Here is a 121896-nt window from a genome sequence, read left to right on the forward strand (position 1 = left end):
AACAATACCCAAATATGTAAGGCTGAGACTATTCTAGTACAGTTAGAAAACATGAATCTTCAATTGGAAAGTACACAAGGAACGACAAGCAGGATAAACAAGAATTAATCACCATACCAATGCACTGTAGTGACATAACAGTTGTAGTGCAGTAATAAGCAATAGTAACAATAAAAAAATTAGTGAAACAATAAGTAATGAAAAAAGAACTTCACATTTAGAAATGTATCAGGGCAGACTCTCTTCTACCAGGCCCAATAAATTAAAATGTTCAATGTGTTCCTTTTTGAAATGTTTTATTAAATAAAACAGTCAGAGCTCCAAGTAGCAAACACCAAATATTAGGGGCTTTTTTCCTTCCTTTCTCCCCCCCACTCCTTTTTTGCCTTTCTAATGGAGCTCAGTTTGAAAGAATTGATACTTTTAAATTAAAAAGTACATTACCACCATCCATCCTGCCAGTAATCTTTCTTTTATTTTTTCCATTCTTTCAAGATCACGATTCTTATTCCCCTCATCCCATAACTAATGTGATTGATCTATGCCCTTAAATATAACTTTATAAAATATGTAGTATGCTTTGTGGATATTTCCAGTTTACTTATATGGTATAAATCTCTATTTTCTACTTCTCTTATCCAAATCTCTGATTAGAGGTCTTTTTGTGTTGCTGGAACATGCTCATTTATTCTTAATATTTCATAGTGAATTTTAGTAGACATCCACTGCATTTAAACATCCATCATATCTCTTACTGATGGACACTGAGGTTGCCACCAATTCTATCACCACAAACAATACCACGATCAATATCCTTGTCTTTATGTATGGATGCTTCTGAGAATTTCTGTATGATATATATCATATAGATCATGTGATCATTAAATATTATTAATATTTAATTTAGAAAAAATTACTTTCCAGATTACTTTCCACTGTGAGTGAAAGTTAGCACTCAATACACATTCACCAACACTTTATATTTCTATCCTTTTGAAATATAATCTTTCTGACATGAGCAAAGTGATCTGTCACTGCTTTAATTTGTATTTATATGATTATAAGTATGAGAGTTTCCTTGTGTACTGTTTAGTTGTGCAGAAGTCTGATCTATGGTAGTCTGTCTCTTTCATTAGTCCAGTTTTTTCCAATGGATTTTTAGCCTTTTCCTTGATTAACAGAAGTTATTTCTATATAACAGATAACAATCCCTTGTTAGTTTTATTTTTGTTGTTGTTGTTTTCTTTTTGTTTGTTTTTCATTTTTTTTGGTTTTTGGCCACTCCATGTGGCACACGGGATCTTAGTTCCCCGATCAGGGATCAAACCCACATCCCCTGCATTGGAAGCGTGGAGCCTTAACCACTGGACCACCAGGGAAGTCCCCTTTCTTTTTAAATTTAGCCAATAGCTTACCCATTTATCAATGGTATCTTTCATTGACAGAAAATCTTACTGTTGATAACATCATAACAACTGGCTTTTTCATCTCATAGTTTGTGCTTTGAAAGTCTTGAAAAAATCTTTTCCTACCTATGGTCCACAAATTATTCTACTAATTTTCTTCTAAATATAAGAAATAATTTTCTTCTACATAGAAGAACGGTAGAAGAATAACCTTGTGGTCTATGATGCTTATGGTGCAAATTCCACATCATTTATCTATAACATATTTGAAATCTGCCTTTGTATCAGAGATAAGGAGCACCCATGATTTATTTTTCTCCAATTAGAGAAGCTGTTTTCCCTCATATCTTTTAACCATTGATTTTAGTGCCATTTCATAATATATCATGTTTCCATAAATGCATGTATCTATTTCTAAAGTTTCTATTCTGTTTGACTTATCTATTTGTCTCTTCTGGCATAAAGATAATATTGGTTTTATAACTATAGCTTTGCAGAATGTCTTAAATGTGGTCAGTATTCTCATTTACCTTCTTAAAGTGAACCTAGCAATCTCTAGGTGTTTATTTAGTCTCCAACATAAATTTTTGAATGAATCTGTTCAGTTATACCACAGATCCAGCATAATGATTTTTGAGATTACATTGGATTTGTAAAGTAATTTGGAGAAAATTGGTAATATTTGACACATTTAGTATGTTATGTCATTCCATGAATATGATATACCTTTTTATTTATTCAAAGTTGTTTAATAAACTTAATACAACTACCTTTTACTTTTTCTTTTATTTTTTTTCTGTGGGTGGCAGCAGTTTTAATAAGCAAGGGAGCTTACACATGAGGCTTGTCTTGGGCAACCACAAGGCACGTAGATTTCTGCCCCCACCTGCCAGAATCTTAAGAATTTAAATAGAGGTCTTAACAAGCCTCAGTCACATATACAGCCCAGATGGCCTCAATAACACATTACTCTGTCAAAGCTGCATCCTTCAACTGGCTTCTAGTATGAGAACAGAAGATGGAACATTTATTCCAAGGCAGGGGGTGGGGGGAGGTGGTAAGGAGCTTGTGGGTCAAGAGGCATTCATGCCCTCTCAGTAACTTCCTCCAACAATTACTGAGAGAAGAATAGAGTATAAAATATCCTATGACATATGGTCTTTTTTAAAGATGTATATTTCATTAGAAAAAGCCTAAGTGTAAGCTCATCTTGCTGATTATCTCTGCATAGCATAGTAATATCTGTTGTTATTTTTTGTGTGTGATTTACTAAATTTAAAAATTTTCTACAGTAAACATGCATTATTTCTGTAAGTAGACCAGACATACACACACACACACATTTATTTATTTGTTTGTTTGTTTATAACCAAGTCATAATCGAACTAAGATTTTTAACATGGCTAAACTGTAAAATGCTTATCCCCTGCATTCTTTGGGTTGATCCTCACAGGACTCTTATCTGGTACATAAGGCAAAAATTATTATCACACCACTTAATAAATGGGTGTTTATTAAGCACTTATTATGTTTTACACTCTGGGCTGAAACATAATAATGGACAAGATAGACATGGTCCAGGCCCTCATGGAACTTACAGGTAAGGAAAAAAGTCCCACTGAGGGATTAAAATACTTATCTGAGGTCACACAAGCAGAGTGACAGGAGCCATGCTAGATTTCATGTCTTCTTTAAATCACTTTACTACAAGTTTTAGGAGCACTTTTATACAAAAAATTAGTTTAGGAAATGATTATATTCGAAGAGTGAGGTTAAAATGTGGGTGTCATTAATGCCAGGTAGATTTGAGGCTTTCAGCAGTGGAAAATGAGCCATGATAGATTCCTGAACATGGGAGTAACTTTAACTGACTGAAAGGAAATTAGTTTACCATTGGTATAGGACCTTCTTTTCTTTAGCTGAGGAAACCTCCTGGCTGATTACATTTTCTCTAGTGTCCTCTTGCTCTCTGTTTCAATTCAGCTTTGATTCCATTGCCATAATTATATTTTTAAAATATAATTCTGGTCATGCCATTTAACTTTTGTGAAAGCCTTCCATACGCCCCAACAATAGCAGGCTAAAATTTAAAGTAATAATATTTACAGTTTGGCTCCAGTATATCTTTATAGTTTTGCATCCATTTGTCTACACAGCCATGTGCTCTAAACTCTGTTCACTCCAATCTGCTTATCTTGTCCCAACAAGTCCTGAGTTTTATTTATGCAAATTTGTTTAATAAATTTAATACAACTGTTTTCTTAATAAAATGATATATTCTTGCCAAGTTAGCTCCTGTTTTATAGCTTTTTTTGACTTTTAGTTGATTTAGTATTGCTGGATTTAAACATATATTAAATATAACACATATTTATACACTATATAAATATGTCATACATTTATATACATATAGTATATGTATCATATATACCATATATGAGGTGGAAGGCTTCACGATGGAATTAATGTTCTTCTAGGAAGAGACACCAGGGAGCTTGTTTGCTCTCACTCTGCCATACGAGGCCCCAGCAAGAAGGCAGTTATCTGCAAGCCAGAAGAGAACCCTCAATGGAGAACCGAATGGGCTGGCACCTTGATCTTGGACTTCCCAGTGTCCAGAACTGTGAGAAATAAATTCCTGCTGTTTAAGTCTATGGTTACAGTAGTCTGAGCTTACTAATATAAATTTGATACCAAGAAGTAAGGTGCTGCTACAACAAACATCTATAAATGTGGAAGCAGCTTTGGAACTGGGTAATGGGTAAAGACCTGCCTGATGAGTTCTGAGCTATATGCTAGAAATATGGACATTAAGAGTGATTCTGAGGAACTCAGGAAAAAAAAAAGAAGAGAGCTGGAGAGAAAACTTCCATCTTGTTAGAAAATACATAGATAATCATAAGCAGAATACTGGCAAAAATATGGATGTTAAAGGCCATTTTGAGGTCTCAGATGGAAATGAGGAACATGTTATTAGAAACCAGAGGAAAGGAAATCCTTGTTATAAAGCAGCAAAGAACTTCGCTGAATGTGTTTGCGTGCTAGTGTTTTGTAGAAGGTATAACTTTCAAGTGATGAAACTGGATATTTAGCTGAGGACATTGCTAAGCAAAACATTGAAGGAGTAGCTTGTTTCCTCTTGCCTCCTTATAGTAAAATTCAAGAAGAGATGAATTGAAGAAGGAATTGTTAATCAAAAAGGAAACAAACTTTAAAGATTTGGAAAATTCTCAGCCTGTCCATATTTCAAAAAATGTGGAAGTGTATTCAGAAGATAACACCAAGGATATGGCTGGACCATCACTTGATAAAGAGATTATGAGATTATATAAGCAGAAACACTGCCAGTCTGAATTGAAGGGGATCAAGACAGGATGAAATAAAGAAAGGTTACTGGACTTAGATTCTACAGGACAGGACAATAAAGACTTTTGGCTGCAAACATGGACTATTCTTCAAGAAAAGAGAAGAATGACAGTGAAAGAAAACAAGCTTATAGATACAGAGAAGAACAGATTGGTGGTTGCCAGAGGCTGGGGGTAGGAGTGGGTGACGGTGGACAGAATGGGTGAATGGGGTAAAAATGTACAAACTTCCAGTATGGCCTTCCCTGGTGGCGCAGTGGTGGAGAGTCCGCCTGCCAATGCTGGCGGTGCAGGTTCAGGCCCTGATTCAGGAGGATCCCGTGTGCCGCAGAGCGGCTAGGCCCATGCGCCATGGCTGCTGAGCCTGTGCTCTGGAGCCCCTGAGCCACAGCTACTGGGCCCATGGGCCACAGCTACTGAGGCCCGCGTGCTTGGAGCCCGTGCTCCACAGTGGGAGGGGCCACCACGGTGAGGGGCCAGCGCACCGCAACAAACAGTAGCCCCCGCTCGCCACAACTAGAGAAAGCCCGCACGCAGCAACAAAGACCCAATGCAGCCAAAAATAAATAAACAAATAAATTTTAAAAATAAAATAAATAAGTCATGATGGTGTAATGTACAGCATGGTAACTATAGTTAACAACACTGTATTGCATACTTGAAAGTGGCTAAGAGAGTAGATCTTAAAATTTTTCATCACAATAAAAACATTTTGTAATTGCAGATGCTGAAGGATCTTAACTAGACTTATTGTGGTGATCATTTCACTATATATACAAATATCAAATCATGTTGTACACCTGAAACTAATATTATCTTGTATATCAGCTATACCTCAATTTAAAAAAAAGGAAAGCATGGCCCTGCATACAATTCAGAGATCATTAAGGCCACCACTTCAGTTTCAACAGGCCATATGGCTCCCGACTGAAGCTGTGGGGCTTGGGTCACCCAGAACCTTCAAGGCTAGATTCTCACCTGGAAGAGCCTTGGGGAAATGACCTCCACCTGACAGAGTTTTGGGGGCATGACCCCTGCCCTGCACAGCTGCAGGAGCAGAACTGTTGCCTCAATGGTTCCAGAAGGCAAAGCATCAAACAAAACAGGATTATTCTGAGACTTACAATCTGATGGAATTCACCATGCTAGTTTTTGACCTGCTTGTGACTCATCACCGCTTCCTTCTTTCCTACTTCTCCCTTTTGGAATGGGGGTGTCTATACTATGCTCTTCCCACAATTGTATTTTGGAAGCACTGAGCTTGTCTGGTTTCACAACTTTACAGCTGGAGAGGAATTTTTGCCTCAGATAAATCATACCTCGATTAACACTCATATCTGATTTTCTATTTAGATGAGACTTTGGACTTTGAATTTAGAATTAATTCTCAAAAGATTTAAGGCCTGGGGCTACTGGAATGGCATGAATATATTTTGCATGTGAGAATGGCATGAATTTTGTGGAGCCAGGAGTGGAACAGTATGGACTGGATCGTGTCTTTCCAAAATTCACATGTTGAAGCCCTAACCACAGATGTGATGGCAGCTGGAGGTGGAGAGAGTTAGATTTCAATGAGGTCATGAAGGTGTGACCCTTATGATTAGGGCCCTTATAAGAAGAGACATCAGAGAGCTTGCTTCCTTTCTCTCCACCATGTGAGAACAGTGAGAAGGTAGCCTTCTGCAACCCAGGAAGAGAGCCCTTACCAGGGAACTGAATCTTCAGAATGGACTTCCCAACCTCCAGAAATGTGAGAAATAAAAGCCTGTTGTTTAAGCCATTCTGTCTATGGTATTTTGTTATGACAGCCAGTGCTCATTAATACAAGTTTTGTCCAAGTTTCTTTGTATTTCCTTCTTTATTTGTTTGTATTTCTTTGTTTATTTTGTCCAAGTTTCTTTGTATTTCTTTTATTTATATTTTTTCCATTTTTCCTTTCCTGCCCTGCACTTGACAGATCAGATTTCCTTTGATGGGTTTAAATTCATACAGCCTTCAATTTTTTTCTGGTTGCTGCCTCTCCTTTCATTTTTTAAAAATTTAACAATATCTCTATCTTCCTGAAATACAGAATAGATACTTAAATATATTCTATCTTCCATGGTACCCAAGCCCTTCCATGGCCTTCTCCCCCAGCAAGTTCTTTTTTTTCATTAGACTTAAAAAAAAAGATGCATAACAGACTAATAAAGAACTATTCTTAAAGAAAATATAGGAGCATATATTTATGGTCTTAGGATAGGGAAAAATACTCTTAAGCCAGATCGTCTCCCCAAAATGTGAGTAATGCTAACTTTTTGCATTATTTTAGATAGGCAATGAACCAGAGTCAAGTACCAATTGAGTGGTTTCTTTTTCTCACTGTTTTGAAATGTAGATAACCAGGTCTGAAAGAATCAACTGAAGCTTTACTCAGACAGAAACCATGTCTTATTTTGGCCAGTTTCTAAACCATTTTGGCCATGAAGTTTTGGAGACTAATAAGCAAATTCTGAACTCCATCTCAAGTTAATTCATACTCCGTGGAGCTCAGACTCCTGGCAGCAGTTCCACCTGAGCAGAGAGAGCAAATAAGCTTACCCTTCCCCCGCTATTTCAACCTCCTCGTCCTCAGGCATACACGGGTTTTTGGGTTTTTGCAGCAGGCAAGTTGTCGTGTACTAAAAATCACTCTGGGAGCTTCCGGGTTGGTGAACAGAGCGGAGATTCGGGAAGAGGGGCGTGCCTGGGGAGTACCTGGGACATCCTGCCCCTTCCCACACACCTCGCCCTGCCTCACGTATCTCTTCACCGGGCTGCTGATTATCAATATGCTCAAGGGCTCACCTTCCCGCAGAAGAACTTCTTTCTGGAATAGGCATGGCCTCCTTCTCTCCATCTGAGCGTTGGACCCACTGTCAGAGCGGATGGGCAGAGATGCTGCAGAGCCTCCGGACGGAAGGCCATCTCCCAATCGGCAACTACAGCTTCCGGTGGCGGCTGCAGACGGCCTCTGAGGCCGCGACGCGCCTGCGCAGTGGCCGAGACTGCGGTTTGAGGTTCCCGCCAATTCTCTGGGCCGTCCGGCCTGGGACGAGTTCCGCGCTCTGTGGAGGCGTTGGACGCCGCCCAGCTGACCAAGCTGCTTAAGCTTTATTACCAGAGGCTCTTTCCATATGCCCAGTACTGTCGCTGGCTCAACTATGGTGGAGAGATAAAGAATTACTGAATTACTTTCGGCACCGTGAATATTCATTTACGTTGGAAGGATATTTACGTTCACGACCAGTCCTTCAACAACCAGAGTGATCTGAAAAAGAGGACGTAGACAAATGTTTAAGTGCTGGGCTCTCATGACATCGGTCATATGCACCATCGACAGAGCCCTGAAGGAGGATTTGGGATTTAAGCATCGTCTCTGGGTATATTCTGGAAGGAGAGGTGTTCATTGCTGGGTCTGGGATGAATCAGAAAATTGCCCTCTGAAGTACTTTCTGGGGTAGTTGAGTATTTGGGGCTTGTTAAGGGTGGCCAAGACGTTACAAAGAAAGTTCACCTAAGTGAAAAAATTAACCCTTTTTTCAGAAAATCTATAAACATAATAAAAAAAATACATTGACGAATATGTCTTGATCAAGATATTCTTGAAAATAAAGCTGGAATAAGATTGTAGGCCTTGTTTCTGAAACAGTTCATGATGAACATCAACAAAGCTTCCAAAATTTATTTCCAAAATTTATTTCCAAAAGTTATGGAGAAGAGTGATTTACAAAAACACTTCTGAAGATAACAACTCCCTTCAAACCAGTGTGGATATCTTCTACCTTCAACCAAGAATCAAATACTTCAAGAGCCATTTAATAAATATGGAAGAACCACATATGCATTTTATGCTCAAAGCAATCTTTTTTTCTTAAGAAATAATTATGTTGAAAAGATTCCTGAGACCACCAAAGGAGAGTGTCAAGTTTCCTGGAAGGAGCCATAATGGGAAGAATAAGTGGATTGCTGATAAATTTGTAAAATTTAATATTGTACAAAGATAATTCTAAGATTTCTGATATGAATACACAGTTTTCCTGGTTGCCATATACAGAGGTAAGTGAGCAGTAATATGTCTAACACTTTAATCTCAGTTCACTGGATATCCCCTCCATATTTCTGGAGTGGATGTTCTAGGTGAATGAGGGCTTTGTCCTTAAGTCTTAGACACTTAAGTTAATTGTATGTGGAGTGTGTCACTTCCTAATTTTGCTCACTAATATTTTTATTGGTCAAGGCTAACCATCTTTTAAAAATTATTTTGAACTAGACATCTAAAGCTACCAAAACTTCAAAAGATATGAGTTACTAGATTACAATATTAGGGTCCAGTAGAGTATTTTTCACAGCTATTGCAATTGTAACTCCTAACTTCTTCCCTCAGAGAACAATTGGATTAGTCTACCTTAAAGAAGCAGCTTAGAAAAAATAACCACCTTCGTTTCACCAACATAAAACCTGTTGTATTTGTCAAAACACCTGGACTTTCCATATATCTAGATACTTAGATTGAATTTTAAAAGTTTTGTTTCTTCCATGTTTGATTTTGTGTGATAGATTTTGAAGTGTCAGATTTATTTTGCTTGGTTTTACAACCAATCTGAACAAAGCAGTTGTTCTGGTTTACATTCTATCTTCTGAGAAACATTGAGAAACCAGCTTTTGGGCTAGTGCTTTCCGTGACAATGAAATTTTTCTTTCCTTTAACATTGTTTTCTCTATAGGCACACAGTCTTTTTTTTTTTTTTTTTAATCTTTTGGTTTATATACAACAGATGCTATAATGTAGTCAACACATTTAAATGCCTTGCATTTCTTTCTTTTCTAATTTTTTAAAGAAATATTAGACTGTGTACAAAAACCAAATACTCTAGATTGTGGTCTGTATATGAGGATCAAGAAAGTGGCTCAGTAAGAAACAATCTAAATTAGAGTTTATCTGGGAGAAAACCCAGATCAGTGTTCCTTATGAGAAGCATTGAGGTGTTAGTCCCACCTAGTGTCCTAAACATGGAATCACGTCTTGGAAATAAAATCTTATATGTCATGGGCAAGACTCAAAGACTAGGCAGCTAGCATGAGGCTGGGCACTGACTCAAAGCAGGTACAGTCAAAGGGATGTTTCTTGGTGTTTCTTCGTTACTATCCTGAAAAACAACCATGCTAAAGAAGCTATTCTTAGATCTAAGGAATTTGCCAAATATTTACAGGGCCAATCTATAGAAGTACTCACTGATATAGCACTTTAAAAAATAGGAAGGTTTGAGATGATAGAAACCCTGATTTGGTAGAAATAAGAATGGATGGTGATGGCAGTCAGGATGGCAGTAACACCTGGGAATAAGAAAGTTCACACACATCTGAGGGTAATTTTACATATGCGTGAATGAGGTCATATTGTATGGCTTTTTTTCTTTCTTTCTTTTAGTGCAAGTGGAAGATTTCAATACACCCATTTTGGAGTTGGATTGAGATAGTACACAAAAAACAGGTAAAGACATACAGGCTATAAATAGTGCAATTGGTGTATCTGATTACATAACTATGGCTATATATGTGAGGGGTCTTAAATTCACCAAATTGAGAATAATCTTTTGGAAATTAAAAAAAAAAATCGTGCACTTAGCTAAAATGAATATCTTAAATCCAAAAAGTAAAATGTTTATATATCATATTCTCATAATATAATAAAACTAGAAAGAATTTTAATATCATAGTTATTGGGGAGTTAAGCAGCACACCCATCTCTTGAATCAAAGGAAACAGAAAAATAAAATTATAAACTAAAAATCAATGAAAAGGAGAATACTTTATAACTGAGCCTAGGGGTTATAGAAGAAGCAGGATTGAGGAAAAATTGTACCCTCACAATACTTTGTTATTAATAAAAAAAGATGAAAAATAGAGGAGTTGGTATTTGCCTTAAGCTATTAGAAAAAGAATGACAATCTCAAATAAGGAAGAGAATTAGTAAAGGTGAAAAGGACTAATTTGCTTAAAAACATTTTATTAAGAAACAATAATATAAAACAAAAACATGCCTATTTGTGTCTGGTTGGAGCGGCCAAACACAGTATTATTTCAAAGTCATCACAGCAAGGCTTTCAAAGTCTGACTGCCTCATAAACCCAAATCAGAGGCATTTTCACATTTTTAACCATTACCTTTATCAAAATGTATTGATGCTCTAATTTTGAATTGCCATAAGTGTTTCTTACCACCCAAGTTGGGCCCATTTTGATGTTTCACATATTCCTGCACAGAGGTTAGGAGTGATCGCCAAACACTTTTTGTATAGGGCCCAAAAGTAAATATCTTCGGCTTTGTGAGCTGGTTGGTTTCTGGCATCTGTCTCAACCACTCAACCTGCCATTGTTGCTCAAAAGCAGCCATAATCAATATATAAATGAAAAAAATGTGGCTGTGTTCCAATACAAATGTGTTTACAAGAAAAAAAAAGAGGGATTTGGGGATGAATTTGGCCTATGGGCTGTGTTTGCTGACTCTGGGTTAGAGTTACTGATTTCAATAAGTGAACAGGAACCATTTATATGCATGTGAATATATAAGCAAGTTCAATTCACAAAGAAGAAGATATTCAGTTGAGAATAATAATAGTGATAATAATTACAATTACTGTTATAGTTATCATTCTGGTGGGGCCTTTCTATAGGTCAGGCACTTTATATAATGTTTTACATGTAATTTCTCGCTTAATATCCACATCAACCTGTGAAGTAGGTACTGATATCATTGCCCTATGGCAGATGAAGAAACAGGGGTTTAGACACTTAATATATTTATCCAATGTTCTAGTTGAAAGGTAGCAGTTTGGGATTTAAAGTCAGCTCTGCTGAGTCCAAGTTCTAAACAGCTCCACAGAAATACTTGGAAGTCAGGGTGTCATATACCTGACAAGTCAGGGTATTTTTCCTGGGTGCAGGGAGCTATTTCTCCATGTTCATTTTTCTATGAAGGAACTTTCACTCCATTTCTCAGGAAGGAACACTTCATCACATCCTCCTTTCCCACCTTATTCCAGTGTTGAGCTCTCCCCATGGTAGAAGAAGTGAGCACTCTGATTGAGTCTGCCCTTCCCTGAATCACATAATCATGAGGTTAGGACACAGGCATTATGATTTAGGCAGCATGAACCCAATTATCTCTTGTCTTTTAGGAGAGAACTGTGTCTAGGAAAAGGTAATGCTTGCTCTTGTAAATTCCATGGAATAAGCAGACGAAGCAGGGCTTCTTTTAGGCCCAGCTCATCCACCTGCAATGAGACAGACAGGTCAGAGACCTGAGGGTCTCAAGTCCTAGGATCAAAATAAAGGTAGAAAGACCCTGCTATACTCTTCACTACAGCTTTACTGGTAAAACTTCTGAGCCTATTTTAATACTTACTGGCGTTTTGTCGGACTTAAATTGGTTAAGTTCCCAAAGATGGGAAGAGTGATTAATTAGGCTCCCTCAAACCTCTTGACAATAGGAACCATAGAGATTACAATACATGTCTGAGGCTACTTAAGAACAAGTCCGGATTGTTTCTGGAATGTTGTCATCTACCTAGAGTGTACCCAAAGGCAGAGTAACTCTAAAATCTGCTGATTTTCTCTCCATTTGACAACTCTTTAAGAGAGTTTCTTAAATAATTGCCTATAATGAAGTTAATGGAAAACGAACAAATTACAGCCTGATCATGAAATGGGCTAGAACTGAACCTAATGAGACAATATGAAATTGCAAAAGACTGTGGAATGAATTACAAGGGTTAGTGGTCATCATTACTTAAATGAACTGTTTGACATGATGAAGTTCAACTGTGAAGAGATAATTGATGCAAGAACAAGTATGTAAAAGGAAGGATAGTCACCAGTCTCTGTTTTCATGGAGTTTTAATGTTCATCCTTAATGTAAGAAGAATTTAATTCAGGCCCAAAGATAAAGTCTTTAACTGAAAAAACGGTGGCAAGGCCAATAAGTTACTGAGCTGAGGAAAAAACTCATTTGTCTATGACATTTTAAATGGCTTCTGCTTTTAGATTCTAGATTCTAAAGATATTACCTAAGCCTATGACTCAGGACACTCATCAGAGCTATGCTTTCATGCAATCAAACAGAAATAACAGATTCTCTTGGCATCATTTAGTGAGATCACAGCCTGTCAGTGTGCACTCTGCAGCTACTGGGAAAGCAAAACTTTGTTTGGGTTGTGAGAATTCTCCCTGAGTAAGTGTAACTGAGGTGAGAGGAATGTCTGGCAGGTAGAAAGTATTTTCTTAAATTACTTTGAGGACTAAAACTCGTTAATCACACATCATTTAAGAAGCACAGTCAGAAGATACTTTGGAATTATTCCTGGTTTATCTACATAGCATCAGTAATAATATATAAAGAATATAGGTTTTTTTCCCCAGTCTGTTGTGTTTGAGTATAAGATTATACCAAGATATGAATTCTTTCCACTGTTATTTAAATATAAATTCAATCAGCCTCGGAAAGCTTCTGACCAGCAGAAAGATAGCATAGATGTACAACAAATGGGAAAAGATAAACATGTATTAATTGGAAACAATGAAGAAATTGAGTTTTGGATTATGGGTAAATTAATGAAAGACTGTACTATAGTGGAAAATATACTACTTGAAATGTAAATTATAGTTTAGGATATGGATGAAGGGAGTAATTAACACAGAGGAAAATGTAAACATTGCTTCTAGAAAAGTTTGTTTCGAACAATATAATTCCAGAATGCCTTTTATGTAATAAAGTTTATATATCAAAATGATATATGCTTGGATTTATATCATTAGCTCTCAGGAGCTATTGTTTTTTTTCCTCTGATAATCTTAAACAATGGAATAAAAAAATTGGTACTTTATAGATTAAGCACATATCTAAATCAATGTTTACATGTTTTTACATCTACATTGCCTCTCTCCCTTCTCTCACTATCAATCTTTTACTCCTCCAGGGGTAATCCAGTTTTGAAAAACTAAGATACTATATTGAAGCCACTTAAAGCATCTCTGAAAACAAAACAAAACTGAATGACGTTAACTTTATAATGTTCCAAGAATTACTTCAATTGTCTCTGTCCCCAGCAATAGCAAAATAATTGACTCTTTGAGGTGAATCAATACTAGTCCTTTTGCTCCTTTGCCAACCTTGAAATAAAAAAAAATAATAAGTTATGGGTATACTGTAGGGGTATTACATTCCTATTGCTGTTGTAGCAAATTATCACAAACATAGTGGCTTAAAATAACACAAATTCATTACCTTATAGTATGGAAGGTCAGAAACCTTAAAATCCAGGTGTCATAGGGGCTCCATTCTTTCTGGAGGCACTAAGAGGGAATCTGTTTCCTTGCCTTTTCCAGCTTCCAGAGCCCTCCTGCACTCTTTGGCTCATGGCCCCTCACTCCATCTTCAAAACTATCTCTGACTCTGATATCCCTGCTGCCCTCTTATAAGGACCCTTGTGATTACATTGGACCCACTCAGGTAATCCAGGATAGTCTCCCTAATCACAGGATCCTAAACTTAATCACATTTTCAAAGTCTCTTTTGCTGGGTAAGGTAACATTGATATTCTGAGGATTGGGATATGGGCATCTTTGGCAGGAGAGGAGGAAGATAGTGTTCTGTCTACTTCAGTAGCATCTACAAACCTGAGTCTAAATTTAATGTGGTCTAGGGAAGAGAAAGAAAGTAATACAGATGAAAAAAGAAAAAGACCTATTTGGAAACAGTTTAAGTTCCTTCCTTATCACTAAAACTATAATACAATGAAAGAGGTTAATATAATCCCTATGGGATATTAAGTAGGAAATAAGTTCTGTTAAGGCAGAAGCTGGTCATTTTTTGGAGAGTAATTTTTAAAATTTGGACCGTAATGTATTTAAACAATTTATAGATGTGAATTGCCTTCGCTTCCCCATTATCTGCCTTATCTGTCCTTCTGCAGATATGTAAATGGAAGTCAGAGAAAAAATAGAAAAAACTTCACATTCAAGAAATTTTATAAAAAGTATCTATCTGACCAGCTTCATGATTATATTCTAGTCCAAGTCCTACCACTTCCTATGTAAATTATTATAAGTGTCTAGTTACTGGTGTTTTTTCAAGGCTGTTTCCTACAATCCTACAGATTATTCTTCTTAACACAAGCTGCTTGTACATCATTTTGTTGCTTCAACACCTTAAGTCATACCACTTGATAGACTGATTCATTGGTTAATCATTCTTTCATTCATTAGTTCATTCTACTGATATTTTATTGGCCATTTTCTAGAGTTTATGCTAGACACTGGATGGGGGTGTGTGTGTGTGACAAGTGCAAAACAATATAAATGCGTGAGTTTTTACAGCCTTTTCCAAGCTCACCACCACTGAGAATTATTTTGTTACTTGAGGGAGACAGTAGCCTACTGCTTACTGATAGACAGTGAACTCAGATTTTCTAAGTTCAGACAGGGCTTAACCATTTATCATCCCTCTGATCTTGATAGATTACTAACTCCTTTGTGCCTCATATCTTTCCTCAATAAAATAAGAATTGTTTTAGCCTTTACATAATGGGGTTTTTGAAGTTTGAGCCAATCCATGTAAAGTACTGAAATCAGCGCCTGACACATTAAGAAGCCCTTAGTAGATGTTAACCATTAATATTTCCCAGTCCTCACTTATTTCTTTAAGGATTTCCTACTAACCAGAGATCCCCATACTTATCCTAATAGTGAGTAAAAGGGAAAGCTGGAGAAGAAGAGAGGCTAGTGGGGTTTGCTTTGGCTAAATCACAGGATTTCTCTTGGGAGAGAAAACAGGAAAAAGAAAAGAAACAGAGATGACTAGGAGGTATAAGAAATATTGAAAGTGAAAAAAAATAGGGAAATGATTTTTTTTTTTAATTTATTTATTTATTTATTTTTGGCTGTGTGGGTCTTCGTTTCTGTGCGAGGGCTTTCTCTAGTTGTGGCAAGCGGGGGCCACTCTTCATCGAGATGAGCGGGCCTCTCACTATCGTGGCCTCTGTTGTTGCAGAGCACAGGCTCTAGGCGCGCAGGCTCAGTAGTTGTGGCTCACGGGCCTAGTTGCTCCGCGGCATGTGGGATCTTCCCAGACCAGGGCTCGAACCTGTGTCCCCTGCATTGGCAGGCAGACTCTCAACCACTGCGCCACCAGGGAAGCCCGGGAAATGATTTTTAAGAACATGCCTTAGTAAGATACTGAGACTTGAGAATTTTTAAGAGAATATAGTAGAGACTAAAATTGCTTTTATTTAAGGTTGCCAGATCATTTTTTCATTCAACAAATTATTAATGAGCCAACACTATGTGTCATATCCTGTGCTAGATGATCATGATAGTCATGAAGAGAAAAAACAAACTAGGTTTCTGTCTGCATTTAGTTTTTGTAGAAGCAGGATGACAAACATTGATTGTATAATCAGACATGCAGATGTTAAATTATTAATGTTGTAATTGCTACAATTGTAAAAGTAGAGGAGTTTAATATACTCAGGATTGTCAACAAAGCTTTCCCTGGAATCTGAAGGATGAATAAGTGAAGTAGTATAGCCTTTTCTAGGAACTAAAGGAAGAAGTGTGGCTGAGGTGCATTCAGTGAGGTGGTGCTTGGAGTGAAAGGAGACTGAATGGGTCAGAAAGATGTCAGACCATGTGGGGTCCTGAGGATCTTAATAATGATTTTGATCTTGTCTTTAGGAGAAATGGGTTGATATAATCACTTTTACATTGTGAGAGGGTTTTTCTTCAGAGACTGCTTGGAATAGAAGAGGATATGTAAATGGACCAGTAGGTGGCTATTGCATTAGTACTGGTGAGAGCTGATAGTGGCTAGGAACAGCGTAGTGATGTCGTAAATGTGGAGAGTATATGGATTTAAAAGCTGTTTAAAAGTGTATCAACAGGTTTCACTAATAATGGTGGAGTGGGTGGAGGATCAATAAGAAAGTGCCACAGATGACTCCTAATTTCTGGCTTGAGTAACTAGTTGGACAGACAGCAGCTGTTTCCTGGGAAGACTGGAGGGGACTAGAAACTGTGTCAGATTTATTTTTGACTCATTGAAAACTCTCTCCTCAAAATGAAAGCAGAGTTTATCTAGAATTAAAATCATCACCCTAGAGATGAGTCAAGAGTACTGATTAACTACGAACATATGATATTGAAATTTACTGTTGAAAAGCATGCAAGTTGACCAGACTAGAGTTGTGATTTGGAGGAAAAAGTTGTTTATCCAATCAGAAGATATAAAATGTTCTTCACAATGGTTTTTTTCTTTTTTTGGTTTGTTTGTTTTCATTTCACAGAGAAATCCAGGGAAACTTCTCTGTAAGATTGCAAACTAAACAATATTTTCAACCCAACCTGCATGGAAACCCAATTTCTAAACAGTAGGACTTTTCTTGGGTGGAAGGTGAGGGTCATTATTATACATGCCTGAATGAATTTAAATCCCTTGCACTGCCTTTCTGGCTGAGGCTGAAGACTTTGGCTACTGCTATAAAATTTGAAAATAGTAAGGGTTGTTTTCTACCAGAAACTGAAGAAATTCTGTGCAAAGAAGAGGAGAATATGACCTTGTTTAAAAGAACAATAAGCTCTTGTTACAGATGAGAGATGGAAACCATTGAAGAAACACAAAAATGCTGTCAGTTGTGTGAAGGTCTGCAGGGTCAGGCACTAGTAGACAATATTTCAGCAGAGGATGACCTCATTACACTAGAGGTAGTGCAGTAACTTGGATTCATATGCAGAATTTATAACAACTCTTTTAACAAGAAGGGTAGAAATAATCTGCCTATGGGTTTAAAGAGAAGAAGTTCTACTCTGAGTGACAAGTCAAGGAGCCAGTATTTGGAAGATCGCTACAAGTTGAACAAGATATGAAGGAATCTTTCTTCAAGAAGAGGTCTGTCTTAATCACACATCTAGCACATGTCTTGATTACTTGGTAAAGTCAGTGAAGAACGAAGAAAAAAAGGAAGATAATTGTGGCAGGATTCTAGGACTTGGAAAAAAGAAGCAGGCAGATTTGAGGAACTAGATGTCATGCAGGTGAGCCTTAGCTTCTTGAAGAAAGACATCCCAAGCCCCTCATGGGCTGTTTTGCCAGTCCCCTCTGGGATCACCAGAGCAAGCCTAAGGCAGAGCTGAAGAAAACATTATTTACAATATTTGTTTCTGAAATCAAGGTTGATTACAAAATGGTTTACTATGACCACTTAAAGACCCATGCCCTTACATTTCCCAGAACCCTCCTTGAAAAATGAATGATTTTATTATTAATCTGCTGAGTACACTTGCACATTTCAATTTGGTAGCTATATGAGTGTTCAAAAACATATGAGTAATGTGTTATGAGCACAAAGGATTGATTCACCCTGTCTGGACAACTTGTACAAGATAGACCCAAGGCTAACTTTTATTAAAAATGTTTTTAATTGTGTTAAAAAAACATAAAATATTATTTTTTTTTAATTTTTAAAATTAAAAAAAAATTTTAATTGTGGTAAAAAAACATAAAATTTACTATCTTAATAATTTTTAAGTTTATAGGTCAGTAGTGTTAAGTATATTCACACTGTTGCACAGATTTTTTCATCTTGCAAAACTCAAGCTCTATAACTCATTAAACAACAACTCTCCATTTCCCCCTTCCCTCAGCCCCTGGCAACCACTATTCTACTTTCTGTTTTTATGAATTTAATTACGTTAGGTACTCATATAAGTGGAATCATACAGTATCTGTCTTTTTGTGACTGGCTTATTTCACTTAGCATAATGTCCTTAAGGTTCATCCATGTTGTAGCGTGCTTAAGGATTTTCTTCCTTTTTAAGGCTGAATAATATTCCATAGTATATATGTACAACATTTTGCTTATCCTTTTATCTGTTGATGAACATTTGGGTTGCTTCCACTTCTTGGCTATTGTGAATAGCACTGCAGTGAACACAGGAGTGCAAATATCTTTTCAAGATCCTGCTTTAGATTCTTCTGGATACATACCCAGAAATGGGATTGCTGGATCATATGGAATTTCTATTTTTAATTTTTTGAGAAACCACCATACTGTTTTCCATAGCAGTTGAACCACTTTACAATCTCACCGACAGTGCAAAAGGATTCCAATTTCTCCAAGGAGTGTTTTTAAAACTAGATTTTTATTTTACATTTATTAAAGGTTAGTATATATATTAATATTGCACATATATTAATATATCTATAGAAGAGTACATATGTAAGTGTATACCTCAGTGAATTTTCATAACATGGTTATAGTACAACCATACAATCAACACATAGATAAAAATATAGAAAATACCAGCACCCAAAAAATTCCCTCTGTGCCCCATCTCTGCCACTTTCCCCCAAAGAAACCATTATCCTGACTTTTATCACCATAAATTATTTTGGCAGATTGCAGTATTTTATAGCAATAGAATCCTAAAGCATGTACTCTTTTGTATATATCTTCTTTAGCTGAATATTATGATTTTGAGATTCATCCAAATTGCTGTATACAGCAGTGATTTGAATATACCATAATATGTATCCATTTGTACTACCTTGATAAAGTATTAATTTAAGGTAGAGACTCAATAAATCAAGGATCCACTGTGTAACCTCTAGGAAATTCATCCTTCTTCCTCCCAAAATAATAACACAATCTATAGTTAATAAAAGGGAAAATAGAAATATTAAAAATGCATTTGATTAATTCATAATAAGTCAAGAAAGAAGAAAAAGGAAATGAACAAAAGGGGAAAATGGAAAAAAGGAGTAAGCTGATAGATCTAGATCCAAATATACCAGTGATACCATTAAAAGATGAAGATGTTCAGTCTGGATGAAAATAGATCTAACTATTTTCTGATTACAGTAAACATACTTTAAATATAAGAAAGGTTGAAAGTAAAATGATATAAAAGATTATGCCATGCAATATCAACCAAAAGAAAGAATGTGTAGTTTTACTAAGGTAATACAAAAATACTTTAAAGCAAAAAGCATCACTGGAAATAAAGATGATATTTCATAATGATAAAAGGTTGAACATACTGAGGAGATATCACAATATTATATCTTTGTATACCCAAAATATAGCTTTAAAATATAGAGAGCAAATATTGACAACATTATATGAAAAATACACAAATCCACAATCATAATAGGATATTTTGCCATACCTCTTTCACTAACTCATAAAAGAAAGCCACAAAAATCAGGAAGCATATAATATATTTGAACAACACTATTAACAAAAATGACTGACATATAGAACATTCTACCTATTAACAATAGAATACACTTTTCCCCCAAGCGCACATGAAACATTTAACAAAATAGACCATGTCTTGAATCATAAAGCCCAAGGTTTAAATATCAGACAGAATATTTATCTGACCACAATGAAATTAAGCAAGTAGAAAATAATAAATAACAACAACACAACAACAACAAAAAGAGATCTCTAACTCTTTAGTGATTAAATAACACACTTCTAAATAGCCCATTGGACAAATTGTGAAGGAAATCAGGTAATATTCTGAGCTAAATGAAAATGAAAACAAACAGAAATTTATAGAATGCAGCTAAAGTGGTGCTATGTGAAATTTATAGACTTAAATGCATATTGTGGAAAGAAGAAAGCGTAAACATTAATAATTGGAGAATCCATCTAAAGAAGCTTGGAAATAACAACAAATCAAACCAAAATACAAGAGAAGAAAATAATAAAGATAAGATGCACAAACAATGAAATAGAAAACAAATTAACAATAGAGGACTCAACAGAACTAAATTTAGTTCTTTAAAAAGACTAAGAAAAAAATTTTTTTAAATAACAAAACTGATCAAGAAAAAATGAAATTACCAAATCAAGAATTTTTTAAATGGAACATCATTACATATTCTAGTATACAAAGATAAGAGAGAATATCATGGACAACTCTATTCCAGTAAGTTAAACATTTTGATGAAGTAGACAAGTTTCTTAAAAATGTAATTTTCCAAATTTGTCTTGGGAAGAAATGGAAAATGTAAATAATTCTATACTTATTTAAAAAATTGAATAAGGCTTTAAAGCCATGGTTTCACATGTGAACTTTTCTAGACGTATACATAAATTCTTTCAGAAAATAGAAAAGTGATTGCTGGTATGAGGTCAGCATAACCATGGATCCAATATCTGACAAGGATATTATAAGAAGGACAAATTGTATACTAACGTCTCTCATGATCATAGATGCAAAAACCCTAAACAAAATATTAGCGTATCAAATCCAATAATAAGTAAAAAGGATAATATACCATGATCATATTGATGTATCTTCAAGAATGGAAAGCTGGTGGGACATCAGGTAAAGCATTTTATTCTAGACTCCCTTTTCCAAGCCAGGGCTCCTTCTCAGCTGAATTCTGAATGATTTGACTCTTTTGCGTCTTGATTTTTCCAATTTCCTTTTTTTATATTATCATATTTCCTTTCCCTTGCCTTTCAGAAGTCTTCTTAATCTTAAAGTCTGTAACTGTGCCTACCAACCACAATTCCAAATCTCCTTTAACAATACTCAGGCAGCCTTGAGTAAACAGTTTCGGGCAAACAACTCTCCCTATTGGAGCAATTTCTGAGTTCCCTAACTCAGCCTGTTCTAGTGAAGTATATTTCTGTATGGCTTCCTATGTTCCCTCCAACTGGAGCTGAACAAACTCATAAACCTTTTGAAACTTGCATTAGGACTGAAATTATGTTATAAACACTGCCCAGCCAGCTACACTGTCTTCAATAGGGTTACATAGAAAACAGAATCTGAAGTAAAAGCTTATGTGCCTGCTTCTTATTGGTGATTGCAACACCACAGGAGCTGAGGTCTGAGGGACCACAGTCACCCTAAAGCAACTATACTCCGATAAAAATTTTTTTTAAAAAAAGCATAAGCAAATAGCTTTTGCTTCAGGTTCTGATTTTTTAAAGGGGGAGAACAGATATACAGGAGTGAGGCAGCCACAGCTTTGTAACAAGGATAAGTTTTTGCTTTGGCTTGCTGGATGTTTTCATAGAAGCAGTATGGAGCTGCTGCATCTCAAATAGTCCAAACCGGAGGACATTGAGAGAGAATTTATTCTGGTTCCCTCTGACCCCTTATCTCTCATTGGTCAAAGTTTTCCCCGTGGGGGATTAATTTGCCTTCACTTCTAGGTGTCCCACCTGACTGTCTCGGCTCCCATCAGGAAGCCAAATTCCTCCACCTGTTGCATGGAACTTTTTTTGAGTCAGAGGTAGTGGGATGATTAAGCATCACAAAATTTAGCATTAGATTGTTCTGCGATAGTTGGGACAAGGTCCACCTAAAGTCAGTGGATTTACAGTAGCTGGGACCAAAGAATTGGTCTAGGAACCGTAGGTGAGCTTGAGATCTGTGGTGACAGTAAGTGGTGCCCCATATATTCATATAGCCTGACTCTGCCTGTTGAACTCCAGAAGTACATTCCATGCTTACAGTGTTGCCTTTCTAATGAACAAAATTATTTGCTGGTGTATAATTTGATGCTCAAGAACACTGTTAGATAGACTCTCTGTTTTTTTGCCTATTCCATACCACTACATTTTTAAAATCTGGGACATACCTCCTAGCAGAGCACCTTCAAGTTAATATCCCCAAGTAATTTATCATTCAAAAAATAAATCACACATTGAAATTCAGAATATATTAATAAGACCAATGCTAATAGCAAGATTTATCAAAACCAGAAATTCTACCGCAACACATTTTGTTTCATATTTTATAACACTTCTTAGAGTACACTGGCTAGTTGTGTTAACCTATCTTGAGTGCCCTATGCACTTCTCAGACACTGTAAAACTTGGTGTGGTGACTAAAACTGGATAAAGTTTATATGATTATAAATAATAGTCTCTGTAAAATGAAATACCTTTAAAAAAGAGTGGAAGCAGAGAATCGGTGGTTAGAAGTAAGGAATAAAAATGACCAATATGCTAGTTGGTTTTCATGTTGTTTAACACTTCTCTTTTACAGACAAGTTACAATGGAACTGGAAATTATGTTATTACCTAAGAGGTGGCTACTTCTGTTCCTTTTAGCCTCTGCATTAACTGTGTTTAGAAAATGGATTAGAATTTAACTTGTCACTGATGGCTCTTAGTAAGGCTGGGAAAGAGTTGCTTTTTAACACTTTCCATGCAGCAGTCCCAGTGGGCCTGTGAAGAGTATTATGTTCTTCCAACTCTTGACATAATATTCTAAGAAGATGCCAATGCTTAGTCAAAACAGTTACATTAGGAAAAGTGAATGTTTGAAAGAAGCCAGTGCCACTTTTCTTGGGTAAACAGAGCATCCCTAGAAGGGAGCTTGCCTGGTGCTGGGCAGTGATGTGTGCGGGCAGCTGATGGTGAGTGAAGGGTACTGAGTAAAGAAGCTGGCTCCTCCAACTTGCACAAACCAAATACCTGTTGCTCACATGTACAAAATAACTCCATTGTTATATTCATGATCCCTGCCAAACTAGTATATCCCAGTACTTTAGTATATCTACACTTGTAATCTGGGCTGCAGTTAAAATGTTGATCCCTGAACCTCACTCCATATCTATTAAATTTGCAATAATTTCTTTAAGCTATTTTTTTTCATGTAAACCAAAGTTTGGGGACTATAAATTGGCTTAGAATATAGAGGTTAAGAGGTTATCCCCTAGGGGTTAAGAATATGGACCCTGGATTAAGTCTACCTGGACTCATTATGTATGTTAGATGATAATCTTACTTCCTTTATGAGCCTTTAGCTCAGCATATAATGTGTGCTGAATGATGCTGGCTGTAACGACAATTGTCAAAGCATAGCTCCATACTGTCAATGCCTTTGCTCCTTGTGTGCTGCCTTTTAATAAATTTGTTTCCACTTTAATAATACCCTGAATGACCATTTTAAATGAATTTCAAACCTGCAGAATTGGGAGTGTTTTTAATTGAAAAAAAATTAGTATTCTGCATTTTTCTGGAGTCAAGGGCCTATTTATGACGGTCTAGTTACATCTCTACACATGGGAAAGCATAGAATTACTTAAATAGAAACATCATTGTTCAGCTCTGTTAAATGTCAGAGGAACATAGGCTGAGTTGCCCCCAAATAACTGGGACTCAGTAAGCAATTCAGGATTCTTTGAAGTTTCAAAACAAGTGAAGAATAACTTGGGTGGAAGGAAACTGAGTGAGGAATGAGGAGCCCTACTAAAAAGAGAATCTGGGCTATTTTCAAGCAAACAAATTGTTGGAGAGTACAATATACTACATTATTCACACACTCTATTATGCCTCTGACTTCAATAAATAATTAACCCTCCGTAAAATGAATACCTACCATAAGTTTCAGTCTGAGCTGAAGAATGTATTGTATATAATGTTCTCAATAAAATTTTCAACTCTAAATGATTTTAACTGATTTAAAGTAAAATGAAACCATGATGTTTTAGATGCAATTGTGAGTTCTCAGATAATCACAATATTCTTAGTCTCAAGGTCCCCAAGACTCCAAGAATTGCCTAAGCAGTAATATATGTCTTACTTATCTTCACTCTCTAAATGCATTTTGTTTTCCTTCTCTGCTCTTGAACTATTGAAAATCATTACCATTGCAGCAAAACTAATTTTTGTGCCATTACAAATACTGACATTTATTCTTAATGACTACAAGGGTGGAAGCCAAAAAGCAATTGCAATAGATTATACACAGAAAGTTCTTTTAGTCACAATTATGGTATTTGTGTAAATTTTAAAATCCGTAATTGTGGGTGTCTCAAAAGACAAATTCTCAATTACCATTAAAATACAAATAATTTCCTAAAACAAATGTTTTTCTAAAACAAGATCTGGAACTTACAACTAATTCTGGCCCTCAAAATGTTGTTCTTTTTTCCTAGATCCCAATGTAAATGGTCACCGTTTAGCAACTACCCTCCCCCCAAATGTAGCAAAAATTTCCTTGCATTCTGAGTCCTTGAAACAAATTATCTTATTAAAATAAAGTTTGAGCACTAATTTCATATAAACTCCCTATGGTCTACCTAGAATTTCAAATGTGGTTCTCTTCTGAAGCACTTTGGTGCTATTATGTTTTACTGAATTGATTGTATAATCTTCTAATGGCCTTCCTGCCAGCTTACTTGTTTCTCTCTCTTCTTTCCTTACCTTTCCCTTCGCCTGGGTTAAGGGAGACTCAGGTATTTAATCAGGAAGAGAATGGATTCTGAGTTTGTTTTTGTTTTCTCTTTATAAATCAATCCCTATTTCTAAACAAACTTAGCCTGTAGAAAGATAAGCTCCTTGCTCTTACACCTCATCGCCAAATTTCTTATAGAAATTGACACATTGACTACTATGGGGTTATTGGAATTGCAACATTGGTCAAAGCTTAGCCACCACTTCTGATGGGAAGTGTTTTTGATCCTTGCCATCTAGATTCGGAACAATTTTTCTTGATCCTCCATAGTACCTTGTATTTGTTCTTTTAATGCAGTTGTATCACATTGTACTGTAAATCCTAACTATTTATCTGTATTCTCTATTAGGCTATAATTTTCATAAGGGAAAGAAGGGTCTGCCTTGTGCTTAGCTCAAAATCTGGCACAAAATTTACCAATATTTGTGTATAAAATTAACAATGGAAAATCCCTGTCTGCTTGACTTTAAGGCAATTGAGAAGGAAATTAAGAAGGAAACGAAGAAGGAAACAGAAGGAAAAGTCCTGAGTGGTGGGCAGGACATTTAACATCATTATTTACACTATTATCTTAAATGTCCCTTGTGAAATACATCTTAACTTCTACAATGAGAGATTTGAACTAGAGATCATTGTCAGCTCTGAATGTCTAATAATAATTTTACTGTTCCTTACAGTTAATTTGAACAGGAGGGGCAAAGGCAAGCTAAATGAGTGTGCAGCCTTGCAAATGTGCATGGATGTACTATTAATGAGAGGAAGGGAGGAGGAAAGGAGCAGGGGAAGCAAGAAGAGAGAGCAGACACAGACTCTGAAATTTAGATTTGGGGCAGGAATTATTTCATATATAGCAATTGAATCAGCTCAGACATGCCAGGTATAATTATTAATCTCACAAAAATCACAGCTGTAATGAAAATAGATCTGAACCAACACCCTACCTCTGATAAGAAAAAGCTTGAATAAAACAATGGGAAAGTTGGGTAGGAGGTAGACTGTGTAGCATATAAGGCTTAATTTGACCACCAGGGGGCAATAGGGTATTTTCTTATTTAAAATATAATGTATCTAAAGGAAAAACTTAATTTAAAATTGTTTTTCAATCAGTCACTTTTATTTAATGCCCACTGTGTGCAGACCCTTGAAAAATATGTTGAGAAAATTCCTTAAGAAATAATGTACACAGTTCATAGGCATTTAAATTGGAATAATTATTAAATCCATCATCAGTTCTGTGTTACCTCATTTAAGTCAATGACTCCTAATTCAATTTAAATCAATATGAATGGCTCTTATAACAGCAATCCATAATTTCTTTTTTTTTAAATTGAGATATCATTGACATATAACATTATGTTAGTTTCAGATGTACAACAATGATTCAATATATGTATATATTGTGAAATGTTCACCACAATAAATCTAGTTAACATCCATCACCACACACAGTTACAAATTTTTTTTCTTCATGAGAACTTTCATGATCTACTCTCTTAGCAACTAAACTATAATTCCTTAAGTGGCATTCTACTTCCTTTGTGCAAATGCTCTCTAAATAAATGCCAGTAACTAACTGAGGGCTAATTCTCTTCTCCAGTATTCAAACTGCTTCTGCTTCAAATCATAAAAAGGAAAATCTTTGGGGTTTATGTTTTCAGGAAATCATGATTTTTTTCGTGTGGAGGAGCACAATCAAAATTTAGACCGGGAAGTAGAAAGAATCATTGAAACCAGCTGTTCTGACCCCCTTTTTTCAAATGAAGCAACTGAGAAGAAAAAAGTCATCTCCAAGATCACACTATTTTCTAGCGCTGTACTGCCCGGTTTGGTAGCCACTAGCCACACATCATTTTTTGAATTTAAATCAATTTTAAGAGAATAAAAATTTGTAAAGCCATTCCTCAATTTCACTAGCCATATTTCAAATGCTCAGTAGCTCCATATAGCTGATGACTACTGTATTAGGCAGATATGGAGCATTTCTATCACTGCAGAGGATTCTTTTGGAGGGCCCTGGATTAGAGAAAGAGCTGGAATAAAACCAGTTCTCTTGAGATGATGGGCCAGAGAAATTGAATTAGAAAAGTGTGGGGTGAGCAAACACAAAGAAAACTACAGTTTCAAGAAGAAAATAGTATAACAGAGGTGTTAGGCAGATGGAAACTGAAAAGGGTCCATTAATTCTGACATTTAGCAAATCATTTTTCACAGTTTTATACAGTGCCTGCTCACTTCCCAGAATCCTAACGTAACATGATTTTCCAGAGAGGGAAGACAATTGTAACAAAATGAAATTACTGAATTATAAGACATGATAACACATAATTTCAGTTAATCAGCATTGAAAGGTACAATTTTAATTTTTGTAGTGTAAACTTTGCAAAATGCTTGTGAAAATATACAGTGAAAGAAAGGTAAACTAATAGAGCAACTCATGGAGACAGCCACTGCAGCCTGTGTGTCCTTTGCACAGTACTTTATTCATATAAGATACTCTTATAGTGACTCTGGCAAGAGTATTTCAGTGGGAAATTCCAGACTAGAATGAAAAAATGAATGGGGAGGAAGCGAGACGTCACGTATAAGCTGTACTTTTAAGGTGGTAGAGAAAAGAAAGAAAGAACGGTAGCCTACGGAAGACTAGGAGTTTGTTTCCCTGCACTGTCTACTTTAAGATTAACAAATGACCTTCAGACTGGTTCACAAATCTTATGAAACTAAGTGCAAAACTTTCTAGGTTTGTGCATATGTACTTTTTTCTGTAAATTGAGTGTGTAGCGTATCTACAGTTTAGTCTAATGAGAGAATTTGAGGATAAAGAAAAAGCAAAAAACTGAACAAAGTCCCTGAGGAAGGAGGTAACAAAAGGAATCAGGAAGAGAGGGGAAAAGTAGATCCTAAGGAAGAGTAAAAAAGCCTCAATTTGGTCATCTTAGGGAAGAAAGGCTGTATATGCAGAGACAGTCTTGAAGAATCATATGGAGAAGTCCTGCAAAACTGTTTACAGCGCTTTAAATTTCTTCTTGGTTTCACCTAGGGATTCTCCAAATATTTTTGCCTCTACATAGAGAAATGTTTCTGTTAAACAATATATTACATTTCATGGCAAATGTCTAAAAACACTAAGTGTAAACTAATTTATCAACAAATACTAATTAAGCACTTAATATAAGCTGATATATATATATGTACATATATATATATGTACATATATATATATGTATACTCAGTACTATGTTTTAATTTCTTACATATGTTTACTTGTACCAAGGCCAGAACTATGCAAAGAAAGACCACATGCAGTATGACTTTAATAATTTATACATTTAGTACACTTGGGAATCTTACCTTTCTTTCCTACTCATCTTGCATAATTTATTTTCTGCCTTTCTCTAGCGTGTCCAAAATCCTCATTACACTTTACATTAAGTAGCCACAGTTCCTAGGAAGCCTGTCTAATTACAATGTGATACTATTTCCTTTAACCTCTCTATATTTATTCTATTCTAAAGTAGGTGTCTGGAAATTACGTTCTTGTTGTTATTATTCTGATTGTTCCTTAATAATCTGTAATAAAAAATCTAATAACAATAAAACATAACATTTATTAAGTAGTAACTATAAGTCAACGAGCTTTATATACATTGTGTCATTTAATCACCCCAATGACTTTAGACGTTGGTACATTATTATTTTATTTTACAGATAACATATACAACAGTTCTTGAATCTCCAGAGCTCATACTGAGACACCGTGGTAAGAACAATACATTCTCTGACCCCTTGGGTGTTACATTCTGAGAAGAAGATGTAAATTAAACAAGTAGTGACATAATTAATAACTAAATTACAATAAGTAATATGAAACCCCATAGCTGGGGTAATTAACTTGATCTGGTAGAAGGCAGCAGAGGGTTTCCTAAGGATTTTTAAAATGAGGGTTACACCGTTGAAGGGAAAATAAAGCAAGAGGCAAAATGGCTTGACAAACATTGGAGAAGAATCTAACTCAGAAAGAAGAATGAAACAATAGTTAATTCTTTCAGTTTTCTATAACATGGTTGAAGGAAAAAAAACCTGATTTATTTGCCATTCATGAACATTTCAGAATGTTGGATTTAGATGATTAGCTATTTACCTTAGCTGATGTTTGTTATGCATTAGAAGAGATGGTGTTGGCAAGATATGAACCCTCCTGTACTATTGGTTCATTCAAGATTTGCTCCCTCCATCACCTGTAATACTGGGGGCATGGGGAGGTAGGGGTCCTGAAGGACAATTACATTCTGTTTCTGGAAGGGATGCAGTTACTTCTGGAAGAGAGTTGCTGGCAGAGGGGATGTTGACTCAAAGTAAAACACACAACTTGAGAGTTGTGAGTTTAAGTTTTATTCAGGGATCTTAAGAAGGATGATAGCCCAGGAGACAACTACTCAGTAGCTCTGAGGAAATTGCTCCCAAGAGGTAGAGGAGAAGCCAGTTTACATATGATTTTTGGCTAGGGAATACATGCAGTCAAGCACACATTTTGGTAAAAGACTACTGCTAGTCACAAAGAACAGATATCTCAAGTTAATGATTTTAGTGCTTTTCGATGTATGGGAAGATGCAAGAGTCTGGGTTCATTAAAATTCTTCCTGAGATATACATCTAACTATCTGTGGGACCTGTTTACCCAAAGCACAGGGTGCCTCGTCCTGTTTTTCACCCTGAATTCCTCTCAGGGTATGTTGTTGGTCAGAGACTGCAGTGGCTAACAACTTAATCCTTGTAGAACCTGGTGGTGAACAACACACTTTGTTTTTCTTTGTTTACAGGGGTTTACAAGATGGAGCCTGCAGGTAGACTTCCTTGAATGTGAGAATGGAGTTTGGAAGGATGTGTAGGTGAATTTCTCAGACTATGGCTATAAATGCAATATTCACTTAAGAGAAGAGCCAATTGAATATCGGGTGACTATGCGGAAATTTCTCTCATTTCAGGTGATGTGAAAAGGTAGGGGTGCCAGCCATCTCTTTGCAGAGTCATCTCTTGAATAGCTGTTTTGTGAAATCTCTCGCTCCAAGTCTGTCTTTTCTTCCGATGGGATAAAGAGATAAAGCAGCAGTCAGGGGGAGAGGTGGGACATTATTTATATCTTCATATTGGTGTGATGACTTCCTGGGAAATTATGTATTAACTTTATTTTCAATTAATTTTATGTTTTATTAAAGTAAAACATAAACATGGATTAAAAAGTTAAATATTCCTAAAAGGCATGTATCAAAACTCTCTTATTTTCTTGACTTTAGTCAGGCAACCCTTTAAATCATTTTAGCTGTTTCATCTATAATCTTCTTCCAAATTTACAAATAGTATGTGGATACTGCTTTTTTTTGATTCATCAATTTTAGATATTATGTATCACATTTCTACTATGGGAAATAAGCATTTTCCCTCTCTTTCACCCCCTGCCCATGCAAACATCCTGCCAATGTTGCTATATGACACTGATTAAACCCACATTGGTTGCTTTGATAATAAGATTCTGCTAAGTCAAGGAGAGTACCATAATCATATTTCCTTATATATATGTGATTTTGTTTTTTCTCAGGTTAATATTTAAATAACTTTTAAATTTTCTTATTTTTTTAACTGTTGACTAAATGTTCTCGTACTCTTAAAAATTTATGTAAACTACCACATGTACCTCCATCTCCAGTCTGAACTGGTTCTCTTGGGGCCTGCAGTGTATCTCTCATTCTGGCACTTTGTTCTATTTTGAAACCCTGTTTATTAGATCCCAGGGACATTTCTGAATTGTTCTCTCCTTGGAAAACTCACGTTTTTCAATAATTTCTTAAGTAAGAATACATAGATGGAAAAGTACATGGAAAATAAAGTTTTGAGAACTCCCATGTCTGAAAATTATTTATATCCTTCTCTTATATTTACTGATGGCTTAGCTGTGTCTAAAATACTAGATTGGAGTTCATTCTTCTCTAGACATTTGAAACTTACCACCCATTGCCTTCTGGATTCCAATGCAGCAACTGATAAATCCTATATAATTTATAGCCCAATTCTTTGTTGTGTTGTGGTTTTAATCTACAGATTTTATTAGAATTTCACTAGTTTTTCCACCAATGTCACATTTCTGATTCAGGATACAATCCAGAATTCCACATTATACATACTTGTCAAGCCTCCTTGGTCTCTATATTCTATGACAATCCCTTGGTCTTTCTTTGCCTTTAGTGAGTTTGACACCTTTGATGAGTATGGACCAGTTATCTTGTAGATTATCCCTCTATTTGAGTTTTGTGTGTTCTCCTGACTAAATTGAATTTATGAATTGGGGGCAAAATATTGCATGTCTTATTATTGATGATGTTAATTTTGATCATTTCATTATGTTGGCCTCTGTCAGGATACTCCACTGTAAAGTTGCTAGTTTTTCTTTTGTAATTAATGCCTATTTTGTGACTAGATTCTTTGAGAATATGGGAATATCCTATTTCTCATTATACTTTCATCCTAATAATACTTTATTTCTTATACAGCACTTTGGGATTTATGAACAGTTTTTTGAAAAGATAATACAGATAGTCCTATATACCTTCCCCCAGCCCCACAAACATACACACACACAGCTGCCCCTACTATTTACATCTTACATTAGTATGGCACATTTGTTACCATTAATGAACCAATGTTGATATAATTATTAACTAAAGTCCATAGTTAATTCAAATGTCTTTAGTTTTTAACTTAATGTCCTTTTTTTCTGTTCCAGGATCTTATCCAGCTTACCATATTTACGTTTAGTTGTCATATCCTTAGGCTTCTTTTGGATGTGACAGTTTCTTAGACTTTTCCTTGTTTTGATGTCCTAAACAGTTTTGAGGAGTACTGGTCAGGTAAATTGTAGGTTGTTCCTCTATTGGAATTTGTCTGATGTTTTTCTCTTAGTCTGCAGGTATGAGATTTGGGAGGAAGATCACAGAGATAAAGTGCTATTTCCATCAAGTCATTTCAAGAGTGCTTACTATCAGCATGATTTATGACTGTTGATGTTGACCTTGATCACCTGGCTGAGGTAGGATTGTCAGGTTTCTACACTGTAAAGTTACTCTTTCCCCTTTTCCATACTGTACGCTTTGGAAGGAAGTATCCATGTGTAACCCACACTTAAGGGGTAAGGAATTATGCTCCCTCTCCTTCAGTGTGGAGAATCTATATAAATTATTTAAAATTCTTCTGCATGGGAGATTTGTCTCTTCTCCCACATTTATTAATTTATTCAATCATTTATTTATATCAGTATGGACTCATGGATATTTTATACTTTGAGTTATAAGCCAACACTACTTTACTTATTGTGTTGCTCAAATTGTTCCAGCTTCGGTCATTAGTAGCTTTCAGTTGGCTCTCATGTCCCTTTGTTTTGACATACCCCCATTACTGTGAAGTTTTTTTGAGCTTTCTTACTTTCTGATACTGCAAGATGCTCCAGACTCATGTTATATTTTTCCTGCCCCAGACCTACAATCAACCATCTCTCAAAGGAATCCTGGTTGATTTTATTGGAGAATGATATTACACCCAAGATTTGGGCAAAAGGTATGTAACTCAATTTTTTTCTGTCTGGGAGCTTTAAAATCTTATCTTTATCTAAAAATTCTAATATTTCATGGTGATTCTCTTTGTCGAGGAACTATTTCCACTTAAACTGATTGGCCCTTTCTGGGCCCATTCACTTGGGAGACTTGGGTCCTTCAATTCTCAGAAATTTTCTTGTATTATTTATTTGATGATTTACTCTCACTTGCTCTCTATTCTCTCTTTCTGGAAACTGAAGGTTGGACCTTTGGAATTTAGTCTCTTATTTTATCTTTAATATGCTGTTGTCTCTTTCTTTGTGTATACTTGGTCATTTCCACAATTTTATTATACAGACTCTTCCATTATCATCATCATCATCTATCATAGATTAAGATTCCAAGAGCTCTTTCATATATTGTTCCTTTAAAATAGTACATCCTATCTTTGTTCCATGGATATATCACTCACTCTTATTTCCCACATTAATTATATTTTCTTTGAATTTCCTTCTGTGCCTTACTCTGTTTCTACCTTCACAAAGTTACTCTGTTCAATAGACTTGTTTCAGTTCCTCTCTGCCATGATGAAATCATTCCTCAAATGTCCAGTGATTCTTGTTTAGTGATCACTAAGTAAATAACCAGATACATTATACATTTCTACATGTGTTTGAGGGTTGGGGAAGTAAATCTTGTGGACTAGAAGACTTTATTCTAGGATGATCCAGTAATCAGTTAAGTATTTTGTTGAAGACATGAATACACCAGTATCAATGGGTCTGTCCTGGGATAGGTCAGATTTTCCAGGAGAAGATCCTAGAATCTCCCTTCTGAAATATAAAATCTGACTACCAGAATACTGGGTGTTGATTAAGGGAAATTACCAGGAGCAAAAGGGAGAGAGTCTCATCATTTAGAACACAAACTTTTTTTTTTTAATTTTATTTATTTACTTATTTATTTATTTTTGGCTGTGTTGGGTCTTCGTTTCTGTGCAAGGGCTTTCTCTAGTTGCGGCAACCGGGGGCCACTCCTAATCACAGTGCGCGGGCCTCTCACCATCGCGGCCTCTCTTGTTGCGGAGCACAGGCTCCAGACGCGCAGGCTCAGCAGCTGTGGCTCACGGGCCCAATTGCTCCGCGGCATGTGGGATCCTCCCAGACCAGGGCTCGAACCCGTGTCCCATGCATTAGCAGACAGAGTCTCAACCACTGCGCCACCAGGGAAGCCCCTAGAGCACAAACTTTTATTAAAGGTCTTCTTTTCAGTCTAGCACCTCTCTGTATTCTTCTCTGTGTTTAATATTCCAGATTTCAAGAGTTTACAATCCAAATTTTCTAGAGAATGTATTTCCTACCACGAGTTGAGGAAGGGGCAGTTAGCAGGGTGGGCTAGGGTTAGACCTCTGGTGGCCTACAGATTTTCAAACAACTTCCTGTTTTCAGCACACAACCTAGCCCAGTTGCAAGATAACCAGGTCTCCCTAATTCCTGAGATTTTCCTAGCTGTCTGCAGAGATGATTATCTCGACTTTCACCAGTATTACTCTTGATAGGCAAGAAATCTAATGCATTTGAGGAAACAAATTAGAATCTAATACTGTAACTGTTCAAATGGTTGTTCTTCAATCTGAATTTCTTGCCTGATAATTCTAATTTAGGTGGAGATAAATGTTTATTGATAAATTTAGTTTTGCTTTTGTAAGTTCTTAAATTTTTAGAAGTTACACGTTTTTCTTCTAATTTGCTGTGTGGTGAGGGCATCCAGTCTAATTAGAATGTCAATTGCAGATGCAGACATGGCATGGCAGAAGTTGCTGATCATCCCCCAATATTTATTCTTACTTTTCTACATTAGTAGAAACCTCAACTTTTGGCTCACCGAATAGACATCAGAATAAACTCGACATTCCCCAGCCTTCCTTGCAGCCAGTTGTGTCTATGGGGTTAAGTTTTGGCCAACATGATATGAACTCAAGAATGTGTAAAGTAAAACTTTTGGATTGTAACCTTTAGTGGAATGGGCATGAACTCCATTTTCTCTATTCCCTTTTCCTGCTATCTGGAATACAAATGTGTTGGTGAGCCATCTTGAATCATGCAAACAATTGTATAATACAGTAGAGATGGCAGATCAACAAAATCGAAAGAGCCTGATTTGGTGATATTTTGTAGCCCCGAACTCCTTATGCCTAGGTTATTAGGTTTGAGAGAAATAAATTTCTACCATGTTTAAGCCACAATTTTTTAGCTTTTTGTTACAGCAGTCAAATCCTACTTTTACATATGGCGTGCATATATTCAGCTGTTTCACATATGGGCACACAAATTATAATGGAACATTCAGATAAATGACAACAAATTGTGATTTTGTATTTATCTCTGTTTTGTGTTTTATTATTTCACTTGAAAATATTCTGGATTTCTGCCAAGACTGGTTAGAAATTACTTGACAGATGAATGTTGGATTCAAAATTGCAAAATGGAATGCATTGTGATCAGGAACATTTCAAACACAAACTCCAGATGTGTCTATGATTTGTCTAATCTGATTCTTGGTACCACAGAAAACTATGAAATAAATATAGGCACAAAAGTGTCCACCTTATACTATATGAATGCGTTTTCCAAATGAGAAGTTTGACATATGTTTCCTTGCTGATTTCCTATATTTAATTTGGCTTTTCACTGAGAGTCTTTGTTGACTATGCCTACCTTTGGAACATTTTGGGGAAGAGTCAAACTGGGACATTGTGTACATATGCATATATTCCAAGGAATCTGAGAAATTGGAACTGGTTTAGTAATTTATCAACTGATAATTAAAGCTCTAAAAGAATTTTTGTCCACTTTTTTATAGAGAACCCCAATTGACTCTCACCATCTATGGCCTGTTCCTTCAATTCTGGGAATCCTTAAGAATCAAGACATTTATTTGGTTCCTCTGCAACTGTTTAAACAACTTTTTACAGTTTTATTCATGTCCAGATTCTTATATTTCTGGAACTTGGGACAGAATTGAAGACTGTGGCAAGGTTTTCTTGGAACAGTTCTAAGTAATTCAAACATATAGTCAGAACCATAAGCAGAACACTATACAAATAAAAATAATGATAAGAAACTGATTTTGGCTTTGCAGCGCTGTCTATTTTTTTTTTTCTGGCTGCACTGGTCTTCGTTGCTGCTCGTGGGCTTTCTCTAGTTGCGGCGAGCAGGGGCTACTCTTCTTTGCAGCGCACGGGCTTCTCATTGCGGTGGCTTCTCTTGTTGCAGAGCATGGGCTCTAGGCTCACGGGCTTCAGTAGTTGCAGCACATGGGCTCAGTAGTTACAGCACATGGGCTCTAGGGCATGCTGGCTTCAGTAGTTGTGGCGTGCAGGCTCTGTAGTTGTGGCTCACGGGCTCTAGAGCACAGGCTCAGTAGTTGTGGCACACAGGCTTAGTTGCTCCGTGGCATGTGGGATCTTCCCGGACCAGGGATCGAACCCATGTCCCCTGCATTGGCAGGTGGGTTCTTAACCACTGCGCCACCAGGGAAGTCCCTGCAGCACTGTTTTGATGTAGGTAGGTGAGGATGATAAAAACTGAAAAGAAAGTATTATTGATGGAATGTTCGTGTCCTCCTCCAAAAAAAACCAAAATCATATGTTGAAACCCTACTCCCCAATGTGATGGCATTAGGAGACAGGGCCTTTGGGAAGTGATTAAGATTAGATGAGGTCACAAGGGTGGAGCCCTCATGAATGGGTTTAGTGCCTTTATAAGAATCATAAGAGAGCTTTCTTCTTCTCTCAGTTCTTCACCATGGGAAGATACAATGATAAACCTGCAATCTGCAATCCAGAAGAGAGCTCTCACCACAACCTGACTATGCTGTCACCTTCCAGCCGCCAAAATTGTGAGAAATAATTTTCTGTTATTTATAAGTCACCAAGTTTCTGTTATTTATAAGCCACCAGTTAGCAGCCCTAACTGACTAAGACAAAAAGGATCATAGGCATTTGCTTGTGATATTATACGTGACATGTAGAAAGTTAACTAGCATTTGCTAAAGAAAATATGGTCTTTTTCTTAAATTTTTTTTTTCCTTGTGATGAGAGCTCTTAGGATTTACTCTTTAAAATGTATTTGTTTATTTAGTTTTGGCTGTGTTGGGTCTTCGTTGCTGCGCGTGGGCTTTCTCTAGTTGCAGCGAGCAGGGGCTACTTTTCGTTGTGGTGTACAGGCTTTTCACTGCAGTGGCTTCTCTTGTTGCAGAGCATGGGCTCTAGGTGCACGGACTTCAGTAGTTGTGGCATGCAGGCTCAGTAGTGTGGCTCGCAGGCTCCAGAGTGCAGGCTCAGTAGTTGCGGCGCACGGGCTTAGTTTCTCCACAGCATGTGAGATCTTCCCGGACCAGGGCTCGAACCTGTGTCCCCTGCATTAGCAGGCGGATTCTCAACCACTGCACCACCAGGTCCCAATATGAAGTCTTAAAAATCATAAAATTCAAGTGATTCAGAAACATGTTTCTACAATACATTTTATTTTATACTCATCCTTAAAAATATCTAGGCCTGGATTTTGACAACAATCCCACACCAATGTCTATTCCTTAGTATGTTAGAATAAGGGTATAGTTTTTTGGTTGTTTTTGTTTTGTTTTTTTAATGCTGAGTGTTTTATTTCTCTGAGTGCCTTGGCATTCCCCATAGACAAAATTGGACTTTCTTATTTGTACCACTTCTTTTCAGACAGACCTGTGCTTTGTATCAAGATTCTGCAGCCAGGGGAAATTTTCACATCTGTGTATACAGAAGCATTAAAGTATATAAGTATCATAGATGAAGCAGAATAAAAGCAGATAAAGAAACAATTTTCACGTTCTTCATATTACATGTGCCCTATGATCTGTTTCTACGGTGAATCACCGCATTCTTCCAAGAAGCACACAGTGGACTGGGGGCATGCTTGGTGTTCATTCCTTTAACAAATTTACTGGGTACCTACTATATTACAACCTCCGTTCTAAGCACCTTATAACAGGGGATAAACAAGTCTCCCTTGTCATGTAGCATGCATTCTGGTGGTACAAGACAGAAAAAAAAAAAAAAGCAACTGACATTTAGCAAGTCAGATAAACGTTACAGAGAAAAACAAGCAGTTGCTAGCTATGACAAGATTCAAAATGTGAGTGTGGGAATTAGTAGCTGAGGTAGAGTGGAAAAAAATCATCTATTAGGGAGGAAAGTAGAAACAAGGCTACTGAAATGGCTATCGGCATCCAAATGGATGAGAAAGTTGTTAAGAGTAGAAAGTAGAAAGTTGTAAGAGTCCAGATGGAAGGGAAGACTGTCAACCAGAAAATAAATCCTTAATAAATAAGAATATTTATAAAGTCAGAAGATGAATGCTAGACCAGTAGAAGAAAAGGATGATACAGCTAGTGGACATACGTTCAAAAGAAGGTATGTTTTGATTTGTTTGTGTTTTGGGAGAATTGTTTTAAGGTTTTACCGACCTCGGATGTGGTGATATGGAGTCAGAATCAAAACACCAGACCCGTCCACACGCCTGACACTGATATATTTGAGGTTAGAAATGAACAGCCTCCACTTAAGCAGGCTTCAAGGGAAATAATTCTTCCAGGGGCTTATCTGGTTCAAGTGTAGTGTGATAGAAAAGGTTTCTCTTGACGAGGTAGGGCAAGCAGGTCTAGAGCTTCTGCCTGCTGGGTACATACTTAGGAAACACAGCTTAAAATATATGATTATAAGGTTCTTCAGGCAGAAGCGTGGAAAACAAACAGCAAGTGACCCCTCCTACCCACACACTTCCCCAGCCGGGCAACCCAAAGGGGTCTCATAAGCTCTTTATTTTTTTTTTAATAAATTTATTTATTTTATTTATTTTTGGCTGCGTTGGGTCTTCAATGCTGCACGCGGGCTTTCTCTAGTTGTGGTGAGTGGGGGCTACTCTTCGTTGCGGTGTGTAGACTTCTCATTGCGGTGGCTTCTCTTGTTGCGGAGCACAGGCTCTAGGCGCACAGGCTTCAGTAGTTGTGGCACACGGGCTCAGTAGTTGTGGCTAGTGGGCTCTAGAGCACAGGCTCAGTAATTGTGGTGCACGGGCTTAGTTGCTCCGTGGCATGTGGGATCTTCCCGGACCAGGGCTCGAACCCGTGTCCCCTGCATCGGCAGGCGGATTCTTAACCGCTGCGCCACCAGGGAAGCCCCTCATAAGCTCTTATTAGTATCATAATAATTGCTAAAATTTGTCAGATTAATTTAGTAATATTATCTAATAGTAGTGACAAAATATTTGCTCCAGAATAAAAACAACAAAAAATTATTGTCGAACTCAGAAGGTAAGTCCAATATCATTGGTTTCCCTTCCATTTGCCTCTTGTTTCTATTTTTGGCTTGCACAATGTCTTGGGATTAGTTGCCTGTTATAGTTGTTCATTATACAAAGCAGAATTTCTCTTTATTTATGTCAGATATCTTATTTAAACTTTAAAATATTTGATATTTTTAAGTTTGTTAACTTTATATTATGTTATTTATATTATGTTTGTACAGAAAGATGCATAGAATTTTACTGGGTGTGAAGGAATGCTCCAAGAAAAGTCCAATGCACTAGACAATCCACTTGTAGGGTTACCTCAAAGTGTGAGCAAGAGAAGCTGGAAATCCACACATTGTCTATTAAAAATAGATCAAGGAGGGGCTTCTCTGATAGTGCAGTAGTTAAGAATCTGCTTGCCAATGCAGGGGACACAGGTTCGAGCCCTGGTCCGGGAAGATCCCACATGCTGTGGAGCAACTAAGCCCGTGCACCACAGCTACTGAGCCTGTGCTCTAGAGCCTGCAAGCCACAACTACTGAGCCCGCATGCCACAACTACTGAAGCCCGTGCGCCTAGAGCCCATGCTCCGCAACAAAGAGAAGCCACCGCAATGAGAAGCCCGCACACCACAACAAAGAGTAGCCCCCGCTCACCACAACTAGAGAAAGCCTGCACACAGCAATGAAGACACAACACAGCCAAAAATAAAAATAAATAAATTTATAAAAAAAAATAGATCAAATGGATGTCTGACTACAAAATAGCGATTAATTTTTAGGTATGATAATTGTATTGGGTTGTATTTTTTAGAAGTTCTTATCATTCAGAGACACATATGCTGATTTTTTTTGGTTAAAATGATATGATATCTGGACTACTTTTAAATTAATCTAAGGTGAGAGGGTGGGTATAGACTAAATAAAATTGGCTACATGTTGACAATAGTTGAGGCTGAGTGATGAGTACACAGGAGTTTATTATAGTTTCTTTGTATTTTTGTATATTTTTGAATTTTTTCATAACAACTGTTATGATTTAAACAAACAAACAAAATACATGTAACAAGAACTTTTCTGTGAATCATGGATGAAACATGCTGTTTCTGACATGGTTTGCACAGAACTAATGTTAGCTTAGTTCTACTTTATTCTTCTGTCCGATGCCTTGGAATGTAAAATTTGAGCCTCTTATAAATATACATGATTTCTTTTCCCTTTTCCTCATTTTTATTGTCTTTCTGACATGTGTTGTAGGGATCCTTTTTTTTTTTTAAAGGAAAAGTCACTATTTTGAACAAGATCGGGTTATAAAATGAATGTTCTATGATGTAACAAAATTTTCCAAACTCCCTTTGGGAAAGAAGGTCAAACACTTCCTTCTTTCACCCCCAAACCACCCTATCGTGCACTAGTTTTCCAAGGTATGCATAACTGTTCCTCTGTCTTTGTGTCTCAAATCGCCAGAGTGGGCAAGAAATCTCGAGTGAGAAGGTATAGTGGCTCCAATCCGTTCTTTCCTAAACATCTGCGCGCACACACACACCCCTACGGCACTGTCCAGATTTGAATGCTGCAGGCTAATAATTGCCTCTCACGGCCTCCATGGGGGCAACTAGGCAAGGAGAGAGAGCAAGCTCCTAGACCTAAAGACCTGAGTTTGCCGCCTTCTCTTCCCCTCCCGCTCCTGTCCCTCCTGTTTACGACTCTTCCCCCACCCTCAGCTGCATCCCAGCTGCATCCCCGCTCTTCCTCTATTCTCCATTCCTTCCCGCTCTTGCAGTCCTCTCCCCGCTCCCCCTCCTCACCCATCCCGCTCCTCTCGCCCCCTCCCTTCCCAGGCAGCTGGTAGAGGAGACACCGCAGCCGCCGCTGTCTCTGTCAACATCACCCCGCCCACGCCCGGTCTGGAGGCCGAAGTCGCGCACCATCCTGGGGATGCGGGCGGGGGCTAGGGTGGCGTGGCTGGGAGAGGGGAGGGAGGAGTGAGAAGGACTCAAAAACAGCTTCCAGGCGGCGGGCGGAGCTCCACTGCGCATCTGGGCGGGAGGGGTCTTCGGGTCAGCGGCTGGGCAGCCGCCCCAGAAACTCTTTGCAGCCGACAGTTCGGTGGGGTCCGTTTACTGCTGAGCTGTCGTGGCCTGGGTGGCATCCGCTGGTGAGGGCCGACGCCAGCCTAGCAACACCTCCTGAGCAACCAGAGCTCAGGAAACCAGAGATCCTGGAGGAAAGAGAAGCCCAGGAGGAGAAAGGGGCTCCAAGGAGCCCAACTTCTCAGAGTTCCCTTTAGGTGCTGGTGGAGACCCGTCACCTGGTAGCAAGTAAGTGCCTTTCTCTTGCTGAGTGCCCAGTCCCGGGATGGTGATAGCTGCCATCTGCTGCCAGCCTTTCCCACCCACCCTGCCTGCCCCACCCCGTACACACCCTTAGGGTCCCCAGTAGGAGATTCTGGACTTGAATTAAGAGAGCTACTTCAAGAGCAGCAACTGTCTGTGCATGTTTGCTCTGCACTATATGTATGTGTGGTCAGTTTTCTCATCCCACCAGGTAAGCTTCTGAAACCAAGATGCTCTGTTAGTGTAAAATTTCTAAAAACTCTACATGGCAATGACTTTTAGGTTACATGACACAATGATAGAACAGAAGGAATAAAAGCTTGTGCAAGGTGGAGTATACTTCTTCTAAGGAATCTTATCTTCTACGCCAAGTAACTTAGTGATTTCACGATTGATGCTTTTCATGTAAGAATCAACAGATAAAATTAGCAGCACAGATGTGATGGGAAATGGTGTGCCAGTTTAAACAGTTGGGCATTTTGGTATTGTTTGGATCAACAGGTTTTTGTTTTTGTTTTTGTTTTTGTTTTTCCATTGTTTAGTTCTGTAATATGCATACCTTCTGAAGGTTTTCTTTTAAAAGTGATGATGATGTGTTCATTGTGACTGTGGTTGTATGTTGCTTCCAATACTTAGGATATCGGTCTAAGAAGGACAAATGATGAACACATGTGGAATGACACACTGATGGGTTCCTTTCATTAATGGAAATGATGGAGTCAAGTTTGGATATTGGCCAGAAAAATCTCTTGAAATGAGGAGGAGTTTGGGTGGTGCTTTTTGTGGATATTTTTCTTCCTGGCTATCGGGTACTCTATAGCAAAATGTAAGGAAGCTGGGCCCTATAATAAACAGAGTCCTGAGCACCATACCTGCTATAACCAGCCCTAATTAAAGTTTCTATAATCCAGCCTCTAGTTTTACAAGTAAAGAAGATAAGGCCCACGAGGAATAATTTGATGATGTTACCTGGCTAATCAATGATGAGCTGGAATTCCAATGAAGAAAACTTTGAATTTTATATGATAAAATGATTTCTGTTTTTGTGAAATTGAAGTTATTTAACTTTTGATTAAGCTTTATTTTTCTTATCTGTAAATGACATAAAAAAACTTACAGATCCTGACAAGGACCAAATGACAGAGATTACATGAAGGGTTTTGTAAAGGTAATACCATGTGTAACTATTGCTTATATAAGGAATTGTTCTGCATTTTTATCCACTTCACTCTCTAGCTCTCATTTAAAGTCCAGTTCATTATAAGAATAAAAGAGGTTTTGACAGACCTCACTAGAATGCACTAGAGGAAGTGAAATTCAAATCCAGGTCACGATCTACTGCCACCAGTACAGTTTAAAGTATATTCTAACCTGTGAGCCTCCATCCTCACAAAATTGTGTACTTTGGCTAACAATGCATATTTAAACCTTTTGAATATTCTCAAAATATACTGTACTCTCTTTCTCTTTTTAGTTTTAAATTTTGTTTTAGGTATATGCTCTTACTTCCTTGGGATGAAACCATCAGTATATTGGGTATTGCTGAATTTATTTGATCCACTAGTTAACATAGGAGAAATCAAAGTTTAGGCATAAATACGTTACTCTTGACTGCTGGGATTTATGAAAATTCTGCACTGAGAGGAGAGGTACTGTGAGCTCCCTTTTTACCATCAATGTATATAAAACAATAAGAGAAGAACCTAAAATTGGACGTAGGCTCAGGAAAAGGAACCAACAGATTCCAAACATGATACACATGTTGCTGTGTGTCAGTCTCTACTGCAGAGGGGGCCGAAGAGCTAAGCCCCTAGGAACTGGGCATTCTGTCTCACAGCCTCCTGTGGGAAAGCCTCTGGGAGGGTAGTTGATTTACACTCCCACTAATTTTGCCCAGGTAGGATGAATACAGATCTAAAGCACACTGAAAATGGAAACAACAGTATTTTGCTCAATCCCTCACTTAGGGAAGAAGTATCCCAGTATGCCCCAGGCCTAGATCTCATTATGACAGTATCTGTAACACAACTGGGGTATTCAGAGACTGACCCACAACCCTAAACCTACCACCATAGACTCTTTCTTGAAAGCTTATGGTAGAGGCATTAGCATAAGAGAGACAGTCTTGATACCTGGAAGTCTGGTCCCATTATTTCCACTAACCCATATCGCGATTGGTCCATTGTGAGAGGACATCTGTAAACTCTGCCCACCCTGACTAGCTATCAGCAATGCACAGTCACCCACCATCATATGACACTAACTTGTACGGACAGATCTCATTTTTCCCTGAGTTGGTCCCCTTCTCTTCTATTAATGTGGGCTAACCAAGGCCATGCAAGCAAGGTCTCACCTCTGCAACACTGAAAAAGGGAACCTTTAAGGCTGAAGAGAAAGTTTTCATTGGAGAGCTTCTAGAGATGTTTCTTTAGCTGGTCTGTATCTCTTTGCCCAGCTGGGATCATGATTTCCATGTGTTTGTTCATTTATTGTTATTTATAAACCAGGCTTATTCTGGTTATGCTCTATGCTGATAGGGGAACCCCCATGTCTGGCTAACAGATATCCCTGTTGTATACACAGCATTTCTGAGTGGATTGACTCAGCTTTTGCTGACTGAGGATAGCCAACTTTGTTGACAGTTTTGATTGTGGTGACAGCCAGGTGCCAGGCTGACTGTATCAGCATCAAACAGGAGCTTGACGAAAATGTTGAAGCCCCACCCAAGGAAATTCTGATTTTAAAAGTCAGAGATTAGTCCAGGGCACTTGGTTTTAAACTGGAACATAAAAGGATGCTGATTTGAGGGCCATAGTCCCTGGTTGAATATATAGTGTTGGATGGAATATTCCTTCCCTTCTGCTTTAAATGCCAGAGTGAGGCTCCCCATCCACCAGCTTCTCATTCTCTGAGTTCTCCCAGAGGCTGCATGGTCTAAGAACCTAATTATAGGCTATAATTTTGGCACTTCCATATCCTGCCTCACCCTAATATGTTTAAAGGCTCCTCTCTAGTTGCTGTTACTCTCCAATTTGAGAAAAACTTGGTGTCTATGTATTTAGTTCCACATTTGAAAAGCTAGAGTAGTTTTGGGGGTGGTACAAGTAGATCCTGGAAAAACAGACCACCTGTTTCAGATGATCAGGAGCAGAGGTAAATAGCCAATTCTAAGAGGCGTCTAGGGTTCCAGTGAATATGCCAGTCCTGGAATTTTTTTAAAATTTAGCATTCCACAGATTCAGTGGTGTCTGAAGCCATAGGCCAGAAGGTCTCAGGGTTACTGATGAGTATAGAAGTTACATGCATAACAAGCTCCCTTTTGTATTATTCTAGCAGAGGCAAGAATACATTCCTCCCTCTTGAGCTCTTACATGGCTTCTGGCCAGATTCCTCTGGTCAAGGGTCTGACTGACTAGGGTCACAAGAATAGTTAGTTCTGGGAAGATTCTGGCCTTTCCCCAACATGCTTATTTTGGTGGGCTGGACAGGCACAGCTTGGAAGTTATTATCCTATCCATAGAAACAAGGGACCCTGCTTGTGAACCATGAGGTTGCCATAGAGAAGCTCAAGTGGGCATACTTAAAACCCAGGCAACTTTCCTTCATGTTCTAGAACCCTTCTCTGCCTCCATTGCCAGTCATAATGGTTCACCCTAGTGAGACTCCATCTCCCATAGACACTTACCGTCCTGCATCCTGTCAAGGCATTCAAACATGCACTGACCTTTCCTTGGGCTCATTCTTCGAAATGAATGTGAAAAGAGACCAGGTGCTAAGACTTTGTCACATGACACTCTTGTCCAGATTTATTCTCCTCAGTATAAGTCATACTACTCTGAATGTGTGACCTGAGCTCCTCCTCCCTAGAAATATGACACAAAGACCTCAGATCCTAATTATGTTAATGAACCATCACTAGAATTCAAGTTCACCAGATTTGGGGGGAGTTCAGTTCTCAAAAGACAACTTTTTACTTGGGGAAAGATAGCACCTGTCCCTTTGGATTTTTGCTGGTACTTGTTTATTTCGAAGGCTGCTTTCTGAGTTTTTGAATATAGAAGAATGCCTGGAATAAAAAAATTATTAAGAAATAAAATCAAAGTAAAATGGCAATGTATACTTATGTTTTTGAGAAAATTACTTATGTACAGTTTTCTTCTGCAGAATGACATATTCTAGGAACGTGTTGGCTGAAATTGTCACAGTGAGGGAGTTGAGTCCAGAATTAAGTGGATATATTGAAGCCAAAATTGGCTGACCTGGTTGCAGAACACAGCTGCAGGCAGAATCCAGGTCCAGGGACAAAGGAGAAAAAGTCAATTAAGCCAGGTGAGATAAACTGTATACCAGAGAGAAGTAAAAGTGTAGGAGTCAGATAAAGCTAAACAGGAAGTAAACCGTTGAAGTGAAAATATAATCCCAAAGCAGAAAACCAGGTAGGTTGAAGTCAAGGGGAGCAGACAGCTGCAAAATTCCAGGTGGATTGGCGTTATTCTGGTTAATCTGTCCTTTATTCCCAAGCCTTCAGTATGTAAATTTTCCATTTTTGGATTTTAGTAATACATGTACATGGTAAATTATGTTCAAGTGGTATAGAAATACTAAGCAGAAAGCAGCAGAGTCCTCTGACACCTTTTCAGTCCCTCTGCCTAGATATAGCAGTTTACTTCCTTTCAGAGGGAAAACACCATGCATGTGCTAGCATATAGGCCACTGTGTGTATAATCTTCATAAAACATTTTATTCAAAGCCGTTCTTTGAATGCAATGCAAGCTGTTCTCAACATTTTGTTTTTCACTAAATAATTTATTTGGAGAATCATTCCATATGAACACAGAACTCAAACTTTAGCAAAATATTCATAGGGCAGTTTAATTGCTGGGCAAAAGAGTTCATGAAACTTTATTTTAGGAAGTATTGCCAAGCAGTCCTTCAGAAAAAATGCACTTATTTACACTCTTTCCTGAACTATGAGAGAGGGCCCATTACTTCCATATCCTAGCCTGCCAAAGATTGCACCCACTGAGAAGAGTCTGAAGTATGTCTCTAGAGATTTACTGTTAAGATTATTGATTGTTTTAAACTTATTTATATCTTTCAAAATTTCGTGAGACATCTTTCCTTGTGCTTCCTAAAAGAAAATGATAATATTTTTGTATCCTTCCTAAGAAAAAAGCGATACATGTAATATCATTTGAGTTCTAACCCCTGGAGAAGAAAAAATTATAGAGAACTCTTGGTGAAAAGGCTTTGCATCAGAGAATTTAGCTGTGAGTCATTACAGAATTGGGAAAGATGAAATATAAGCCATAATATATCTATGTAGTGCAGTCAAGAGGCTCCAATGAACAAAAATATAATCTAAATTGGTTACTTCACTAAAGCAGGTATGGTTCCTACATTCTCAACAATATAGATTCCAGTTAATCGTCACATTAACTCTATCTCTGTCAGTTATACATGCAGTACCTTCTAGTCTCCAAATGTTTATCAGTCTTGTTATTACTATCATTACTTTTTTTTTTTTTTACAATTATCTGAATGTAGTTGGTACAAGAGGCTTGTTGCATTGTCCATGTCCGATAGAGAGCATAATTGTTTCAAAATAGCTTGGAAACTAAGTGAGAAGTCATTTTACCCTTTATTTCCTATTTCCTGTCAGAGTGAAATTGACATTTGCTAAGTTATCCTTACTCTATGGATCTACTGTCCTAATTTTTGCTTCATTTTTCTTAATTTATATTATCTTGCTCTATGGCCTACACCTTTGTAAACAACCCTAAATCTTTTGGTAAATATATTAAGAGAATAAATAAATATTTATTATCTGTTATAATAAGTGAACATTTCATAATTCTCTTTGGCAAAGCTACTCTAGCATCTGTTTCTCACACCTAAGATCAACTCCAGCTTCCCAGAAAGCATATAGGTTGATTATTTAGATGCTGTAGTTTTAATTCCCTAAGGTGGGAAAAATGAAAGTGAGAAGGCTGTGACTGCTCTGGGCAGTCACCTCCTACATGTGCAGAATCTATCTGCACAGCTTGACTGCATTACTGGCAGGCTGTGCTCTGGGAATCAAACTGAGGGACAAGGGAAGCAATAAGGAATAGGAGAAGGAGGGAGAGGAAAAACATCGACTTCCGGCATCCCCTTTCTTCCCTGCCCTTCGTTATCTCTAAGAAATGCAGCTGCAGTTGCTGATAGAGAATGCTATCTATACACACAGCCTCTTCCCGGGAACTAAACTACAGAGAGGCTGAGCGCTGGCCCACTGATTGAGTGGCTGTGTCATTCATCATCTAACTCAGAGACTTTTGAAAAGGAAAGAGAATGCCGTTAATAATTAATTCTCAGCAACAGACATAAACCCAAACTGTCCCCAGAATACTGTGACTTATGGTCCTGCTACTTAACGATGAGATTGAGTGGATTGGAAACAAAAGGTAAGAGTGGAAGGAAAAAGCTAGATTCATTATCTTGAGGGAATTGGGAGCAACAAGATAAGGTGCATATCCCAGTTGCATTTTTCATTTCAAACTTTAGACCTGTTTTGCACCAGAACCTCTATGGCAGAATGGCAACATCTGGTAAGGTCAAGGCACCCACAGAATAAGGAAAATTCTAGAGCTGAGGGAGATAAGTTGCCCAGAGAGGTGAAAAGCATGTGATCTTTTGGAGAAGTGATATTCTAAAGCGAGTGTTTGCCTCAGCAATTCCGGTATAAGCTTCGTCTCTCATACTTAGGATATCAGATAAGAAAAACAACCAAAGAAAATGTAATGATGTCTTTGCTTGCTTTTTGAAGATGGTTGAATGAAACATGGCTATCAGCCAAAGGAATCTTTCTGTCTAGCAGGCTGCATTAGATTTATCCCAAGGGACCCCAGCCGAACATACTCTGAAATTGTCTGTCTGGGTTGGGCTGCTGACTCCTAGATATTCAACATTAGTGCCAGGAGATTTCTAATATGCAGTCAAGAGCTGGTATAATTCAAATCAGGTGTACTGAGAGGGTTTTCTTTCCCTACAACTCTCAGTACCAGGATATTGATCAGGGGCCACCATCCTCTTCCCTTCTCCCTCCTCTCAGAGGCCCCAGCAAATCATAAACTGCTGATTTGACAATATCACATCTAGTCAGCTGCCCAAGGTCTAGTACAACGTTGAAGGTTTTGTGCCCATCTCAAGCTAACCCAGAGCCAGAGTAGGTGCTAATGGTTGGTCTTTTATGACAACTGGTTCAGAGCTCTTCCATCTGACTGCAGATTTAGGAAATGGTTTGTGGTTCTATGAGCTTAGTTCCACTGCTCAGAAGCTGGGCAACAGTGAAGGTCTGAGAAAATCCACAGTCTCTCTGCAGATTAAGAGGATGCTTAAGGAGGTCACCTGGTTGTGAATGGTCCCCAAGAGCTGCAAGATATAGTTCCAGTTCTGGACTTTTTAAACAGATGTTGAGATCAGGTCTTACATCTCAGGGGAACCAGTTGCATCAAGGACATTAGGACTGAAGATAACTTGTAGAATCTCATTGCGTGACAGAGACCCTTTGCATTCCTCTGGGAAGTGGCAAAGAGTAATTTTCTTTCACTTGTTAACCCCGAATGAGGCCCCTGGCCAGAAATTTTTGGCCAATGATCTGACAGATTCTTGGGTTCACGAGAAATACAGTTCTAGGAAGATCCTTGCGCCTTTAAAACTTGTTCATGTTTTTCGGAGTAACAGGGATAATTCAGAAATCCTAGAGGCCAATTTCACAAAGCAGTAGAAGTTTTGAGAACATCTAGAGAAACTGGGAACATTGAGAGGTTTGGAATGTTGAGTTAGACCAATTTCCCAGACTCACCAGTAGGGAATCAACACATTTGTTGTCTTAGAAGATTCAAGTAGGACTATTTAAGGCAGGATCAGCTTTACCTTTTGTGTTCCTGGCAACCTGGCTTTCTACTGCCTTTATCACTGTCATAGTGGCATTTGTTAGTGAGGCGGGAGACCCTCATTGGGATCCTATCCCCAGTGATCTGCATCCCTTCTTGATATTTCAACTGCCACTAAGCTTCCTGTTCATTGTTCTTAGAAAATTTGCAATCAGATGCAGATAGACTTTGTTATCTGACACTGGTTATGATCTTCTAATCCTATTGTGTATGTTGACTGTGTCATTCTGAATCTTAATGTCCTAGACTGCTCCCTCCCTCAAGAAGAGGAGGGAAAATTTGACTAACACTGTAGAATCCAGGCCCACCAGTGTTGGAAATGATTTTAATTTCAGTCTCTGTTGCTCTTGAAACTTAATAATTTTCAGAGATGACCAAGATAACTTGGTTCTTATTTGTTTACAAGTCTGTCTTCCATTGTCCTTAAATCCAGTGACTATATTTTATTAATATTTCCAGCACTGATACCTAGCACAGTGCTTGGCACTTAATATATGCTCCACAAATGATTGCTAAATAAATGAATGTCAAAAGCAAAAACCATGGTTAAACTTATTGCCCTATATTATATATCAGACTGCAATATTTATATATATTTTAAAAATATATCTGAAATTAAAATGCTAAAATATAGAATTATAAATAAAAGTAAGTGTATATGATTATAAATAGATTTTTGAGAGACTCACTTATTTTATAACCACTTTCTGCAAGATAACATATTCCAGTAATGTGTTCCACGGGGTCTCAGATGGGTTAGGACATCTTAGGAAGGATAGAGTTGAGCAATCAGGAAATCTGAAGCCACCAGAAAGTCCAGAACAGGGACCCAAAGTAGGTCAATCCTAAGTTAGGCACACATAGTGAGGAGCGTTAGCCAAAACTGGCTAAACCCTGGGCAGAATACAATTGCAGAGAATGTAAAGACAAGAGCCAAAAATCAAAAGTCATTTAAGTCAGGAAAGAGTAAAACAATCTCAGGGGCAAGAAAAAGAGTTGGAATAAAGAAAATGTTAGCACACTGGAGTAAAGAGATGCAAATACAAGAAGAATCCAAGAATATAAATTAGTTATGTAGTAAATGGAGTGAAGCCTGAGCCAGTTTTTGGAGGCTAGAACTTATATACCCACAGGAGTACGATGGCTATTTTCATCACAGATGTTTGATCTGTCCCGATAGCTGCCTTTCAATCAGTCCTTCCACGTAGAAATATTTCTACCTGTGGGACTTTAAATCGTCAGGCGATAAATGTGACTTGTTTTGGATTATACTTATAATAAAGAGAAATATCATCAGCTTCTTCTAAACCTGACAGGAATCTTGGAATCTAAGAGAGGTACATTCTGCCTATTAACCCGGGAGTCATCATTCATCAATCTCAACACTTTAAGGTATATCTCAGGACAAGAAAATAATGGTTGATTTTTTTTTTTTCATTGGAGGTCTTGGACTGCCACTCGTGGCGTATTATTATAGTGTTTACACTTAGCAAGTTAGAGGCAGTTGTTAGAAGAAGAAGCAGATAGAAGCAAGCAACTTGAAAGCAGTACAAATAGAATCTAAAAGTCTGATGATATCATGGACATTTTACAAATGTGACAATCAACAAAAGCTTCTCAAGGGGGGAACTCTTTATAGATCCCTTTGTGGAATGAACTTGCACTTTGGCTCAGAAGATCCCTGGGTCCTGCAGTGCCTGTCCAGGACTCTTGCGCCCATGAGAAAACTATGCCAGGCATTTTCTCAAAGCATCAGGCCTCTGCATGCTCTTCTCAGCAAGTTTCATGGCAATCACTGCAGTCCTTACCAAATATCTCTGATATGACATTGTAAATTATAAGGAATCAATATACTGGGTACATGTAAAATTTTTTTTTCCCGGGAATCAAGGTGGATGTGTGGGACAAAAACTGAGGCAATGCAAAGGTAGGTTTCACTGTAATTATTGCAGTAATGATTTTAATATTATTCAATTTCAATAAACTATCCTGTTTTAGAGAGTGGAAAAAAATAAATAAGTCTGATGATAAATGATGATATTGAAGCAAGATATTTGAAAAATAAGTAAATTTTATGATGAGCAATTGTTAGTTTTTATTAGTCTGGAAAGAGGGTTCCAAGTAGATATATGCTGACATTCCTATTCCATATTTCTCTCTTTAAAACTGCTTCACACCTATCCTTGCAACATCTCTTGAGGGTCTTGGGCATAAGCTGCCATTGCTGTTGTGAAAATGTCCCTCTCTCTGGTCACAAATAACTGAACCAAGAGGAAATAAATCCATAGGCTGGGCTAGTCAATTAGAGTATCTTTTAATTTACATTTTTGGAGGTAGAGGTTATAGGCATATGGTGGGAACTTAAACTGAAAAATCAAAGTTGAGGCAGGCGATGGCGTTTGGTTCTACGTGCATTCTTAGAAGTCAGCATAGGAAGCCATTCTTTAGATAGAATGCAGTAGAAATTAAAAGAAAAGAAAAGCCGAGAAAACTGTGATGCCATGAATGGCATAAGGAGTTATCCCAGTAATTATTTTCCATTTTTATTTTTCAGGGTACAGAAATGGACTATGTGTCCTCTCCTTGGATGTCTATGAGATTGCCATTTGTGTATTTTAAATATCTCTCACACACCTCTTATTTAACCTAGTAGGAGTCTGATTCTCACAATGATTGGTACTCCATTATGATTAACTAACATATTTTTTCTTACTTTCCATTAATAGCAAGTAATGGATTCAACTATTAAACAACTCAATTTTACCCAGTAGTGGAAAATTCTGGATTAGCATATATGTGTGTGTACATATGTGTGTGATTTCTGTCTTAGGAAAATATTATAGAAGAAATTCAGCTAAGGCCAGCACTATTACAGACAAAATATACATATAGAAAATGCTACAGTATCAAGTACAAAATTTCTTATCCTTAATTGCAATAATAAAATTACAGAGGGGGTTAAGGAGAATGTGTAAAGAATAATCAGTCAGTTGTCACTGAGCAGGATCATTTGAAGGGTAGGTTTTGACAGAAATTGGGCTGGAAAAAATCAGCAAAAGAACATAATTTTATATGAGAGGAAAGAACCAGGTTCATAAATGGAGAATTGATACATGAAATTATATTTAATGAAGACTAATTTAAGTGACCCGTAGGATGACTTGAAGTAGATAAAGACTGGAATTGAGAGAGACCTGTAAAGACTACTAGAGCAATCCAGACATAGAATTACAAAGATGACTATCTTGATGTAAGTATATGAACAGTGGATAATATTTAAATACCTGATGGAAAATAATTGTAAGAAAATTATTTTTTTCAGAGGAATTAATGATGAAGAAAAACATTTCATGAGTAATTTTCAAGGTAATAAGTTTATATGTGTGTTTTTGTTTTTACAATGGCTAGAAGGTAAAAGAGTGATTCTAGTCTTGGGGGAAAACAACAAACTTAGTTTTTACTTGTTAAGTTGCTGTTATTGGTGGATTGCCACAAAGATGACTGAGGGAAGGGAGTGTTTTGGGAAATGTACTTGGTAAATACCCTTGTATGGTAGTTAAAACTCTGTGTTTGCCTAAGTATTTACCAAAAAGATGGATATAACTAGGGGAAAAGCAGAACTTTAAAGGATATCAAAGTTAAAATTTTGGAGGAAAAACTAACTCAAAGGAATTAATCAGAGCTATAGGAAGAGATAAAGAAGAGGGGGGGAGAGCCTCCCATCAAGCCTCTTAGATAGCCTCAACCACCAGAGGGCAGACAGCAGAAGCAAGAAAAACTACAATCCTGCAGCCTGTGGACCAAAAACCACAGTTACAGAAAGATAGACAAGATGAAAAGGCAGAGGGCTATGTACCAGATGAAGGAACAAGAAAAAACCCCAGAAAAACAACTAAATGAAGTGGAGATAGGCAACCTTCAAGAAAAAGAATTCAGAATAATGATAGTGAAGATGATCCAGGACCTCGGAATAAGAATGGAGGCAAAGATTGAGAAGATGCAAGAAATGATTAACAAAGACCTAGAAGAATTAAAGAACAAACAAACAGAGATGACCAATACAATAACTGAAATGAAAACTACACTAGAAGGAATCAATAGCAGAATACCTGAGGCAGAAGAACAGATAAGTGACCTGGAAGACAGAATGGTGGAATTCACTGCTGCGGAACAGACTAAAGAAAAAAGAATGAAAAGAAATGAAGACAGCCTAAGAGACCTCTGGGACAACATTAAACGCAACAACATTCGCATTATAGGGGTCCCAGAAGGAGAAGAGAGAGAGAAAGGACCAGAGAAAATATTTGAAGAGATTATAGTCGAAAACTTCCCTAACATGGGAAAGGAAATAGCCACCCAAGTCCAGGAAGCGCAGAGAGTCCCATACAGAATAAACCGAAGGAGAAACACGCCGAGGCACATAGTAATCAAAGTGGCAAAAATTAAAGACAAAGAAAAATTATTGAAAGCAGCAAGGGAAAAACGACAAATAACATACAAGGGAAGTCCCATAAGGTTAACAGCTGATTTCTCAGCAGAAACTCTGCAAGCCAGAAGGGAGTGGCATGATATACTTAAAGTGATGAAAGGGAAGAACCTACAACCAAGATTACTCTACCCGGCAAGGATCTCATTTAGATTTGATGGAGAAATCAAAAGCTTTACAGACAAGCAAAAGCTAAGAGAATTCAGCACCACCAAACCAGCTCTACAACAAATGCTAAAGGAACTTCTCTAAGTGGGAAACACAAGAGAAGAAAAGGACCTACAAAAACAAACCCAAAACAATTAAGAAAATGGTCATAGGAACATACATATCAATAATTACCTTAAACGTGAATGGATTAAATGCCCCAACCAAAAGACATAGACTGGCTGAATGGATACAAAAACAAGACCCATATATATGCTGTCTACAAGAGACCCACTTTAGACCTAGGGACACATACAGACGGAAAGTGAGGGGATGGAAAAAGATATTCCATGCAAATGGAAATCAAAAGAAAGCTGGAGTAGCTATACTCATATCAGATAAAATAGACTTTAAAATAAAGAATGTTACAAGAGACAAGGAAGGACACTACATAATGATCCAGGGATCAATCCAAGAAGAAGATATAACAGTTATAAATATATATGCACCCAACATAGGAGCACCTCAATACATAAGGCAACTGCTAACAGCTATAAAAGAGGAAATCGACAGTAACACAATAATAGTGGGGGACTTTAACACCTCACTTACACCAATGGACAGATCATCCAAAATGAAAATAAATAAGGAAACAGAAGCTTTAAATGACACAATAGACCAGATAGATTTAATTGATATATATAGGACATTCCATCCAAAAACAGCAGATTACACGTTCTTCTCAAGTGCGCACGGAACATTCTCCAGGATAGATCACATCTTGGGTCACAAATCAAGCCTCAGTAAATTTAAGAAAATTGAAATCATATCAAGCATCTTTTCTGACCACAACGCGATGAGATTAGAAATGAATTACAGGGAAAAAAACGTAAAAAAGACAAACACATGGAGGCTAAACAATACGTTACTAAATAACCAAGAGATCACTGAAGAAATCAAAGAGGAAATCAAAAAATACCTAGAGACAAATGACAATGAAAACACGACGACCCAAAACCTATGGGATGCAGCAAAAGCAGTTCTAAGAGGGAAGTTTATAGCTATACAAGCCTATCTCAAGAAACAAGAAAAATCTCAAGTAAACAATCTAACCTTACACCTAAAGAAACTAGAGAAAGAAGAACAAACAAAACCCAAAGTTAGCAGAAGGAAAGAAATCATAAAGATCAGAGCAGAAATAAATGAAATAGAAACAAAGAAAACAATAGCAAAGATCAATAAAACTAAAAGTTGGTTCTTTGAGAAGATAAACAAAATTGATAAGCCATTAGCCAGACTCATCAAGAAAAAGAGGGAGAGGACTCAAATCAATAAAATCAGAAATGAAAAAGGAGAAGTTACAACAGACACTGCAGAAATACAAAGCATCCTAAGAGACTACTACAAGCAACTTTATGCCAATAAAATGGACAACCTGGAAGAAATGGACAAATTCTTAGAAAGGTATAACCTTCCAAGACTGAACCAGGAAGAAACAGAAAATATGAACAGACCGATCGGAAGTAATGAAATTGAAACTGTGATTAAAAATCTTCCAACAAACAAAAGTCCAGGACCAGATGGCTTCACAGGTGAATTCTATCAAACATTTAGAGAAGAGCTAACACCCATCCTTCTCAAACTCTTCCAAAAGATTGCAGAGGAAGGAACACTCCCAAACTCATTCTATGAGGCCACCATCACCCTGATACCAAAACCAGACAAAGACACTACAAAAAAAGAAAATTACAGACCAATATCACTGATGAATATAGATGCAAAAATCCTCAACAAAATACTAGCAAACAGAATCCAACAACACATTAAAAGGATCATACACCACGATCAAGTGGGATTTATCCCAGGGATGCAAGGATTCTTCAATATACGCAAATCAATCAATGTGATACACCATATTAACAAATTGAAGAATAAAAACCATATGATCATCTCAATAGATGCAGAAAAAGCTTTTGACAAAATTCAACACCCATTTCTGATAAAAACTCTCCAGAAAGTGGGCATAGAGGGAACCTACCTCAACATAATAAAGGCCATATATGACAAACCCACAGCAAACATCATTCTCAATGGTGAAAAACTGAAAGCATTTCCTCTAAGATCAGGAACGAGACAAGGATGTCCACTCTCACCACTATTATTCAACATAGTTCTGGAAGTCCTAGCCACGGCAATCAGAGAAGAAAAAGAAATAAAAGGAATACAAATTGGAAAAGAAGAAGTAAAACTGTCACTGTTTGCGGATGACATGATACTATACATAGAGAATCCTAAAACTGCCACCAGAAAACTGCTAGAGCTAATTAATGAATATGGTAAAGTTGCAGGATACAAAATGAATGCACAGAAATCTCTTGCATTCCTATACACTAATGATGAAAAATCTGAAAGAGAAATTATGGAAACACTCCCATTTACCATTGCAACAAAAAGAATAAAATACCTAGGAATAAACCTACCTAGGGAGACAAAAGACCTGTATGCAGAAAACTATAAGACACTGATGAAAGAAATTAAAGATGATACCAACAGATGGAGAGATATACCATGTTCTTGGATTGGAAGAATCAACATTGTGAAAATGAGTATACTACCCAAAGCAATCTACAGATTCAATGCAATCCCTATCAAATTACCAATGGCATTTTTTACGGAGCTAGAACAAATCATCTTAAAATTTGTATGGAGACACAAAAGAACCCGAATAGCCAAAGCAGTCTTGAGGCAAAAAGTGGAGCTGGAGGAATCAGACTCCCTGACTTCAGACTCTACTACAAAGCTACAGTAATCAAGACAATATGGTACTGGCACAAAAACAGAAACATAGATCAATGGAACAAGATAGAAAGCCCAGAGATTAACCCACGCACCTATGGTCAACTAATCTATGACAAAGGAGGCAAAGATATACAATGGAGAAAAGACAGTCTCTTCAGTAAGTGGTGCTGGGAAAACTGGACAGCTACATGTAAAAGAATGAAATTAGAATACTCCCTAACACCATACACAAAAATAAACTCAAAATGGATTAGAGACCTAAATATAAGACTGGACACTATAAAACTCTGAGAGGAAAACATAGGAAGAACACTCTTTGACATAAATCACAGCAAGATCTTTTTTGATCCACCTCCTAGAGTAATGGAAATAAAAACAAAAATAAACAAGTGGGACCTAATGAAACTTCAAAGCTTTTGCACAGCAAAGGAAACCATAAACAAGACGAAAAGGCAACCCTCAGAATGGGAGAAAATATTTGCAAATGAATCAACGGACAAAGGATTAATCTCCAAAATATATAAACAGCTCATTCAGCTCAATATTAAAGAAACAAACACCCCAATCCAAAAATGGGCAGAAGACCTAAATAGACATTTCTCCAAAGAAGACATACAGACGGCCACGAAGCACATGAAAAGATGCTCAACATCACTAATTATTAGAGAAATGCAAATCAAAACTACAATGAGGTATCACCTCACTCCTGTTAGAATGGGCATCATCAGAAAATCTACAAACAACAAATGCTGGAGAGGGTGTGGAGAAAAGGGAACCCTCTTGCACTGTTGGTGGGAATGTAAATTGATACAGCCACTATGGAGAACAATATGGAGGTTCCTTAAAAAACTAAAAATAGAATTACCATATGACCCAGCAATCCCACTACTGGGCATATACCCAGAGAAAACCGTAATTCAAAAAGACACATGCACCCGAATGTTCATTGCGGCACTATTTACAATAGCCAGGTCATGGAAGCAACCTAAATGCCCATCAACAGACAAATGGATAAAGAAGAGGTGGTACATATATACAATGGAATATTACTCAGCCATAAAAAGGAACGAAATTGAGTCATTTGTTGAGACGTGGATGGATCTAGAGACTGTCATACAGAGTGAAGTAAGTCAGAAAGAGAAAAACAAATATCGTATATTAATGCATGTATGTGGAACCTAGAAAAATGGTGCAGATGAGCCAGTTTGCAGGGCAGAAGTTGAGACACAGATGTAGAGAATGGACATATGGACACCAAGGGGGGAAAACTGCGGTGGGGTGGGGATGGTGGTGTGCTGAATTGGGCGATTGAGATTGACATGTATACACTGATGTGTATAAAATTGATGCCTAATAAGAACCTGCAGTATAAAAAAACAAACAAAACAAAACAAAAAAAAAAAGAAGAGGGGGGTCCCAGAGCCAATGAAAACTGAGTTTAGAGAAGGAAAGTCTAGTCAGTGGTTAAATACAGCTGAGAGTGAAATAATTAGATTTGGCCTTCCAACAATCTCTAGCCACTTTAGAACTCTTTCATTACAAGGGAGAAACTGAAAGGCAGATTTCAGTAAAAGAAAGAGGATTCAATGGATGAATAAATGAAATAGAATGAGTTATTCATGAAATTATAAATTAAGTCTAATATTAAGTGAAACAAAACCAAGTTTAATGACTCAGATTTCTCTAAAACTCAGGAATTTTCTTTGAATGCTTTTATTCAGTTTGCTATTCTCTTTTATTCATATCCTAGACTTCTATAATTTAAAATTTTTCTTTATATACACAAATCTTATCTAGAACTGAAGAAAATACTTTTCAGGTGCAAAATTGGAAATGGCTTCCCCAGAACCTAAGGGCCTTGTCCCCTTCACCAGAGAGTCTCTTGAAGTTATGGAACAGCATAATGCTAAAAAACACAGTGAGGAACACAAAGAAGATTTAAAGCCGAACACTGACTTGGAAGTTGGAAAAGAGCTGCCATTTGTTTATGGAAATCTTCCTAGAGCAATGGTGTCTGAGCCATTGGAAGATGTGGACCCATACTACAAGAATAAAATGGTAAGGATTAATTAAACTTATTATGACTATATTTTTATTCATTTTCCAGACATGTGAAAAATGTAATTGAGATAGGATGAAAGAAGATAGAAGAATAAGTGAAGAGGTAATTTTAAGTTATAGAAAACTGGGTAAGAAATTTCACACATATTTGAGATTTTTATCAAAACTGAATATTTGCCTGGTAGGTTAGTTTGTTTAGGGTTACTTTACTTTGTATGTAACAGGCTATACTGTAATGCCTTAATGTAAATGATTTCTTTTATGTGAGCATAATGATTGGCTACTTAAGATTATTGATTTTAAAATAACTATCATATAAAATTTCCGTGCTATGTACAGCAATTTCAACTGTTCAATTTGATGATTTTACTCAGTAGTTAGGAAAATAAAGCCAATCTATATTTCATTAATAAATTTTATTCATTCATACAGTCACAGCCTATCGATCCAGAGAATGATTTGAGGAACTTACTAAATATTTGAACAATCCAAAAAATAAGCACAAAATGATAAAAATAAAAATAATTATGCTTAGAAAAGACCAGAGATCTGTGTAGACTGACAAAGCTGGAAGAGTCTCTACTAAGGAAATAGAATTTGAGTTATAGCTTGGAGAACACTTCAAATTTTTACAAGGCAAAGGGAAGATCTTCAATGAACAGTCAGTCAATAGCAGATATTAATTCTGGAATAGGGAAGAGACAGGCTGATGATAGAACTAGAACCCTGTAGATGTGTTGCAAATTGTGGGAAATAAGATGAGATAACAGAGATGACAACATGGCTTTAATGTGGTGGCCAAAGTACTGGTGTAATGAATGCAGTGTTTAAGTAAGATTAATCTAGAGATTTCTAAATTACTATTGCATGGAAGAGATAGGGTCAGAAAGATGAAATTAGAGAGAAAACAATTGAGGCCTGAAGTCAAGAGGTCTGGATTATAGGAGTGTCTTGGAGAGAGAGGTAACACACCCGAGATGAAATAGCAGGATTTGAAGACTGATTAATAATGCCAAGGTTTCCAGCTTGAAAGAATAGAAGTGCTTCTGACAAAAATGAAGTAACTATAAAGAAAGATCAAATTTGGGAGATATGAGGATTGGTCCCGTTGTAGACAAATGTAATTTGATATTCTTGTAGAGTGTTCAGTGATTTTACCAAATGGGTGAAATGGAAATGAATCACTTTCTGGACAGAAGGCAAAGTGAGCATTATGTATAATTACAACTCTTTTGAATACTTTGCATGGTGGCAGCGTATTGACAATTTACAGTATAAATGTATATATTAACAAAAGACTCCAGTATCTCTGGTAGCCTCCATGGGCATTATGCATCATTCGCTATAAAACACCTATAAAACCTTAAGAACATTTTAGTGAAAATGTAAGTCCTCATCTCAATTATCTCCGCTTTCACTTTTGCTATGCTTAAGTCATTAACAGTTGGTATAACACAGTAACCTTAGAGGTAACTCTATTATAGCAGAGTTCTGGGTTCTTTGTAGTATTTACAGACATGGCAGACAAATCTAGGTGTGTTACTGAAGACAAAATCAAAGATTTTGAAAAAAACCCAAAAACGGTAAGGATACCTTAGTATAAAAAGTATTGTTATTAGTGATAACACAAAGATATTAAAAATTTGAATTATATTTAGTTTACTCTGTTAAAGATGGCATACAAATAAATAATTCTAAAATTAAATGAACAATTTCAGCACTTAAACATTAACTAGAAAATTATTCTATCTGGAACTACTCATTCCTTCACAAAGACATAAGCTGGTTGGCTAATCCTGTGTGAAGTTTGAAATTGTTTTGGAAAATACATGGAAAGCACATTTTAAACAATCAGATTTATTTTATTTGGCCCTTTTTATTTTCTTTTTGCTTTTAAAATGGAAAGAGGGACAATAACTACAATCAGGCCAAAATACACACAAATTGTATGTTGGAAAAGTGTTCCATTGAGGAGAATCAGAGCATGGTTTGTTTTCCATTTAGAATAGGTATTCATAAAATATCAATGAATATATATTTGTATATATAGACAAATATAAATACCAATGTATAGTCACATATACACCTCTGTATAATTATATATTAAATATAATATATATTTTAGTATATTATAATATATTTTATCACATTGCATTATACACTATACATTATATACTGTTACATTATACTCTATATAATGTTTACTATGTGTAATATAGTTATGCACACACCACAACAAATGAATTTTCCAAATGGGTATGTATATATAATAAAAGTGCACATATGTATGTGTGTATATACTTATGTGTGTGTGTATATATATATATACAGACATACACACATACATATACACTTTTACTGTGTATCCATATTTTACACACGTATACATATACACACATATACATAAGTCCTTTTTAAAATGTTTCTGATTTTTCCCTTTTTTGGTTTAATGCTTCTATATGCCAACATATTAGTTTTACATGATATAAACTTCTGTTTTAAATATGTTTATGTCATTGATAACATACAAGTGGGGTTTTATACCGTAGGTAATTACTAATGATTAATGTAATGTTTGAGTGCATTCGGTCACTTTTACTACTATAATCCCATACCTTATTTGCTTCAAAATAAAATTAACTTATTTTACATTCATTGAATTTTAGTATGCTTAAATGCATACCCATGAGCCATCTGGATATAGATTTCTTTCTATCACATTAGTTCTGCAGGAAGACTTGAGGATTGGTGTGTGGCACACGGTTTTCTTAGGTAGAACACTGGTAAAAGAAAAACTGGTAGATAAGGCTAAATATAAGTAAAAATAGTTTTAAAAAACCTTTCCATTTGATTTAGTCTGTAAAATGATATCAAAATGTAAGAAGTATAACTGTTAGACTTCATGACTGAAATGATCATTGGCAATATGCTTCATAATTGATGAGATCATAATTATCAGTTCTAATTTCACTTGATGTTCTTTTTTTTCATTTCACTTGATGTTCTTTTTTTCCTCTTACAGACTTTCATAGTATTAAATAAAAAGAGAACAATATTCAGATTCAATGCCACCTGGTGTACATTGTCTCCTTTCAATTCAGTTAGAAGGACAACCATTAAGATTTTGGTACATCCATATCCTTTTCTGTTGGTTTTAGACTGTACTAATATCAAATGCAACTATTCTATTCAGATGTTGCTGCAGTCTTTTTCTCTTTTTAATTAATATTCATTTTAGGTCATACTGAAATCTTGATTATAACTGCACTGTGTTCCATATTTGAAAGTACATTTAAAATATATTTTCTAGGGACTTCCTGGTGGTCCAGCAGTTAAGACTCCACACTTCCACTGCAGGGGGCTCAGGTTCGATCCCTGCTCGGGGAACTAAGATCCCACATGCCTCGTGACCAAAAATATATATATATATTTTTTTCTTTTCTAGTACACACAACAGTAGTAAATGTTAACAAATCTTAGTAATCCTCATTGTTTTCAATATGAGCAGTATATTTTTTTGACATTTAAGAAACTATGTGATCTCATATGTGTAAATACATATAAACATATTATAGAAACATGTATTTCCAATATTATTTTTATTACCATTATTCCTTGACGATAACTTACCTTTTTCCGACTGTTAATTTTAATTAGCATCCTGATTGACTGCATATTTATGTCCATGACTGATTTGCCAAAATGGGGGCCAGCATTACAGTAAGTTATATAATCTTATTATGTATAATTGCATATATGATTATATTTTATATTTAATACATTGTGTTACAGTACATTATATATTACATATTATAACAAATTAATATTTTTAATGTATAATATACATTGTATGTAATATAATATTTATACACATTCCACAATTAATTGATAGTCAAATTTCATGGTTAATGCTGTAAGACATAGCCCACTTTAGAAGCCCTAACTAAAGCCCTATCCTATGGTTGTCTGGTTGATTGGTTGGTTGGTTGCTTGGTTGCCAGATAATTATCCTCAACATAGTACTTCAGAGATGATGATGTATTAGTCTCACTTTTAATATGAAAAGTTATTATATGAAAACTTTTCTGCAGGAATACTTTGCTTGGAATTTATACATTTGAAATACTTGTAAAACTCATTGCAAGAGGCATCTGGGCAGGATCTTTTTATTTCTTTGGTGATCCATGGAACTGGCTCGATTTCAGTGTAACTTTGTTTGAGTGAGTATTTAAGTTGCAAACATCTTAATACCTTGCTAAGAAAATGCTTTTCATAAAGAAACATTTGAGGATGATAAAGTTTTCTGCCTGCAAAAATTCTGTGAGTAAAGGATAATTCATAAATCATAGCCATAATGAGTTCTCTCAGGCAGCTCCAAGTGAACTAGTCCTCAGAATATGCATTCAGAATGAAAGGAATGGGATATTATCTCTGTAATCTACCTGAAGCAAAAACAATAGAGATTGAATCTTTGCATTTGAAGTGATTATTTTCAGTGAACAGAAAATTTCCTGAGAGCTTAAGAGAGGATCCTGGCGTATTTGATTCTTCTCTAATCTACATTGCTTAAAACCAGTAAATATTCTAGTTATCAGAATAAGATATTTTATACACACACATTTTTCTAGAATGGTACATTAAATTCTAATAATTTACATGTGTATTGATTTTTTTAATCCTTCTACTTAGTGTACTCTATTTTATGGCTAAAGAAATTGTCACTGGCATCAAACTTCTGTTAAAAATAATTTAAAATAATACTCTATTTGTGGACTTGGGGTCAATTTTTTAAAAAAAGCAATAACCTTTATAAAGAACATAATTAGTTTCTGCCATGTTGTAAGCAGTCAAAAAATAGTAGCTAATATCACTGAAATTATTATCACTACTACTTCTACTATTACTATTATTATTTCTGCTCTTGCCATTGCTATTAGCTAACACTTAGGTAACACAGCTAACATTTAGCCCTTAGTATGTGTCAGGTGCTTTGCTATGAACTTTACATATATTAACTTATTTAATCCCCCCCAAATCCTCAGAATTAGGAAGTATTATTATCCTTACTTTACATTTGAGGAAACTAAGGCAAGAAAGATTAAGTAATTTAAATAGTGGAGCCTGTATTTCTACATGGTCAGTCTGGCTACAGAGTCTATGTCCTTAACCACTATACACCTTTACTTCTGCTGTCATCACCATCACCATTGTCATCATCATCACCACCTCATCACCATCACTATCATCACCAGAAGTTTAAATACTTAAATTTTATTCCTTTAAAAAACTATGGATTTCCATATTTTTAACTATCTCTTCACCAATTAGATTCAAAATATTTATGAACATAATATAGAGTATTTGATATGGAATTATGACTACTCAGAGTGTCAAGCTTTTATAAACTCTCATAATTTGTTTGTAGATTAATATTTACTTGGATACCTTGCACTATAGCAGTCTTTCCCTTCCAATCAATAATAAAACTATTTGCAAAATGCAATAATGAAAGCAAGTGAAACATTTGGATATATGGTTTTAAAAATAAGTTTCAAATAGTATAAAGAGCCAAAGATAAGTAACATAAACTCAATATGACTTCTAAATGACTCCAATTTAATCCCACAGGCATATATCAAGATATTCACCTCCAAACTTCATTTCAATATTTCAAATTACAAGAAATTTGAGAATTTTGAAAATTATTCCTTTAAACCAAGGTAAGAAAAGGCATTGAGTTCTTCATTTTGTTTTCTGTACTTCCGTGTATTCATCTGAACACCCCTATTATTGCTTGAAGAAATGTTAAATTGAACAGTGTTTCAGCTTTGGAGTAAATGAATTTTCTGATTTTCAAATTTATTTCAGTCACTCCTGGAACAGCAAGAAAGAAATATCACATTTTTTACTTATTTGAAGTGGGTTCAATGCTTTTGATAATAAAATATAGAGCTCAATCAAAATATAGTATTTTTCTATTTTTTTCTTTTTTACTTATTCTTATGTCTTGAATATGAACTTATAAAATTGTCCTTAGACTTCTGAGAGACATAGCAGTTTAGACAGATATCTAATCTGTCCTCTTCTTTTCCTCACTGTGTCTAAAAACCAGTTGAAATGAACAAAGCAATATAAAATAAGATAAATTCCCTTTTGCTGTCGTGCTTGGATAGGATGCATTCCACATGCCACAAAGTTTAAGAAGGTTCTGCTAAATAGGGTAGAGCTGTGACCACACTGATGGAAGAAGGTGACAACTAATTTACACCTCCCATTCCTGAAAGTGTCTTAGAGAAGCCTACCAATACCTTCTGATTTGTTGTTCTGAATGAATAAAAACAATCAGCTAGGAAAACTTGACCCAGAGTTTTTTTTGGCTGCTATGAGTCAGAAGTATTATGAAATATTTGAATGAATAAACCCACGGGCAAGTGTGATAATACCAAAAATAAGATCTACAGGCAACTTTCATCCACTGGAACATCATGAAAAAGGCCAGATATATTGCATACTCTGTACTTGGAGAACAGGCTGGGCAAAATAGCAAAAAAAGATTGGAGAAATATGGTAATGGATGCCTAACCTTGTGGATATACTGAAACATTAAATAGTACACATTAAACAGGTGAATTGTATGGTTTATAAATTATATCTCAATAAAGCTGTTTGATAAAAATGGTCTGTGGCATGGCAGCTTCACCAAACACAGTGAAGAAAACATCAGTGAGAACTGCCCTGAAAGGAATTTTCACAGTCCTAGCTCTTTTACTACTCTCCGTAAGTTACTAGAACATAAAATTGTATCACCTTCATCTTCATCTTAGAATCAGAGGTAAAGATTGTAGAAGAATTCAGGTAAATCCAAGTTAATACAAGAAGAATACACTAACTAGAATTGGGAGCACACAGGCTGATAGGAACTGCTGTTTGTTTCAAAGGAGAAAATAATCAAGGCACATACCAGCAATATAGAGTGTATGAAAATATTTTGCAATACAGAAGGAAAAACATACTATTCAACAGAATGAAAATAATCCTTTTTTTTCTTTTAAAAATATGCTCTAAGGAATAGAAGCAAGCATAAGAAATCATCTGTTTTGTAGTTTTGTAGTCCCAATAGAAAAAAACCTAGACTCTCAAGTAGAAGATGAAAATGAGATCATAAAATAGACAAATAAAAATAACTTTAAGACAAAAAAATAGTAAAAATTATAATATCCTTGGCGACCTTCTGATGGTAATAGAAGTAGTAAAATATATAGCATTATCTGTATGATATTATGGTGTAGTAAATAAACCACTTGTGTGAAGAAAAACTAGAGACCCAGTAGAATCAAAAATGGGACGGGTTAATGAAGGAAGACAAAACCAAGTTCCATTATATGGATAATTGGTGATCCTAAAAAAAGAGACCAGATTAAATATAAAAGACAAATTATTCAAAAATACATTAGAAATTTTCAAGTCGCTTAACCTGAGAAAGACCTTAGTCACAAATGGAAAAGGCTCATCTTATACTAGATTAAAAAAAAGTAACAGATACACTTAGACATATTATAAAATTTTGTAAATTTAAAGTATTAAAGAGAAAAAGCATTATAAAACCTACAAGCAAAAGGGCGAAGAAAAAGAGCCTGTGGAAAGGTTATGCACACCTCTTGATAATATTAAACATGAGTAGGCAGTGGAGTTTCAGAGCTTAGGGGATGTATAGATGGGGAGGTTGTGACACCAGAATTCTATACCTGTCTGCCATTCATATGGGAAATCTACACAATAATATCCTCAGCCATCCAAGAATTCTGAAATTTTACACAGATCGTTCCTGAGTATCTGCTGAAAATCGAAACTATGAAAATAAAATATTCAACAATGGGAAGATTTAGTACCAAAGGAATGGAATGAACTCTGAAATCGTTTCAACAGAGAATGAATTCCAAATTACTGTTGTTAGTGGGTTGCAAAACAGAACGCAAATATTATAAATCAGAAGTTATAACATGGACGTCTGTGGTTTATTCTTCAACTAGAGACGTATTTTGCTTTTATAAGAAAAATTTGAAATAGATTATAAAAATCTGATGATTTTAACATTAAATTCTAAATTAACTTGGATGAATTATCAGCATTCTTGCGTGGCAACTACCAGCTGTAGTTGAGGAGCAGCTGCCTCTTTAAGTCAGGCATATTCATTCAAGTATCCTCCACTCCCTATTTGCATGAATTTATGTTTCCTGACAAGTCTTTATAATGATTTGAATGTTACCTTTCCTATAAATCATGAAGGATAAGATATAATGCAAAATACATAAAATTCAACAATTATAACTAGGTTAAAAGTCCTAAATTATATAAATAAACAAAAACTGAGAAGTAAGAATAGAGAAATGTGAGAAAGTAAATATGGTTATTTCCTTATCTTATACAGTGAGACTATAGTAGATACAGTTTTATTTTTGATGTAGAGAGTACATGCTTCTTCAAAATAAGAACTGAAGTTTGATCAGGTTCTCAAAATAGATATACTTTATCTAAAATACTAGAGGGAAAAAAGAAATTAAAGTTTATTCAGAAAGGATGGGACACATAGTAAATCATAAGGGGAATATAAAAATCAAAAAAAGTAATGATAAAGGCCAATCCAACAATAAAGCCAATTTATAAAAATGAATTTAATTGGGTAAAAATTGTCTGTCAAGATGTAGAGACTTTAAAATTAAATTAAAAATAAGTTAAACTCCACAAGAGATATACCTAAACTAAAACAAAATGAAAGTTTGAAAGTAAAAAAAAGGAAAAAGTTATACCAGGAAATCAAAATCAAAATTGGCATATGGCTCAGAACTTTGAATGGTAGATAACAATGAATTGCAGATAACAATGAAAATTACTAATAAATTTGATCCTGTAAAATTTGATGCTGACTTTTTTTACCTTTAATCAAAATGTCACCACTAAAATTAAAGCTCCACAAGAGACTTGGCTTTATATATAATATATTTATAAATTATGTTAGTATTAATATTTTATATTCATATATTTGTAAATATATTTTAATTTATATATTTGTAAAAATATTTTATATAATATTACTATCATTAATAAAACATATTTGCATGAATTTATACACATATATATTCTTATTTAAGAATTTCTATTCTTAAAGATAATTTCAACAAAACAATATGAAAAAATTTTTTCAGTAAAACATATACAGAGGACTCATGACAGTTATCAAACAAAAATGCATAGTGCAACTATAGGTATTTTAAAAGTTTTTTATGGTGATCATGGAAATTACATCAAAGTAAAATGATCCTATTTTTCTTCTAATACATTGACAATGATATTTTTTAAAATGTCCTAGCTTTAGTGAAGGCCTGACTATATATTTATAGTCTTTGGTTTATGCATTGGTTCAACATCTCAACAATTTGAACGTATGAATCGATACTTAAATATGGTCATATATTTTGACACAGAAATTCCATTTCTAATGTAATACTTTAAAAAGACCTGCATATAGCAAAAAAAAATTAATAGTATTATTCCAGGTGGCAAAAGTAGCTATAAATATGTATTTTGGTATGATAGCAATTAAAATTGTATATTTACTCTGGATATCACATTTCTTTAACCACAGGAATAACTTTATTTCAACCCTATTCTATTACACTCAAGAAATCTAATCATCTGAGGAGATCATTTAAAAAATAGATTTTCAATTCTCACAATGATATATGAAATAGGTATCATTATACCCATTTAAAAAATAATAAAACAAGCATAGAAATGTTGGTAACTTGCTCAACGTCACAGAGCTAGTATATTCTCATCCATTGTTGAGCTGATCAGTTATTAGGACCATAAATTTAAACAGACCAACAAATTAAAAAGGAGCAAGGGAAAAAGAGAAGAAGGAAGAAAGGAGGGAACTAACGAAGGAAGGATGGAAAGAAGGAAGGAAGCAAGGGAGGAAGGAAGGCTTATAGTAGTTTCATCTATGAAATTTAATTATGGGGTTTTTGTTGTTGTATCTTCTTGTTTTCTATGTTTTCAAAATTGAACATGTATTATTTAATAATTAGAAAAATGAATGCCCTTAAATAAATCTAGCTTTAAAGTTGAATTCTCGATTAGTAAGTATTCTGATATAAATACAGCCACATATAATCACAGTTATGTGTTATTCTCATTTCTAATCAATAAAAGTTTTTTGTGTTTTACTTAGTCAGCTCCAAATATTGAGTTCTTAAAAAGTTAATGAAAGAATGTATAGAATACTGCTATTTCAAACTATTTGTTGTTTCAACAACATTTGCAACCCATGTTGATTTTTAACTCTACGCCTTTACCTATGCTTATAAATAATGGTGATTAGTATGAAAAGCAATAGCCAAGAGAGAAGGCCTGTTCTTTATGTAGTAAAGAGAAACAAACAACTAATTTAAAAATACTGTTATGTCTAAATTATTGCCAGGTGTAATAAATTAGCAATAATACAGAGACCTCAAAGTTAAGGGTTTTATTCATTTTAGTCATTGGACCTAGATAATGGTGAATTAAATCATAAAACACAAAGCTATTGATTTCGATGGCATCTGCATTTGCCATGGGAGAAGTTTGCTAATCCTGCTTTACTAAGATATTTTATTTTATCAAAAATAAACCTTTCTCTTTTCAGGTCTGAAGTCTTTTGTAGGGATCCTGATCCATTGTTTGAAGAAACTCACTGGGGTCATTATCCTAACTCTCTTCTTCCTGAGCATATTTTCTCTAATTGGGATGGGGCTCTTCATGGGCAACCTGAAGCATAAATGTTTGCGATGGCCCCAAGAAAATGAAACTGAAACGCTGCACAACAGAACTGGAAACCCATATTATATTCGAGGTAAGAATCCCTTGCATCTATATCAAAAAAATTAAAACTTTTCTTACTGGCAAAACATTCTTCACAGAAATGTTGAACATTCAAATTCAGAACAAATTCGACTTCAGAACAACCTTCATGTAAATGCCATAACTATGTTCAAGTACTAATTTGGATCAGTTTCCTTTATCAGGATAATAAAGTTCCAAGTCTTCAGACAGTTTAATCAGGGAAACCTAAGTTTGGAATTGCTAAAAGTTGCAAATTTTATCTTTTCAAAAATAAATTAATATGACCAAAGTCTTAATTGCAATTTTATCAGAGTACAATCCTCATGATACTACCTTTCTTCGATAAAGTTGTTTAAAATTTAAATATAAGTGTACACATTAGAAACTGGGATGATCATATAAATCAAAAAATGACCTACAATATAGAAATTCTTACTATTGTTATATTTCAATTGCTGCTGCTCATTTTAAATGATTTGAGTTATACTTTGATGAATAATGAAAATATTTTAGGCTAACAGAAATAATGTCAAACAAGTATTGCTTAGCCCTTATACATAAGTAATTCACATGCCTGATCACATATCTTCACCATAATCCTGCAGAGAAGACATGAATAACCCCTGTTACCAACAGGGAAACAGAAGTAAAGAGAAATTCTGTGAATGTTCTAGCATGCTATAACCACTCGGTGGCAAAACTAGGATTCTAGCCAAGCTCCATCTGGCTTTAAAACCCATTCCCTTTTCACCAGGCCATACTCTCTTATTAGATTTTTCCCTCATATTAAAATCATCAGCTCCTTTCTGACAGTATTTAGAAAAAACCAAAAGCATATTGTTCAACTAATAAAAATAAAATATTGATAAACCTTAAGTAGTCCTTCTACCTTAATTTTATTTATATTTTGGATTTAATAAGTTCTAAAACAAATCTTAATAAATTTTACTCTTTGGTTTACCCCATAATATGATTATGCAAGTAATGCAAAATTATTAGTATATATGTGAAATGTTTCCTTATTATGTAGGTCTATTTCATGGTCTTAATTCTAGTGACAAGAGCAATAGGAGATGGATGTTAAATCTTAGATTCCAATTGAAATCCCCTTTAGTTTCTTTGGTGTTGTAATAAAAATATGCTAATTACTAAAAAATAAACAAATTTTGCTACTTCACTGGTTATTGCTAAGAAAACAGAGTCCAAGTTCTTTTCTTTGTTAAAGTATGTATATTATAATGAAATCATTTTAAAGATTATCACTTTAATATTTGTCCAATTCTAGTCATTCCATTTTCTCAAATAACATGTTAGGAATTGCTGGAAATATATTTGCAAAATATTATTTAACCTAATTTCCATGTCATAGTCCTTGTATTTAGAAGAGCACTTGGGACTGCCCAGTTCTAATGTCAAATTTCATTTGGTTTTTGACTGTCACTCAAAAGTTTTGATTAATGGTTCCTAACTATGATTTTTTAATTCTTCTAAAATTATTTTAGGTGACAAATTAAAGTGACATTTTCTGAGATTGGTGTAATTCAATTTTGTATACACACACACACACACACACTCGCCAGGACTGATCTCATGGGTTTGATTTTTGTGATTTGAATTCAGAACCTAAAAAGCAATGCTACTAAGCATGTATGTTCCCAACCCTGGTAACTGATAACTATAAATACACAATTTACATTTTGATTGATAGCAGATAAAAATACCTGTATGAATTCTATGGGCTATGACTCAGATTAGCTCAGATTATGATTGAAACTAGGTGATATCAGGACAAGTAATTAGGCGGCACTGGACACTCATTGTAGAAAAATAAGCTGCGAAGTGGGAAGAGAATGGAAATTAAACCCAGAGACAGAACACTCTGGTCTTCTGTTCAGGAAGATCATCAGGAATAAACCCTGGAAGGAATAATCCTCAATTTTCAAATAGATTAGTCTTGGGAATTTTTCTTTCAGGGTCTGGTCATACCTGGCTGGCGAAGGTGGATTGCCAGAGGTCTTTTGGCCTGTACACTGGATGCTAGGACAGCCTCCTAGATTTAAAAAAAAAAGGGGGAGAGGCAGGCTCTATGCTCCTTCCTTCTCACTGTACAGAAGGATGCTCATCTGTACAGATTTAATTGGGTTTCAGATATGCTGTTCACTCAAGATTAGATATGGAATATCATTTCTTTCTTATTTTTCAGAAACAGAAAACTTTTATTATTTGGAAGGAGAAAGATATGCTCTTCTTTGTGGCAACAGAACAGATGCTGGGTAAGTGGTATTAATGTTTTCTTCTATTGTAACCAAAAGTGAGGTCTGGCAGTTCAACGCTCAAAAGCCGGTAAAGAGGCCAGGTTGGTGGAAAGGAAAGTTTGCTTTATTTTGGGTGCCGGCAACTGGGAGCAGGGAGGTGGGTGGGGAGAGGGCAGAAGCCTGTGTCCAAAGGCCGACTCTGACCCCACCGCCCTGACAATCAGGGGGCAAGAGCTTTTATAGACAGAGGGAGGGGGCTACAGGCAGAAACAGCACAGTCAGCTCTGACAGTCATCTTGATATTGGTCATCGGTGGTCTGACCAGCATCATCTCGATTGTTTTAAGTATGGTTAATCTTCAGTTCCAGGGTCGGTTTGTTCCCATTTCCTTGAGGCCAATTCTCGGAATTATGGCAGCTTATGTCATGGCTACAGTCTGGTCTTCATATACAATGGAATATTACCCAGCCATAAAAAGAAACGAAATTGAGTTATTTGTAGTGAGGTGGATGGACCTAGAGTCTGTCATACGGAGTCAAGTAAGTCAGAAAGAGAAAAACAGATACCATATGCTAACACATATGTATGGAATCTAAAAAAAAAAAAAAAGGTCATGAAGAACCTAGGGGCAAGATGGGAATAAAGACGCAGACCTACTAGAGAATGGACTTGAGGATACGGGGAAGGGGAAGGGGAAGCTGTGACAAAGTGAGAGAGTGGCATGGACATATATACACTACCAAATGTAAAATAGATAGCTAGTGGGAAGCAGCCGCATAGCACAGGGAGATCAGCTCAGTGCTTTGTGACCACCTAGAGGGGTGGGATAGGGAGGGTGGGAGGGAGGGAGACACAAGAGGGAAGAGATATGGGAACATATGTATATATGTATATGAATAACTGATTCACTTTGTTATAAAGCAGAAACTAACACACCATTGTAAAGCAATTTACTCCAATAAAGATGTTAAAAAAAAAGTTAATGAAAGAATGTATAGAATACTGCTATTCCAAACTATTTCTTGTTTCAACAACATTTGCAACCCATGTTGATTTTTAACTCTACGCCTTTACCTATGCTTATAAATAATGGTGATTAGTATGAACAGCAATAGCCAAGAGAGGAGGCCTGTTCTTTATGTAGTAAAGAGAAACAAACAAATAACTAATTTAAAAATACTAAGTTATGTCTAAATTATTGCCAGGTGTAATAAATTAGCAATAATACAGAAACCTCAAAGTTAAGGGTTTTATTCATTTTAGTCATTGGACCTAGATAATGGTGAATTAAATTATAAAACACAAAGCTGTTGATTTCGATGGCATCTGCATTTGCCATGGGAGAAGTTTGCTAATCCTGCTTTACTAAGATACTTTATTTTATCGAAAACAAACCTTCCACCTGGTGGGGATTTCAGTATCTATAGACAGCTCACAAGATATGGCTCAGAATATTATCTGTAGCCCTTGAGAAGGAACTAAAGGTCCTTGACTATGTTTAATGACTAAACTATTATTATTTGGTCTCCTTTGACTGTTTTCCTCTGTTTCTACTTTTTCTCACTTCTCTGATTAAACTTATTCTTTGGTTAAAGTTTTTCCACAGACAAACGGCAGGCTGAGGACATGGGAGAGCAAGGACCATAGCGTCCTGCTCCATTTCAGTATCCCTGATCAATAGTATTTATTTAATGATTATTGCTTTTATTAATGGTTCCCATTTGATTACATAATCTCATTTTACCATCAAAACCATGCTGAGAAGTGTAAAATATGGAATACTATTAATCTGATTTTACAGTAAAAAGTATAATGGATAGACTAGCTAAATGATTTATTCAGGGTCAAGAAGTTAGTAAATGGAAGATCTGGGACTTAAATAAGAATCTGATTTTCTGTTTTCAGTGTGCCCCAGAGCTAATAGGACTTATCAAGAAAGACAATATAATCTGTTCTTCAGCCAGAAGATTTTGAAGAAAAAAAAATTAAAGATATGGTGTTATTTCACTTATTTTATGGCTTGTATGTCTTTAATGAATATAATTTACATTAATAACAAGCTGATTGCTCTTAAAAACAGTACTTATAAATAATTCTTCAGTGAGATGACAAAACTCTCAAGTTTTATTGTCCTATAATTTCAGATGAAGAGATAAGAAGGTAGAAATAGAGTGCTTCTCAGCAGTACTACGACTCAGTTCCTTATGTTACTTCCCTAAGCCGGGATGACTTGACACCCATGTGTAAACTCAGCTCTTTCTTAGAAGCTCTGGGCACAGACTGACAAAAAAGCACATGGGAGAGGGGAACATGAGTTATGCAGTTTAGTTGTATTAAGGTGATTTAGACATATTGTTGCTTACTCAACTCTTTTGCCACCCTACTGCTGGGCTTCCTTTCTGTTTTCAAGTCCAGATTGTGATTTCATCTCATCGTGTCTGCCCCATCCCACTCGAGCTAACCCTTTCAATGGACATTCCAAATTAAATTTGACCTGAAATGCATGTTGAAGATATCTGGTCATGGATAGACAGAATCACAATGATATAGTATGTCAAGGCCAGAAGAGAAAGTCATACAGCGTTTCACCTGCAACCATCATACTTTGCTGCATGGTAAACTATGCCAAAAGTTGGTGCTTTAAGACAAGAACAAAAATTCATTTGTTCAGATTCTGTAGGTCAGCAATTTAACAAGCCTCAACATACAAGTACTTTTTAAACCTCTGTTTGCATCATAATTGTTAACCATTAACAAGTATGCAAAACAAGTCACATGGCCAAAGTTCCAATAACGTAGGAGGAACTACAGAAAGGTGTGGATGGAGGAAGCATGATTTATTGGGCCACTACTGTCATAATGGACCACAACACCCAAGCCCCAGTAGGTAAAAGTATGAAGACTCCATGAAAGGAAATGAAATAAATATTTAATCATCTTTCTACCAAACTGCCAGTTCTGCTTATAAATTATTGATAAGAAATTTTTTCTCACTCTTAAATAATGGGATGTAAGGGTTTGAGGTGAGATCATTTAAAAATTAAACCCTAAACTACTACAGTTTTATTTTTATCAGTGTTACTTTCCATCAGTTATACTTTCACTTTGATACTGGGTTGTAAAGAAATCTTTAACAAAAGGCTTGGCAAAAACCATTTGTGAGGCCCTGTTGTCTTTTCATTTAATTAACACTGTTCACTTATATCAACTTAAAGTCTAACTCATATTCCGCTTTTTCCACTGGGAATTGTTTGGGAGAAGACTACTCCCTGTGGAAGAGGGAGCCCTTTATTATTCATGGGCAGATGTTCTATATTTATGATTTGACCATAATCTGAAAGTCACCTAAGAGTAAGCAGTTTTTCTTTTCTGTATCTTAATTAGTCAGTGTCCTGAAGGATATGTGTGTGTAAAAGCTGGTGTAAATCCTGATTATGGCTACACAAACTTTGACAGTTTTGGCTGGACCTTATTAGCCCTATTTCGGTTAATGATGCAGGATTACCCTGAAGCACTTTATCACCAGGTAAGAACACAGAGAATCTGCACTGCATGGAAAAATGGTGCCATGCTCCTCCTTTCTGAAATAATGATCAAATATAATACACTGTATTAAATTTTTATGTGAAGAAGAATTTGAGGACAGAAGAAAAGAGGACGAGAATTACCTAATGTCAAACTGTATGTTAAAACTGAGCCCAAGTCTGTGTTCTTATGTATGGTATTGATATCTTATTTAATCTTTGAAACAATCCTACAAGGATATAAATATGTATATGTGCTTTTTTATGAAGACCCTAAGATCAGAGCATTTAGGTAATCTCTCCAAAGTTAAAACACGTGTATCTGCCAGAGATCACTATACTGCTCTGTGGTCTCAGACATTTAACATTAACTAAGTAAAGAGCATTTCTAAGTACTAATTCTTTAGACAAAAAAATTGAACCTATGAGATTACCATGTATTAAGAAATTATTTGTTGAATGCCCACAATGTACTCTTTCTCTTTAATTCTCTATTTCTTCTCATTCTCCTTTAATATTCAATCAGGCTCCAGTTGTAATAGCAGAAAGCCTGCTGTTATGAGACTTGAAATCAAAATGCTGAGAGTCCTTCTTTATAACTGATGATTTGTGTGCCATAGTGTCTCAGAAGGATATAATATGTGCTCATTAAAATAGAGATTCAATTTTTCTTTTAAGAAAAGTTCCAGCACAGTGGAATATGCAGTGTCATTTCAGCAGCATAGTTAATATCGAAGGATATTAGATAAAATAAATAAATTACTTTAAATTCCAGAAGTATTTACAGTTAAAGAAGCACATTCTTTTTAAACACACACACACCATACTTTTTTTTTTTTACACCATACTTTTTATGATTGAATAAATTATGGTGTGTGTGTATGTGTGTTTACAGGCCATTAATAATGATAAGGGTAATATAATATATTTTTGGCACAAAGGTTCATAATATATTATTAAATGAAAATCAAGTAAACCAAACATGCTTGTAGTATAATTATATTTCTAGTAGAAGTACATAAAAATATTACAAGTAATTTTTTTCTTTATGCAAACTATATTTTTCTAATTTTGTAAGAGTAGTTATATTGTTATTTCCCAAAATTTTGACAAGCATCAATGCCTCCTCCACAACACTATAAACTTCTTATTTCTAAAATAATCTCATCATGTTATTCTCCTTCTAACAATCCTTCAGTGATTTCCAAATTTCTATGGGATGAAGTTCAAAGTCCATATGCATTGTCCATAGTGCCCTTTAAAATCTAGTCTCTGCATTTGTTGCCAGATTCATTTCCCAACAGTATCCCAATATATACTCTCTGCTTTATTTGAGTCAAAAAGACTTGCTGTTTCCTAAATGACCTTTTCCCATAATTTCTTGTTTCAGTGTGTGCAAATTCAAGTTTCTTCCATCTTCAGTCTCATGCCTCAGATTTATGCCTCCAAGCTATATTTCTTTTTTGAGCTTTTCCCCAACCTCTTCTTTTAGAGCTGGACATATTCTACATCAGAATTCCATGGTACCCTGTAAAAGCCTCAGGTAGTGATTATTTTAATTGCTTGTTCAGCATTTCCTCCCACTAGGAGATACACTACCTAAGAAGAAGTATTTTGTCTTATTTTAATTTTTGTATTATCAGCATCTAACACATAGAAATGCTTGATGAAATTTTAATAAACAAAAATATAAGTGAATATTTATGGGTTATGTTACTTTATATAATAGTGAATGTCTTGCCTTTTTTTTGCAGCTTTCAAAGTACGTTAGCTAATTTTCTTGGTAACATTGGTCTAAAGGAAATCCTCTCATACAACCAGTGAAATGAGAAATCAGTCTGAGAGTGCCCTGGTGCTGGAGTCTTACAGGACCTTCATCATTATTGTACTCTAAATTTTTATTGACTAGTGTAGATAAGGTTTGCTTTGATTTGGACTGGATTTTTACTCTGAGCATTGCCCTACTGAACTAAACTGACTATGGCTAGGGAAATTTGGCAATTATTCCCAAAGAGTACAGCTCATGTTTTAGAGAATATCATTCCCCGTTCATTCAACAAATATTTATTTGACCCAAGTACTCTTTGATACAGCATCAGTACGGAAATGAACAAAGCAGATTGTCAATCCTCATGGAATGGAGTTATGTTTAGCAATAGTTAACGTTTACTGCATACTTCCCATGAGCTAAGATCTTCTCATACATTGTTTCATTTGATTTTCATAACAAATCTATGACAAAGGGGTATAATTAGCCCCTATTTCCTGCTAAAATATAATAGAACTAGAATTTATATACTTTTCCATTCTAATAAGATTGTATACTTTTATTCTCCATCAGCTTCACATAGGGGAAAGAGCAAAAGTTTTGAATTCAGGCATTCCCCCACAGTTGTGAGATCTTTGTCTATCTAATTTTCATCTCTTTTCTATGTGGTAAATACCACATGAATGTTTTGCCCAGAATTAATAAAATAATAACCATAAAGTATTTATTAATGTACATGTCCTGCAGTGTACTCCATGATATCTATTACTAACTTCTGAATATACTGTAAATGACAGCCATTTAGTAGGAAAAATATTTAACCACATCCTAAACAGCTGACTCACTGGGATAATCGAGTTTATTAAAAATACCTTTAAAGAAAAACATACTATAGATTAATAAGAAATTATTTCTGACTAAATGTTAGAAGTTCGTATTAATTTGTAAACATTCTTAACTCTGTTATATCAACACTGTATTTTCTGTAAATACCTGTCTATTGATTCAAATGAATACTTAAAAATTAAAACTATTCCCATTTGTTTTCTTGAAATTTGTTCATATACTTTTAATTAATGAAGATAAATCAGTGGACTATATTTTGGATTTGTAATATCTACTTATAAATGTAAAAGTTTTCTGATATATCTTAGGTAATTATTATGAAATAAAAGCTAGTCAATGCGCAGTTTGGAAATCTACAGTTTTGTATTTTTCTATCCACAAATGACTTCATATAAGTGAATGATATGACTTTCCTTTATGATTTGTCTAGAGGTTCATCAACAAAGCAGGTATTCCGACAGATATAGAAATATTCCTGTTCCTCACCCCTTTGAATAGACCTCGTTTTGTACCTCGTTGCGATGTTTCCATAAAGTAAAGTTCAGAGGAAAGTAATCTCCAAACAGTCATTCTTTGACTTTATTACACTTCGTATAGTTAAAGATTCTACTGCAAAGTAAATAATCTTTCATATTCAGACTGTCCAGCTTTCTTTATTGAAAGATGACAGTTTTTTCCTTTCAACATGTTTACTCTGTTAATGAAGACATAAAAGTCAGGTGTTCAGCCTGAATTAATTAAATTACTAAGTTCTTCCCTGGTTTTGTACCATATATTTTGTACCTTACATATATGTCTAAATTGAAGAGCTTTCATTTACTTCTCCAGGTATAGCCAGTACTTAAACTGTCTTGTGATTACATTCCACTTATAACTAAATTATTTTCATAACAAAATTTCATTTTTCATTTTAAAATAACAGATTGCAGGAAGACAAATAATGTTTCCTCTCTGTCTTGTTTTCCACCTCTCCTTAGATCCTTTATGCTTCTGGGAAGGTTTACATGATATTTTTTGTTGTGATAAGTTTTTGGTTTGCCTTTTATATGGCAAGTTTGTTCTTAGGCATACTTGCTATCTCCTGTGAAGAAGAAAAGCAGAGAGCTGCTGAAAAAGCTAAGAAGATTGAGCCGGAACTTCAGCAGGCTTTAACGGAACTTCAAGAAGGAAATAAAGCAACAGAGGTATAGCTTTTTTAAATGCTTTCTTGCAGTCAGAGTTTATCTTCTTGGAGCATATTGTCTTCTAATAGATGCTCAATATCTGTGTGAGGTACATAAGATCATAAGTGATTTTAATAGGAGGGCTCATTTTTGCTACATAACATTCTTTCCTGAGTGTGGTGTGGTAAGAGTGACCAACATGTTTAAGATTTTATTTTTGCTCCAAAATGCATATTACTACTGCTGATAAACTATGGATATATTATATATTTTCTGAACTTGACTTCTCTTAATGCAGGTATAATTTATTAATTTAAACTTGCTTCAGACACATAAGAATTAGCTTTGGAAATTTTCAGTGTTCAACTCAAAAGTGACAGTGCCTTCCATAATTTACAAATCAGAAAGTACTAAAAGCATGGATCAAAGTATAGTACTGAAGTTGTAAAAAAAGGAAAAAATTTTACTTTATTGACTTTCTTACTCGTTCAAGAGGAAATGCACTGTGCATCCTGACCTAAGGAGTTATTCTACCTGTGGAATAATTAAATCCATGATCAGTAAAACTTAATACAGTTTTACTCTAATTTTCAATGACCTTAGTGTTGTGTTTGAATATATTTTCAGATGTTTAGCCTCATAGCAAAAGATTTGGCCCATGAATCTAAAAGTATTGACAGAAGTAACATTAAAGAAGTTGTAGAAAATTATCTTTAAAAATCTAAATTGTGCCATAAGTGTGCAGAAAAGAAGAACAGGACCTAGAAAAGCAACCAGAAGTAACTTTCTTATATTCCACAGGACCTAGCTATCTCACACCTCCTCTTAGGTTTAGAGAGGGATAGGTTTAGCTCAGTGTCCTAATACCCCTACCCAGAAGCTGTCAAGGTGTGCAGTGGGCAGAAGCCAAAGCAGCCTAAGGGGGACGGAACCCATGCCTCTTCTGAGGTGTTGCTCCCTTCCTCTGTGTTGGGAGGAGCCCCCCTGCCAAGGAGCTTGTTCTTTGGAGGGTGCTTGGCCCAAAGTGATCACAAGCAAGTCCAGTGCTCCCACCCCACTGGCCTAGTTACAGGACCCTCACTTGTGGGAAGGGAACCATGCCCTGCCTTCTTTTCCGTCCTTCTGGAATATTTATTTTTGCACTCTTAACACTTGCTAATAAAGATTGTCTACATGGGAAAAATACTCGAACTATATTTTCTAGTAGATGTAAAAAGGACAGATTGAGGGAGCAAACAAAAGATAGAAAGGAGCTATATCCAGGATCCTCTCATATAAAAAAGATAAAAAGAGCTGAGGAAAAGTAAAGGGCAAAAGATTCACTCTGGCACGTGTAGTATGGCTGGCTAAGAAGTTCATTAATACCGAAGGCCCCTGCTGGGCCAAAAAGGGGAAAATGTTAACTTCCCTTTTATATAACCCTTTCATTAAGTTGTCATCAGTAGAGAAGCTCTAGAAAAGTCATTCCACTAAAAAGTGGGGCCTGAATGATATGATATAGGATCATACCAAATGACAAGTTATTGATATGTGTATCTATGAGGTTTCAATGCATACAATTGAAAAATGAAGCAATTACAGACCATATGAAGAAAACATGTATAAAAAGAAGCTATCAAATATAGCCATCATACCACCCTTGAGGAAGTCACAGAAAAACAAATTACAAAAGCTTTCTGTCTCTAGAAATGAGTCTGAGGTCCTTCATATTGAATGATTGTAGTCTGAATGATATGTTGAATGTGTAATTTGTTTTCAAGTGGCATTTCAAATGTCAAGAGCTACACACAAATGCATTCAAGAGCACAATACTTCTCTTATTCCAGATGAGATGCCCTATTAGCTCTGCTTATGAAGAACTTAGATTATTTCCTAATTTCCCAATATCTCCATTCATTTGGCTATTTGGATCACATAAAGCCTTTCTGGTTTTAATTAAAATCTTTCAATTATAAAAGATTTCTGTTCCTGGAAGAGTACTAGAACATTTTGTCATGCAAAAGTTTTCTGGGAAAATGAGAATAAAAGTTATTTTCACAAGATGTATTTTCTTTTCCTTTTTTATTTATACATAAGAAAACACTGGACAGTGAAGAATTTAAAATGGCACATACTGAGGACCCTCTAGGTGACCAACCTGATTTAGCCCTAGACAGATTCTAATTCCAATGTTGGAATTACTGGGAAATTACATATGTGTTTCATATTCTCACATTATAAGAAAACAGTACATCATATTGGCTAAAATCAGAGTTTTGCAGTCAGATAAATATAGATTTAAGTCCATTTTAGCCACTTAATAGATGTATGATATTTGCCAAGTCTGTTAACCTTTCTAAACTTCAGCTTCTTCATCTGTAAGGTGTGTATTATAATATCTGTGTCATAGGTTGTTGTGAGATTCAAATTAAATAAACGTTTATAAAGCACTTAGCACTGCTTAGAATATACTAAGCAACTGAAAAAATGGTAATGTCTAATTATAGGAAAGACAAGAACACAACTGCAAGAAGGCACTGCCGTCCATATGGAGAATACTTGTCAATATAAAATTCTTTAAGTCTTTGACTATGTCTCCCTTTTAGGGATAATTAAAGTAATAATGATGATAATAATAGTATATAATGTTTATTGAGTGTCAACTATGTGCCAGACACATAATTAGTGTCTTCACAAATTCTCAAATTTAATCTTTATTGAGAAGTTCCAGTTACAAAGTTTGATCTATATTTATTGGTAATTGATTTCTCAACACTGAGAAAGAGAACCCATTTTTCATCACTTTACCATCATTGTTCTGGAGAATCAACACTGAAACAATATTATTTCATCAGTTACACAGTTTGTAGGTGAAACTTTCCTATGAATTGTCAGTTATTGGCAAAACCTTAGAAAAGAATGATTTATACAACTGTAGGAATATAAATATTAAAAAAAAAATTTGCCCATCTAAACTGACATCCTTATAGTTCACCTGTATAATTAAACATTATTGACAATATTCTGTATGTTAGGCATTGTATTAAGCATTGGAGATTTTAAAATTAATAAATACAAATACAGTGTCTATCATCATGAAGCTAATGGTCTAATGGGGAGATAAACTATAAAATTACTATAAAAATAAATTGTAACTTTAGGACCACCAGACGTTATGTTTCCTGATGTTAGGAAATAGGAAACATAAAACACCACAATATATTCTTGCCAAAATCCACGCTAAGTCTAATATGCCTCTAGATCTAACCATCTTTTTCCAGAGACTATAGGAAAGAGAAGAATGCATTAAATTAAACTAAAAACACATAATCTGCCAAATTAAGAATGTGGAAAATTCTACAATATAAGTGATTCAGTGTCTTTAACAAATCACATAGGCTAAATAAATTTAAAATCATGATAATCAGTAGAACTGCAAACCAAAAAAAATGCATATCATTTTGTATTTTGATTGGAACAAGTCAACTATAATAGAATGTTTCTGAGCAATGAAAGAAAATTGAGCATGGTCTGGGTCTTGGATAATATTAAGGAATTACTAATTTTGCTGATTGTGATAATGGTGTTGTGACTATCTTTTTAAAAAAGCTTATTCTGAAATTTTATGATATCTGAAATTTGATTTAAAATACTTCAGGAAAAAAGTAGGGTGAGTAATACATGAAAAATGGAAAGTATAACGTCATTAATGGTTGAAGCAACCTATTGGGTACCTGGTGAGTATTATTCTCCACTAAAAAAATTAAATGAAAATACGGGAAGTGTTAAAAAAGTGAGAAACATAGTGCTTTGAAAGCCTGTAATAAAGGATTTCTCTGAGTCAGAAAGGTTTTTATTGAGGACTTGGCACTTGAACTGAGATCTGAAGAATGAGTCCATTCTCTCTGGCAGGAGGGAATGAGTCAGGATGAGTCAGAGGATTAAAAAGGCCAGTGGGGTTGCAGTAGAGAGAGGAAGTCTGGGTCCAAGACGAACACTTCAGGTGTTCATTGCTAAATGCCAGAAGTATGACTGGGTTCTTCCTTTTTCATATCTCCCCTCCAGAGAAAATTGAAACCAGCGGTGAAAAGAATCCTAGCCCCTTCTTCCAGTTTAATTTTAATGCTGGATTGTCTAAAATTCAGGCATATGTCCTTATTAGCTCTTAAACTTCCAAAAAGGAGATTTTTGAGTCATAATCCTTTCAATTTACATTGTAAACTAGCTATATCCTGAGGAGTTGGCCAACGTATGGGCACTTATTGAGAAGTTCAACTGAGAGAAATATATTACTAGACTGATATGTGGTTTGTTCATTTTGTATCCTAAAACATATCCATAGTTCAAGCCAAATCACTAATGAGCACTGACTGTCTCAACAATAACGTTATTACTCTCCCCGCTCCACTGCTCCCCCCGTCACAGATGATGAACTTTACTGGATTGCTCTTTGTTGTAAATTCATCAAACATTGTCACCGTCACTACCAGAAGCAGCTCTGTGAGAAGTAATTCCTCGGTATTAAGAATATAGTGGAGGATATTGTTCACGATATGACAAAGTATCATCTTTATGAAGAAACACCTGGGAAATTCCTATCAGACTTTAATAACAGAAAAATTATAGTTCTGTTGGTTTTTAACTCTTGGAAATTTGGAATTATATAAATTATCACATATTTTATGTAGCCTTGTAAGTCAGCCAAGAAAATACTTTCTGGAATAAGCATTGGTTTAAATAAATAAATTAGCTTCACATCCTGAGCTTTTGCTTACTTTTTAAGTTAAAAAGAAAAAAGTGAGGCAACAGAGATCTGTAGATAAAAAGAATCTGTCGTTTTCCTGATGGAACTCAGTATGTAGTACAGTTGGTTTTTACCTCCTCTAGCTCTAGTATTTAAATTAGAAGGACTTGACTCCTACGGAGTGAGATGAATGTGATGATTCCCTTGATATCTACTCTGGGACTTCAGATAGACCTCAGCAGAACCTGCCAACCAGGGTGCTCTGGGTATGGGTTTTCAGTGAGCCTCAACCACGAATCCCCTCAGTGTTAGGGCAGCAGCAGGCCCATGCCAGTTATCTCTATTCAAAAGCTGCCTCACCTATTAAAATTTATTTACTATTTATTTCACCTATTAGGCTCACCTATTTACCAAATTAACAAGCATACAAATATTATTATTCTCTGTGTGTACCAAGTGTAAAAACTGTTGGGAGCTCTATGGTGCAATATCATCTACCCATTGCCAGTTTCTTACAGTTTAAATTCAAATACAAAATTTATACATGGCCACTAGAAACATCTGGGGCCATACTTGTGATAATCATGAATGTGTAGAACTTGTAACGTCTGCATCGAAGCCGAGGAGTTTTGAGTGCCTTTCCACTGCAAGGGTTCTTTTTAACTCTGTAGCCACATCAGCAAAACAGAGGATGTCTTAAAACCATTACTCAAGAGTCATGAGGGACGGAAAGATGTGATTCCTTTTTGGAATTATCAAATATGTTCGAACCAAAAATATCCTTTAAAATTCATTCTATTACCTGATATTACATGGGACATATTTCATCATCTCAACACCAAATAATTGATTTTATCAAGAGAGTTTACAAAGTCATAGTTAACATATCCCCAAGTAAAAAATGTAAGGTGTTAGAGAAATGTAAGGTGTTATTGTTCAGTAGCATGTTTGCCAACTGGATATTCCACAATAATTCTAAACTGTACACTGAATTCTCTGTCAAATATGGGTAGTACCACTATCATTCTCTGGTTTTCTCCTTTTATAGTTGACCTCATAATATAAAATGATTTTGTTGAGTTGCAAGTAATACGCATTCATTTTCCAAATAATCCTAAGTCAGTTTAATAATAACTATAGTGTAAAGAGTGCCAAATTATGGAACACAGAAAGGCTTTTGGAAGTAAGAATCAGCATTTTAAAGAAGGCTATAAGCCTTCTTATAGTTATAGTCTTAGATCTACAAAGGGGAGAAGCCAGTATTAGACTCATCAAATTTCTTTTTAGACCAAGACTACAGAAATAGAAATGAAGAAAAGATCATCAACTTCTATGATTACTTCTTTGGATGTGTTGGATGATACTACTATCCGACATAAAGAAGGTAAAGTAAAAAATATTTAGACACTATGGAAGGTACCATTCATATGATTCACTTTTTTAAAAATTAATTAATTAATTAATTAATTTATTTATTTATTTATTTATTTATTGGCTGTGTTGGTTCTTTGTTGCTGCCCGCGGGCTTTCTCTAGTTGCGGCGAGTGGGGGCTACTCTTCGTTGTGGTGTGTGAGCTTCTCATTGTGGTGGCTTCTCTTTGTTGCGGAGCATGGGCTCTAGGTGCGTGGGCTTCAGTAGTTGTGGCACGCGGGCTCAGTAGTTGTGGCACGTGGGCTCAGTAGTTGTGGCTCGTGGGCTCTAGGTGCGCAGGCTTCAGTAGTTTTGGCACACGGGCTTAGTTGCTCCGTGGCATGTGGGATCTTCCCAGACCAGGGCTCAAACCCGTGTCCCTGCATTGGCAGGTGGATTCTTAACCACTGCGCCATGAGGGAAGTCCCCATATGATTCACTTTTAAGGAAATCCTCCAATTTCTTCAGAATTTTAGATGATGATAACTAAAATTTAAGGAATAGCATGAGACTATTAGGATAAACAATACTTTAAAATTTCATAAGCATAGTGTTTTAAACACTGGAAAAGGAACCAAAGAGTGCCAAGGAATTTTCTTTGTTTAACACTGAAAACAACATGAAGTATTACCTTGTAACTAAAATACAGTTTGGTGTATATAACATTAACCTATTAAGGTCCTTTTTATACTTGTCTCTGCTTTTTAAATATATATAACTAGTAATCATAGACAATATGACATATAATCATATTATAATATGATACTATAATATATACTATTATATATTACATACTATAATATATAATATTATTATATTATATAGTATTATTATATTAATACTATTATATATTACATACTATAATATAATCATAGACAATAGACAATATTGAAAGACATTATTTTGTAAAGCATGTAAATCTAAAATTATAAATATACTCTCAGTTATATACCATATATATATATACCTCTTGAGAGGTACTCCTATGTTTTGATTCTAATACATAATTTGTCTCATTTTCATTTGTCTAACTCGCAAGCATGAACAAAATAGAAGAAATTTACTTTACTCTGATTTTTATTAATACAAAATATTTCTATATGCTAATTCAAAATCAGAAGTCTAGTTTCAAACCTCCCTTTGCTTGTAAAAGTCAAAAATTTCTACTAGTTAGAGCTTAAATAAACAATTAGCTAATGCATAACTTTTCTATTCTTTCATTTCAGAACTTAGAAAATCCAGGAAGAGATGCCCATTTTGTTGGTATAGATTTGCTAAAACTTTCTTGATCTGGAATTGTTCTCCCTGTTGGTTAAAGTTGAAAGAGTTTGTCCATATGATTATAAGGGACCCATTTACCGATCTTTTCCTTACCATATGCATAATTCTAAACGTACATTTTTTGGCCTTAGAACACTACCCAATGAGTTTAGAAACCAACAACATTCTCAACATTGAAAACCAGGTAAGAATCTCATTGTACATTATTTTCTTTTGCAATTTCAACTTTTTTTAGTCATCATTATCCCCGTTATTTTACTTTATAACTCCAAAATGTTGCAAATGCATTATATGAGTATTAGATGAAGTACTGTGTTCATGCTTTCTCACCTCACCTCCCCCAGCCCTGCTTTGTAAATATTCTTATCATTGAATAGATTTATAGCTAGAGTCCATTTAAATTAAATACTTCTAGCTAACTGCATGGCAGTCAGGTTAAGCAGAAATTATTTATTTCCTCTCCCTTCTCAAATATCCCATCTTTTGGTATGGTAACCCCTAGATCAAGGTAGGGCAGAGGTGAAATAACAGACACAAGTGCTTCACTGACACCTGAATTTTGAATTCTGTTACAACTGCACCTAATCTTAGACTGGAGCTTATCCTTTTGGCAAGGTATTTTTGAGATTCACCCATCTTTTTTTTCCACGTACAATACAAAAGACAAAGATTTCTATGAGTTTAAAAACAAGTCACATTCAAGCAAATATATATTGTTTAATTTCGTTTGCTTTTATTTTTTATTTTTGTTTAGTTGCTTGATACTAATACAAACAGCCAACTGCTACCAATTTTGAACTGTACATTTACTTGATACCAAAACAGTAATTTAGTTATTTCTGGCCAGTGTAGTTTTCAAAGGACAATTTCCATAGGTTTGCTTTTTTTCTGGATCATATATACTTTTGAAAAATTTCTTTTACAGTTTTAAAAATTAACTATCTTAATGTGTACTCTTTATCCCAAAAGGAACTATTCAAAATGAAAAGATTTTCACTCTCAAATATTCTTTTGTTTTCTTCTAGGATGACTTTTATTAAAGTAATTGAAGATTACACAATGTTTGACATTAGATTGTCAAACAAAACCTATGAGCCTGTACTTGTAATACAGACTCTGAAACTAATCAGATCTTGACAGAGGAAATATGAAGAAGATGGCAGTGAAAATTTACAGTTTCTGCGTGTGAGGGTTCTGATAGAGCTACTGGAATCATATTCTCATCTCTATGTTTTGTTTTATTTAGGTGTTTATTGGAATTTTCACAGCAGAAATGATTTTTAAAATAATTGCCATGCATCCGTATGGGTATTTCCAAGTAGGCTGGAACATTTATGATAGCCTAATTGTGTTCCATGGTTTGGTAGAACTTTATGTAACACATTTTCATGGACTGGCTGTTTTTCGATCATTCAGGGTGGTAAGTAGAATCCAAGACCTAAATTTTATTTTATAAAAATTCATCTCAGTTTCCTCAGACATGAAGTGGGAAGAATAGTAATACCTATCCTTTTGGTATATTGGAGGTAGTAAATGAATTAATTCATATGTATCAAGCTTAGAAAGTAACCCAGAAAAGAGTAAGTAGTCTCCAATGCTGTTGTTTGGCCCAGGCATTAAAGGAAATATGCCATATATACAGCAAATTTGAGATACTGTTTTAGAAAGCAGAGTCAGTGATACTGGGTCAGTTTTGAGAAGCAGGATAATAAGGAGTCCCAGAAGCTGAATGTAAGCCAGTGTGTAACTAAAGAATCAGATGAGTATTTCTAAATGTAGGGTAGAAAACTTTGTAAAAGAAGAATGGTCAGGCCAATAAAATGTTATTAGAAAATTATCAAGTCAGAATCACTATATGCCTGCAATGTAGGTGGTGGTAAAAGCATCAGAAAACTAGGCAAAGAAATAATGTTATTAGAATGATATTTATAGAAATGTTGGGCATTTGATAAATAATATATTGTCTCATTCTTGGTAACAAGTTGAAGGAATGTAGCAGATATCAAGAACAATTAAGTAGATTTGATCTTATCCAAATAATTCTTCAGAATCCTATCTTAAATCTTTATCCATAGGCTTGTCTAATGAGTAAGAGAAAAATATAAAAGCTGTATTTTTCAAATCTATGGATGAAACAAGACTGGGAAATACAGACAATGTAATAAAAGGTAGTGTCAAAATATCTGAAAGACTAGTAACAGACTGAATCTAAGATGATTAAGTTTTACATGGATAACTGTTAAGTCCTACCCCTGAGTCCAGAAAGCCAACTATATACCAGAAAAAGTTGAGGAAGGTATAGCACATATAAAAATAATATATGGATTTTAGATGACCCAAATATTAAGGTGATTTTGTGCCATATAAATAAAAATTTTTTAACCTGGTGAAAAGAAGTGAAATATTCGGACTAAACCTAGAATGTTATGTTTGGTCTTCCATGTTATTTTTAAAGGTAAATACACAATAGAACTGTCAATGGAATTCAGTGGAAACTGAAGACTTTTCCAGCATCATCTATATGTCAAAATGTGGGAAAATATTCAATACACTGTGAAAAACAAAACAAAGAATGGATACTTGCTTTACCAGATATTAAAACATAAAACTAGAATAATTATAATAGTGTAATATTGAATGGGAATTGACAGATCAATAGAAGAAAATATACATGGATTTACAGTAAAAAACTATAGAATATGTAAGATGTATTAACAATTGTACATAAACTGAATTTTCAGTGCTTAGTATTAATAATTCTCAAAACTGAATATTACATTAAAGACTACATATGTATATGTGTATAATGCTGATAAAAATTTTTAATGTACATTGTAATGAATAGTGACCAGATTTTTTGTTGTTTTTTTCTTATTCTGGTTTTTACATTGCTCTATCAGTTGCGAATTTTCAAATTGGGGAGATATTGGCCAACTTTCAAGATTTTGATGCTGACTCTTGGTAACTCAATGATGGCCCTGAAAGACTTGGTCCTGCTGTTGTTCACATTCATATTCTTTTCTGCTGTGCTTGGCCTGAAGCTGTTTGGTTCAAATTACAAAATATACGTCTGCAACATAGATGAAGACTGTCAACTTCCACGCTGGCACATGCATGATTTCCTCCACTCCTTCCTGAATGTATTCCGGATTCTCTGTGGAGAGTGGATAGAGACTTTATGGGATTGCTTTAAGGTAGCAGGCCAATTCAGTTGTATTCCTTTTTACATGATGGTGATTTTAGTTGGAAACTTATTGGTAAGTAATCCATGCTTTAAAATTTTCCTTGAAAAACTGATGTATTGTAGTCTGGCATTTTCACAATGTGGACTTATGGAAGCCAGTGGTCTATAACTGTGCTGTCTGATATGGTGGCCTCTAGCCACATGTGGCCATTGATCAGTTAAAATATGAGTGGTCCACTTTGAGATGTGTCATAAGTGTAAAATACCCACTGAATTTGAAGTCTTACCTCCCAAAAAAGAACGTAAATGATTTCATTAATAATTTTTATATCGAATGCATTTTGATTATAATATTTTTGATACATTTAGTTGAATAAAATATATTAGTAAAATTAATTTCACCTGTTTTTGTTTACACTTTTAGTGTGCCTACTGGAAAATTGCATATGTGATATGCATCATATCTCCATTGGATAGCACTGCTTATAACCTGCTACTCAAAGTAGCTTTGGCTTTATGGGAGATAGTTATTAATGACGACTCTCAGATCCCATCCCAGTAGTTATTAATGACGACTCTCAGATCCCATCCCAGACCTGTGGAATCAGAATCTATATTTTAACAATATCCCCAAGTGATCTGTATGCACATTAAATTTTAAGAAGCACTTAAATGTAGCACTGGTTGTCAAATTTGACTGCACATTGGAATTACCTGGGGAACTAAGAAAAATAAACTAATGTCTTGGATTCATTCCCAGAGATTCTGATTTTACTGGTATGTGGACATAGCCTGGTCATCAGGATTTTTCTTTTTAAATCCTCATTTGATTAAATTGTGCAGCAAAGTTGGAAAACCACTGATCTATAAAACTGTTATGCATTCACTAAAAGGAAATGCTTTCACTTTTAAATTTCCAGTAATTGGAGTGATATTACCTTTTACTTCTTCTAAGAAAAAAATGGCTTATAAGACAAAATCGTTCTTTTGGAAAAAAAAACAGGAAAAAAAAGAGACTCAATATTTACTTTTTATTCCTAAGTCATAGAGGTCAAGCACATCTCCCAAAAGGTGGGGGAAAAAAATCACAGGTTAGACTCCATTGTATCAGCACATTTCCTCATTGCTTCTATTTACCCTGGGCATACTCCTGTCATATGCACACATTGGCATTATGTTTAATTGTTCATGTACTTGTCTATCTTCCTTATTAAACTGTAAGCTCCATGAAGGAAGGGATCATGAGTCCTCCTATTAATCTTTTAAGAGACTAGGCTATTTTTAATTCAGAGCGCACTTAAACAAAGCAGTAGCATTTTACAGTGTTATAAAGTTCTTTCTTTATATCACGGTTCCAGAGCATTTTGAACTTAATTTTCAGCCTTTTAACGCTCTTATTGTATATGTATATATGCATATATATGCATATATATATATATGCATATATATATATATATATATATATATATGGGGGAAGTGTGTGTGTCTAAGATATAAGAAATCTTACATTGTAAGCTCTTAAATATACAGTTGCTGTAGCATAATTTTTCCTTCTTCAAATCCTGGCACAAAAATCTATTCTTTCATTCATTCCATAATTAACTAATTTTTCAACAAATATTTTTTTATCATGTACTTTGTGCCTAGCATTGTGCTGGTTGTCTATTTAAGAGAAAACATGGTTTCTACTCATATGAAGCTTATAGTCATGAAATTCTTACTAAACACCCTTTTCATTTTTCTCACCGTGGACAATACTTAACCAAACAAAGGAAAAAGAAACAACCAACTACCTTAAATTATACTTGGTCTTTTCCTTTGTCCTTTGAGAATGATAGAGATGCTAATAGTCTAGTTCCTACAAGGGCCATGGAGCCCCTGCCCAGATTATCTGTAAATAAGCCTTAATGTCAAAATGGGACACTAGTGGGAGAACAGTCAAACTATTCTGGGGGTATTGGCATTCAATTACTGTCTTTTTAGTTTTTTTTTTTTTCCATTGAGATTCTGTCATTGTAGGTTATAGAAAATATATGTTAGTTGTTCAGATGATCTTACCTGCAAGAAATTTCCAATGCTGAGCCATCTTATACCCTCCGTTTTATTGCTACACCAAAACTATGGTTACGATTATGATGATTTATTTGATGACTTTATTATCTGCAAAAATATTTTGACTTTTCCATGAGTGAGTCTCATTTGAGCTTTCTCTATTCCTAAGTGTTAAAAAGATCTGGGTATTGAGAAGTAAAAGTAATTCATTAGACACGAACACGATTTGGTGGGTACTTCATAATATTTTAGGTGTATATGTGCATGAGAAACAGTAATTATCAGAGTGCTTGAGAATTCACCTCTTCACATAGATCCAAAATTCTGAAAGATATTTTAACAAATGAATGCTGCAGATCTTCATATACTTAGCTATTTTATTTTATGTACACATAAATTGTCAGTATAAGTATTTTTAAGAGTAGATCTTAATATATGAAGAAATCAGAAATACAAGCAGGAAAATGTTATGTAAGTTAAATACATGTTATTACACATAATGTATAACATTTGAACCTTTCCCTTTAAAAATAATATGTAAAGCATAAAGTAAATTAAATCTTCAAAAGCTCAAATCATAAAGTAAATTAAATCTTCAAAAGCTCAAATATCTGAAGAGAAGAGAGAAAACTGCCAGAATAGACAAGATGCTCAAATTACTACTTTAAGTCTAAGAGAATAATCAATATAAATCTCCAACACTAGAATCTAAAATTATAATCTATACCCTACAACAACAAACAAAATAAAAATCTGATTCTCTGGAAAATGTACATGCCTTGATCTTATTTCTCAGTGATAGTAAAAGTCGAAATACACACTATCCTCGAATTCAAAATAACTTGCAAATATTAGGAATGATTCTTCCATCACTCATCTCTTTCTTATTTGACCAAATTTATTATCACAGAGAATCAATTAACCTACCCAATCCCTGTGCTTGCACATCACAAGGAAAGTTAGATGTGGGCTTCAGAACCAGGGATAGCTCTCTCCCCATGAGATTCCTCATGGGTTTGCAGAACCCGTGAAGATGTCATTACACATCTTCCTGGGCTAGGGCTAAAGTGAAGTCAGCCATCTGGAGTAGCAATTCATTTTCTCACCTTGGGAAAGTTAACCTGGCTTAGTGAAAAAAAACAAACTTTGGAATAAGATAGACTTATGTTCAACCTGTGTGATCTTTGATACTTAGCATCTGTAAGCTTTGTGGTTTTCATCTGTAAAAGAGAAACAAATGATATTTCATAGAATATTGTGACCTTGAGATGAGTTCTGGCTATACAAACCACTAACACAGCACCTGGCCCACTGTAGATGAACAAAAACTGAATAGCCTAAATAGCATTGTAGTGTGTATGCTGTTTTCAAATCTCAGGTCAGCTTTTTTAAAAGATTATTTTGTTGCTGTTGTTTGAAAGGAAACAAAAAAATGAGATGCATTTAACCTCGTTTACTTCCTCATTCAGATACTTTACCTGTTTCTGGCATTGGTCAGCTCATTTAGTTCATACAAGGCTACAACAACTGAAGAGAATGATGAAGCAAAAAATCTCCAGCGTGCAATGGCAAGGATTAAAAAAGGAATAAATTATGTGCTTTCTAAAATATTATGCAAAAACCAAAATGTTCTAGAGGAAACAATGGACAATGTAAGTGATATATATGTTAAAGAGAATATTTCTGACCATACTCTCTCTGAATTGAGCAACACCCAAGATTTCCTCAAGGATAAGGATAAAAGCAGTGGCACAGAGAAAAACACAATGACCGAAAATGGGAGTCAGTCACTTATCCCCAGTCCCAATGTCTCAGAAACTGTACCAATTGCGTCAGAAGAATCTGATATAGAAAATCTGGACAATAAGGAGATTCAGAGCAAGTCAGGTGATGGAAGCAGCAAAGAGGTAAGTTGTTTTAATATCATGATTTCTTATTTTTGATTGATGGCATTGTTGATAAGGAAGTGAAGCAGTGCTGAAGTTCCAGAGTTAGATTACCCATTCAATTCAATGATTCCTGATTTTCTGCTGCTGATCAAGTTTCTTAAACTTTCTAAGCTTCAGTTTCCTCGTCTGTAAATGAGGATAAACTTGTATCTATTTCTTAGAGGAGATAGAAAGATTAAGAAAAATAGTTCAATAGTGCATAGAATAATGCCCATATATAGTAAGCACTTAGTAAACATCAGATAATATAAATATAATAGTCTGTCTGTTAATGAGCAAGCAGCATGGGGTGATGAAAAGCATATTGAAGAAACCTACATTTTTAAAATCTATTTGTATTATTGGAGAAATCACCAAACTCTCCTGGGCTTTATCATGTTTAAAATATAAGATGGGACTAGAAGAGTGCTAAAAGTTACTTTCTTGCTTGCTAAAATTTTAAGATTCTTGTCAGTTCATTTCTGCAACATATTATAACATATATAATTGAGTGGACTAAAAGAACAAAGGAAAAAACCACCAGTTTGAATTGTGAACATTTTGCAACTTTATAAACGCGGGGTGGTGGGGGAGAAGGGTCATATTCAAAGAAGGGCAGATACTGCTATTCACTTAGCTTTTAAAATGTATAACCTACGGGATACAGTCTGTCTTCATTTGCAAGCAGCATAATGTGTTAGTAGGAGCTATCATTTAATACAAAGCTACATCTATAGAGATCACATCTGCACTGTGAGCCACTTGCATTGGACTTCACTGGAGAATCGTTTTAGTTCATTCACTGGCATGGAGAAGGGCAGAGAATATCTTTTTCCAGGTCCCCAAAGTCTCTGCCACCATCTTATCTCCCAGACCTCTTCTGGCTTGGCAGCTGCTCTCTGCAATAAATTATCAAATTGGCCTTCTAAAAGGAATTAAGTTTCAATTATTCAAAGTCCTTCTAGTTTCTAGTGCAGGCATCTTTGTTTCCGAGAATCATTTTCACTCCTTATTACACCCCATATTCTCGGGTTCATTTTCCTTTAATTAATACCATTATTAGAAAATGAAAAGTATTCTTCTCCAGCACACTTCTATGTCTTCACTTAAATATTTATGAATATTTATAGAGTGCTAGCTGATTTTATTTAAACTATAACAACACTATAAGGCATGTACTACCATCCATTTCTCAGTAAAATTACTATTTATCACAGCACATCATGTGGAAATGGGAAACTTCTTGCCAATCTCATTAGAAAGTTGGAGATATGAAAATACATAGGAAAGATGGAAATTAATATAACTGTAAATGTTGAAGTTTCAGAAGTTGTCATTTAAGCTGCATAATTATTTGGTCTTGTTGATTGGTTAACTACTCAAAGAAGATTTATTCATTTATGTATTTCGTTATATATTTATAACACTTTCCAGATTATGTAGCCCAAGAGCACTTAGGATGTTGATCTACCAAAAGCCAAAGATGAAATATAAAAATTACATGTGCTCTGATAATTCAGAGATTCATACTCTTCTTTCTTTGGTATTTAAACTTTCATATTTTATTACAAATATATAACTATATAAATTTCATAAAAATAACAAAATTTAAATCAGATTTTGAAACTTGTTTTTTCCATAATGTAGCAATATATATTGGCCATTAAATAATCTTTTACTAAAATGATTTATAATTTTGAATCTTAATTGATTTATTTATAAATTTAGAATAATAAGTACTCACACAGTTTTGGGAAAATGTCATCAAATAATTTATGTGCAAGGGTTTTAAAAACTCTAATAAAGCATTTAAATATAAAATGTATAATTTTCAATTATTGAATGCTCAAACATTATATAATATTAATTTATTTATTGTCTACTCACAAATCAGTGTGTTGCTATACCCTTATTTTATCAATAATAGAATATAAAGGGAAATGAAATAATTTTTCAAAAGATTTGCTTATTTAAGAGTAATATCCTGCTGGATATTTTATTTTTTTAATTGAGCACCATGATGTCTTACAATTGACTGTATATGGTTTAAAGCAAACAAAACTTCTAATTTTATGTCCTTGACACTTACTGTGCAAAAGACAAAGAGGTAGAACAAAATATTTATAATTTTCTTTTTTATATATTCTACCTAGATCTTTCCTTTCAGAAATTTGAGATAGCCTGCACATCTTTTAGAACAGTGTTATTAACTATATGTTAATTTTAATCTAAAAATTATTTTATCTTAAATTAATTTTTTAAATATTTTTTTAAAACTTCAAGTCCCAGAGATATGTATGCATTTTAATATCAATTATGAAATTGGCCTGAAGTCTTTTACGCCTGACAGTAGTCTTTCTGTACATAATTTTTCTTTTTTCTGAAAATAAAATAAACTTTAACTACAGTGAGTAAATGAAACTTTAATCACAGCTTTCTTGGTGGGATTTTACTTTTCAGAAGGTAAAGCAATTTAGCTCATCTGAATGCAGTACGGTTGATATTGCTATCTCTGAAGAAGAAGAAATGGTCTATGAACGTGGAAAACCAAAGCGTCTTAAAAACGGTAAGAAAAAAATTAATTCCTTTGAAAATTGTATTGAACTTAGACTAAATTTCTCTTAACCTAAATAATACTATTGAATACACTTTTAATTTTAAAGAGTTTATTAACTTGACTAAGGAATACACACACATGAACATGTTTGTGTGCATGCACATGTGCACATGCCCATATGAATCCTGATAGAAACTTACAATGAATATCAAAGAAAAAGTCAGTATTTGGAAAAGAGAGAAAGGGCCTACTTCCTAGGGAGTCTAATGAAGTAGTTAAGAGTGTTGGTTCTGAAATCAGACAGCCTGAGTTCATATGCCAGCCCACCATTTACTAGCTTTTACTTACCCTCTCTCTGGCTCATTTCCTAACATGTGAAACGAGAATAATAATAAGACTTCATGGGATTATTAAAAAGATTAAATTAGTGTACGTGTGTGTGTTTTTATAACTCGTGGAATGGGGTCATTATTTAAAATACTCATAGGAAAACAAATCACGTAATGGTCATGTATTTATATATTCCACATGAATATTAAGAAATGTACAGGGCTTCTGTCAGTTGACTGACTCACTAGATATGTAGCATGCACCCCTCAATGACTTATAATTCAAATTAGTTTCCTAACAAGATTAACAAATAACTGTAGGTTCTGAACATTTGAAATCACTGGAAATCATCAAAATGGTAATTGCTAAATGTTCAAATTCCTATATTCAAAAATAAGAATCCGCTCTCGGTAGCTTGAGTTATAGCACTTGTATCATACAAGACCAGGGAGGAAACATCTTCTATATTTTTCTGACCAAAGATGTATAAATTGACTCTAGGTAAAATTCTATAAAATTCTAAAATGTGTTGACTTTAAACTCCACCCACCTCCATTCTTCATTCTCTTACCTGTTAATCATACCCTTCTCAAGCCTCACGTTTTCCTTATGCTAACTCTCTTGACGAGAAGGTAGAATTCAACCTCATACACCAGTAACCCACCCACAAATTACTCCATAATCCAAGCTTAGCTCCTTAAATAGTCTCAAGCAAAATTTCCATTCCCATGCCACCTAAGAGCTGGGATCAATTTAATTTATTTAACTGATATTATACCTCTTACTATGTCATAAATATTTGTATATTTAAATGGAAATGCTTGTTATGCCATGTGAGTCTTCAGAGAATGACTTTTCAGGCATTATACAAAAATGTAGTAATCAGAAGATGGTGTGTGTGTGTCTTGTGTGTATGTGTGTGTGTGTTTTGTAGGAGTGGAGGTGAGTTCTATTCTCAGACTCTACCCAGCAGGGTAAGAGGATGTTCTACGTCATCTCTTCCTTTCACAATTTATTTCCTCCTACTGTTACCAAACTCACAAGTTAAGTTTTTCTTTTTTTCCTCAGTGATTGCAGTGGTCACTACAATAGAGGTAAAAATCAAATATTTATGTCAGAAACCACCTATATTAGACTGTAAATAAATACTTGCTAAGACATTTGGAATGTTTACTTTTTCATGAGTTTTCTAGATTTCTGTTCTTAATAGTTTCATTCTTGACAGGTTATGGACGAAGATCTTCATCTGCTCAAATCAGCAGAGACTCCAAGAAAGGAAAAATGTGGCAGAACATAAGGAAAACTTGCTGCAAAATAGTAGAAAACAGTTGTTTTAAGTGTTTCATTGGCCTTGTCACTCTGCTCAGCACAGGTGCTCTGGTAAGTGAGAGTTCATATTTTTATGGAAAAAAAATGCATCATGAGTCTACATTCATGAAGTCACCATGCCAAATCATTTTTCCCCAGAATACTTATTATAGCACCAAATTTCATATTCTAGGATTTTAGTTTTGGAAGACATATATTACAGTTTCTTAGAGAGTCTGTATATGCCTCATTCAATATTAAATAAATAATATAATTTCAAAATATATGAATGATAGCAGGAAAAAAGAATGTTAATAAATACCCAATTTTTCTTATTGTAATAAAGTTTAATAAAATGCACATATTGGGCTAGTACTTTGTTACCTGTTCCATTGGAAAGAGAAATATTGCATTTACTTTTTAAAATAATTAATTAATTAATTAACCAATTTTTGGCTGCTTTGGGTCTTCGTTGCTGCACGCGGGCTTTCCCTCTAGTTGAGGCAAGCAGGGGCTACTCTTCATTGCAGAGCGCGGGCTTCTCATTGCAGTGGCTTCTCTTTGTTGCGGGCTCTAGGCGCATGGGCTCAGGAGTTGTGTCTCGAGGGCTCTAGAGCACAGGCTCAGTAGTTGTGACGGACGGGCTTAGTCGCTCCGCAGCATGTGGGATCTTTCTGGACCAGGGCCCAAACCCGTGTCCCCTGCATCGGCAGGCGGATTCTTAACCACTGTGCCACCAGGGAAGTCCCTGCACATACTTTTAAGAACCTCTGAACTACAAATATATTTACCCATTGACCCAAGAAGCTTAATTCAGGAAAATTATCTTAAAATCTTCACACGTATTAAATGCATTTACAAGGCTATGCACTGAAGAATTTTTTGTAGTAGCAAAAGATTGAAAAACAAAAAGAAACCATATTAGGTGACTGTTTAAATATGCTATGGTACAGTCATCCAATGGGATACTGTGCAGTTACCTAGAAAATACAAGAGCTGTCCGCATGCTGATATTGCAATTCCCCAGGATATGGTAATAAGTGAAAAAAAGAAAGAATAAAGTGCACAGCATGCTACATTTTATGTAAGAAAGGGAGAAAAATAGAATGTATATTGATATTTGCTTGTGTTTGATTGAAGAAGATCAAAGAATGATACACAAGAAATAGTTAATCGTGAGATGCACAAAACAGAGAAGATGGAGTCATGGTTGGGAACCAGACTTTGTACTGCAAATATTTTTTTTTTTTTTTTTTTTGGCTGTGTTGGGTCTTCGTTTCTGTGCCAGGGCTTTCTCTAGTTGCGGCGAGCAGGGGCCACTCTTCATCGCGGTGCGCGGACCTCTCACTATCGCGGCCTCTCTTGCTGCGGAGCACAGGCTCCAGACGCGCAGGCTCAGTAATTGTGGCTCACGGGCCCAGCCGCTCCGCGGCATGTGGGATCTTCCCAGACCAGGCCTCGAACCCGTGTCCCCTGCATTGGCAGGCGGACTCTCAACCACTGCACCACCAGGGAAGCCCTGCAAATATTTTTAAAGTAAACTTTATACTGACATTTAGCACACATACTGAAAAGCATGCAAATCATAAGTGTATAGCATAAAAGATTTTCACCAAGTGAATGTACCTATGTAACCATCACCTGGCTTGAGAAATAGAATGCTCCCAGGGCTCCAGAACCATACTCTGACCCCTAACAGTTATTTCTTCATTCCATGTGGATAGCCAGTATGTGGACTTCAACTGCCACAGATTGGTTTTGCCTATTTTTTAATGTTTTAATTGAAATAGAGGCTTCTGTATATCTTTTTATATTATTTCACATTATATACCTATTCAGTAAGTAAATACATGTAATGAATAAAGTCCTTTAAAATAACTTTGGATGATATTTATAATCTGCTTTTATAAACACTTTTACTCCATAATTCGTTCAAGTCGGCAATTCTCTTATTTTATATTTACTTTTATTTAACAATAGGTTTTTAAGAATCACACCATTCTTTACCGAAGATTATTTTCATCCTTGTTTAATCTTTGACCTCAAATGCACTTTGAAACAAGTCTGCCTGAGGTTATTGATACTTTATTGCCTTTTTTTCAGTGCTAAAAAAATACTGTGAAATCGCTTTGAATGACATTATCAGAATTTGCTTCCTTCACGGTAAAATTGAGGTTGATCTATTAAAACTGAGAAACTTTAGAAAAACAGTATAGTTTTATTTCATATTCATGTGTTTCCAATGGTTTATCTGACAAGCTTTGTGACTTTTTCATGTAATAGCAGCATGGATTTCTGAAAACACAGGTTTGGGGGGGTTTGTTTCTTTGTTTGTTTATCTCTGCTCCTTTATTCTCAATAGCATATATCTATGAGATGGCTATGTGGAATTAGAGACAAGAACCAGGTCAGATGTGACTAAAGATTCCACCTCTTACGTTTGATTAACTGATTTGAGAATGGCTTTTCAGATCACTAATTAGAACACAATTTGGAGGTTCTGGAATCAATGAATGATGTCTGCTACAGGCATGGGATCAGAAAACGGATGTGGATTGTGTGAATAAATCCAAACCAAGTGAACAAGCCCTTGAGACTACAACCTATGACAATGCTCACCATCTAGAGATGGGATTTCATTCCCCTCTATGCCAAAAGAGCTTGTAGAAATGACATGTACACTAATCCTTAAATTTTTTACCCACAGGCTTTTGAAGATATATATATTGATCAGAGGAAGACTATTAAAATCTTATTAGAATATGCTGACATGATCTTCACTTACATCTTTATTCTGGAAATGCTTCTAAAGTGGATGGCATATGGTTTTAAAGCCTATTTCACTAATGGCTGGTATCAACTAGACTTCATGGTTGTTATTGTACGTATTTTAAAGAAAAAATTTAAAGGCTATTTGATTTACTCTTCCTTCTTTACTCTGACTTACTCTTCCATTTACTTATATCTTTCTTTTCCCTCTATACATTTTCAGTCACCAACATCCCATATTTCTTCATATGTAATGCTTCACATCCATCCTTTTATTTTCATTCTAAAATTTGAACAGTTCATTACTTAACTCCTGGATTCTTCTAATCATTGCCTATAAACCTGCTGCTAATTAGAATAGGCTTACTGCAGAATATCTTGAAAATATCAGCATTCTAAAATATTTAGATTGGCTCTACCTTTAAATCATACATTTAAAATTAGACTACTTATCATTACCTTCACCAGTACCACACTGATCCAAGCTACCAGAACTGCCCATTTGTATCACTGCAGTAGATTCCAAGCTGAGATCCTTGCTTCCACCACTGCACACCTTTGTTCTCCTCTCCACATAGCAACCACGTATGTTGTACTGTTGTAAAATGAAACTCAGTTCAAGTCACTTTTCTTGAAATCCTCCAATAAACACCCCTCACACGTAGTAAAAGCTACAGTCTTTGCAATCAAAGGCCTACAAGTGTCTACATGATCCAGTCTTATTTCCTGCTACTCTCCCTTTCCCCCATCCTGGTCTATATACTGCTCCACCAGCACCGGAATTCTTGAAGTTCAAAAACCATGCCAAAATTACTTCTATCTTAGTGCCTTTGCACTTATTCTTCCTTCCACCTGAAACTTTTGCTGGCTCACCTCATTTATGTCTGCTGAAAAGAAACTTGAAGTTAGGTCTTTCTGCACTACCATATTTAAAACTGCAACCACTACAATACTCCTTTGTGCTTTCTCTGCTTTCTTCATTTCCTATTAATATTATATTGGGTTGGCCAAAAAGTTCCTTCGGTTTTTAAGTAAAAATAAAAGACACATTTTTCATTTTCACCAAGAACTTTATTGAACAACATATTCACCCTTCTGTTCCACTACTTTCTGCCGTTTTTCAGGCAACTTCATAATTCCATCTTCCCAAAACTTTTTATCTTTTTGAGCAAAGAACTGTTCTAGGTGCCTTTTACAGTCTTCCAGGGAATTGAAATATTTTCCATTAAGAGAAATTTGTAAAGACCAAAATAAATGGAAATCCAAAGGTGCAATGTCTGGTGAATATAGCGGGTGAGTCAGAACTTCCCAGCCAAACCATAATAGTTTTTGTCTGGTCATCAAAGAAACATGTGGTCTTGCATTAAACTCATGGAAGGTTATGCGTTTTTTGTTGACTAATTCCGGATACTTTTCGCTGAGTGCTGCTTTCAGTTGGTCTAATTGGGAGGAGTACTTGTTGGAATTAATCTTTTGGTTTCCCAGAAGGAGCTTATAATAGAGGACTCTCTTTCCAATCCCACCATATACACAACATCACCTTCTTTGGATGAAGACTGGCCTTTGGTGTGGTTGGTGGTGGTTCATTTCGCTTGCCCCACCATCTCCTCCATTCCACATTATTGTACAGTAGCCACTTTTCATCGCCCGTCACAAATTTTTTTAAAAACAGAACATCTTCATTACACTTAAGTAGAGAATCGCATGCAGAAATACGGTCAAGAAGGTTTTTTTCGCTTAACTTATGTGGAACCCAAACATCAAAGTGATTCACATAACCAAGCTGGTGCAAATGATTTTCAACGTTTGATTTGGATATTTTGAGTATGCCAGCTATCTCCCACATGGTATAACGGTGATTGTTCTCAATTAATGTCTTGATTTGATCGCTATCAACTTCAACTGGTCTACCCAACCATAGAGCATCATCCAGCAAGAAATCTCCAGCACAAAACTTCGTAAACCACTTTTGACACGTTTGACCAGTCACAACACCTTCTTCAAAAACTACTAAATCTTTTTTTGCATTTCAGTTGCGTTTTTACCTTTCTTGAAATAATAAAGCATAATATGCTGAAAATGTTGCTTTTTTTCTTCCATCTTCAATATTAAAATGGTTAAACAAAAATTCACCAATTTTGATAAGATTTTTAAAAATGCACACAGATATGACAGCTGTCACAATACAATCTAACAAAATTGTTTCAAATGAAGTTAAAGACAACTAAGTGCTACTAGAGCCATCTTACAGAAAAAAACCAAACAAACCTTTTAGCCAGCCCAATATAATTTACTCATTGATTTTGCTTACTGAAAGATAAGCTCCATTAAGGCAAAATATTTTCTCAGTTTGGTTCTCTCCTTATCCTATATGCCTAGAACAATTCATGTCACATATTAGGTGCTCAATAATTTTTGTCGAATGCACAAATGTCTCCCTATTCTATAAACAATGATTGAAGCTTCTCAGTCTTTAAATAATGACTTCCAATATCTGACCTTTGTCTTCTAAATTAATTCTTGCAATTAACCTTCTACTTCAACCAAACCATACTACACCTGCAACCCACCTTCCTGTTTTCTGGTTATTGTTCTTTTGAGTCCACATCCCTCCATGCTTATATAAATGATACCCTTACTTCAAAGTCCACTTCAAGATAATCTCTTTAGAGTAGGGTAAAAGAGAGTAATTTTTTTTCATTTATATTGCCTTGAAAATACAGAAAATATGAAGATACAACAAAAGTTAATCATAACTATGCCACCTTGCTCAATCTCCGTTAATTTTTTAAAATTTGAATCATATTAATACATATATGTTTAGTTTAAAAAATCACCTTAGAATCTTGCTATATTTTTTGGTAATTAGTACTTGGTCTTAACAGTATTCATTTCCTTCTTTATGCCTCTTCTCTGAAATCCTATATTTTATATCATCTTAACCATCTTCATATTTAGATTCATATGTAAATATATTCTGAATTTTGTTTTAATGAATACATTGTGTACTATTACTATATTGCAAATAATCATGTAACTGATTCTTAATTTAATTTAAAAATAAAAAATGGATATAAATATTAAGCCTTGACCATAAAGAATCTCAAGTATACAAACTTTTGTTTATCTCGATAGCATATATTCCTGTTACCAGAAAATAGTTTTGTTTTATCTTTCTTTAAGTGATTTTAACACAGAATGATTTTCTTATATCTTTCTGTAGGTCATCATTAAGATATATTGAAATGTATATTAAAATTTTTCATAAATTTCTTAGTAGGCTTTGTGTATCTTTTCCATAATAAAAGATTTTTTACACATTGTTTTGATTAAAGTTAAAATTAAATTCTATTCACTTTTTTTTGATATACCCAGGTGTTTTGTATTAGCTTAATAGGCAAATCTCGGGAAGAACTAAAACCGCTTATTTCCATTAAATTCCTTCGAGCACTCAGAGTTCTATCTCAATTTGAAAGAATGAAGGTAAGACAAAAGTTTCTAATCTATAGGCTTTTATTTAGGATTAATAAAGCTCCATAAATTAACAATCATTGTTGTCTTCACATTTGTATCTTTAACAATATTAATACAAAAGTCTTACATATTACTAATTAAAAATATAGAAGAAAGGTTTATTAGTTATGCTTATTAACATTTTGGGACTTTATTGCTCATAAGATATGAAAAGTAATAAAGATAAGCAAAAAATCTAATAGTTGAGAGAGAAAAAAGTAATACCATTCTAACCCACTGATACATAGAAGTATTAATGAAATTATGTCCATGTTAAAAATATAACTGATAGAAAATGAAATGTTGATCAGTTAGCTAACTTATTTAAATTATAAGGACATTATACACACTTATTAATTTACCAAATGAAATAACAGTTTGAATTTTAAAATAAATTCACTTTTAAGTCACATGTCACAAATTATGAATTCTTGCCAGTCTTCTCTCTCTCACTCCCATGTTAAAGCTTCTTCTGAACAATGTAAGGGAAACTAATAGGTTGCACCATATAAAATGGCCAATGTTCAATCTTTGGGCCTATAGTGGAAGTCCCATGTGACTCAACCTAGAAGAAAAAACAGAGTCTATGACCACCACAAGTAGTATAATTATGTAGCTATACAGTGATCAATTATATGCAGAAATGGGAGAGTCGTATTTTACCTTTTATTTTGTAATCATGCATTTATATTTCCTTGCATTTGTCATTTACATGGATTATTTAACATTAGCCTGCCTATTTGACTAATACTATGGAATGTCATATATTCAATGTAGGTGGAAACAATAAGAAATATAATTTATGTTTAAGCTGTATTGTTTTTATAGTTGATACATTGTATGTTACATTTAAACTGCCATTCATTAAGAAACTCAATACTTAAATTCTTTCCACTTGGTTAAAAAATAGATATTTATTTTTATTTCAAAATTTGAGTAATTATTATAAATCCAAACAGAAATATAAGTAATTTTAAAAATGTATTCTACCAAAAACATACTGCCAAAATTTTAATAGTACCATCTTTATATGATTCAATATAATATGATTATGTGATACACAGTTGTGTGTATATATGTGTGTATGTTTTAAGTATGTTAATTATATTTTAATATATATGCAAATGCATGATTGACAATATTTTTGTAATTAATACGAATCTGTGACTGGTCAACCTATTCTCCAAATACATTTGATGTGCTGGTGTTGGGAAAGAAACATTTGATCATGTAGCAAATACAGAAAAATTCCAGTTATCATACACCTAGGAAACACAAATTTTGAATATTAATTGTAATTTACATTATGACTTACAAAACACTTTATTAACAACATGATGGAAGTCCACAGGTGGTGATATTCCCCAGTGCTTTTAAACCAAAATAAGGAGGAAAATAAGCTGAAAAGGAGAAAATGACTGAAAAGATCTGTAAGATTCAGGAATGACAATACAGCCAAATTTCTAGCATAAAGTCAGTTTAGTGATAAGATAATTTCATAGTATATTCTAGAGTTATAAACTACACATGGCCTATTAAAACATAGGGACTGTGGGTAAGGGAAATGGAGAAATGTTGATCAAAGGGTCCAAACTTTCATTTATAAGATGAATAAGTTCTGGGGATCTAGTGTACAGTATGGTGACTACAGTTAGTAATACTGCACTGTATACTCGAAATTTTCTAAGAGAGTAGATCTTAAATGTTTCTCACCACATACCCAAAAAGATAATTATGTGAAGTGATGGATGTGTTAATTAGCTTGATTGTGGGAATCATTTCACAATTTATACATATATCAGGACATCACCTTGTACATCTTAAATTTACACAATTTTTGTAAATTATACCTAAATAAAGCAAAACACATGTACAGATATACACTAACACACAAAAATTAGATAATGAATGTAACTAGACTACTTTTCCTTATTTTAAAAAACATTCTGGCATAATATCAGGGTTTCTTTTTCCTAATAAATTTAGATACAAAGACGAAAAAAAAGTGTCAAAATCAGCAAATTTTCTGCCCTTGATTCACAGAAAAGTAGGAAGCGATTTGCTAGGGAAGCTGCCTCTGTCAGAAATCAAGTGCTGTACTATTTGATGCCATTCATTAATTAGAACGGCAATGAGACAGTAGCCATGGACAATTCGAGGTCAGGTAAATAATTATGTTTAGGTCAAGGTCAGATTCAGATCTTAATCTTCATCTCATCCTCTGGAAGTTCTGTAGCTGAATTAACTGAGTATATATGGAAGCTAAGTGATTACAAAATTAATGTTTTATGTACTTAATAAGCTTCAGGTCTTCAGGTGCTCTTACTATTTAAATATTTGTTTCAACCATATCTATTGCTTTTATTCTTACATTTGTGTGTATTTTCTAATAGACATAGCATTTTTTTCATCAGAAGCATCAATGGGCCTTTCAAAATATCTAAAGGTCAACAAAGGATCTGTGACTTAGTTTTAGAAATAAAACTAAATGTAATTAAAAGCATAATTAAAAATCAAAATATTAATTCAAGGACAGAAATCTAAGGAATATAAGAAAGAAAGTATAGGCAAAAGGCTACATATCCAGTAATGGCTGAGGGAAGGAAAGGTTAGAATGGTAGAAAAGAGAAGGGTCCCTCAGGGAAAAAAAGAGAGAGAGAGAGAAAGAAGTGAGGTTGGGGAAAAGGAGTCAAAGTATAAATGATAAAGGAAAGATAAAGAGGTAGCAAAGATTGAAAATATTTTATTGGGTATAGCCACTGGTTTACATTCACCATAACAGCTTTAGTGGAGTGATAAGAATAAAATTCTGAATGTATCAATAATATTTAAAGAATGAAGGGAACTGAGGAAATGGAGACAGTGATCATAGATTATTGCTATTATTTAATTTTAGGTGGTAGATTCATTTCCCAAACTTCCCACTCTGGAGTAGTTTTTCTCCTTCTGACTTACATCACTCTGTATGACAGACTCTAGGTCCATCCAGCTCACTACAAATAACTCAATTTTGTTTCTTTTTATGACTGAGTAATATTCCATTGTATATATGTGCCAAATCTTCTTTATCCATTCATCTGTCGATGGACACTTAGGTTGCTTCCATGTCCTGGCTGTTGTAAATAATGCTGCAATGAACATTGTGGTACATGACTCTTTTTTGAATTGTGGTTTTCTCAGGGTATATGCCCAGTAGTGGGATTGCTGGGTCCTATGGTAGTTCTATTTTTAGTTTTTTAAGGAACCTCCATACTGTTCTCCATAGTGGCTGTATCAATTTACATTCCCACCAATAATGCAAGAGGTTGCCCTTTTCTCCACACCCTCTCCAGCCTTTATTGTTTGTAGATTTTTGATGATGGCCATTCTGATTGGTGTGAGGTGATACCTCATTGTAGTTTTGATTTGCATTTCTCTAATTATTAGTGATGTTGAGCATCCTTTCATGTGTTTGTTGGCAATCTGTGGATATTCTTTGCAGAAATGTCTATTTAGATCTTCTGCCCATTTTTGGATTGGGTTGTTTGTTTTTTTGATACTGACTGCATAAGCTGCTTGTATATTTTGGAGATTAATCCTTTGTCAGTTGCTTCGTTTGCAAATATTTTCTCCCATTCTGAGGGTTGCTTTTTGTCTTGTTTATGGTTTCCTTTGCTGTGCAAAAACTTTTGTTTCATTAGGTCCCATTTGTTTATTTTTGTTTTTATTTCCATTTCTCTAGGAGGTGGGTCAAAAAGGATCTTGCTGTGATTTATGTCATAGAGTGTTCTGCCTATGTTTTCCTCTAAGAGTTTTAGTGTCCGGCCTTACATTTAGGTCTTTAATCCATTTTGAGTTTATTTTTGTGTATGGTGTTAGGGAGTGTTCTAATTTCATTATTTTACATGTAGCTATCCAGTTTTCTCAGCACCACTTATTGAAGAGGCTGTCTTTTCTCCATCGTATATTCTTGACTCCTTTATCAAAGATAAGGTGACCCTATGTGCGTGGGTTTATCTCTGGGCTTTCTACCCTGTTCCATTGATCTATATTTCTGTTTTTGAGTCAGTACAATACTTTCTTGATTACAGTAGCTTTGTAGTATAGTCTGAAGTCTGGGAGCCTGATTCCTCCAGCTCCATTTTTCTTTCTCAAGATTGCTTTGGCTATTCGGGGTCTTTTGTGTTTCCATACAAATTGTGAAGTTTTTTGTTATCATTCTGTGAAAAATGCCATTGGTAGTTTCATAGTGTTTGCATTGAATCTGTAGATTGCTTTGGGTAGTATAGTCATTTTCACAATGTTGATTCTTCCAATTCAAGAACATGGTATGTCTCTCCATCTGTTTGTACCATCTCTAATTTCTTTCATTGGCGTCTGGAGTTTTCTGCATACAGGTCTTTTGTCTCCTTAAGTAGGTTTATTCCTAGGTATTTTATATTTTTCTTGCAATGGTAAATGGGAGTGTTTCCTTAATTTCTCTTTCATATTTTTCATCATTAGTGTGTAGGAATGAAAGAGATTTCTGTGCATTAATTTGGTATCCTGCTACTTTACCAAATTCATTGATTAGCTCTAGTAGTTTTCTGGTAGCATCTTTAGGATTCTCTATGTATAGTATCTTGTCATCTGCAAACAGTGACAGCTTTACTTCTTCTTTTCCGATTTGGATTCCTTTTATTTCTTTTCCTTCTCTGATTGCTGTGGCTAAAACTTCCAAAACTACATTGAATAATAGTGGTGAGAGTGGGCAACATTGTCTTGTTCCTGAACTTAGAGGAAATGGTTCCAGTTTTTCACCATTGTGAACAATGTTTGCTGTGGGTTGGTCATATAATGGCCTTTATTATGTTGAGGTAAGTTCCCTCTATGCCTGCTTTCTGGAGGGTTTTCATCATAAATGGGTGTTGAATTTTGTCAAAAATTTTTTCTGCATCCACTGAGATTATCATATGGTTTTTCTCCTTCAATTTGTTAATATGGTGTATCACATTGATTGATTTGCATAGATTGAAGAATCCTTGCATTCTTGGGATAAACCCCACTGGATCATGATCCTTTTAATGTGCTGTTGGATTCTGTTTGCTGATATTTTGTTGAGGATTTTTGCATCTATATTCATCAGTGATACTGGCCTATAGTTTTCTTTTTTTGTGACTTCTTTGTCTGGTTTTGGTATCAGGGTGATGGTGGGCTTGTAGAATGAGTTTGGGAGTGTTCCTTCCTCTGCTGTATTTTGGAATAGTTTCAGAAGGATAGGTGTTAGCTCTTCTCTAAATGTTTGATAGAAGTTGCCTGTGAAACCATCTGGTCCTGGGCTTTGGTTATTGGAAGATTTTTAATCACAGTTTCAATTTCAGTGCTTGTGATTGGTCTGTTTATATTTCCTATTTCTTCCTGGTTGAGTCTCGGAAGGTTGTGCTTTTCAAAGAATTTGTCCATTTCTTCCAGGTGGTTCATTTTATTGACATATAGTTGCTTGTAGTAATCTCTCATGATCCTTTGTATTTCTGTTGTTACTTGTCCTTTTTCATTTCTAATTCTGTTGATTTGAGTCTTTTCCCTTTTTTCTTGATGAGTCTGGCTAATGGTTTATCAATGTTGTTTATCTTCTCAAAGAACCAGTTTTTAGTTTTATTGATCTTTGCTATCGTTTCCTTCATTTCTTTTTCATTTATTTCTGATCTGATCTTTATGATTTCTTTCCTTCTGCTAACTTTGGAGTCTTTTTGTTCTTCTTTCTCTAATTGCTTTAGGTGTAAGGTTAAGTTGTTTATTTGACATTTTTCTTGTTTCTTGAGGTAGGATTATATTGCTATAAACTTCCCTCTTAGAACTGCTTTTGTTGCATCCCATAGGTTTTGGGCTGTCGTGTTTTCATTGTAATTTGTTTCTAGGTATTTTTTGATTTCCTCTTAATTTCTTCACTGATCTCTTGGTTATTTAGTAGTCTATTGTTTAGCCTCCATGTTTTTGTATTTTTTACAATTTTTTTTCCTGTAATTGATATCTAGTCTCATAGCATTGTGGTTGGAAAAGATACTTGATATGATTTCAATTTTCTTAAATGTACCAAGGCTTGATTTGTGACCCAAGATATGATCTATCCTGGAGAATGTTCCATGAGCACTTGAGAAGAAAGTGTATTCTATTGTTTTTGGATGGAATGTCCTATAAATATCAATTAAGTCCATGTTGTTTAATGTGTCATTTAAGGCTTGTGTTTCCTTGTTTATCTTCATTTTGGATCATCTGTCCATTGGTGAAAGTGGGGTGTTAAAGTCCCCTACTATGATTGTGTTACTGTCGATTTCCCCTTTTATGGCTGTTAACATTTGCCTTGCGTATTGAGGTGCTCCTATGTTGGGTGCATAAATATTTACAATTGTTATATCTTCTTCTTGGATTGAGCCCTTGATCATTATGTAGTGTCCTTCTTTTTCTCTTATAATAGTCTTTATTTTAAAGTCTATTTTGTCTGATATGAGAATTACTACTCCAGCTTTCTTTTGATTTCCATTCGAATGGAATATCTTTTTCCAACCCCTCACTTTCAGTCTGTATGTGTCCCTAGGTCTGAAGTGGGTCTCTTGTAGACAGCATATGTACAAGTCTTGTTTTTGTATCCATTCAGCCAGCCTATGTCTTCTAGTTGGAGCAGTTAATCCATTTACATTTAAGGTAATTATTGATATGTTTGTTCCTATTCCCATTTTCTTAATTGTTTTAGGTTTGTTTTTGTAGGTCTTTTCCTTCTCTTGTGTTTCCTGCCTAGGGAAGTTCCTTTAGCATTTGTTGTAAAGCTGGTTTGGTGATGCTGAATTCTCTTAGCTTTTGCTTATCTGTAAAGGTTTTAACTTCTCTGTTGAATCTGAATGAGATCCTTTCTCGGTAGAGTAATCTTGGTTGTAGGTTTTTCCCTTTCATCACTTGAAATATGTCCTGCCACTTCCTTCTGGCTTGCAGAGTTTCTGCTGAAAGATCAGCTGTTAACCTTATGGGTATTCCCTTGTATGTTATTTGTTGCTTTTCCATTGCTGTTTTTAATATATTTTTCTTTGTATTTAATTTTTGATAGTTTGATTAATATGTGTCTTGGCGTGTTTCTCCTTGGATTTATCCTGTATGGTACTCTCTGCACTTCCTGGACTTGAATGACTATTTCCTTCCCTGTATTAGGGAAGTTTTCAACTATAATCTCTTCAAATATTTTCTCAGTCCCTTTCTTTTTCTGTTCTTCTAGGGCCCCTATAATTCAAATGTTGGTGCATTTAATTTTGTCCCAGAAGTCTCTGTGACTGTCCTCAATTCTTTTCATTCTTTTTTCTTTATTCTGCTCTGTAACTATTTCCAGTATTTTATATTCCAGGTTACTTATCCATTCTTCTGCCTCAGTGATTCTGCTATTGATTCCTTCTAGAGAATTTTTAATTTCATTTATTGTGTTGTTTATCATTGTTTCTTTGCTCTTTAGTTCTTCTAGGTCCTTGTGAAATGTTTCTTGTATTTTCTCCATTCTATTTCCAAGATTTTGGATAATCTCTACTATCATTACTCTGAATTCTTTTTCAGGTAGACTGCCTATTTCCTCTTCATTTGTTTTGTCTGGTGGGTTTTTACTTTGCTTCTTCATCTGCTGAGTATTTCTCTGTCTTCTCATTTTGCGTAACTTACTGTGTTTGGGGTCTCCTTTTTACAGGCTGCAGGTTCATAGGTCCTGTTGTTTTTGATGTCTGCCCCCAGTGGGTGAGGTTGGTTCAGTGGGTTGTGTAGGCTTCCTGGTGGAGGGGACTGGTGCCCGTGTTTTGGTGGATGAGGCTGGATCTTGTCTTTCTGGTGGGCAGAAACACGTCTGTTGTTTTGTTTTGGGGTGTCTGTGAACTTATTATGATTTTAGGCAGCCTCTCTGCTAATGGGTGGGGTTGTGTTCCTGTCTTGCTAGTTGTTTGGCATGTAGTGTACAGGACTGGAGCTTGCTGGTTGTTGAGTGGAGCTGGGTCTTAGCGTTGAGATGGAGATCTCTGGGAGAGCTCTCACCGTTTGATATTACATGGGTCAGGAGGTCTCTGGTGGCCCAATGTCCTGAGCTCGGCTCTCCCACCTCCAAGGCTCAGGCCTGATACCCGGCCGGAGCACCAAGACCCTGTCAGCCACGCAGTATCCAAAATGTGATCTTAAGACCAGCACATGGGCATCGTGTGGCAGCTTGTTAAAACTCGAACATCTCAATCCTTCTTTTCTTTTCTTTTTGTTTCATTTCTTCTCTTCTCTTCTCTTCTCTCTCTCTCTTTCTTTCATCAACCACTCTGATTGTTTTAGTTCTACTGCAGGCATTTTATTCCTCACATTTAATAAACCAGGGCCTCGCTTCTTCCCTTCCAAGGGTCATGTTGGGTGAAGCTGTGCTGGGCTGACCTGGTTGGGGTTCAGAAGCCCTCAGGACCTATTATGTTCTTCCACCCTCTCTCTACTTATTAGAAATCCAGCCCCCTCAACCTGTCTGCCACTCCCTCAAGGCAGGCCTATCTTCTAAAGCTAAGACATTTCCTTTCTCCTCCACAGTTAAAAAACTTTCCAGAAAGATCAGCAACCTGGGGCTGGTCTCGTCTGATTAGCCAGCACTGAAGTTGCTCAGGCAGGAGGCAACGGGACCGTCCGGGCAGGTGTGGGTGGTGAGGTAACGGGGTGCACTGAGTCTGACACTAGAGCACAGGCTCACGGCCTTTAATATATATTTTTAACTGAAATTTGTTTTTTAGGTTATTCAAATACCAGATGTGATCTATTAAATCTTTAAAGATGGCCTTTTTGTTGTTATTTCAATATGACCTTACATTAATAAATATTTCCAATTTAATTAAAACACTTTCACATTTCTTACCTAAAGTTTACATGTTTGTTTTTTATATGCCAGGTGGTAGTGAGAGATTTGGTAAAAACAACTTTACCCACATTGAATGTGTTTCTGGTCTGCCTTATGATCTGGCTGGCTTTTAGCATCATAGGAGTACACTTATTTGCTGGCACATTCTATGAATGCATTGACCCAACAAGTGGAGAAAGGTTTCCTGTATCTGAAGTCATGAATAGAAGTCAATGTGAAAGCCTTGTGTTTAATGAATCCATGCCATGGGAGAATGCAAAACTGAACTTTGATAATGTTGGAATCAGTTTTCTTTCACTGCTTCAAGTAGTAAGTACATGTTTGAATTTGTGAATTACATGTTCATTCATATTGTATGTGAACATAAAGGACAAAATGTGGATGCTTAATAAAGTTGGTTTTAAATTATTTTAGCAATTATTAGTTAGCAGATACATGTTATGGGACATACTATAGTAAGCTCATTTAGAAAGACAAAAGTGAAATATAGTCCTTGCTCTGTTGGGAGAAGGAAGTGGAAATAAAGGTAGGACTAACGGAGGAAATGACAGGTACTGGCCAAAGCTATTTCCTCCACCACTGATGAGATAATAGGTTCACAATTTTTGATCTAACTCAGATTACTGCTATTTTGTTTCTACTTAGTGCTTTGAGGAATGGCTACTTGGTCCCCCAATATCTAGCAGATATAAGGTGGTGAATAATTCCTGTCTTACCTCCGTCATAGTAAAGCACATATACAGCAGTTACAACTAACTATGACACTTGGGCAGCGTGTATTTACTTACCATTTATCTATCTATCTAACCAGTGCTCTCTCTCTCTCTTTTTATTAATACTATCTTAAAATATTTTAAGTTATTAACTACAATTAAGCTAAGTAGTTTTAAATAGTTGTTAATAGACAATACAAATGTAAAAATGAAAGTGGTAAAGATCTCAATTACACAGTATATTGAAGTGTGGTCAGCCTTACTAATCAAATGCTTTACTGTATTAATAACAGATTGAGTTTTAATTTTTACTTGCCACAAAACAGAAGATTTCCATAAAAATTAAATACATGCCATTTTTACAGGCCACATTTAATGGATGGATCACTATTATGAATTCAGCAGTTGATTCTGTTGGTGTAAGTACAATATAATCCTAGAGCCACTGTTAAGGTTCACACAAAGTCATTTTTGCAATTCAAGGACAGGACACAAGCAATAATTGAGTAATTAACATGGTAAAAGCAAATGCTTATGCTAGATAGAAATTAAATACATTTCAGATTGAATATTTCATGAACAATGAACTCCTTCCAGGATTATATACAATGGTTGAGGCCAAATAGACCCATTTGAAGGATTATCATAAAAATGATTAAACCAATGCAATAAACTTTAAAATTCAGATAAAAGCCATGATATCTCTTCACCAAAGAACAAGGAGGAAATATTGCCTCAAGTATCACTGTTGTATTTTTTTTGTCATAAATTATTTTCTAAGTCTTAAAAGGTCAGTATAAATATTTTGCTTATTTTCTCACTTTTTATTTTATTTTTAAAAACAATTTTTTCAGAGAAATTTTAGATCTACAGCAAAATTGAGAGGGAGGTACAGAGATTTCCCATATACCTCTGCCCTCACACATGCACACCTCCCCATTATTGACATTCCTCACCACAGTGCTACATTTTTTACCAAAGACGAACCTACATTGACACATCATAATCACCCAATGTTCATAGTTCATAGGGTTCACTCAGTGTTGTACATTCTATGGGTTTGGACAAATGTATAATAACATATACCCTTCATTATAATATCATACAGAGTATTTTCACTGCCCTAAAAATCCTCTGTGCTCTGCCTTATTTTGCTTATTTTTTAATTTAACTTTTAGGTAGATATGCAGCCTAATTTTGAAGACAACATCTACATGTATTGTTACTTTATTGACTTTATTATCATTGGATTATTTCTTCCTCTGAGTATGTTGATTGGTGCTATTATTGCTAATTTCAACAAACATAAAGTAAAGATAAGTATAAATATTCTTTGTTCATCAATGCCCGAGGGAAAAAATATGTCCTGCTTCAAATAATTGGTTTTGGATTCAGCTTAATATTGTTTTTATTTGGTACTTATCTTTAAAAAAATGATTGATGTTCCTGCAGATTGATGGATATTGCTGAAATGTTCATCTTTACATTGTTTTCTATATTCAAATAAGCACAGACAAGTTTAAACGTTAAAAATTACAAATGTTTCTGTATATAGGTTTGTAAATAATGACATGCTGAAAAATAAGATTGTTATGCATCTGCACAAATATCTGAAGATGTTCAAGAAAAATAAGCCACACTTTTTTACTCTCTGATATACTCAAAGCTTTCAGAGTCATAACCAGCAGAGACATATTTGCTGGTTGAAATAGCTTTTTCTGCTAGAAGTAGAGGGAGTCATAAATCCTAATTACATGACCTAAATAGGAGCGCTTGAAACACATAAGAGAGAATTCAGAGGCAGAATTTAACAACCCATGTTTGGTGCCATCTCCACACAAAGACTCCCTTCAGGGCTTCTGTTAATACAAATGCCTCAAAAGTCATATAAGTTCACTTATTTTAACCTCAGGGCCGTACTTCCTATTAGGTGTAGGAATGACTTGTGGTAAATCAAAGAAAAGAAGAGTTTAATCTTGAAATTCCATCTTTGGCCATGTCATCAAAGTTTAACCACATGTAGAATCTGGTAAACAAACCACTCTGAGTCTGCACTAATTAGATGGGATTAGAGAGATCAGTGGTCAAATGAAATATTCATTGAATTGGATGCTTCATCTTCCTAACGATTTCAACCTAATGGGATAATATCCTAGGATTTGCTTCTGGACTTCAAACTGATGACCCCTGTCAATTTTAAGTGAGCAAGTCCTGACATGGGCAGTAACAATTCCTAATTCCTAGATTAACACATTAAATGTTCACCTCTTATTCACTTTGCATATTCTGTATAAGATACTGAAATTAACACTAGAAACACAAAGACGAATAATCCCTAGAAGTTTCTATGAAGAGGTAAGCACTGGTGCTTTTTGAATAATACTGAAAAGTATCTTCTAATAGTATTTGGAAAATTAAGTAATGTATGAACATATAAAAACACATATATGACCAATTATTTTTTTGCTGATTATTAAAAGGTACAAACCAGCTTTACCTTTAGCTTTTTAGTTCAACTTTTCTTAGTAACCTTTCCAGATATCCTCTGCTGTTTCTCCTTTGTCTCTAACAAGAGGTAGGCCTCAGTAACTAAAAAGTTAAAATAAGGTTGACTACCCATCGGAAAGTTCATCAAAAGATAATTGATTATCAATCAGTTCCAGTGTATACTCTGTGTTTTGTATGAATTTTTGTGCAGAAGGTCAGACATGTTTAAACATGATTTAGTTCATTGCAGTTAAGCCTTTTTTAAAGGATTAAATCAATAATTGCCAAGCTTTCGAAAACGCATATTAATGTAAGATGAAATTTGGATTAAATATGATTTTAACATCTTTTTCTTTCATTTCTTTACCTGGGAGGCTCAAATATCTTTATAACAGTAAAACAGAAGAAACAATACCATGCACTGAAGAAGCTGATGTGCGAAGTCTCTCAAAAACCAGTACCTCGCCCAGAAGTAAGGAAATATCTAGATTTTTGTTTTAAGTTCTGAAAAAGTTTCCTTTATATATTCTCTCTTACAAATGAAGATGTGTTTTAAAAATTCTTAACAACAAATGCTTTTGACAACATTTTTAAAATATAGTCTTTGAAAGAGCTTTTGATGGTCTTTCTGTTTGTTTGCTTTTACTCTGTGCTATAGTCATAGCTTGGTAAAAACTTAGTCTTCAGTTATTCTCCTATTCATGCTGGGAGGGAAGCTGTAAATCTAAAGACAATACGTCCGTATAAATATCTTGTTAATAAAAATATTAAACTTTTTTTCTTTACACACAGAACAAGTTCCAAGGATTTGTCTTTGACTTGGTAACAAATCAAGTTTTTGATGTCATCATCATGGTTCTTATATTTTTCCAAGCAATAACCATTATGATACAAAGTGATCAACAGAACCCAAAAATTGACATTGCTCTCTACTGGATTAACTCAGTTTTTGTTACACTGTACACTGGAGAATGTGTACTAAAGCTCGTCGTTTTCCATTACAACTATTTCACCAATGGATGGAACCTTTTTGATTTTATGGTGGTTGTTTTCTCTATTACAGGTAAGATTTTGTTTAGTCAGATTTTCATTTGTAATAATACTAATTCAGGCAAACTCTTAGAGTAAACATCTCCTGAGATATAGTCTCTTAATAAGCAAAACAGGTAGGGATCCTTTTTATTTCCAGCAGGAATGCCTTACATTTTTACATTCATACATGTACACATGCCTGACAGATATAAGATATTTAAAATACTTTCTGAATTAATACATAGACTTGACTTCACAGACCACCAGATAAATGCTTAATTACCCCTTCAGTATATCACATACATTATTTTTCTAAGATGACACTAGACGGACCTTTATGTCTTAGCATGATATAACCTTTCAAACTCATTATTGTTCCCTTTCCTCTAATCTCTAAAACTGTTTGCTACTTTCACAACACTAGAGTTTTAGGGTTTAATGAATTTGTTACAAGTTTTCTCTTACTCTGGAGATCCCAGTCCTATATTTAACAAATATACTTGATTACCCTCTTTGTGAATATGTATTATGCTGTGTGCAAAGAATTCAGTTACAAACAAAGTAGGCATAATTCCTGTATATACATAGTTTATAATCTATCAAGGGATGCAGACAATTAAACAGTACATTTTAATGTTGTGCTATTAAGGTTATGATAAGGGAAGAAGCATGGGGTGCCACCGCAGCACAACAGAGTGAGGAGCACCTAATCAGTAAGTAGAGATCAGAGAAAACGTCACGGAAGAAGCAAAAATCTAAATAGAGACCTATTGGATAAGGAGGTAGCCAAGAATCTAGGATAAAAGTGTTTTAGGCAGAGAAAAGTTTGTTTATTGTCTGCCTCCCATAAGACACATACTAGAATGTTATCTCCATAAGAGTAGAAACAATATTTAATGTTATTGTCAAGTACTATTCTATGCAGTCAGTAGTGAAAAATGTAGATAAACTGCTCAGTTGTGCTCCCAGAAAATTCATTCATCAGCTGGTAGTAGAGGCAGTGCAGCTAATATTGATGGACAAGTACAAGAAGCTTGCTAGAAAAGTATGTAAAGTCAGGAAAGGGCTGATAGGAAGAAAACAGAGGAAAACAGAATTAAAGAGCCCCATGAGACTGAAATGAGACTTACTGAATCAGACATCTAGAAGGAGAGGAGATTGCAGTCTGAGATAAAGATGTTCGAATTTGAGATCTCAGAAGGTCAGGTATCCTGGGTGCAGAATGTGCCCATAGATGGTTGTGTCTACAGTAAAATGATGGAGATTATTAAAATTTAAGAAAGCCAAATACTGGAGGGCTAGCCTTTCAATGGGTTGTTGATGGAAGGTGCTGGGGTGGAAAGGGTGACAGTGAGCCATGTACCAAAGTCTCCAAAGAATATGAACGAGGGGGAATGAATAAATCATAGAACCAAGGAATGGTAGGAGATGGTATAGTTGAATGTCATGGTCCACAAACTGTGAAAAGTTTCTTTTTTGTTTATAAAATTAATGTGAAGGAAAAGTATCTGGAAATCACATTGGAAAGAGGGAAAGATGCTTGCTTGTTCCATCTTTCTACCCTGTGAAATGTGGAATGGGAAAGAGTGAGTTATCTGTGCTTGAGAGTGTTGCAAGGGAAATAGTGTCCTCAAGATAGAGTCAGATTTTAGATAAGAAAGGAAGTGAAGAAAATTTAGTGATGAAGAAGTAAAAATGTGTTTATAGTTAAGTAGGAAAACCTCCTGCATAATGGAAGGGTTTGGGAGATTGAGGAGAAATGAACATTTGAGTCAGAGTAGAAAGTTCACTAAAGCACTGTGGAAATGAGGGTATATGTAAGATAGAACGTCAGGGAGAATGCCATCATTGACAGTGACCAAATTAACAGAAATGTGAGACATGATCCTTCCAGATTCAGCAAACATACCATCTCATTTAGAAGTTTCATGGGATTTTCCCCTTCTCAACTCAGAATGAACCACACCCTCTCCAGTACTTTCAGAGAGCATCCCTTATGTTTTTTATGGTAATTATAATTTCACCTTGCTTTATAGTTATATATCTCCCTCTCATAGTGCCCTCATCCTCCCACCATTGCCAGAAAGAAAAGTTCTTGGCAAAGACTCATTTATTCAATTCACATTTAAAGCTCCTAAGGTCCCAGATACTATTTATGAAGTCAATAAATCAAATTATAATCTGTGATCACTGAATATGAAATATTTTTTAAACTATGTTTATCCAATAGGTCTTTCTGCCTTGCATTATAGTTAGTTTAAATGTCTACCTCTACTCCCTAGGTTATATGGTCTTTGAGGATAGGAGTCATGTCACTCATCTTCACATATTTTCTTGACACCTTTATTAGGTATCCAATAAAGGTTGGGTTGAATTAAATTTCTTGATCTAACTGCAATCAGGAAAAAAAAAATATGACTACTGTCGTATATTATGAATTCATGCCATCTGCGACTCCAGAAGTGCTTGATCTGTAATACTCTGAAAATGATGGTAGAAATAATTCTCTTCCAAATTTTGTTAGACACTCTGAGCGTTGCCACAATTAGTATTTGGCTAACCCAGACTTTCAGTATGTGCTAAATGTTATACGGGAAGGATTAATTACCTTAACATATAGAAGAAAACCAAAGAAGTGTAAAATAATTTATATTCCTCTAAATAATTGTATTGCCTGATTTATCTTTTTCTGCACCAAGGACTATTTCTGCCTCTGATGGTGGGATATTACCTTGTACCTCCTTCCCTTGTGCAACTGATACTTCTCTCACGGATCATCCACATCCTGCGTCCTGAGAAAGGACCAAAGGTGTTCCATGATCTGCTGCTTCCTTTGATGCTGTCCCTCCCCGCATTGTTGAACATCAGTCTCCTTATCTTCCTGATCATGTTTGTCTACGCCATCTTTGGAATGTACAATTTTGCCTATGTTAAAAAGGAAGCTGGAATTAATGACGTGTCCAACTTTGAAACCTTTGGCAGCAGTATGCTCTGTCTTTTCCAAGTTACAATCTTTGCTGGTTGGGACGAGATGCTCAATGCAATTTTCAACAGTAAATGGTCTGACTGTGATCCTGATAAAATTAACCCTGGGACTCAGGTTAGAGGAGACTGTGGTAACCCCTTTGTTGGGATTGTTTATTTTGTCAGTTACATCCTCATATCATGGCTGATCATTGTAAACATGTACATTGTTGTTGTCATGGAGTTTTTAAATATTGCTTCTAAAAAAAAAGCCAAGACATTGAGTAAAGATGATTTTAGGAAATTTTTTCAGGTATGGAAGAGGTTTGATCCTGATAGAACCCAGTATATTGACTCTAGCAAGCTTTCAGACTTCGCAGCTGCTCTTGATCCTCCTCTTCTAATGGCAAAACCAAACAAGGGCCAGATCGTTGCTATGGATCTTCCCATGGCTGTTGGGGACAGAATTCATTGCCTTGACATCTTACTCGCTTTAACAAAGAGAGTGATGAGTAAAGATGTGAGCATGGAGAAAGTTCTTTCAGAGATGGAATCTGGATTTACGTTAGCCAGCCCTTTTAAGATCACATATGAGCCAATTACAACTACTCTGAAACGAAAACAAGAGGTAGTCTCAGCAACCATCATTCAGCGTGCTTATAAAAGTTACCGTTTAAGGCAAAATGACAAAAAAACATCAGATATTCGTATGATAGATGGGGACGTGGAAGTTCAGGCTATCAAAGAAGATTCATATTTTGACAAAACTGAGGGAAAGTCAACTATTTAAAGCCAGATCTAATCCCACTTACTACCTTTTCACCTTCTTTACATATTCCCCAAATGTTAAAAGTTTAGATCAGAAATAAAAGCAAAGATTAGAGAAGCTAAAGATTTCACTTAAAAATGAATTGTTTACAACCCATGGAAGATAAGCTTGTGCTCACAAGATCCCATGTCCAATTCACTTTTACCCCTGTATATTCAGTCTGACCAAGACAACCCCTTGATATTACTGCAGAGTTAAATTGGGTTAAAACTGTTGTTTAATAATCCAATACTTGTTTTCTCTATATGGCTTATATGGTGTGTGCTTCTTCTGGAGGGTTGGGGGAGGTAGTAGCAGAAATTAGTAGCCAAAGGAGCTTACTTATACATTTTATGTCTACTTTAACTTGATGGGATTCAAGTCACTACTAATGGGACTTAATTACAAATAAACAAGTACTTTCTTAAAGTGGGATGGTATTTTAAAAAATAGTACAATGCTACAGGCCATTAAATCATAAACTTGCCTAGACCGATGCCAATCAGGGGAAGAGGAAAGGCAGTTCTTAGAAAGTGTCTTTGAGATTAATCAAAGAGACTCTTGGGCTGATTCAAACCACTTTTGAAAAAGATTGATTAGAGCCTAGGTTTTGTTTTTGATTGTTTTGGTTTTATTTATTTTTGGTTTGTGAATTAATGTTTCATTGTTCTTGGATTCCTGGTTTCTCATCTTTCTGGCTAGTTCCAGCTAAGGACCATTCTCTCTTTAAGAGAATGGGTTGCTAGAACAATCAGCATAAAGGGAACTACAGTTACAGCCTACATTTTCTAATTTTTCTCATTTCTCAT

At 35.3% G+C, this 121896-nt stretch overlaps 1 protein-coding gene across 1 annotated transcript; it reads left to right on the top strand.

Moving 5' to 3' along the window:
* The first annotated feature begins 58499 nt into the window (after window positions 1–58499).
* Window positions 58500–121556, top strand: SCN7A (sodium voltage-gated channel alpha subunit 7). The gene is made up of 24 exons (XM_068543951.1): window positions 58500–58724; window positions 61750–61862; window positions 62358–62447; window positions 62819–62947; window positions 64356–64447; window positions 69412–69618; window positions 71812–71881; window positions 75248–75389; window positions 78979–79185; window positions 85175–85271; window positions 86525–86763; window positions 87826–87999; window positions 89480–89836; window positions 93285–93722; window positions 96204–96309; window positions 97856–98010; window positions 100646–100819; window positions 104083–104190; window positions 113114–113392; window positions 114162–114219; window positions 114979–115112; window positions 116651–116755; window positions 117076–117346; window positions 120015–121556. Exons 1-24 carry the CDS (start codon window positions 58500–58502, stop codon window positions 121067–121069), a joined length of 5025 nt encoding a protein of 1674 aa, XP_068400052.1. The 3' UTR covers window positions 121070–121556.
* The last annotated feature ends 340 nt before the right edge of the window (window positions 121557–121896 follow it).

This window comes from Eschrichtius robustus, chromosome 5, assembly GCF_028021215.1.
Source record: "Eschrichtius robustus isolate mEscRob2 chromosome 5, mEscRob2.pri, whole genome shotgun sequence".
In the NCBI taxonomy this organism is placed as follows: Eukaryota; Metazoa; Chordata; class Mammalia; order Artiodactyla; family Eschrichtiidae; genus Eschrichtius; species Eschrichtius robustus.

What these genes read in the sequence shown, in the direction of transcription:
- SCN7A (XM_068543951.1), top strand. Translation starts at nt 58,500, where the DNA reads ATGGCTTCCCCAGAACCTAAGGGCCTTGTCCCCTTCACCAGAGAGTCT. An exon ending in AATTATTCCTTTAAACCAAG is followed by an intron (nt 64,448 to 69,411) that starts GTAAGAAAAGGC and finishes TTCTCTTTTCAG; the next exon opens with GTCTGAAGTCTTTTGTAGGG. An exon ending in GGCAACAGAACAGATGCTGG is followed by an intron (nt 71,882 to 75,247) that starts GTAAGTGGTATT and finishes TATCTTAATTAG; the next exon opens with TCAGTGTCCTGAAGGATATG.